The sequence below is a fragment of the Quercus robur genome, chromosome 12, assembly GCF_932294415.1.
Source record: "Quercus robur chromosome 12, dhQueRobu3.1, whole genome shotgun sequence".
Classification (NCBI taxonomy): domain Eukaryota; kingdom Viridiplantae; phylum Streptophyta; class Magnoliopsida; order Fagales; family Fagaceae; genus Quercus; species Quercus robur.
Window position 1 is genome coordinate 41,025,057 of NC_065545.1, and position 131,432 is coordinate 41,156,488.

Here is a 131,432-nt window from a genome sequence, read left to right on the forward strand (position 1 = left end):
TTTCTTTTTCTCCTTCTTTCCTTTTTTTCCCCCTACCATTTCCCCCAAACTCCAGAACGTTCTTGAGAGCTCTCTTTCTTCCTCTTTCTTTTTTTTTTTATTTTCTTTCATCCTTTCTCCCTTTTCTCTTAGCACTTTGTCTGCAAGTTAATATATATATATATATATATATATATATATATATATATATATATATATATATTAACTAGTTAGATGATGTTATGTGCATATTAAAGGTCAATGGCAAAATACAATAATATTTAGTTTATAAATATTAATAAATTTATAAATCAAATTCAACCCTATCTAATTTTTTAATTTTCAAATTCCTCTAATTTGAAAGAATTAAAAATAAAGGTTTCTCCTCAATTCCTTGCTTCCATCCATCCTATTGTACTGTGTTATTCTTTAATTAACAGGTCTGGAAAAGAAGTTAATTTGATTTTGGACTGTGATTACAAGTTTCAGTAAAGAGGCAATGTGATAATAATTATATAATTATAATGTACCTATTGGTTTTTGGAAGTTTATAACATTCTTGCTATCTTTATTTATTTATTTATTTTTTTGTATGGTACTGTACTTTCAAGAAATCAAGTACTGGGTAATTTTTTTCCACTTTTTTTTATCTTTTGTAAATTTTATATTATTAAGTGGATTATAAATATTTAAGATAATAATTAGTATTTAGCCTACATAATGGGAGACGATAGATTACAATGGGAGATAATAATTTGATAAGAATTTTTATTAATTAGCTAAGAGTTTTTATTTTTATTTATTATAATTTGATAATTACAATGGGAGATAATAAATTTAAATTTTAAATGTCTCCACCGAAGATATCTGAAAACTCAAAACTTGTTGATCGGGAGTAACTACCAAAATATCAACACTTGGATATTATTAGATAACAAATTTTAATAATTGATCATGATTTTTCATTTCGTCTACAAGTGTTACATATGTGATATATGTAGGCTACTCTCCACTTTGAGAATTGTTATCCAGATGTCTGAAAATACAAATTTTTTTTCTAAATAACAATAAATATTAAAAAATTTAGTTAATTGTCACGTTTCAAAACAATGTTGAAAACTAGCATCTCGAGTGTCTAAAACTCGAGTTCCAAGATAAAAATCGAGTTTTTAAGTCTTGATTTGTAAGTGGATTAGTTGAAAGTGGAAAAAAATTAAGCTGAAAATCGAGTTTTAAAGACTCGATTTCCATAAAGTGAATAAAAACACCGCTATAGGTCTATAAAACGTCACTATAGGGATTAAAAACGCCACTATAGGATTCCATAAATCTGTACTTATGAAAAAAAATTTTCTAGGAAAACGCCGCTATAGGGCTTTAAAACGACACTGAAAGGCTTAAAAACGCCACTATAGGTGAAATTTTTTTCGCATGAAACTCGAGTCTTAAAGACTCGAGATCTATGTGGCATTTTTCTAAAATGGATCTCGAGTTTGTAAAACTCGAGATGTTACTTTCCTTTATTGTTTCAAACTTTGCCTAACTAACTATATACAATTCTTTTGCATTGCTGTTTTGCACATTACCTCCTGAAAATACACACTATGTTTTTTTTTTTTTTTTTTTTTTTTTTTTTTTTTTGAGAATGAAAATACACACTACGTTAATTGACACAATGACTCAACTTTTATATATTGTATTGTATTGTATTATTATTATTATATCACATCATATATAACTTTATGAGGAGAACCTGAATCATTCTCACTTCAGTGACATAGGGTGAAAGTTTAAGGTTGTTAATTTGGATTTTATACCCTAAAATTTCAGAATTTATCTTTTTAGCATATTGTCCAATTCCTTTAAGTGCTGAAAACTCTTCAGTGGACCACATGTCATGGATGTATGTCTCAAGTTGGTTATCCAAGAAAGAAGCTTGAGACATAAAAAAATTCTACTGGTGGCTTTGTCTAGTCTATCAAGTTTACTAAGTAGGACCCATATATATAAAATTGTACTAGGAGTAGAAGTCTACTACTACTAGGAAAGCTGGAAGGTAACGTGAATTCACTTAATTAGGGATTTTTTTTAAAATTTTTTTATTGTGTCTTTTGTGTAGAGGGGGGGGGGGGGAATATGGTATTTCAGGTCATTATTAGTCAAAACATTTGAAAGTTCAGGGGGGTAGGTGCCCCCCCCCCCCCCTCCTCCCTCTGCCCCTAGCCACATTTGTGGAACCAAAATTTTTTTTTTTTGGCTTAGATCTGTAAATTTTTCATATCTCACAAACTCAAAACACAAAAGAGAGGCTAATAAAGACCGAACTGAGATTGACTGTTGTGCTTGAAATTGATGCCAATTTGCTCTTCAGGTTCATCATTAATTGCAGGATTGTGATTAAAGGGGCTTAAGCTTTCATTGCAAATCTCCAGCCACCTCCTTTGTTATGTCAAATGTTAATCACAAAGTTACAAATTCTAAGTACTTAACTTCCAACGATGGTTATAGAAGATTAGATTGAATATTCTAACTCCTATAGCGGTTGTGGAAGTTAATCCCAAACCTTCTGACTTCCTCAAACATAAAGGAAGTTACAAGACAAGTAACCGCTTCAAGAGCACAATATATAAACACTCATTTACATCAAATGAAGGTAAGTTTTAGACAACTCCCAAAAAGTTGGAACTCCAGAATTTAAGAGAGAAACTAACTTAAGCATCGGAGGGTTCTTAGCCAGTCTGCCCTGGTCACCTTTGATCACGTGTTTTCCTTTTCAGGCCTTTCAAGCAATCATTAGATCATTGAAGCCTGGAGATTCAGCCTACTGATTTTCTGTGTATCATCAGTAATATTAAGTAACCGGAAATAAATTACCAGTTGGAAATGAAGAAAAAGAATAATGTACCATGATTTCATCAACATGTAATAAGACTATAAGAGATGTCACTTTAGTTAGGTAGGCAAGGATGAGTAATAAGCATGTGACAATTTTCCATATTCAATGACAATGAAAGACTTAACCATTCCTAGTACTATCTAGCTATAAGACAATTTCCCTCTAGCTATAAGAAGATTTTCCTCTTTGGACTAGACTTTTATGTAGTTCAGAAATACCCCTAAACCTTACGTTTGACAAGAAAAAAATTTGAAGACAACTCGGTAAAAATATATTTCCAACTCCATTTAAAATGCCTATAAAATAGGACACTCTCCTACTAATCAATGTTTTCAAAACAAACTTATCCAAAATTTAAAAATAAAAAATAAAAACTATGACACTAGACCAAAAAAAAAAGGTCTCATTGCACCCGTAAAGCACGTGTGATGAGGCTAGTATATATATATGAAAATAGTGGGTGAGTGAGTGATGGAATTTGAACCAAAGATATGAATTACTACATACATAAAGTTTGTATAATATTTTCTTTTCACTTGGCTTAGGATAATAATTATCACATATTTACTATTGCACGCTCATCGTGGGGTGAAATTGTATTTTTTAAATACAATTTTAGTTACAAAATCACGTTTCACAATTTTAACTGAAACAATATTTTCATAGCACAATTTCAAACCTTTATGCATGCACCTTTGTACAAGTACGTGTTGCGTACAAGTTCTAGTCAGGAGTGTGTATGGCAATGTATGATAAGCTGTGTATACCAATAATTTCCCCTTGTCTTATTTCATCCTTCATGGATGAACCATCCACTTTTAGTTTATACCCGTCCACTTTTTGGACTTGGAATTTTCATCCTCTTGGGATGATCCGTCCAGTCCGTGGACTCTAGCCTATACCCGTTCCAATTTTGTGGGTTTAGAAAGTTCATCAACCTGGGATGGTCCGTCCAGTTTGAGGACTTTGTTTATATCCATCCACTTTTGTGGATTTAGAATTTTCATCCTCCAAGGATGATTCGTCCAGCTTGTGGATTTTATTTATATCTGTCCATTTTTGTGGACTTAGAATCTTCATCCTACTGGGATGATTCGTCCAACTTGTGGACTTTATTTATATCCGTCCATTTTTGTGGACTTAGAATCTTCATCCTCCTAGGATGATTCGTCTAGCTTGTGGACTTTATTTATATCCGTCCATTTTTGTGGACAGAATCTTCATCCTTCGGGGATGATCTGTCTAGCTTGTGGACTTTATTTATATCCGTCCACTTTTGTGGACTTTGAATTTTTCCAACTTTTGGAATTTGTGAGAATTCAAGTTGAAAAGACATAGATGTGTCTGAATATTCTTCTTAAAAAAAATCATGTGTTTGCAGAAAAGTACCTGCCACCTTGGGCTTAAAAAGATACTTAAAGTATTGTAGCAAAAAGTTGTTAAAGTAAAACTAATAATTGTAGTAAAAACTAAATAAACTGGGAAAAAGCGTCGATGCTCTTCATATTGTCTCTACTGATAGTATTTCCGTAGGTGCTCCGTGTTCCATGGGTGCTGAAGTTTTTGACCGTCCAGCTTCTTGAGGTGGTAGGTGCTCTTCCTCTACCATGATGCGATCCTGTAGGGTCCTTCCCAATTGGGGCCGAGCTTTCCTTGCGAAGGATCTCTAGTAGCACCCATTACCTTTCGTAGTACAAGATCTCCAGCTTGAAAGTCTCTATGCCTGACATTGGAGTTGTAGTGTTTCCCCATGAGATTCTGATACCGCGCCATCCTTTGCTCCGCTGTCACTCGTACTTCATCCACCAGGTCGAGCTGAAGGCGCATGGCCTCTTCGTTCTTATCCTCGTCGTAGTTCTCCACTTGATAGCTTGTGAGCCCTACTTCTGCTGGGATGACAGTGTCACTTTCGTATGCTAGTCGAAAAGGCGTTTCTCTAGTGGGTGTTCTTGCTGTAGTTTGGTATGCCCACAGAACGCTTGGTTGCTTGTCCGGCTAGATACCCTTTGCCCTCTTGAGCTGGGTCTTGACGATCTTGAGCAAGGACTGGTTTGTGACTTCAGCTTGCCCATTGGCCTGTGGGTGTGCGGGCGACGAGTAGTGATTCTTGATACCTAGCTCTGAACAGAAGTCCCTAAATGCGCTGTTGTCGAATTGCTTCCCATTGTCGGAGACAAGCACTCTAGGTATTCCGTACCTACAGATGATATTCCTCCAAACAAAACTTCTAATGTTCCTCTCTGTGATAGTGGCTAGGGCTTCTGCTTCCACCCACTTAGTGAAGTAGTTGATACCAACCACCAGAAACTTTAGCTACCTAACTGCTGTTGGGAAGGGGCCCATGATATCTAGTCCCCATTGAGTAAAGGGCCAAGGGGCTGTCATGGGAGTCAGCTCTTTGGACGGTTGCCTGATGAGATTACTGAACCTTTGACATTTGTCGCAGGCCTTGACATAAGCTTGTGCATCTTTCAGCATTGTAGACCAATAGTATCCTGCTCGGATCAACTTATGTACTAATGATCGTGCCCCCGAGTGGTTTTTGCAGATACCCTCGTGGACTTCTCTCATTACGTAATTTGCTTCCTCGTGGCTTAAACACCTCAGATACGATCGAGAGAATCCTATTTTGTATAAGACATCTTTTATCAGCATAACCCGTGTAGCTTGGACCTTCAACTTCCTGGCGGCGTCATTCTCGTCTGGTAATACGCCAGTCTTCAGGTATGATATCAATGGCGTAGTCCAATTGCTTTCAGAATCTACTTCTTGCACATTTGTTCCGTCATCAATCAGTGAGGAGATTTGAACAAATGACAATACTTGTTCGGGGACAAGCATAAATTCTGCCAAGGTCGCTTTTGCTAGGCGGTCGGCACATTCATTTTCCTTCCTTGGGATTTGAACAAATCTGACTTCGTGACTACCGATTCGATTCTTCACCTCTTCTAGATACCTCTTCATCCTTTCATTCTTGCACTCGTAGCCGCCATTAATTTGACTTGTTACCACTTGTGAGTCGCAGTGTACGACCATGTTTTCAGCACTTGCAACCTTTGCGAGGTCTAGCCCTGCCACCAAGGCTTCATATTCGGCCTCGTTGTTGGTTGTGGGGAAATCTAGTCGGATCATACACTCGATCTTATCCCCCTCTGGGGTTTGGATAACCACACCGGCCCCTCCTGCTCGCCTATTGGATGACCCGTTCGCATAAATATTCCACTGCCGCATCTCCTCTGCCCCCTGGCCATCCCCGAGGGTGAATTCAGCGATGAAGTCAACAACTACTTGCCCTTTTATAGCTGTTCGCGGACGATACTGTATATCAAACTCACTAAGCTCCATTGCCCACAAAGCCATCCGTTCTGCGGTTTCAGGGCTACTCATGGCTCTTCTTAGGGGCTTGTTCGTCAAGACAACGATGGTATGTGCTTGGAAGTACGGCTTGAGTTTTCGCGCTGTTGTTATTAACACGAGGGCCAACTTCTCCATCTGAGGGTACCTCTTTTCTACTCCTCAGAGCGCTCGGCTTGTAAAGTAGACCGATCTCTAAGATCCGTTTTCCTCCCTCACTAAAGCTACGCTTATAACGGCTTGTGAAACAGCTAAGTATAGGTAGAGTTCTTCTCCTGGCTTGGATGGACTGAGCAATGAGGGAGATGAAAGATACACCTTTAAGTTTTCAAATGCCACTTGGCATTTGTCTGTCCATTCAAACGATTTTTTCAGAGTGCGGAAGAAAGGTAGACATTTGTCCGTTGCTTTCGAGACGAATCTGTTCAGGGTTGCGATTTTGCCATTCAAACTTTGCACCTCCTTGACCGTCCTCGGCGGCTCTAACTTTATTATGGCCCGTATCTTCTCTGGGTTAACCTCTATACCTCTTTGGGATACCATGAAGCCCAATAATTTCCCCGCCGTCACCCCGAACGCGCACTTGCTTGGATTCAGCTTCATGTTATATGACCGGAGGGTGTCAAAGGTCTCCCGAAGGTCGCTTAGGTGATCATCTTCGCGTAGGCTCTTCACTAGCATGTCATCGACATAAACTTGTACGTTCCTCCCAATCTGGTGCACGAACATCTTGTTCATTAATCTCTGGTATATCGCTCCAGCATTCTTTAGTCCGAATGGCATCACCTTGTAGCAGAACAGTCCTTGACTGGTAACAAAAGAGGTCTTCTCTTGATCGGCTTCATCTATTTTGATCTGATTATAGTCTGAGAAAGTGTCCATGAAGCTCAAAAGTTGGTGTCTTGCGGTTGAATCGACCAAAGTATCTATCCGAGGGAATGGATAGCTGTCTTTGGGGTAGACCTTATTGAGGTCCATGAAGTCTACGCACATCTGCAATTTTCCATTGGCCTTTTTAACCATGATGACGTTTGCCAACCAATCGGGGTAGTACACTTTTCTCAGATGAAATCTACCTCAAGCAACTTTCGAACTTCCTCAGCTATCGCTTTGTCCCGCTCCTAAGTGAATACCCGTTTCTTCTGCCCGATTGGGGAAAATGAAGGTGATACATTCAACCTGTGAACTATGATTGAGGTGTCGATTCCTGGCATGTCCTCGTGACTCCAGGCGAACATGTCTTGATTGTCTCTTAGGAATGCCGTGAGCACTTGGTGTACAGGCCAACTTGCGAGTGTACCCATTCTGGTTGTCTGTTCTAGCCTTAAGTCATCAAGGATCACTTCCTTGAATTCTTCAACCGGCTCCGCTACTACCCGTTGTTCTCCTATGCACATTGTCTGCTGATGATCTTCCATCTCTAGCATAGCAATATAGCATTCTCGCGTTGCCACCTAATTTCTGCGCAGTTCTCCTACTTCATAATCCATTGGGAATTTGATCATTAAATGGTAGGTTGAAGTTACAGCCTTCCATGAGCTGAGGGTGGGTCGTTCGAGAATGGCATTGTAAGCGGACGAGCAGTCAACCACTAGGAATGTTACTTCCTTAGTGATCTGTTGGGAGTAATCACCCATCGTTACTGACAACGTGATGGCACCGATGGGGAACACTCTCATCCCTCCGAAACCAACTAGAGGGGCATTAACCGGGACCAACTGTTCTCTATCAATCCTCATTTGCTGAAAAACCGGGTAATACAGGATGTCTGCCGAACTGCCATTGTCAACCAAAACTCGGTGCATGTTGTAGTCTCCTATCCTCAGGCTGACAACAAGCGCGTCATCATGCGGGTGTTGCAGCCTTCGAGCATCTTCTTCTGAAAATCCGATGACTGGGTTGTTGATTCGTGCCATCTTGGGTACAGTGCTTGTAAGCTGGACGTTCTGAACCATTCTCAGGAACGTCTTCCGGGCTTTTTTGGATGACCCAGAAGTTGCCGTGCCCCCTACGATCATCCTTATGTCTCCAATGGGCGGCCTTGGGCACTCATTCTCCCATCACAGGGCTTGCTCTTGGGGTGGATCCGTTATTTCCTTGCTAACGAACATCTGTAGCTTCCCCTGTTTTATAAGGGCCTCTATCTGCTGTTTTAGATCACAGTAGTCAGCTGTGTTGCGCCCGTGGTCTCGATGGAAGTGGCAGTACTTTCCCTTGGCCTCTTGCTGGGATCTCCCTTCAACTTACCGAGGAACTTCAGGACTCCTTCATCTTTGATATGCATTAAGACCTAATCTATTGGGGCAGTTAATAGTGTGAAGCTTGTCAACCTCCCAGTGGGGGGTTTGGAGCATCTATCATCCTATCGTTCTCCGATCCTAACCACCTTTCGCCTTCTATCTTGCCTTGTGTCCTCCTGTTTTTCCCTTTTTCTGGGCTTATCCTCGCAGGCCAGCAGTGCGTCTTTTGCGTTCATATATTTGGTAGCCCTGTAAAGCACATCCGACATGGTCTTTGGATCATTCTTGTATAGAGAAAATAGGAACTTACCCTTTCGTAACCCATTAGTGAATGCTGCTATGAGTATCTTGTCATTCACTTCGTCAATTGAGAGGGCCTCCTTGTTGAAACGGGTTATGTAGGACCTTTGCATCTCGTCCTCCCGCTGCTTAATATTCATCAGACATGTAGTAGACTTCTTGTATCTGTACCCTCCAATGAAGTACAAAGTGAATTGGGCACTCAACTCCTTGAAACTACTGATAGAACTAGGCGTTAACCGACTGAATCAAATTCTCGCAGCATCCTTCAGCGTTGTAGGGAAGGCCTTACACATGATTTCGTCTGTAACTCCTTGAAGGTGCATCAAGGTCTTGAAGGTCTCTAGGTGATCTAGAGGGTCCTTGACTCCGTCGTAACTGTCTATCTGTGGCATGTAGAATTTATGCGGCAGAGGGAAGTAATTGACGAAGGCAGTGAACGGTGAGTCGGTTCGGTTGACTAGGTCATCAAGATCGCTGGATACTCGTCCCTTGAGGGTGTTCATCATAACTTTCATCTGCTCCTTCATTGCCTGCATCTCCGCGACAAGGTGGAGCTGTATCCATGAGGGTTAGGAGGCTTATGTTTTGTTGCTCTGGTTTGCTTGGGGTGTTACTATCCTCCGGTCTCTCCTGGTTCCAGCGATCAGCATTGGCACCTTCTTGATCTTCTTCTTGGTTTCCTATCACTGCGTTCTTCTGTCGTAACTGTTCCTCTAGGGTCTGGTTTTGTCTAGTGAGGTGCTCCACTGCCGCTGTAAGGGTTAGGCCTATCTCTCCAGGGCAGTAGGTTGTGGCTCGTCTTCCTGAATGTTGTTGGTGGTCACTATCGAGCGTGTAAGTACTATGCAGCCCTTTGTCCGGGTAGCGTTTGTATGGCCTACAAGTTGCAGTCACGATTTCCCACAGACGACGTCAACTGATGATGCCGTAAATATCACTAGTGAGCTACACGATCCTCTCACACTCGTAACGATATCTGCACAGAAAAGAGAGAAGACCTAACAGAGAGCATCGGTGTGGTGTTAGCCAAATACCCTTCGAAGGTCAAGTTAGAATTATTCTCACAACTCTAGAGTGCTAGAGAAGGGTAAATTATGCGCACCTCGATTTGTGAGGGTATTGAGGCTTTTATAGTAGTAGAAGGTTGGCATCTCTTCCTTAGTGTAGAAGTCTTTTCCTTATAGGAATCCTCTTGAGTAGTCCTAAACGTGATGGACAAGACATATCCTTGTAGAGAAGATCTTCATTAACGCACGTATCTTTCGGAATCCTCTTCGTGCTAGGATTCCATTTACCTTGGGATTCTATGGCGATTAAGTGTATGTTGCAAGTATTTCCCATCTAGGGTTTCTACTGTATCTATCTATAATAGACCTTTGCACAAGTTGGGCTTGCCCTCTATCGGCCCATGGACATGGATTCGTCAGGCCTATTTAATGGAGGTCCGTCAGGCTATATTTTTACCCTCTTCAATAAGCATTTCATAGATTATGATAGAATACAAACTCTCTTCCAGAGACTACATATAACTATGAGTAGAAATGGGCATGTTCATTCCAAAAAGGAGTCAAATCTATTTATTAATTACCACGGGGGATCCATTGATTACCAATTGTTAATGTTAGGATCCTGTCTCTTTGCTTGCTGGTGGCCACTGCTAGTGCTAGTAGTTCTCTATTTGTGCTTGCTGTTGTATCACTGCAAGTTGCAAAGTTGCTGCATATAATATATAGGAGCTGCGTACCACACCACTAGAGCGCTGTAATACTGCTATTACATTGCAGTGTTATTGTGTCATGTACTAATATTTATTAGCAGCCAATCTATTAGTAATTTACTAGTACTCCTATTAGTTAATTACAACATGTGCTCTATCTAAAATAATAATAGCATGCAGTGTTATTGTGTCATTTACTCATATTAATTAGCAGTAGTCTATTTATTAGTCATTAGTAATCCTATTAGTCAATCACAACATTTTCTTCTATGATGTAGAACAGACAGCATAGACTTTTTTGGAGCAGCAAGGGTGCCGGAAGTCAGTACAGCGCAAGATGAAAGGGGGGGGGGGGGGAGCGGTGCTAATAGAGGTCATCGGAGTGACGATGTCGAAATTGCATGAAATTTGGTAGATTGAAGGGAAACAACATTTTGATCCAGACTCAAGACCTCAAGCGTTGCCTAAATTTAGGCAAATTCCTTCGCAAAGCCTCGAAAATAGTGTTTTTGCTATTTATAGTAATATTTATTTTTCCTTAATAACTTTTAGTTTCAAAATTAGAATAAGGTCTCTTCTGTTTTGGGACGTCTCTTAGAGACAATATTTTCAATTTTCGCAATTATCTAAATTTTGTTATTTTTGGCAAAAATAGCTATTTTGTCACCTAATAATGTGATCAACATAGATTAGGATTTTTAGGTGTTTTCATAGCCGTCCTAGGGTTTCTTTTACTATTTAAACATATTGTAGCCTCCAGGACAATTTAGTTTTCAAATTTATAAAAATACAGACTTTGTCTAATTCTCTATGATGTTTGGTTTCTTTTTCATTAAAAAAAAAAAAACGTGTTTGTTTTCTTGTAGCTTCCGCGACATCATTCTATCTAATTGGCTATGTGATTAATTTGGAGTAGTTAGTCAGTTAGTTGGTACTGCATTTTGTTAGTTACTAGCTAGTCTAACAGATTGTCAATTAAATATATAAGGCTGATTCTCATGATAGATTATTGTACATTCATTCATTCATTCAAGAAATATATATTTCTAGTCTCAAACAATCTCTTCTCAGTTGCTCTATTCATTGTGCTCTTTTAGAATGAGTGAATGATCACAGGTTTGGAGATTGACCCCTCTGCACACTTAAGCGGCAATTGGGCTCGCTCGGCCCTGTAATCCCATAAAGCTTATCCATCCTTATTATTCTTTTACTGGGCCCTGAGCTGAGCCCACGAGCCCGTTATTCTATTTTCAGATCCCCACACAAAGTATCCTTGCTATCGTGAATTGTGAAATATAGGGACTTTTCTTCTTGCTATACGAAAGGATTTAGACAAGAAAATGACTTTAGAAATTACCAATGTTTTTAAACATATATAGTGTGTGGTGAAATCTTATAATCATGCCATAAAATCCTCAATCAAATTCTTTTTTATAAGTTTTGAATGAATCTCAGGTGCATGTGGTGGAATTACTCAGTTGTTTTGACATGCAAAACTCTAAAGAGAAAGTGTGGTCTTCCCCATCTCTTTAATTCCCACTATGGATATGAACGAGATATTTTCTTTCACATCAATGTTAAATTATAAATCTATGATCATTTTCTTATCCTCTTCTCTCCCAACAACTTATTCTTCTCGTACGAATGAGTGAGTTTGGTCCCTCTCCCTCACCTTTATTTGTAAAGGATGCTCTATCAATTGGAATTTGTTCCTATCATTTGCTTTATCCCTTACTAATATATGCCTTAAAAAGCACGTGTTAATAAATTCCATGTTAATAACATGACTTTTTCGTTAGATTATGGTACGTTGTGATTGGAATTGGCGAATAGAAACAAAGGAAAAAAAAGAGTCCTGAAATCTTTCCACAAAAGTCACCATGTGGTGGTTTCCAGTGAGTTTCCACACTAACTTTATCTTCAAAGCAATCGGCTGTCAGTGACCTCCGCAAATCATGCACAGCTCTTGACAACTTTGCTCAATTTTCAACACTAATCATTCATCAAACCCATCAAATTCCCAGACATGACCACTGATCAAAGCACCATGCCAAGATAATAATAAAGGTTTCTTGGAAATTCCCCTCCCCCCCCTCTCTCTCTCTCTCTCTCTCTCTCTAGCATTTTCCTGGGTGGATTGATACATGTTGAGTAGAAGGATTGGAATTTTTTTTTACATACACATAAAGAACCTTAAAAGTTGTGCATGTTCCTTCTTTCTTTCTCTCTGTAAAGAAAAATTCTAGTCACATCATAAATTTCTCCGAAGATTTCATATACTCTTTCACAATCACAATTTTGTTCATGGGAGGTCCACCACAATACAATATTACGAAGAGGGTATGAAATTTTCAATTACTCTCTGAAATTAACATTATGTTTAAAGAAAGGGAAAAAAAATTAAGGGAATAGATTTGGAAAAAAAAAAAAAAAAAAAGACAGAAAATACTATTTATGTATGTATTTGGAAGTAAAAATGAAAAAAAAAAAAAAAGGAAAGAAAACGAAGGAAAAAATAATGCTAAAAAGTTTTTTTATTTTTTATTTTTTGTAAATTGTAAATGAATAATTCATTAGGAAGAATTAAAAGTAATTTTACAAAAATATTCAGAACTTTTTTATACTTTTACGAGGGTACAAGAGTAATCTTGTATAAAAAGTTAATCATTTTTTTTTTTTTTTTTTTTTTTTTTTTTTTTTCTGGTATGTCGCTCCATGAGCAAGGAGTGCCACACACGAGTGGAGCGAAAACAAAGTTAGGGGGAATTCTTCGTTGGGGGAAATCCTTTTATTGCATATTGAATATAGATCCATGTCTTTCTTGTTCCACTAGCTACGACCAAAGTCTTTCTTCTTCCATTAGCTAGGACCAAATTCTCACATGTCCACTTTGTTATTACATCCGTATTTTTTGATGTCAAAGACCAGAAGCTTCACGCAAATTATTATTGGATCTCGGTTGTTCTTAACAGAGATGGCTATTCATTTAAGTCTTCGGGTAGCACCACTAGATTTTCAACAAGGTGGAAATTCTCGTATTCTGTATGTACATGTTCCTGCGACTCGGATGAATATTCTTGTTTATATCGCTACGGCTATAAACACTTTCTTCTTATTATTAACAAAACACCCCCTTTTTCTTCGCTTTTTCGGAACCAGTATAGAAATGGGTGCTTTTTTTACATTGTTTACCTTAGTTAATGGGGATGTTTTGGGGAAGACCTATGCAGGCACCCTTTGGGTGTGGGATGCTCGTTTAACCTCCGTATTCATCTCGTTTCTTATTTACCTAGGCGCACTGCATTTTCAAAAGCTTCCTGTCGAACTGGCTTCTATTTCAATCCGTGTTGGACCAATCAATATACCAATAATAAAGTCTTCAGTCAACTGGTGGAGTACATCTCATCAACCTAGGAGCATTAGCAGATTTGGTACATCAATACATGTTCCTATACTCATTCCAATCTTGTTTAACTTTTCTAACTTCTCCTTCTCAACCCGTATCTTCTTTGTTCTGGAAACACGTCTTCTTATTCCATCTTTTCTCAAATCTCCCTTAACCGAAGAAATAGAAGGTCGAGAAGGAATACCAAAACCTAGTTCACTAGTTGAGTTTTTCTGCATCTATGGCTGAATGGTTAAAGTGCCCAACCTAATAAAGAGGCAAATTTTTAGGTTCGATTCCTGCTGGATGCACTTGGAATGCTCAGTTCAATTGCTACTCACGGAATTTATACATATAGCTTGTCCTTATAGCTTATGGATCATTCGAGAACCAAGCAGTCGACCATTCACCACCAACAAACAGGCCCACCTGGATGCTCTCTTGGATTGGGTATGGGATAGGAGGCCTATACATCCACTTGCATAGCATATCGGTAGTAGCTACAAGACAAAAAACGAACTCAAGAACGCAAGAGAAGTGCTTTTTAAATGGTAGAGCTACAAGAAAGCATCTACTAAGCTAACCATCTAATCTAAGCAGTAGTATCTCAACTCAATGAATAGCTTTCTCGCAAGAGGAAAGAGATGGTTAGGGTCTGGCAACTGATGAAAAAGTCTTGTTTGGAAGTGATGGGACTTCAACATTGTATTTGATTAACCGTCAAAATTTCAAAGTCATAGGAAAACATATTGTCACATATAATGGTCATGAAGTACACAACCTTGATGAACTAGAGTATATAAATGGAGAAGTTTGGGCAAATGTTTGGCAGATTGACTGCATTGCTAGAATCTCACCTAAGGATGGTACTTTGCTTGGATGGATTCTTCTTCAAAATTTAAGGGAAAATTTGGTACAATCTAGGAATAATGGTATTGATGTTTTAAATGGCATAGCCTGGGATAGTGCTAAAAAGCGCATCTTAGTGACGGGAAAACATTGGCCAAAGCTTTATTAGATCAATCTACTTCAAGTAAAGAAAAAAAACAAGGAAAAGAAAAAGACTCAAAGTGGGAGATAAGTCAAAGTTTAAGCGGTTGAAACCTAAGTAAAATTTTATGATTACATTGAGTTCTACTGGCTCTGACGTGCAATTATTTCATTATGATTGTAGAGCAATTCTTTTGTCCATTCAGAGTCTACCAAGAATTTTTCTTAGCAGGTGTTGTGGTGGTGGAGCAGTGATGATGCCAAAGATGATTTTGATTTGGGGATTTAGGGATTTTGGAGAAGGGTTGATACCTGATATGCACGAGAGAGAACTAGAAAAAAAAATACAAGTTTTGTTTTTAATCGATTGGGAAGAGGGGGGGGGGGGGGGGTTTGGTCTTTTAAGTTTGTGCCACTTAGCAATGCATGCGCAAGTCATGTGCTTCATATTTCCATCCCACTTAACCGTAAAACTAATGGCGGGGTGCAAAGTGTAACGAATGTCATAGTTTAGGGTGCAAATTGTGCATTCAAATAGTTTAGAGTGCAAAGTGTAATATGGAGCATAATTTAGGGTGGTAAAGTATAGTTTTTCCTATTTTTATTCCAAAAATGGCATCTGCCTGGGCCTTGGCCTTTTGTGGGTGTAGACTTTTAGAAGTGTCCCTAAGGCCCTCCTTCATATTAGTCCATGAATATCCTTATGCAATTATGCTAAAAACAGAAGAAGAAGAGGTATATAATGAAAGCAGGAGAATAGGAAGAAAAATCTTTTAATGTAGGACTTGACAGACTACAACATGGCAATAAGCCAATGATATTATAATATTATTTTTTATTTGAAACATATTTAGGTAACAAGATGAACAATTGAGGTATGATCACCAAAGTCTAAGACTCTAAATTGTTACCGAGCTTCCAAAATTGAAGTTGTCATGTTATTTAGAGAACAAATTTCTGGCTCTCTCTTAGATGAACTCAAATCCTCGAAACCACTGGCAAATGAAAACACGGGTTTTTTTGGTGAAGGTAGAAGTGCAGGTTCCTTACTAAACATCGAGATCACATCTGATATGGTAGGCCTATCAGCTGCATTTTCTTGGATGCAAAGGAATGCTATGTTTATATAACTCAAAAGGACATTTACAGGAGGAGTATCTCCAAGGATTGGATCCATCAACTCCAACGACCTATTGCTTTTCCACAAATCCCACGCCTGAAGAAAATTTAGCATCAAAATTAAAAGCAAGTGTCATTTATGATGCGTTTAGCATAGTACACATCACAAATAAGAAGAACTGCAAACTAAATTAAAGGAGCATTAGAAATGATCTTGGGTAAAACACCGAAAAGTAGCTACTTAGGTTTAGAGGAAACTCAATTTGACACTAGATATATAACTTTTAAATCAATATTACTGAATCAGAAGATAATCCTTTGAAAAGTCAAGAGATGGTATAATACACACACAGACTCAAATGGTTAAACACATTGTCTAAGCTTTTGTTAACTTAAAAGTAAGAGGGTCCATTACTCACATATCCAATAAGATTGATAGAGTCACTTTGATAGAAACCAGTATTCTTCTTGCCACTCAAGATCTCTAACAATAATACTCCAAAACTAAAGATGTCAGATTTAATTGAGAAGAGGCCTTCCATTGCATATTCTGGGGACATATAGCCACTGTATTTCATTGTAAAACTAACTAGTTAGTAGCTTCATTGTGAATACTTTGTATTTATTACTGATATTTGCTATAGATACATACTTATGAATTATACTAAGTCCCCACTATTCGGTTGGTTGCTTGTGACCCATTCCCACAAAAAATTCTTGCCAATCCAAAATCTGATATCTTAGGATTCATGTCTTTATCCAACAAGATATTGCTAGCCTTCAAATCTCTGTGAATGATTTGTAACCTGGAATACTGATGGAGGTAAAGAAGCCCTTGAGCAATCCCTTCAATGATGTGAGTTCGGGTTGCCCAATCTATTATCCCATGTCTAATTGGATCTGTCTCAATACCACATATAGATAGTAAGATAGAAGATAGGAAATAATTGGTAGGCATAATGTAAGCAGATGACTTCGAAAGTAATTAAGATTATGTTAAACTACATACCAAAAAGGAAATAATCTAAGCTTTTATTGGCAAATATTCATAGATCAAAATCTTTTCATCTCTTTCAATGCAGCAGCCAAGCAGTTTCACAAGATTCTTGTGTTGGAGTTTGGCTATAAGCATTGCCTCATTTTTCAGCTCTTCCCATCCTTGTCCAGATTTTCTTGAAAGTCTTTTTACCGCTACTAATTGTCCATTCAGCAAGGATCCCTGAAAATAGTTCTTTTTTAGTTTTTTATTAAACCTTGGGATGAATCCACATCAAACAATTATTATAGGTTGGATGCTACTGTTAGAGGTATTAGGCTTACAATATAATAGGCCTCGCCCATGTATACCTAATACCTTTAACACCTAGCATCAGTTTCATGCAAGTATTAGGACGTCAATTTTTGTGTTAAACGTTAGCATGTTGAATATTATATATTACTTCAGAATTTCTCTTCTAAGATCAATGTGGTTAGTTATTGAAACTTACTTTGTAAACAGGTCCAAAACCACCCTCTCCAAGTTTATTTGAGGCACTGAAGTAATTAGTAGCAGTAGACACACTAGAAAAACTGAAGAGTGGAAGCTCCATTTCCTTATTTCTACCTTTCCCAACCCTCTTCTTGTTGATTAGTCCTCGTTGTATAGCCCTGTTGGTGAAATCAAATGATATCAAGTCCTCCCCTGCTTGATCAAGAAGATAGTTCCGATTAGTCCAAGCTGTGTGGTCCTGTTTCTCAAATCAAATTATAACAAGTCCTCCCCTACTTAATCGTGAAGATGGTTCCTCTAATCTAATCCTAAAATGATTCATAAAAGCCGTCATGGCTCAAATAATAACTGAGTTCTGTTACATGGTTGCAGAGGAATATATACATATAATTTCAAAAGCATTTAATTGTTTTGTTGAAATCCTTGATGAGTTCTTATGCCGGCAGTTGGAAGTAAATGAATTGCTTGAGCCCACATATATTTACTTGCTTGAGTGGGCCTCTTCAGTCAGCAATACTTCGAACAACCACAAGTACATAATTTAACCCCTTTTTACATCAAATAAAATATATCAAGAGATTTACCAACACTCATATTTGCTTGTTATCTTTTAAATTTATCTTTTCGATTAGAATTAGACTCAATTGTATATGCCTCATTATGTTAATGAAAGTAAGTTCACTTCCAATGTTTTACTTTTCATGCAATTAGTTAATTGTAGTCTCAAGTTTTTTTTTTTTTTTGCAACTATGAATACTTCGAATTAGAATAGAGCATACCGACTTAGCCTTGAAAATGCTTGTTTTAAGTTCTTCACTTAGTCCTACTTATCGTATCAAAAGTAACTTAGCCCTCGAGGATAGAATGAGATGTAGCCTCGAAGTGCAAAATTTTCTATCAAATAAACACACTTGCTGCAAGTACTAGAAGTGATTCAAGGTTGCACAAAATCTTGGTCTAGTGACATGGTTTGACTTGCATAACTCTTTCAAAAAAACTGGTTTAGTGACACAGTTTGATTCTCCCATAAAAAAAAATAAAAATAAAAAAAAAATAAAAAAAAGGCTATACATCACAACTTTTCTTGTTCAACGATCTTATTAGCTGCTCTGTACGTTTATAGAAGTTATATCAAAGAACCTTGGTAAAATGACTTGCGTAATATTACCTTTGAAGTCTGACCTCTTACAAATGCAGTAAAGAATCAAGAGTACCCCAAAAGCTACGGCAATGGCAACCACAACTATCATTATCAGCTTCATCTTTTGCTTGTTTTTCACCTCTTTTTGATTGAATTTGCAATAGAAAAGCAAAAATAGTTTAGTAATGCAATAAAACTGACGGAAACAAAGATTTTAGCTTCAATGGCATGTCAAAATATGAATTAAAGAGCAACGAAGACTATAGGCACATTACCTTTCTCTGATGCAGACATTCGAATATATACATTCTGACTATCAACATCCATCCTGTTATTAGCTGCGATTTGTCTAATATCAATTAGATCCCCAAACCACATGGCACAGCCACTTATTCCGTATCTGATATTTGAGTTTGTAAAAGCCGTACAGTTACAGTTGTTCAAACATTTGTCTCTGCATTCCTCAAAATCCATGCTTTCTTCCACCCAAGAATCTGTAGAATCTGGCGATTTGAGTCCAACAAATTTAACAAACACAATTTTATCTTTATCCTGGCAGCTCAATTGCTTACTGCGTTCACATCCCTTATACCACTCTTTTGGGTTCCATGTTTGTAGTGATTTAGGCTTGAATCCTTCTACACATTGACAGACAGGTGACTCACCCATGATACAATTTCCATAAGCACCACATAAATTATAATTGTCACATTTGTCTTTTGGCAAATGTAACAACATGCTCCATTCTTTTTTTTCTTCAACCCACAAGTAGACCTCATACTGTGATTGGTTCAAAACTGCTCTTGTGATTACAGATTCTTGAATCATATCGAACTTGAAGTAAACCTCATCTTTGTTGTAGACATAAGTGAAGCTGTAATCCTGGGTGGACTTTAAATCTGGCATACCACTGAAAAAAAGGCCATTCCATGGGCCGGACCGGAAGTACTTCTGGGAGCCGGTCTTCATGACAAATTCAGGGTAATTATGAAGTTCAATCTCCCAGCTCAGTTCTCCAGGTGAGGGGTCATCTGAACTCTTCCATGAAGATAGATGCCGATTCAAACCAATCCTTAAGTCCCATCCAAGCTTCATCCCAGGTAGCCATGTATCAGAGGGATAGTCAAAGCTTTGCCACAAATAGCGTCCTGGGTTTCCTTCATTCTCTTCTCTTAATACTAGATTTCCAGAATCTAAAAGCTCAACAACTGGACTCCTTGCCTCTTTTGTTGAATTTGCCAACCAAGCAATAGTCGAATTCTGGCTAAGAAGAATAAGGCTACCCGAACTGTTTAACATCAACACACCAGACGAGTCGCTAATTGGGTTGAGTCGGTTTGCTACCCAAACAACCGTTTTAACTGTGATATTGTTGTACCAAATTCCCAAGTAACGGTCAGTGGAATTACCGGGACTGAAGAACCCCATGACAAAGCCTCCATCTTTAGAGACCAAGGTTGTATTCTTAATGTCACTGAGGAATTGGGATTTAGTAATGCTATCAGCAGCATTCGAGAATACAAAGAATAAAATAAGCAAATTGGAACTCAACACCACAAAAGCGAAGATGTCCATTGCTTGCTGGTCTTAAATCTCCTAACTAACCCAGTTTTAAAAATCGGACTAGACCACCCGGTCCGATCGGTTCAATCGAGAATCAGTTAATAATTTGGTTCAGTTATGAGTAAAAATCGAAAATCAATAAAAAATCAGAAATAATCAGGAACCGGCTGGTTCAACTGCAAAAATTGGGAACTAGTATGGTTGAACTGGTTATTGGTCAGTTGGGTTGAAAACCAAAACTAACCTAAAAACACTCACACCTCTCTTAGTCTCTCTCTCACTCTCATTTTTTCCCCCCTCAAAGCTAGCTTTTTGGAGCTGTGATCCTACCAATGTGTCACAAATCTTTAGAGAAAGAGGGAAAACATACCTATAGACACAGTGAGAGAAAGACCTGGGCTTATTTGGATTTGGAGAGGAGAGACCATAATCAATACATTCATTTGCCTCAATCCATTTGAAACCGTGTGGCCAGATATTTTACTTTTTTTCCTTAAAGAATTAGATAACAGAGGATTGATTTTTGACTTTAGTGAAGTGTTGCTTTTGTGAAGCGTGACAACACTGTAGTAGTGAAGTGTTGCTTTTTATATTCATGGATCAAAACCTAGCCATATGAGATCATTTAATCCCCACTATCCAATCTTTAATGTGATCCACTTGTCAATATGTCACAATGAGAGCAAGACCTGGGCTTATTTGGATTTGTGAGGGGAGACCACAATCAATACATACATTCGCCTCAATCCATTTGAAACCGTGTGGCCAGATATTTTACTTTTTTTTTTTTTTTTTTAAAGAATCAGATAACAGAGGATTGATTTTTTACTTTAGTGAACTGTTGCTTTTGTGAAGAGTGACGGCACTATAGTAGTGAAGTGTTGCTTTTTTATATTCATGGATCAAAACCTAGCCATATAAGATCATTTAATCCCCACTATCCAATCTTTAATGTGATCCCTATCAATATGTCACAGTGAGAGAAAGACTTGGGCTTATTTGGATGTGGAGAGGAGAGACCACAATCAATACATACATTCGCCTTAATCCATTTGAAACTGTGTGGCCAGATATTTTACTTTTTTTTTTTCTTAAAGAATCAGGTAACAGAGGATTGATTTTTGACTTTAGTGAAGTGTTGCTTTTGTGAACAGTGACGGCACTGTAGTAGTGAAGTGTTGCTTTTTATATTCATGGATCAAAACCTAGCCATATGAGATCATTTAATCCCCACTATCCAATCTTTAATGTGATCCACCTGTCAATATGTCACAATGAGAGAAAGACTGGGCTTATTTGGATTTGGAGAGGAGAGACCACAATCAATACATACATTCACCTCAATCCATTTGAAATCGTGTGGTCAGATATTTTACTTTTTTTTTTTTCTTCTTAAAGAATTAGATAACAGAGGATTGATTTTTGACTTTAGTGAAGTGTTGCTTTTGTGAAGAGTGATGTCACTGTAGTAGTGAAGTGTTGCTTTTTATATTCATGGATCAAAACCTAGCCATATGAGATCATTTAATCCCCACTATCCAATCTTTAATGTGATCCACCTGTCAATATGTCACAGTGAGAGAAAGACCTGGGCTTATTTGGATTTGTGAGGAGAGACCACAATCAATACATACATTCGCCTCAATCCATTTGAAACCGTGTGGCCAGATATTTTACTTTTTTTTTTTTTAAAGAATCAGATAATAGAGGATTGATTTTTGACTTTAGTGAAGTGTTGCTTTTGTGAAGAGTGACGGCACTATAGTAGTGAAGTGTTGCTTTTTATACTCACAAGTTCCACATGCATCATGTTGAGCTAGAATACTGATTAGATGTGCACAGTCTAAGCATTCATCTTTAGAAATGATGTGTTCCAATCAAAACAAGAACCTGTCAATAAGAAAGACAAGTTGCACTAAAATGGCCATGCGTGTCACATTGTCAGCTTGACGGAGGTGGAAAAACAAGTTCAGTGCAAGAAAAACATAAACAAAACAAAATGCTATCATGTAAAGTAAGTCTAAAACAATATACTTTACCAAATTCATGCATTTCTTAGTTAATGTAGATAGAAGAACAGTATTACTGCATTATTATTATTATTATTTGCTAAGTAACGAATGAGACAGTAATTTTTTTTTTTTTTTTTTGTCAATCATTATTCGTCTTAGCCCATCACATATTGGATCTTTTTTACCATTCAAGTTTTGATGCAGAAGTTAAGATCCAATATGTTATGGGCTAAGACGAATAATGATTGGCAAAAAAAAAAAAAAAAAAATACTGTCTCATTCGTTACTTAGCAAAAAAATAAAAATAAAAAATAATAATAATACAGTAATACTGTTCTTCTATCTACATTAACTAAGAAATGCATCAAATACTGTTCTATATAATTAGGAAACAACTATCATTTGATCCCAAATTTATTAGTAATTAGCAAAAATCTTAGCTAAAATGTTTTATTATTATTATTATTAATATTTTGAGAATCAGCTAAAATGTTATTAACCTTGTATTGCATTGGATCGTTACACTAATTAAGTTGACATGCCTTTAACCCTTATCATAATTAAGGAAAACAATAGTTATATCTATGTTATATCTAAAAGGATTGGTCATAATTGGAACTTCTATATTATATAATTCATAAATATTGGATATATGAATCAGCACACATTCTCATAATAGCTTTACATATTTAAATCCAATCAACTCAACTCATACATCCATGTTCTATTCGGTAGAAAAAATAATAATAATAAAATAGAAATAATCTTTCGGAGAGGTGGCCTGGCCGCCCGAGTGGTTGATAGCTCCGCACGTACTTTAGAACCTAATTAAGATTATATTTGCTTATAACTTATTCTTATTCATGTTTGTTTAGTGACGGTTTCTTTTTTTAGTAAGTCTTTAGAATATCTTACTGTACTCTCCTAATTCAAGGGCTAGGTTCCTTGAGTTTAACCAACACATTCGCATGAATATGTTATTCTTTTCCATCCCTCTTTAATATGCTATTCTTTTACTGACATTCTTTGATATTCATTATTAATGCTTCAATCACCATTCAAGACCTATGTTCCAATTTCCATATGCCTATATGAATCTTATTCTTGGACTAACTTCTTCACTACATCTAAGCACATATGTACCGCGTCTTATAGGAAATGCCCTAGCTATCCTTTGCCCACTTTTCACTGCATGCATCCAAGCTTTGATGCAGTATGTCGCTAGTTGGAGACTCCCAACGAGTATTTGTAGTGAATCTATTCATAATAGACTGACCAAATTTTATTTTAATTGTACAGTTGTTATAGTGTTCATAGAAGTATTAACTTTCAACCATATTGGAATATTATTTGCTGTAAAAAATTTAATACTGTGGATTATACTTTAAAACTTAATTAACAAATATATATATATATATATATATATTTTAAGAAAAATGCTATTTCCACAAAATTTTCCTAAAAAATCTCAAGTGTCAAGTTGTTATTTGCTTTTATTGGTGGACAATAAAGTAAGTTCAGTAGTCAAATTAAAAACCTATAATAATTTGCCACTATAAATTTGTTGTGAAAGTGTTGTAAACGTAGCATTTCTCTATTTTAACATATTTTCATAGCAAATCTCTATTAAATTAAAAATCTATAACAACCTACCATATAGAATTTATTGTGAAAATGTTGTGAAAATATTGTGGATGTAGTATTTCTCTATTTTAAGTTTTGTACATGATAAGCAATAACATTTTTGAAAAATACGTGTATATAACTTTATTAGTTTATTATGTGATATAGTATGCATATTTCACTTTGCATAATGTATATACAATACAAAAATATGATTGTGTGATGCCTAGCTGAAAACATTTTCTTATGACTCATGGCCACGAGGGTTACTTTTAATTAAGAATTTAAGATAGACAGACTCTACAACTGAAAGAGTTTATGTGCTTTTGAGCTTAAGAAAGAAGGTGCTTTAACTTACTTAAATGTCATTTCAAGGTCATTTTCCTTTATGAATTTTTCTCTTTAGGTTCCTTCAACTTTTTGTTAGTGGACAGTCATATACTAGCGAGTATCAGTTGAGTGGAGGGGCCAAACCTTTCTTAGTTGATTCTAAAAATAAATAAATAAATAATAAAATCTAGGCGAAAACACCATTTTGGGGTCACGGTCAATTTGGTCCTTACATTTTAGTAGCAGTCAATTTGGTTTATATTATTTTTAAGTTGGAGTCAATTTGGTCCCTACCGTTAACTTACTAATGGAAAATGCCTACGTGGCAAATGGTTTGTCTTGTTGGCGCACACGTGGCTAATATAATAATATATTTAAATATTTAAAAAGCCATCTAAACATTTTAATTTTTAAAAAATCCATGTCAAAAAAAAAAAATGAAAAGATTAATTGAAAGAAAAAAAATATTATTCTTTATACGAATCCACAATTTCTTTTATTTTCTTTTGTATTCTTAAAACTTTTCTTAGCTTCCAAACACTATTCCCAGCAACTCAACAATCTAAAACTAAACAAATTATTTAACCCAAAAAAAATCGCACCACAGAACAAGCGGTGAGGTAAAAGTAAAGTAAAACGGCAAAAACTAAAAGGCAGGCTTACTGCGAAAAAGTAGGGTAACCCTTCATTGGCCCTTACCCATCGGCAGCAACATCTGAGTAATTCAAAAATGTAAAAAAACAAAACACTATCCAATCAAACATGGCCAACTCATATATAGATTTTTTCGAGTCCCTTTTCTATTTTGTGAGTTGCCCATATATATAGGACACAAAAAAAGGCTGAACCAAACCATCACTTTTGTTTTCAGAACCTTTCCTTAACAGGCCTGTGTCTTCATAAACGCTTTGCCTGCACTTTGTATTTGCTGGGAATAGTGTTTGGAAGCTAAGAAAAGTTTTTAAGAATACAAAAGAAAATAAAAGAAATTGAGGATTGTTATAAAAAATAATATATATTTTTTTCAATTAATCCTTTTTTTTTTTACATGGATTTTTTAAAAAGTAAAATGCTTAGGCGGCTTTTTAAATATTTAAATATATTATTATATTATTATATTTGCTACGTGTGCGCCAACAAGACAAACCATTTGCCACGTAGGCATTTTCCGTTAGTAAGTTAACGGTAGGGACCAAATTGATTAAAACTTAAAAATAACAGGGACCAAATTGACTGCTACTAAAATGTAGGGACCAAATTGACTATAACCCTAAAATATAGGGACTAAAATGGTGTTTTCGCCTAAAATCTAAGTTATATAGAGTATTCGAAATGTTTGCAATTTTTTTTAATTTTTTTTAGTTTTAATGATGAGTAAATTTTCAAGGTAGGGTCATCTTGTGTAACCACCCTTCTCCTGTAAACCCCAAATGCACAATCTTGCTAACAAGAACTGTGTATCAGGTAATCTCAGAACTTGAACTACCTCATGGGGTTCCCATTTCCCAAGAGGCAACCAATTGTATTTGCAAAATTGAACGTAATAAGGGGATGTTTGGTTCGTTGTAATGTGTCCTTAATATGATGCATATTGAGAATCTTTCTACAATATTCTTAGCGTTGGGGACCAAATTTACTTGGTTTGATGGCACATTAGTGCATCCATTTTCCTGCTCCTTGTCTTTGGGCATTACAGGTTTACGTGGCTTAAATTGTTAAATGCTGCAAGCAATACATAAAACCGTGAAATGCATTTGCTAATCAAACAAATAAAAGAAAATATATTGAAATTTGAACAATAAAATAGCAAAAATAAAAGAAAACTATTATTTTAAGTTGCATGTCTTGTAAGGTCGAGCTTCTATCAAAACAAACACTGTATAAATTATTAAAATAAATAATGAAAATAATTTTATTTATTTTTTATAGCTTTTTGCAACTGATTTCAATTGGAGTAGTAATTTAAAATTTTTAAAATTTTTGGTAACAGTTCGATACCACCATTGCCTTTAATCCTTATCATCATAGTCACCACCACTACCCAACACTACCACCATCATCACATCACAGCTTGCCTCCACCACTGTTACTACTACAACTATGACCTCCATTGTTGCTAATACCACTACCTCCACCTCTACAGCCACTATGACTACATAAAATACTAATGGTTTTCCAAACACCAACTTCATGTTCACAAGTTTAATGACTCAAGTAAGCGTTAGTCCCCTCTCCCCTTGTGTGTATGTGTGTTAAAATACTTAGTATTCTAAAAAAAAAAAAAAAAAGTAAGCGTTGATCACATATACGTTTTATATATATATATATATATATATATATATATAGGTTGGGTTCAAGTTACACCTGATTTAACTTTAAGTAATGTTACAGCACTCAATAACTTGTTATAAAATTCATATTTTGAAAATCTCACCGTTGAATTACATGTTTTATATGTTTTTAATATTCTTGCCAAGTTTCATGTCAATTGGATGTTATTTACTATTCGATCCATAAATTCATATTTTATGCATTATTTTGAACTACAAAAATTTGAATTTAAACAATTGATTAATAACATAACTATTAATCTTTGATCACCATGAAAATTTGCAAGCATGAAGAATATATGAAGATGATGCAATCTAACGGTGGATTTATCAAAATTTACATCGAATTAAAAAATATTGAGTGATGTAATATTGTTTAGAGTTACATCAGGTATAACTTGAACCCAACCCTATATATATAGGCAAAACTTAAATACAGTACCTTAAATACTATTACTTAGGTTCCCCCTCTTCAATTTTTGCCATCTATCTAGTTTATTGACTTACACAAACAACATTAAAATACTTTTTCTTTATGCTTTTTTTTTTTCTTAATCTTTTATTCCCCCTGTCCTGTGAGAGAATAGAGAACCCCATGGCATCAGCATCAAATTCAGATCTTTCCTACTTCTCACCCTCAATCCAAACCAATTGAAGCCAACAAAGGGTAAGAAGGACCAATGGGTGAAAGATAAGAAGAAGAAGGTAAGGGATGGGAAGGATAAGATGAAGAGGAAGAAGTGGGAGCAGTGATTTGGGAAAGATGGAGAGGGATTACCTATAGAAGATTGAAGAGATTTTGCAAATCAATATATGAGTTGGGTTTAGAGCTACACCCGGTGTAATTCTAAACATTTTAACAACATATAATAACTTTTTATTGAATTAATATTTCATAAATCTCACTTTTGGATTACATGCTCTCCATGTTATTAACACGCATACAAAGTTTTGTGCCAATTAGATGCAATTTACTATTGGATCGGGAAACTCATCTTTTATGCACAATTTTAAATACGAAAAATTTTAAATTTAAACACTTGATCGATGACATAGTTATTGATCTTAGATTATTTTGAAATTTTGCAAATCATATTATATATAATAAAAGTTGGGCTTAGACAACGTGGTTGCGCCGCATGACTTCACCAAATTGCAAAAATTTTATTAAATTTTTATATTTTTAAAGAATTAAAAAAGAATAGTATACTATCAGGACTCTAATTTAATATATGTATATATATATATATATATATTTATTTATTTATATAAATATATATCTCTTAAAATTCCTTATAACTATCAACCACGTTCTCTTTCTCTTTTTTTTTTTTAATTTTTTAAAATTTTAATTTTTTATATGTTACGTTATGTTGAATCAACTTTCTTTCTTTTTTTCTTTTTTTTCATATGACCTTTTTTTAATTCCAATTTTTATGGGATAAAAACAAACACATTGAATGCTCTGTAGCTAACTCTCTGGCCGCATTAATGAGGAAGTGATACATGAGCAGTAATTTTCAACCTTATAGCTACTACTAGAAATTTCAGGAAGGTGCTGAGGGGACAAGGATCAATACCAGTAATTTAATCTACATGTGAATGGTAGAGATGAAGGGAGGAGGAGAGTACAAAACAGAAATAAGACCCTGAAGGAAGGGGATCAGAGAATTAAGAGAGAAACACTTTAGCAATAAGAACTGTACTTGTAATCAACTTCAAGAATTATATATAAGAACTGATCTCCTCGGACTGTGCCGAGGACGATTTTCATTAGATACAACCAGTCCACCTTTACTTTATTGTCATTTGGATCCATTATAATTTCTACCAAACTCATTAGAGCTTAGTTAACCCATTCTCTACAAATTCATTGCATTGGGCTCTTTGAGCCTAGATCCTTCTAACTTTTGGGCTTAGGACTCAAATCTGGTCCTTACAATTATTATTATTATTATTATTTTGAGAGAGTTTCAACCTATGACAGCCGCTTCTAATAATAGTTTTTTTTTTTTTAATTATCAAATCAAGACACCAATCATTTTTTTGGTGTAGTTAGAAATTAAATCCAAAATATCTTAATCAATAATCAGAAACTTTAGCATTTGTTTTTTTTGTGTGTGTAATGAACGATTTTTTTAATGACTTTGTTCTAACTCCCAAGTGGGTACAATGAAATTAACAATTATGTAGCATAGCAGACATATCATGATGTTGAGATTGAGACATTAAATTGTAATTAGGGCACTAAATTGCATCTTTAACTGTTAGCCGTGAACTAGAAACGAATCAGTCACGGATGTTAACATACTTTTCAACAGGAATGCAAATATCTGAAATCACACAGAGTGGAAGAGCGTGCCGTGCACTCTCCATTAATGTTGCTTTTTTTTTTAATACCTTTAATAGAAGGAAAAAGTTAAGAGCATTCGCACTTGGGATTGCAAATGCAAAATGTAAGGAAAATTTTGCATTTCAAGCCCAAAAGAGCTCAACATTCGGACTTCTAAATGGCTACTATTGTAAAAAAAAAAAATTATTTTATTCCTTCTGACTTTCCTACTCTCTACACTCTATCTCCCACATCTCTCTCTCTTTCAGATTTCTCCCTCTCCCTTTGTTCTTTCTTAGTGATTTCTCCCTCTCCCTTTGCTCTCCATTAGGCCACTGTTGGCCACCATCATCCAGCAACACCAAGCCCAGGCCGCATCTCGATGTTTTGCTCTGATGGGTTTGCTCTAATGTGGGTGTGGTTTGTGGGTTTCTCGGTGGAGATTGGTCCAGCGTGGGTTGTGGCTCTCTCAAGTCCGGTGTGGGTTGTGGACTGTGGGTCTTGAATCGGTGTGGATCGTGGTGGATTGACGGGTCTTGAATCGGTTGTGTTGGTTGGGTTTTGAATCGGTGTGGATCGTGACAGGTCGTGGTGGGTTGTGGTGGCTCTGGGAGAGAGGATCGTGGTGGATCAGCGGGTTTAGAGTTCTGGGTTCTGTGGGGTTTTTTTTTTTTTTTTTGGTTGCTATGATTGATGCTTAAAGGAAGAGGTGGGTTTGGTTTGATTTTGATTTTATGGGTTGCCGAAGTTGGGGATTGCTGTGGTTTGATTTGATTTTGATTTTCTGGGTTTTTTTTATTTTGATTTTGTGGGTTGCCGTGATTTTGATTTTTTATGTGCTTGAAGATGACTTTGGTTTTCAACTGATAAAAATTAATTTAGGTACTGAGTTTTGGAGATAATAATCAGTTTGGGTATGTACTTGGTGGTGGTGGTGGTGGTGGTAGCAAGTAGTTGCAGAGGTGATTTGGGTTTTGGGTTTTTGTTTTTATTTGGGTTTTGGACATATTATTTTATTGTGTAGAAATATTATTTTAATGTGTTGTATTGTAAAATAAAAGTTGGGATGTTGGAGTATTGTAAAAATGATATTGTATAATTGATAAAGTGCTTTTTAAGATGGTAAAATAGGATAGGATAGAATTTCCTCTGCGAATAGTCTAAGCATGATGCCCTAAGCTACCATAGCAGACTTGTTGGCCCAATTTCCAAGAGATGAGGAATTTTCGCTAGATGTTAAGGTTCTAGGAGAAATGGCCACAGCAGAAGTAACCGAGGAACGATGGGTCATGAAGTTCGACGACTTTTCTATAGCAAACTCGGGAGGCACAGGAGTGATCCTTTATCATGAAGGAGAAGGGACCATGGCGCTCTCGTTCAAGTTATAGATTTCGTGTGCAAACAATACCGCAGAATACAAGGCTTATCTTACTGGGTTAGCCACAACCCTTGAGATGGGGATCAAACATTTGAAGGTGATAGCTGACTTTAATCTGGTGGTCTGCCAAGCTAAGGAAAGTTTCTCCTTAAAGGAACCATGTTTGGCCCCGTACAGGACGTTGGCCCAGAAGAGGCCCAAAGAAAACTGAAGGAAGTGCATGGCAGAACCTGCAGGCTCTACGATGAATCAACCTTTGCCGCAGGCTTCAGAGAACTGGTTTTTATTGGCCAAACATGGGTAAGGACACGAACCTAGTCCAAACCCAGTGTGAGGCCTGCCATTTGGCTATAGATCATGAAGAAAGGTATGCCGTGTTTGCCAATGAAGATTGGAGAAGCCCATTCATGCAATACCTGACAGAAGTTGTCCTGCCACAAAAGCATAGTGAAAGATATAAGCTTAGGAGACTGGCAACTTGCTACTTCCTTTTCAAAAAAGGATATGACAGGGTCCCATTACGATGTTTGGGTCCTGATGAGGCTAGAGAAACGTTAAAGGAGGTACATGCTGGGGAATGTGGAGAGCACAAAGGAAAGAAGAAGCTATATCGGTGCATGCTGCAAATGAGTTATTATTCGTCCACAATGAAGAGGGATATGACAGAATTTGTGAAAAATTGCCACAGCTGCCAAGTGCAAGCCAATCTGATCCACACCCACCCATAAAGCTTGCATAGCATGGTCACCCCATGACCCTTTCACACCTGGGGGCTCGATTTAGTGGGACCAGTTAATCCACCTTCTCATGGGTACATATGGATCCTTGTAGCTACAGAATACTTTACCAAATGGGAAGAGGCCATACCACTCAGCAAAGCCACAGGAGGAGCTGTGGTGAACTTCATCAAAGAAAACATAATTTTCTGATTTGGGGTACCTTATAGAATTGTAAGTGACAATGGTACTCCATTTGTCAACAGAGAGGTAAGAAAGATGCTGGAGTTTTATCAGAACAAGCACCATCGGTCATCGCCCTATTACCCTAAAGGGAACGGGCAGGCGAAAGCAACAAACAAAACCCTTATCAGGATTATCAGCAAGATGAGCTAGGAGTACACCAGAGGATGAGTAACACATCTACCAGACGCCTTGTGGGCCTACCGAAGTTCGCGCAAATCTGCCATAGGATTTGGGCATTCTCCTTAGTCTATGGAACAGAGGTAATGAGCCAAGCAAAAGTGATGATACATTCTTTAAGGGTTATGCAGGCACAAAAGAGAGAATGAGAAGGAAGTCTTTACAGCAGAAAGATGCGAGGACCTGGAAGGGTTGGAAAAAAAAAAGGAGGAAGCCTAGGAGCACAGTCGCAATATAGGCAAAATATGGCCGAAACTTATGGCAGGACAACTAAAGATAGTGTGTTTGCAGAAGGACAACTTGTATTAAAGACACCACGTTAGGGGAGGTATGGTAGGACCATCTAAATTCTCACCAAAATGGGGGGACCCTTCGTGGTAAGAGAAGCACATGTAAGTGGGTATTACCGTTTGGCCCAGATGGATGGAAAAGATTTGATGAACCCTATTAATGGCAAATGGTTAAAGCGTTATTATGCCTAAGAAACATTATGTAGTTATTCCTTTCTTTCTCTCATGTTTTCTTTCTTTCCTCCAAGTGACCACCTCTGTAAGGGATAATGTCACAAGAAAGCGTTGTAGAATGTTTTCATTTGTAGTTTGTGATTAAGTGCAAAAAAAACAAAAAGTAATGAAGACCATGGAATATTAGCAAAACATACTGTATCATAAATATAGTAGTAGCTGTAGCAGATGTGGCATAATAGATTACAAGCCTAAAATATATAAGTCATATCAAACTTATCAAATAAGTGCTAGAGAAATAAGAAAGTGTATTGAGTAGGGAGAAAAGGGAGAGATATAAACATAGGGGAAGGAAATAAAGATACATAATGTCACAGTCTCATCAAAGGTCTGAAATAAGGGTCTGATCTCCAAAGTGACTGGGGTCAGTAACACGAGAAAGGAGACGCTCACAACGTGCCTCTAAGTCTGCCACCTCCTTCTTCAAACTCTCAATGCGAGCATCTATACCATCCACAGCAGGCTGAACCTTCCTCGTAAAGAAGGCTCGCGCTATCTCTCGCAAGTGATCCAGCAGGAACTCCACAACAAATCCGACCTTGATCAACTCCTGAACCGCGGGCCTCCACTGCAAAATCCTCTCGACAAACATAGTTTCAATGAATTTATGCTCAATGTCGTTCATCACACTCCCTAACAACTTAAGGAAGTGCTCCCTCGTGGATCGACCGAAGAGAAATCCTTGCATAAAATCCCCACGGCTGTTATAAACTTCCTCCAAGTGGGCAATGCACTCCCTGGGAACCCAGAAACCGTGAAAGTCAACATAAGGAACTCTAGCACCCCAAAAGTCCGCAAGATCAAGGTCATAATCAAGGACATTGAGGGTTCATAGTGTTTAATTAAGGTAATATTAATATGAAAATTTTGCATGCAAATATATGGCCTAATGGGGGTAACTTAAAGAGTGCCAAATGGCCCACTAATAAGCCAATACTTTTTGCATGGCCGACCACATATGCTCGCACCCCTCTCCACTTTTACTCTCTCTCTCTCTCTCTCACAGTGAGTCCCTCTCTTCCTCCTGAATTCTCAAAAGTAAAACCGACCCTAGCTCCTCTCTCATGGCAGCCAGCAACTGTTTCGAAATCCCTTGTCATCGACTTTTGCTGCAGTCCCTGCAAATCTGATACGCAATGCCAATCTTGGCACAGACTCAGCCGCACAGTATGTCCCGAATTGTCGTATCAGATCGATGGAGTACAGTGTCTTTTAAGATTCCATTTATGAATTGCTTATAAAACTGCCTAACCTTTGCTTTCCTTTACAATGAAAGGAATTGGGTATTGCATATCATATTCATAAATGGTGGTCTAAGCCAAGAAATGTGTGCTCTCTGTTTTGGAGTGGCCAAAACCTTGCCAAAAGTCTTTCTCACATGTGGGCTTCAATTCTTCCCGCTGTTTTGATTTTTTTGGCCAGGTGGTTGGTCACTCTAAACACAGCATACAAATATATTATTATGTTATCGGTTAGTTACAGAAAGTCTGTAGTCACAGCCATACACTTTTTCTACTACATAGATCATTTCTCCTCTCTCTTCATCAGATTCACAAGCACGTAAAGTGCAGTGGCCATGGTTTAAATGCCCTAAATAGTTATTGTTTCCTCAATTGTTTTGTACAGTATTCTTTTTTTTATTTTCTGGTCATTTTTTATTAAATACCTTAAAAAGTTGTAGCTAACTAAACAAACAACTCCTTTGGGTTTCTTTTTTTATCAGCTCATCTATTTAAATCTTATGCACTAAGTTTCATATTAAAATATAAAACCACACAATTATAATTTTCAATATAATTAATTTCATCTTGTCATTTTTAGTGTCCAATCAAAATTAATCACCATTTATTCTATGTAATTAGTCTCACCGAGTTAGACATACATTAACTGTTAGAATTTGATCTTGCAATATATTTCAATTCGATCATCTGATTGAGGCAACAAACATATTATTGTGATCTTTGAAACCTCAAGATCATCACCATGAAGTGTGATGAATTAATTAATGGTTAAAATTACATTTGTGCCTTTGATGTGTGAAAATGACCATTTTGCCATATTCAAGATTAAATTATAGGTACAAAATGAGATGCTTACATTATGTGTGCAAGTGTATAAAATAGATACTCTCCTAATTTAAAAGTGTTATTATTTGATCTTTTCAAAGAGTAAAATTTAAAAACACACATTTTTCCTGTCTCTTTTCTTTGCAAACCAAAGGAAATGTAGAATTCTCACATTTTCTTCTTTCCTTTCTTTCCTATATCTAAACATAGCAAAGGGAAATATTTTCTTCTCTTTTCCTTCCTTTCCCTTCCTTTTTTTTCTCTCTTCCCTTTCCCTTCTGAAAGCTCGAATTTGTGTTAAAAACACAAGAGCTTGTTTAGACCTCCAATTAAAAATTACGGTTAGATTGCTTTTACTCTAATTTATCTAAGTGTGGAAACAAGAGTAAATGAAGTGCAATCAACCGATACTACTCTAGTGCATAAACATGAACAACAAACAATAATAGTAAAGCGCAAGAGTAAGGGAAGAGAGATGCAAACACAAGATAACATGTTGATGTGTTATCGAAGAGAAAACCAAAGAATTTGGCAAAAAACCTCTCTGCCGCCCTCAAAATTGTAAATCAATCCACTAGACAATAAGTTGGGATACACGAATAGCAAGAGACCCTCCAAGCCTAATCTATCCAATGTATCTAAGCCTTCCAAGCTCCTACTCCAACAAGGCTTCTCGGAACCGTGTCTTATCTACCTTTCTGGATCCCGCAATACACCCGATTGCATCCACCAAGCCTCACCGGCTTCTTTTGGCAAATCCCCGAAGCTTCCCAAGCTCCAAAACACTCTCTACACTCTGAAAAGGTGTGGGTTATGTTTGGGTATAAATCTCCTCTCAAGGTATGTCAATGGGAGAAGGAAGGAGAATAGGCTACAATGATTTCTCACTAAGGATGAGTAGCTCTCTCTCTCTCTAAAAGATGGCTGTGTGTTTTGTAGAAAACCTATCAAGGGTTTTTCTCTTTGAATGGCATCCTTTACATTTGTGGGTAATAAGGGTATATATAGTATGGGTGAAGGGTAAGAAAGTCACACTTAAAAATCCTCCAGGCAGAGAGTCTCGCGGGTATCATGCGGGAAGGCCTTACCCACGAAATACTCGCGAAATTGACAGCCTGGCACGACTCTTCAACTTCTAGTCATGTGCTTCTCACATGCCCTTTTCGCGGGAACCCTTTTCGCGAGCTAGTCGCGAAATGCACTGATCTTCATTTCATGCTCGATTCTTTACCAACTTAATACTAAACCCAATACAATAAAATCCCACAAAATACAAGGAACAAAATTAAAGCAATTACAACACTTTTTGTCATGGAATAAAGCCAACATAAAACATAGTTGTAAATAACAACTTTACACCTTCAAATTTCAAAGTGTGACTATTTTAAACTCAAACTAGAATCATTGATGTTTATGCTAATTTTATTTTGGTTTACTAATAAATAAATTGTGGGGGAGGATTAGAGAAAATATACCATGTATGTAGTATATGCTTCCTCCTTCTCAATTCTCAAATGGAAGTAGATCCACACGTGAGGTCCACTCTTATGTGAGAGGACGGATACATGCACAAATGCATGGTATACCTCCTTGGAGGTGAGATCAATGCAATATTTGCAATACTTTTAATCATGATCATTGATTCCAATGATCAGAAAAATTGATAGTTCATTGATCTGTGTCCTCTCTTCATGTTCTCTCCCCTTTCTCAGTTTCTATTATTTGGTTCTTTGTATTTACCTCCAGGTCCTCCACTCTCACCCACCACCACCACCACCATCTCTCCAACCCCAATCCCATTAAACCACCGTTCCCAAGTCGTTGCCACCTCTAGTACCATATTGTTTAGAGTGGTATTGATGTTTTGGTTAGAGACTCACCTGACCCACAATCGTTGCTTTGTAGTCTTGTCTTGAGGCGGGTGTAAGTGTAACACAAGATGAAGCTCAGGTGAGATTTGTGGGCATGGACCACAAGAGGATTAGTTGTTCTCTTTTGGTTAAATTGTTGCTTTTACTATTTTCCCCAGAAGCTTTATTGAAGAAGACAAAAGATCTATGATTTGGTTCTATTCTCTAAAGGTTCTATTGAAGAAGGAGCCATCCTTTCACAAAGTGATGAAATCTTAGAATCCGTTTGGTTGAGAAAATAGAAAAATGGGAGTATAGAAAATATGGAGATGATAGAAAAGTAGGAGTGTAGAAGAGATTTTAGTTTCTCTCATTTGTGTTTGGTTGGAGTGGTAAAAAAGTGGAGGGATGGAAACCTCATTTGTTTGGTTGAGAAGAAAAGTGGGAGGATAGAAAAAATAATTTATATAAAATTACTCTCATGCCCCAATTGCATAATATAAGAAATAATTTCCTTACCATCATTAAAAAAAACTTATTGTCAATTAAAATTTTAAAAAAAATATCTTATAAAATTTAATATATCATTAATATTATTTTTTTATTTTATTTTTCTTTGTTTTAGAGGTTCCTTCTAAAATAAAAAAGAGGTTAAAGCCACCGAGGACCCACCGTTGATCAAAAACATAAAAAAAAAAAAAAAAAAAAAAAAAAAAGAAGCAACGTAAACTCAGAGCTTGAAGCTTTAAAATAAATAAATAAAAATAAAAATAAAAGAGCAATGTAAATTCAAAGAGCTTGAAAAAATAAATAAATAACAAGAAGGAAAAGTGGAAACCCTAACTCAATGCAGAGGGGCAAATTTGGTTTTTGTTAGAACTCATGTTTTATCCTCTCAATTTTCTCTTTATTTTGGGGAGAATTTTTTGATGGGTTCGGGGAGAAAACATTAGGGCCCACAACAAAATTTTCCACTCAACCCCCCAACTAAACACCCTCTCAATTTTTTCTCTCCACTTTTTTTCCTAAATTTTCCATCCTCTCTAAAATCCCCCAAACAAACACACCCTTAGACTTTGTGTTGGGACAGTTCTTAGCTTGAGCAACTTAAAATGGAAAGGATGATGACTTTTTGTGTTGGGACAGTTCTTCTGGCAGCTTATTTGAAGGAGATAGGAGCTGATCTATATTGATTATCAAAAAAATAGAAAAAAAGAAGAGCTGATCTATATTTGTTGTATTTGTGGACCTGTCCAACCCATTTAGCAAAGATAAGTGGGCCAGTATTTGTTTTTTCCATTATTTTATACCCATAATTATTTGGATTTTTTTTGCCCAAAGGCTTAAAAAGTTAGCCCTCGACACCGAGTAAGCATTTGAAACATCTATCGCAATTCTTCTACTTTTTCATGTTGTCTTCAATTGCGGCTCTACCTTATATATATCTCTTGCAATATGTATAATTATTTTATAGTTAACTTATTTCGTCTACCTTAAAAAAAAAAAAAAATGAACATCTTTCTTTTTTAAAATCCACATTGACCAACTTTTATTAACAATCAGGAAAATAAAAAACAACAGAATTATAAATATCTGAAGAACCGACTCCATCTAAACTAGTCGCTAACCCGTGCGATGCACGGGAAATTTTTTAGTAACTATAAGATTTCAACAAATCAAATGCTTTAAAATTTTAAAATCTTAAAGAACTTACATTAGCATTCATCAATTTGTTTACAAAGCCAATGCTAAATAGATCTACAAATTGCATTCTCATATCCTCTGTCATTTGCAAGGTGACAGGATTCTTTTTATTACGGTTTGCATCCTTCTATCCTTCAAAAGCTTTAAGAAGTGTCATGTGGCCATTGCATAAGAATGTGTATAAGGTTATAATCAACATCCTAAAGCTAATATTCAATCCAAAAATGTGTAACCAATGTTACATATTAGAGTGTTGTAGAGGGCAGAAAGAAGAGCAAACATTTTCTTACAACCACGACCATATGGCTTAGAGTTCTAACCATTATTCTAAGGAACCCAACAATATCAATAACCCAAAAAGTATTGTTGTGATACATTTACTTTAGGACAAATATATTCAAACAATCAAAATCAAGCAAATCAATCTTAAAATTACAATTTCAGACACAATCACACAAACCCACTATGAAATTCTACTTAAATTGTCTATTGCTTTCATTGAACTATTTGATTAACAAAAATACAAACATCACTTAGAGTAAGTAAAGCCAATAAAAATCACCAAAAAAGGAAAACCATCTTGCTGGAAACATCACAAAGACCAATAAATTAGACAGAAATATAAAATTAATTAAACTCATTTCCAAACATGTATCTATGAAAAACTCAAAAATATATAACAAATTTTCTTCTATCTTCATTTAATAAAAAAAAAAATGATAAGAAACTATTATTCTAACTTTCATAAATTGCACTTATATGTATCGCTTTCATCAAACTATTTGATTAACAGGCATACAAATAGCACATAGTGTAAGTAATGCCAATAAAAATCACCAAAAAAGGAAAACTATCTTGCTAGAAACATCACAGAAACCAATAAATTAGACAGAAATATAAAATTAAACAAACTCATATACTAACACATATCTATGAAAATCTAAAAAATATATAACAAATTTTTTTCCTATCTTCATTTAGTAAAGAAAAAATGACAACAAATTGTTATTCTAACTTTCATAAATTGCACTTATATCCTTTCCTATAAGCAAGCAAAAAATGCATAGCTCAAGTTGTAATAACAAAATTGGAAAATTCTTAATGGAAGAAGGTAAGTTGTCTATGAATTCAGTCGAAGACATAAGAGGCATATGAAAGCAATAATAGCACCAATCAATCAATTATCCAACCTATCACACACTATCCTTAAGTTGATCCTAGGCACCTATTTCGGAACCCATGTTATAACCTTCCATTCAAGAACTTAAGCGCAATTTACAGCATGAGCTTGGAACTTTTTATTACATGACAATGATGAAACTACCAATTTTCAACTATCTCCTAAAATAAAACTTTTGTTCTACTGATACCTTAATTTCCCTTCTCAATTGGTTTGGAATTCAAAGAAACAAAAGCCTATAGCAAAATGTAACACTAAAAAGAGAGCTAAAAATAATTGGTAATTGGTATATACACACACACATTGCACATATATTTTCTTTCACGTTTTCACACATATTTTATAAGATCCTGGTAAGGCACCTTAACTAATGGTTCATAAGCACTATTTACCACGTTATAAGCTCATGAATGTTAAACACAATTTTATGAATTAAACATTATAAAATAAGTGGAAACTAAATGAAACTTACCAGCATTTTACTTTTCACACTGAAAATTAAACCTGCATCAGCAACTGCAGTTGGCTTTAAATGTTCCAATAGCCTTGATAGCCACTTGGACATCATTCCAAATTTACTTCAAATGGCTAATTACTTACAAACGGGCAGAGCAATCTAATTAATTCATATAGGTACATTAAAAAAAAAAAACAAACAAACAAACAAAACAAAAGAGCATGACCATTATGATTGATAACTCAATTGAACATGATCAAATTAAATAGAGTGAAACTCCCTACATACAAATTCAAGCACAACTTCTTTGTCATTTGTTGCTAATAATAACCTACAGCCTCCTATTTTTATTTTTCTTTTTCTCTCTAGCTTAAGGTTTATTGTGAACTCTCAATATTCATGGGCACTTGATGGATAGGAAAGGAAAATAAAACGGGATAGAAAACACAGAGCATTTTAAAATATAAAGGCAGCTAAATGTCTTGTGGTTTAATTAACACTTCCACTACCCTATAAGTTGTGGAGACTCATTTTGCACAAACCACCACATAAAAGAATCTCAAAGCACTGTCCTAAAACAGCCAATCTAATGCAAGCTTAACAAATAAAAATTTTGAATATAATCTGATTTTTATCTTGTCTTCAAAATTTATCTATTAATCTTGACTAATTTTGTAACTTCAAGTTCAAATCTCAAATATGCAATTCAATTTGATTCGAAGTGAAGTTCCTCCTGAGGAAAATCTAATTGTTCTAAATCCAAGATCACAATTCTAAAAATACGGGGTTTCAAGACAGAACCTGAAGCTTTAAGTATAAGGTCAACTGCACAAAAAAAAAACTTTGTATAAAGGTGTAATATATGCCTTTTGATTTATCATGAATAATGCCATTAGAAACTGTAAATGCATCCATATACCAATAATCACTTTCTTACATGCTTTGACACCAAATGGGTATTAATTAACTAAATTTGACATCACTAATCCAATGAAGCTCACCAAAGACCACAAAACATTTATATGAAAATCAATAGTTTCACTACTTTAAAATAGATCATAACACTATAACTCTAAATTTAGAAATATATTTTGAGAGCAAAACCTTAGAAACCAAAAGTACACAACCTACTAATATTAAATCATGCACAATAAACATGCAAATGCGGTAAACTTATATAATCTCTCAAATTAAACTCTCCAAAATATGGACATCTTGTTATTCCACAATTAAACTGCACTCCAAATACCCAACAGACACCTATTGCTTGACAAAAGTAGCCAGATCCTAGATTAATGTTCTTCTCAGAAATTGAATCTGCACAAAACAATCACAAAGCAATAAATCTACACAAAACAATCACATTATGAATCAATCATTAATGGCAATATGTCTCCAATTTGTGTCACCAACAATAGAGCAGAAAAATATACAAAACAAAAAATCTAATGTTGACAAATAAGTTGTGCTAATTTGTTCCCTTTGCAATCACTTATCACATATCTCTTTAATTAAGATTTTATGTGTTTCATCTGCTAGAATAGCTTAAAAAGAATAATTGATGGAGTTTCACTACAATTCTACTATAAAACAAAACAATAGCTACAACCCAATTAAGAAGATTAAATTTTACAATCAGAGACAGACCAAAACGAAAAATACATGAACTTGTATAGAAGAGGTAGAAGGTTTTGAAAAAAAAAAACAGGGGACTGAGTGGAGACAAAGAAGGCTAACGTTTTAGGTGCCCAAATAATTATTTAATCAAACAAACGATTAAGCTAAGCTAAATCAGATGTGCTAAAAAACCTAGATAACAAAATAAAGCAAAACTTGAAGGTAAAGCAAGACCTGTAGGATTGTTGTTAGATTTTGACGGTTGAGAGGCTCTTCAATACCATCTCCACTTTCTTACAAAACCTGTAGAATTTGATTTTCTATGAGTGTTTTCCTGACTTCAACAAAAATGAATAGAGAGAAAAAGGGGTTAGGAATTGAAATCCCTAAATTGACAGAAAAACCTAATTAAAAATGAAATCCTTAAATTGACAGAAAAACCATTATGTGCCTGGGCAATCAAATCCTTATGGGGAGGAGTCAAAATCATGGGCAAACTAATAGCTTGAATTTTACTTGGCTTCTGGAATTTCATCTCAATATATAAACCCTTCAGCAGTTCTTTTGACAGATTCAAGTCCTCGAAAGTACTCGCCGATGTATACAAGGTATCATTCACAGTAGAATATATCAAATTAACCCCCTAATATATCAAAACCCAAAATTGAAAACTGAACAAAACATATCTATTAGACTCAACCATACATGTGTGTTTCTGCATTCATGTTCCAAGTAACATAATAATAGGAATTAAAACTATAGAACACTATATCTATTACCACATTGTATAAGCATCAAAACAAAAAGTAATATCAATGATAAAGATTCAAAACCCTAATTAGGATCTCAAACTATAATCAAAATCAGTACTTTATTATATTTTAACCAAAAGTAGCAGCAAAGGTATTGAGTTGATCGAAACCCTAATTAGAACAGGCAAATAAAGAAATTCAAACCTTGGTGATGTGAGAGATTGATGGTACCGCAGTGATGAGCGTTTTGGTGCCGTCGATGCTTAAGGCCTCGACATTGACAGCCGTGTCCTCCAAAGGCTCATCGTCTTCTTCGTCGCCCCAGCGTTTCGTCTTCGTCTTCGAAAGAGGGATTTCCTGTGGCAGCGGAGCAACAGCCGTGGTGATTTCCTGAGGCGGTGGCTGTAGCGGTGTCAGTGGTGCGCGGAGCAGCAGCCATGGTGTTTTCCTGAGGCGGTGGCTGTAGCGGTGTCAGTGGAGTGCGGAGCAGCAGCCGTGGTGTGAGAGATAGAGAGAGAGAGAGAGAAAGAAAGAGTGATCGATTAAAAAAAACACTTTTTTGGGGATAGTATATATATATATATATATATATATATATATTCATATTAGACGGACAGTATATGTTCAGCGTAAAAAAAAAAAAAAAAAAAAAAAAGTTCAGCCAAAAAAATAGACAGAGAGTATATATATTTAATAAAAAGGAAAAAAAAAATCAGATTTAAAAATCTTAAAAAAAAGCTGACGACTAACAACGAAAAAAGAAAAAGAAAAAAAAAAAAGCCTAATTCCCTTATTTAAAGCATGGGCTATAACATTGCCCTGCTGCCTAATATGAGAGAAGGAAAAACTCACTAGAGAGCCAGCTATAGACAAAGCATCTTTAACTAAATGATCAATAGAAGAAAGATTAAAACCAATATATTTAAAACATTAATAATGATTTGTGAATCACCCTAAAAAACAGAACAAAAGACCATAATTAATTCACAACATTCCTAATTAGCATACAAACTCACATATGGACCCATCACAATCTTTGATTTTGAAAATTGTTTTTTAATGATATGGCATACTAATTTAGAAATATTGTGAAATTATTGTAACACTTTGTTGTGTCCATAGAATTACTCCTAAAATAGTATTAGCTCTCCAAACATAACCCCCCTTTACCCTTTAAAGAAATTAAAAAAAAAAAAAAAAAAAAAAAAAAAAAAAAACCTCTTGAATAACAATTGTAAAAGCTATACTAAATAACAACAAATATAGCTCAAACAATAACAAGATTAAGACAAAAAAAAAAAACAATAAAACAATAAAAGAAAAAAAATTCAACAAAAAGCTACATCCCTTGGAATTTTTTTTTAAAAAAAATTAGAGTTTATTTTTATAAGACCGGTACATGAAAATGTTGTGAATTTAGTATTACACTTATTTTTTCTCTCTCAAAATTCTATCTAATCCTAAAATTTAGGCCACCCTAGGATGGATGAATGTACCTAATATTACTTTCAGAAGAGAGAAAAGAGAAAGGAAAGGGAGGAAGAGGGTAGAAGAAAGGGAAGAGAGGAAAAAAATTTCATGAAGTTGTTTGATTTGTAAGAGAGAAATGACGGAGGAAGTATACCCTGTTACGAGTGTATTTTTCTGAAATGAAAAGAAGTATAATTTATTGGTAGGTCCTAGTCCTACCATCAAAACTCTTTCTTCTCTCTCCTTTTTCTCCCAATTTGGGAGGAAAGAAATTGGTGGATCATGTAGGTGTCTGGTGTGTTTACTTCTCTTAAACTTTTATAAAAAAAATCCTAATTTGCAATGAAAGTGCTGACTTCAGTTTGCATTTTGCAATGAATACTTTTTTCTTTTCTTTTTTTGATACATGCAATGAATACTTTGAACACACCTTGATTCGTATAGAATTTAGAAAGAAACGCGTGGTTAATTAGACACTGTCAAAAGGAAATTTTTGTTCAAGACGATGACCATTGAAACTTCTTTCACGTGATGAATGTAATTATGACTTAGGAGGTAGTCACTATTACTAGTATCAGGACCGGCACTAGGCTTAGGTCAATTAGGCAATTGCCTAGAGCCAATTGAAATATATATATATATATATATATATATATATTTTAAAAAAATTTGAGATAAAGGAAAAAAAAATTAGTTTTACATTTTTCTTCTACTTTTAAGAAATACCAAAGAATTGAGTAATGTTAGAGATAATACAATTTTAAATACATAGAACTTACAAATATGTGTCACTAATTACAAGAAATAATTTAGATAGGAAAATACTATAAATACTATAAATTTTACTTTAAAATCTTTATCCAAATTAATGTGACAATTAATATGATTTGTAGACATCAATAACCTATTAAATGCATTTTTAAATTACTTAGTGATACATCTTTATAAACATTATGTTGTAAAATTTATAATATCCCTAACATTATTCATTCAAATACTTGTGTTTATTATTTTCTTGAAGTGTCATTAATCACATTCATTGCTACAACATCTGTAAGTTTTTTTTAGTAAAATTTGTTATAGTTTTAGCATTTATTCAAAAATATATATATATATATATATATATATAAATATTACAAGATAAAAAGAATACATTTTTGTTATATAAAAATTATGATATTGAAAACTAGTTAAATATTATTTAATTAATAACAAAAATGCCTGATTTAAATATATCGTCTTAGGCCTCAAAGTTTGTTGGGCCGCCTTGACTAGTATGGCTTAAGAAATTAAAAAATCCAAGAAACAAAGAACAATTTTTATTTTTTTTTAAATCCATGCTGGAAGCCTGGAAGTTTATCCGGGTATTGAATCTTCTATGAATCTCTCTCTCTCCCTCTCTCTTCATGTACAAAAGTATGCATTAGGAAATTTTGCGATTATATTAAGACTGACTAGCGTAAAGGTTAGGCAAGTAGAACTTAGAAAAACAAACTTATATAGAGACGACTCGTCAAAAAAACTTAATTATGCATTAAATGTATGTATAAATGAAGACTCCAGCTCTAATTTGACTTTCAAAGTCCCAGTTGCGGTCCACTATACATGCATCTTTTGCATTTTATTGTATAGGTTTAATTGACCATGAATTTTACTATTTTTTGAGAATTCAACTTTCACGAACTTTATTTAAACAGCTACTTTTTGCTCATTAAGACACATCAATTATTGAGAAACAATACAATTTATCCCCCAGCATATAGTTCAAATCATACTTGGGTGCCTTTAAAAATACTATTGGCAACCATACTTTCATTTTGCTACTCAATAATCATATAGTATATGTTTGTAGAAAGTGAATGAAAATGAACCCACGTAGAAAGATGTTTCATATTGTTCTAAAAACAACTATAGTATTAGTATTGTTGTGCTTATTGAAAGAGAGTTCAGCAGATCCACAGATTAATCTGTTAAACAAGGGTTGCAGCACATTCACTGTAGCTGATTTGTTGGACTTCAACACCAATCTGAACGCAACATTCTTGGACCTCAAGGAACAGCTAATCAACAACAACAAAAGCAACCATTTTGCCACTTCTCAACAAGCAAGGGGTTCAGACCCAGTCTATGCCATGTTCCAGTGTAGGAAGTACCTGTCTATGGATGATTGCATCGCATGTTTTAATACCGCCGCGTTTTATATCCGCAGTCACTGCAATGCATCCAACGGTGCCCGTGTTACCTATGATGGATGCTTTTTAAGGTAACATTTAAAATGCTTGTTTTATGGATGGAAGTAGTGACAAGTCAAATCAATATTTTATAACTTAGTTGGAACTTCTTAATATTTCAATAAAGATGTTTAGGATTTAAATCTCTCATCCCTATTTATTGAGAATAGTAATAATTTAAAATAGTGATGCCTATTTATTAGTTTTTCAGGAATTTTTTTTTTTTTTTTTTTTTTTTTTTTTTTTCATGTTGGATGTTTTTAATTTTAATTTTGTTGGTTAAGGTATGAAAGCAACGCATTCTATGACCAATCCACAATGCCTGGCCATGTTGGTTTCTGTGGGAAACGGAATGCATCTCAGAGTAATGCATTTGTTGAGACAGTGGAGAGAGTGCTAGCAGAGCTCCAAGTTGCAGTCCCAAGAATTGATGGTTTCTTTGCAGCAATCAAGAAGAAAGTGGGTGGTGGTGATAGTGGTAATAACATGACAGTGTATGGTGTGGCACAATGCGTGGAGTCAGCCAGTAAAGGTGGTTGTCAAGAATGCTTGAAGGTGGCGTATGGCAACATTGAGAGATGCCTTCCTGAAACTGGTGGTAAGGCAGTGGATGCTGGGTGTTTCCTGAGGTATTCAGACACACCATTCTTTGCTGATAACCAAACTACTAATATCACACCCTTTCTAAGAAATGGTGAGTAGTGAAACCAGGTACCCCTCATCTATATTAATGCAGTAGTATTGGTACATACTCTCAGTATTTAATATTGTATGACTTCACTCATACGTGTATTTCTAATTTTGGTTGGTGTTGCCATATTTTTTTTGCAGGTGATTCAAAGAAGAAGAAATTCATAATTGGAGGAGGAGTTGGAGGTGTATGCCTTTTATTGATCATTGTATTCTTGGTTTATTGGTATAAACTATCAAGAAAGCGGAAGGAAGTGATTAGAGGTAAACCAATGTGGATTTTGACAATCATATTTAGCCTATCAATCAATTTGATTTTGTAGGAAGGTGTTGGAATTGCAGTTATAAATTTACAATTTGTTTGATGATTGTTGGCCTAAGTAATTTAGTTAAAAGGGTAAATTCTACTAACATACCCTGAAGTTTGGGCTAATACCAACCGGTTCTAAAACTTTTCAAAACTGATCAATTTAATCTCTAAAGTCAACTTAGTCCATAAACAATAATTATTTTTTCTCAACTGTTTTAGGTGCTAAGTTGGCTTTAGGAACCAAATTGATTAGTTTTGAAAAATCTTGGACCTGATTGATATTAGCATAATCCTCAATATATGCTAATAGAATTTACCATAGTTAAAAATAAAGAAAAAAACAACAAAAATAGTTTTATCTTAATTCAACCGTGCCAACATCATGGGGGTGGCAACTATTTTTTTCATGCAATCAAAAAACTAGGGTTTTGATTCTCGGTCAAAACCTTAACTTATATATATATATATATATATATATAGAGAGAGAGAGAGAGAGAGAGAGAGAGAGAGAGAGAGAGAGAGAGAGAGAGAGAGAGAGAGAGAACCATAACTTAGTACTTTGAAATTCCCAATATATCTTTATTGAAACACATGGTACGACCTTTTCAACCTATTATCCATTGCTCCACTCATTACCCATTTCATCTGTGAATAAGTCTAATGCTATAAACTTTTCTATAACTTTGTCACAATTTTGTTACATAATAACTCGTGAGTGATGAAATCATGGATTCACATAAACCCACTATTTTATTTTCACAACTCACAAGTTGCTACACAATAAAATTGTGGAAAAGTTTGTGACACTAAACTTACTCTTCCGTCGTATGGAACCTCTATACTAGATATCAATATTACACTCTCATTCAAAATATGAGCCCCACTCTCTCACACAATTCCTTTTTATTTTGATTACCTTTTTTTTAACAATATCCTATATATTTTCTAACTCGCTAGTGCCTTTTCCTCAACCTTTCTGTCTTCAAATCAGAGTCGATTGCAAAACATATTCTGATTTCAAAAAACGTTTGTAGTTTTTTCCTGTAAACTTGGGTCCCTACTCATATGATGACATCTATTGCAATATTTAAAGAAACTTAAAATTTTAACATTCAAAATTCTTCGGTAATTGTTTTTATAATATTTGGACAATGTTTAATCCAAAAAAATATAAGCGAATGAGTTTGATTAGACATAACAATATTATAGTAATCTCTAATATCATGTGAGGGTTTCTACTATTCTGTAAGGAATAATCTAAACTCAAGCATTCTTTTTTAATTTTATTTTTAATTTCTACATCATGTATGATTACACATAGGAACCAACCATACTTTTTACCACGCAACTGAATCATTAATTAATCTATAAAATGATTCAACTAGGTCCTTACCCTAATCTAGGTGTTTACATGCGTGCCATCTGATTAGGCACATTCATATTGGAAAATGTCTACATTAGTCCTTTAAATTTGTCCCCCTTTTCATCTAAGTCCTAAAAGTTTAAAAGTAGCAACTAAATCCTTAATTAATCTAAAATTATTTAAATAGATCCTTACCCTAAGCTAGACGTTTATGTGCCATTTGATTCTAAAAAATTTTATTTATCTTTTTAGAGCATCATTAGACTAGTTCAAAATTCAAATAAATTAGGAGGGTCAAAGTTAAAATTTTGCTAGTTTAAATAAATTAGGAGGGTCAAAGTTAAAATTTTGAATGTCCAAATTATAGAAACACCCCCCTCTCCTAGAATAATTCAGGGGACACACCCATTCTCACACTCAATTTTACAATTTGTTGAAGTGTACGACTATGGTAGACACTCTATGTTCATTCATGTTTACATGAACTATAATTTTTTTATCGATCACTTATAATCACACAAATCATCAAGTTGTTAAATTGAGTGTGAAAATGTGTGCAAGTTTAGTAAAATAGTAGTCATGTAGCAATGATGAGCCTCCAACTTGGTCACATGGAATTATAGTTCAGTTAGTCAAGTAGCATAACAATTTTAATTCACCTAAGTTGTGCATGTATCTTATAAAATACCTAGACATTTTTATTATTGTAAATAAGCTAGTCAGATGAAACATCATCATTAATATTATGGTAAGGACTAAATTGGACCATTTTAAATTAATCAAGGATTGGATTGCTTTAAAAAACAAAAATAAAAACTGAAAAATTGAGCCAACCTTTAAGGATCAAATATAGTCTTTACCTTCTCTTAGAAATATATATATATATATATATATATATATATATATATATATATATATGTTACCCTTATTTTTTTAACACCAACGTAGAAGCCAACCAACAAAGTAGGATCCTCTCCATCCCTCTCCATTTCAGGTGAAATGAAGAGAACCTATTTCAAAATTAATATTTTCTTTCTTATATTTGATGGTGTATATGGTGCCATATCATTTAAATTTTTTTATAATTTGGATACATACCTCCATTATAGTTTTAATCTTTCACCAATGATTTATCTATACAAGTTTACTACATATAACACTGATGGATTTCAACTACTTTCTTTTTTTGACAGATGGCATATTAGGAGCATCTGAGTTGCGAGGCCCTGTGAATTACAAGTATAATGTTTTGAAATCAGCTACAAAAAGTTTTAGTGAAGAAAACAAATTAGGTGAAGGAGGCTTTGGTGAAGTATATAAGGTATGATCATTTAATTTTTCAGTGAGCTTATGTCATTTTTATGAATTTAGGTAACCTAGTTGCCATTAAATCTATCATATTGCATACATTTAAATAAACTTAGATGGTAATGAATAAGAAATTTAGAGTTTAGACCTCACCTACATAAAAAACTAATTAGTGTCTTAGACTTGATGATAAAGAATAATCATCATGGAACGAACATCACAAATTGAATTTCTGTGTGTGTGTGTATATATGTATATAACTCAAAATATTGATCTCATCTATATGACTCTTTTTCTTGAAACTAGTTGACTACCATAACCATGGTATGTGCCATGTGAAATAGCTACTATTAATCATGTTTCGATAATGGACAATACTTACATTAAGTTAATTCTCTGTTTTTATTACAACATCAAATAGGGTATTCTGAAGAATGGGAGAGTAGTTGCAGTGAAGAAGCTAGTCATAGGCCAATCTCGCAGAGCAAAGGCAGATTTCGAAAGTGAGGTCAAGCTTATAAGTAATGTTCATCACAGGAATCTTATTCGTCTTCTTGGATGCTGTAGCAAAGGACCAAAACTACTTCTCGTTTATGAATTCATGGCAAACAGCAGCCTTGACAAATACTTATTTGGTAATCCAAGCCATCTCTCCAATCTCAAGAAAACTTGAATGTTATTGTAAGAGAATAAGAACATTGTTATTCTAGGAGTTAACTATTATATAGGTTGGTGTCAATCTAGCTTATAAATCACAAAATTACACACCTTAGCACAATTAGTGTAATAAGTTCCCTTTTTCTTTCTTTCTCACCTTGAGGCTAAAGTTCACTTGTCAAAATTTATTTATTTACTTATGTATTTAATTAAAAAATTTCTGTTTGTGCATTTTTTCCATGAGAAATAGGTGAAAGAAGGAGCATTCTCAACTGGAAACAACGTAATGATATTATAGTTGGCACAGCTAGTGGTCTTGCTTATCTACATGAGCAATTCCATGTATGTATCATTCACAGAGATATAAAAACCAGCAATATTCTTCTTGATAACGACATGCAGCCCAAAATTGCAGATTTTGGGTTGGCAAGACTTTTGCCAGAGGATCAAAGTCATCTCAGCACCAATTTCGCAGGAACAATGTAAGTCAAAATAGTAACAACTAATTACCAAAAGAACAAAATTGTGACAATTTTTAGTTCAGAGTCCAAGGGAATTTGTAATTGTATTAGACTACATTTCTTACCGAGTTCATGTACATCTATAATTTTAGAATATTAATTCATTTTTGCAAAATACCCAATCATGGGAATTAAAAAGTAAAGAAAACCAAAAGGCAAAGTTTTTTTTTTTTGGGGGGGGGGGGGGGGGGGGGGGGGAAGGGGAATCAACATTGCAAAGGTGTTCCTAACACCAAATAAATATATATATATATATATATAAAATAAAAAAATGGTGTAAACGATTCTAAAGAGTAAATAATTGAAAATTTTCCAAAGTAGATTTCTGGATCACTTATTTAATCACATCTCATTAGTTTCATGAGGTTACTGGATGACACTAGCTAGCAGTCTGATATCAAGACATCATCAACATTAGAAAATCACCCAGGGAATATCAAATTAGATGGTTAATTGAAATTTGAGAATGTCAATATTATTTCAATATAAGGTTTTTAGTTTAACAAGTAGATTGATTTACATGTTACTACAAATGTAATCAACTGATGCAAGATATTTGTGCATGCGGATGGGGACCAATTGGTAGCAAAAGCTCCATTACGGCCTTTTTTGGTTCTGCAAAATATGTATTAATTAGATCTCATCTCGTTACTCACCAGGGGATACACAGCACCAGAGTATGCAATCCAAGGTCAATTATCAGAGAAGGTTGATGCATACAGCTTTGGCGTTGTTGCCCTTGAAATTGTTAGTGGCCAAAAGATTACCAATGTGAATGTTGATGCTGACAGCGAATATCTACTTGAACGGGTATGTTCTCAAAGCTACATACCTCCTGTTAGCAACGTAGAACAATAAGAAATCGAGCCAATATGTATCAAGTGCATGTACACATTACTACTTAGTGCTCATTTTTTTAATGAGAGTCAGTGGACACAACTTTTTTTGTACTTCTGCCACAATCTTGACATATGCAAGTATGAATGGTGGGAAAAAGTGGTAGATCCATGTGTGATGTTGTAGAACTGTTTTTTAATTGGATAAAACTGGGCTCCAAATTAGTTTGGGGAGGGGAAACAATCCTTTTAACTTGTTAAGTGACCATTTATCTGTGCTTCTAATCATATATTCAAAAGTCTTATGATATAATGACATTACTAATATTGTGGCAATATCTCCAAAAGTTTTGTGATAATAAGGAGAGAATCGATGCGAGGCATAGTAATAAACTATAAGAATTACTAAATAATCAGTTAAAAGAGATTCCTCAAATAAATTTTAAAGAAAAGTTTGTGCTTTCCTAAGAGGAAATTACTCATTAATGTCTCATAATATTTTTCCCAAAAAATGGACAAACTGATATAAGGTAGCTGTTATGTGTTTATGTTACCTAAATTACAAGTGAGAAAAGGATTCAATTTAAATAAATAGTTTTCACTAAAATTTCCTTTGGGACTAATAGAACAAAGCTTAAACTTCCCATTTTACAAGTTGATTATGTTTTATCATATGACATAGGCCTGGAGACTCTATGTGAATGATATGCACTTGGAGTTGGTGGACGATAATTTAGCCCCAGATGAGTATAAAGCAGAAGATGTGAAAAAAATCATAGAGATAGGCCTCATGTGCACTCAAGCATCAGCTTCCTTGAGACCCACAATGTCTGAAGTCGTCGTTTTGCTCAAAAGCAAGGGCCCTCTGGAGCATAGGCCGCAAAATAGACCTGCCTTTGTTGATTCTGATACAAGAGTAGTCCGTGGAGACACATCCACCTCCAATGGCTCCTCTAGTTCCAATGCCACTGCCTCCAACTCTCAGCTCTCTGGTCGTTGAGTTGTAAATGTGCAAAATTTTGATGTGACTAGTGAAAAATAAAGTCCATCAACATTACTATTCTGTTTGATTGATTTGACTTTTTTATTGAGCCACAGTTTAATTTTATGTGAATTAAGAAACTCTCACAATTTGATCTTATATGAATAAAGAAAATTATATTTGATTCAGGATTGTGAACATTAAATCAGGAACTGTAGCAAATCTAGTTTAGCAGCTAATAAATGTTAGTTGAGCTGGATCTTTATACTATAGGATTTTATTTTTTTTTAAGACAGGTAGATATTAGGGGAAAGCGAGATGAGGTTCGAACCATAGACATGGGGCACCACAAATTATGTCACTATCACTTGAACCCCATCTTTACTATAGATTGTAGGAGTAATATATATATATATATATATATATATATATATAATATATATGCAAGTAATACCTAAACCTAATAGGACCAAGACTCTATAGGTTTTTACTACAAAAACCAAACTAAATAACCATTACAACCTGCAAACAAAGCCCAATAACAAAATAAAACCCAAAATAAGACCCAGTCGACCATAATTACAGCCCATGCTTACAATAGTTCATTTCTATAGTTAGGTTTCAGTTAAACGAATATAAAGAATGGGGACTTTCCTAAATGTTTGATTATTTGTTGACATAAATTGGTTAAAGAGTTAATGTGGCTCTATGTTTCTGCTTCCCTATCTGCATACAAAAAATCAAATCCACAAAAGTGCTAAATCAAGCCAAGCACAGGCCTGGCTAAGAATTGCCTAGACAAACTTACAAAAGTTCAAATGCTTGACTCAAGCTTGAGCCAAGCCAATGACCAAACCTAGGTCAAAACAGCATGGAACTCAGTTCAGCTTTGCTTGAAGTATCCCTACACATACCAAATATTAGGATATTACCAAGGCATGGCTAGCACAATTGATTTGAGGGAGGGTATTCTATTACTTTCTAAAACCTTCAAAACCCAAAAATATTCAACCTCTATATATATAGCCTAACAAATCTGGTATTACAAGGCACCAACAAGTCAAGGAAAAAAAAAACACCAAGAAAAACCATCCTACCAAACATGCTTTCTATGTATTGATTCATTCATTGTAGATAACCCCTGTATCAAATCATTTAAAAAGCCTAATAAGATTGTGATAATGATGAGGATCACAGTGACAAGAAGAATAGAATTATTATATATAAATATAAAGGTAATAACAACAGGCAAATGGAACTGGAAATAACAACTTACAATCTACTATCGCTAGAAGCAAAGTTAAAGATTTCTTCGACCTAATTGCCATGCAAACTGATCAACAGCCGCCATAGCACGAGATGCTGATCCAATAGAACCATCATACCTGCCAAACAAGGGTGAAAGTAGGCAAAAAGGTTAAAACCCTTTGAAAAGTTATATCCACTTGTTCCCCATCCCATATCCCATTCAAATTTCCATCCAAATACCTAAATGTATTGAAAACATAAATTAGCAAAATGCATTTAAGTGCATGCATACTTACAATGCAACCAAGAGGAATGCTGCTGTTTGCATGATAATAGCACCTTCACCAGCAGGTTTTGAAGTGTTCATACACCTTGCACAGAACCAATTCTCATGAATTGAAGTGACCAAGTCTGTCATCAAATCCCATCCACCAAACTTTAAAAACAATAAAGCAGCTATATCATTATAATTAAGATGTATAAAGCTTTATGAGACACATAGGTTCAATGTATAAAACCTATTACATATGGATTGACATGATGTGATATGCCAAGCAAATTCACCATATAGCATAAAATGTTAGTCCCTAGCAATCTAGTGGCAACTGTTCCAAAAAATGGTACAATATCCTCTATGCTTCAAATTTGATACATTCTTGGGAGGAGGGGGGCGGGGGAGGGGGAACAGGGATTTGAACCATGGACGTCTCAATTAGAAACACTAAAAAATGCTATTTGACAGAAATGTCATTGGCTCCTCCATGCTTCAAATCAATAGAACAATCATTAGAATTGTAAAAGCTTTACAATACATATAGGTTATGTTTAAAATGATTCAGTTCTACTAGGTTTTCTACAAAATGATAGTATCCTGGTACTGTGCAGTTGCTTACAGATTCCAGAACATATATTTTTCATTACCATTTTTATTTATATAAGTAATAAACATGTTAAAAGAGTGCATAAAGGGTGCACAACCCTAGTAAACTAGAGGTATGCATGAGAAAATAAAAGAAGCTAACATCGAAAGTTTAGCAACTCAACAAAATCCAACATGGGAGAAAAAGTATAGCCATTAATGTTCTGAGGAACAAGAGATTGACATCTTGCCTGCACATTCACGTCCTTCAAAAAAAAATGCGGGAATTCCATTCACTCCAAATACACCGCATTTTAAATAATATTATGCTTATGCTTTCCCAATCAACCCTTCCAAAAAGCTAACAGATGTACCACAGTATATGTTATTGTCCACATAATACCAAAAAGAGGATAAAAAAGGGGGGAAAGACCAGAGATCTCTGACTATGAGGCAATGAAGTACTAAATGAGTCTTGCCATTCGTCTTGCACATACAGCACCAGACTACTATAATTAAATTTTAATTCCTCATATATCAACTGTCCAAATCTTTCCCAAAGCTGCAGTCCGCACTAAAACAGCAATTATAGGTGATTCTTTCACCTAACATATACTCCACCAAGAAAGAAAAAAAAAGAATTCGTTGTTTTTCCAGATCATAGTTTTTTCCTTACATGTTTTCTGTAATGAGAAATATTAATAAACCTCCACATTGTTTTTCCATTACATATTAAGCAAAATATATTAAAAATGAACTTGTTTTTCCAGAACATAGGCATTATAATTGCTGGTCACAGCCAAGGGATAACTTACACTGGTTTGGCCCAATAACGAAGGTCTCAGTTTGGAGTTTGTCACGCTTGATGAAATCCACAAATTGGCTCAATTCAATGGGATTTACTTTAATTCCTTCTTGTTTTGCACTGCAAGAATCTAGTCAACCATCAAATTCAGTACATCTAAACAAAATGAACTAAAAAACATGTAAGAGACATTTCTTGTGACTTACTCCTTGCATCCATCCCATTTTGTTAGTCCAGCATAGAAGATCCAAATTTTTATAGGGATTCTATTGTCTTTGACATAAATAGTTCTCATTTTCCAAAATTGCCATCCGAAAATTTACACTCAAATAAAGTAAACAAAAAAGGGTACTTTTTAGATAAAGTAACTGTTAGGAAAGTTATTAATAATCTGCCTATTGACTTTTTGAATGGACAGTACATTGGGAAATCCCAAAATGAACAGTGAACAAACCATAAGTGGCAAAGGTCATTCGCAGAGCAAAAGGAAATTAAAAAAATAAAAACCTTATTCTTCCATTTAAGTATCACAGGTCATAACATAAAAAAGAAACGACATGTATAAATTATTTGAAAAGGCAAGGCAAAATACAAAAACATAGACATGCACACTTCATAATAGCTATGATGAATAGGGTGCAATCTACATCCAACAATCAAATTGACATAGTTATTGATTTATTATTCCTTTAGAAAGAAATACATACAAAACATTAAAGGCTAATTCTAATAATTTATCCTTTGTGGGGGTGGGAGGGGCGGGGTGGGGATGCCTTTTGGTCAAAGGACCATTAAATGTTAGCAATTACATTTTTTATTGATTTTAGTTTGAATTCAAGGATCTCTTGAGAAGAAGATAGTTTATGTTTCCAGAAACTATCAGAAGGCCCGTCAAGGGGAGATTGTCCAAGATTGCTCACATCATTCTTGGCTATAGAAGGGGTTACCAGTGCTGTTAGCTATGTTGCATAGACACAGACACGGATACGGACACGACACGGACACGGACACGAGGATACGGCAATTTTTGAAAAATAAGGACACGACACGGTAGGGACATGGCGGTTAAATGATTAATTAAATTTTATATTTAGGCATATTTTTTAATATTTTTAGACATAAAATACGTTTATGTCTAGAATTTAAATTATGTAAGAACTACAAATAAGTAAACTAACACCCAAAGTAGTACAATAATACACATAAAATGTTTAGAGTACAAACCATAAAAAGATAACAAGTTCAACATCAAACTAAAAACATAAAAGGATAACAATTTTTCACTTTCAGTATTCATTTTAGTAAAATCACCTACAATATTTAACTTTAATAAATAAATAAAACTATAGCAGGACACACAAAAACAAAAATCACTAAATTCATAATAAATATTATAATTTATAAGGCAAAAACAAAGGCTAAGTAAAGAAATACAGTAACACTGGAACAGTGAGACTGTTAGAGTGGGATTAAAATAAAATAAAAAACAAACAGACAGACAAAAAAAAAAAAAAACGCGTGACGATAAGTGCGTAACAGTACACCCATGACCATTCACCAAAATTAATATTTGAAAGAAAAAAAAAAAAAAAGAGAGGAGGTCGGACCTGTTGTCCACACCGAGAGAGAGAGAGATCGTCGGAAGGAACAGGGCACGGCGTCACTCGATGTCTATGGAGCTCGCCGATCGGCCCGATCTAGCTCCAGCAAGGGATAGAGGGCAGCGGCAGAACTCAGAGGGAGGGTGGGTTGAGAACTTCAGATGTGGGTTTCTCAAAATGATTTCTCAGACTCTAAATGGCTTCTTTGTTCTAGGGTATATCTCAACATCAATGGTATTGGTAAGTCCATTGTCAAAATCTGTGATTTTCTCCCTTTTATTTTTTTTTCACTGCTGGCGTGTTGAACGCGTTGGAACCGCGTCGAAGCTGTGTCGGCGCCGTGTCGGAGAAGTGAAAAATAAAAAAAAGAGGACACTTGCCAGACACCGGAATCCGGCGAGTCATACCTGTTCCAGTGTCCGACACGTGTCCGACACCGACACGACGCCAAAAATGGCGTGTCCGTGCAACCTAGGCTGTTAGAGGAGAGAAGTTACATATGCACCTGATGGATCTTAAACCCAAAACCTTTGCCCTTAGAGCATTGGTAGTAGCTTACCAAAACTTTTCTCCCTATTTTAGGATAAGAACCTACTTTTCTTATTTTAGCTAACTATTTTTATTTTTCACCCACATCAAATTCCCTATTTAGAATCGTACTTCATTTAAATATTATTTCCTCATTCATTTTTTATTATTTCTCTCATTTTTCAAAACACCCACATTTCTTTATCACAGTGACCAAGACACAAAAACAATAAAATACCGATTTGGGGAATGAACAATGCTTCCTTAAATATTCACTGTAACAAAATCCTAAAACAAGAATGGATAGGAAGGCTGATGTGGGTTGTTTCTTGGGTGATTTTTGGTTTTGCTTACCTATATTGACCCCTTACCCTGTTTTAGGGAAGCTGCCACCAATGCTCTTATAAAAGGAGATGCCATTGGATTTATCACTCACGAGCTAAATTTTAGCAATTACTTGTGAGCTTAAAGCATTATTAGATGTGGAATTACACATTCTTTTTTCTTTTATAAGGTTATGATAAATGGATCACACACACACAAACAACATTGCTCTAGTTAGCATGAATCTTGATTCGAAAATGAAGCTATCAGATGAATTTGCCAATTCAACACAAACCAGCACTTTACACTAACTCAACTCAAAGATTTAAGAGGCATGTGACATTAAAATGTTGCAAAACAAAGGTTTTGCATGCTTCCTAAAATCTTTTTGACTTATTTGGCAAAAGGTTCAAAAGGGAAATTCAGCTAACTCACTTTTCTTTTATTTTATTTTTTATTTTTTTTCCAGAAAGTCTAGCTCACCCCCAAGAGGAAACTCACCCAAATATCAACTTTTATACATCTTCAAACTCCATTTCATTTCAGAAAAATTAGAACTGAATTAGGCACCACAAACCCAGAATTCCAAGGGATCTATCAAAAACTAACTGGACCTATATGATTGAGAATCCTAAAGGCTTCCTAAAATAAAACAACACAGCCAATATAAGATGACTCTAAAGAAAAATCATAACTATGCATCATAGGTTCACATGAAAAGAGAGTGCCTCCGTCACCCCTTAAAGGTGAAAGCTTGTGTTCAAGTTTCACGATTCTTGATGAGGATCCTGTTTCAGAATTTTTATGTGCATTGAGACGTCTTCCAAACCTATCTTCACATATTTCCTGAATTGATGAACTAACAATTCAAAAGTGAATTCAATCACACTTTAACAGGTACAAGATCCTTCACCTTGATACAATGCATGAAAGTGAAATAAGGGAAAGGCAGGGACAATTAATGACTGCCTCAGTAAGATGAACTCATGGAATGCTATTAAGGGAGAGAAAATTTTCAAGTTTTTTAGGATTCATGTGGCTATACATAAAAGTATACTCATTGACTCAAAGATCTGATGTAGTGTTCATTTTCATTTGTTAATAAAGTTCACTTATTACCTATCCCAAAAAAAAAAAAAAAAAAAAAAATTCCAAGTTGGTAATTGGGGAAATCTATGCATGCTTGTGGTGGGTTATTGGGCTAGGAGAATTTATGGATTGTTGCAGAAGAAAGGGCTAGGTTAGGGCTAAAAATTGGCTAGAGTTTGATAGTACGGAAGTAAAATGGAAGGGATTAGGGAGCAGGATAACCAATGGAGAAGAAAAGGGGAAAAATGCTAGAGACGAAGAGAGGAGAGGAGAGACAGAGAGAACAAGTTCTTCCAATTTATCAAATTTTATTCATACAACCCTAGATACACATGGAACCAATGTAATATTCATTGAAACCTTAAAGGTTTCCATAAGTAAAATATAACCGCAATCAAAGTAATATGACTCCATTATAGACTTAGCATATGTTTGGAACAAAGGAAGATGAGGGAAGGGGAGAAGGAGAGGGTTGCTGGAATGTCGCAAACATTCTCCTCTCCCTTCATCACCCCCATCCAAGCAGAGTCAAACATTTGGGTAAATTACTTAATTACACCACCTCCTTCAGGTTTATTGAAATAACAATTTTCCCCAAATGTTTGTATAAATGACACTCCATGTTTGTATAAATGCAAAAGTTGTCATGAGGGAGTATCATCTTGTAATACCTCAAGGGAGATTGGTGTAATTTACCCTAAATATTTAAATTTCTCTCCTTCATCAACCTCCATCCAAACATTTAAATCATGGGGCCAAAAAGAGTGTATGATTAGAGCATAGAGATTCCTATTATAGTCACACCAAATTTTCCATGCCTTCATGCTCCTATTATTGTCCTCCCAAACTGCACAAAGGATTGCTAACAAAGATTCTTTTGATCCTCTAAGCCACCAACTTTGACTCCCCCAACCATCCATCAAGTTGCCACAATGCTAAGCATTAGCCACTGGATTCCACACAAACCCAAAACTATGCCATAATATGACTGAAAATGAGGGGCAATATAGAAGCAATAGTCAACAACCTGCTCATAAAAAAAAAAAAAATTACTAGATTCCCCCCCCCCCCCCAATTGGGAATCACTAATTCCTAAAGACCAAATTTTCCCCCATCAAAATCTTACCAACCCGAAGTTTACTAATGTCTTGATATTCTAGATGAGAACTAAAATGTGTTCATGGCTGTTTTTTTTAATTAAAACAATGACTAGAACATGAAATGAAGAAAGATAAAACACTAAGTAATCATACCAAGGTTTTCCTAAGAAATCACTCTTGGGTAGGAGAAGGCAATCACACCCTCAAAGCTTACAATAAGCTGCTGGAATTTTATCAAGAACAGTCTCACTATCGATGTTATTGACCACAATAAAGCCTTAAATAAGTTAGCTAAATTCTTTCTCAGAAGGTCTAGACTCTAAATAACCTATTACTAGAAAGACTAGAATTACTAATAGGAAAAAAAAAAGTACTTAAGAACTTCTAAACCATATAGGAAAAGGCCTCAAAACGCAAGACCCATGGGCCTCTAGAAAAGCCCTTCCAAGAAGTTTTAAAACTACCAAACTACCCCTATTTTATTAAAACTGAACCAGCAACTTTCTAACCTAAGAAACTTAAAGACTAAAGATCTAATAATAACTAAAGTAACCTCAAAGGTGCCAAGAAGATCCTGCATCAAAACAAGATCACAATTCTTGAATCTTGTATTTAATCTTCTTTTTCCTCGAACTCCTTCTAACTGTCTGCATCATGTCTTGTCCAACCCAGTCTCAAAACCAGCCTAACAACTCTAGGAGATCTGGAGAAGAGAACGTCATGTGCCAATTGCAAGAAACCTATATCAGTCCACCGCATTGCCATCCCTTTTTCTTATGAATTATATGTCAGACATATCACACCCAAAAGAAATCTCAAACATCAATGCTAGAATTCCTATAGCATCTAATAAAAGCTAGAGATGAAAAGAGACTGACAACAATAATCCAAATAGATGGGAAACAATTGGGCATGAATTAATATACAACTTAAACATATTTGATACGCACAAGGTTGTATTAGATTAGTGGATTTAATAGGAGGTGGTTTAGACATTCCAATTTCATATAAATACACTTTAAATTTTCCACCCACAGCAAAAATTAAAACTTTTTTTCAATCCATGAAAGCAACCTAACCTCTAACATGTTACTCAAATTAGCATTGAAAGAGTTTGTCAAAACTCAAAACATACTGCCAAAAGCCTTTTCCAACAGAGACGTCCAGGATTCAAATTCCACTCCCCCAACTATCGAATTATCAAAGAAAAATATTAACCTGGGCTAGAATTTGAAACCCCCCCAAGACAAAATTTCAATCAAAGAATTTCTAATTTGAATATTTGCTTCAATTGCCACCAAACATGATACAGTACTCACTCACAAAGCAATAACTATCCAAAAAAAAAAAAAACTGACAAGTATTGAGAATGGAGAAGCAATAACTAACAGTGAAAGCATAGATTTCATTTGGTATAAAATAACCAAATAAAATTAAAATAAGAAGTATGTATCTTATTAGTACTTACATTGTAGACAACAAGCGAGAGGGTCCAGTTGGGTCATAGTTAATTAGAAGAGCAGCTTTCAAGGGCTCACCTGCAAAGAAAGAAGAAAGAAGCAATAATAGCAAATATTTCCTTAATTTTTACAAAAATAAAAGCAAAACCAAAACATAGTACATAGTAGTTGTGGTTTGTGGGGTTGAAATTACCAGAAGAAGAGGAGATATTGTTAGAAGCCCACTTGTCCCAAACTTTATGCACGAAACCCCATTCCATTTTTATTCTCAAAACGATCTCTCGGTACTGGTAGAAGTAGTTGTCTCTCTCAGGCTCTCAGGCGAGGCACAAGGTGTTTGATGCTGTTAAGGAAATGAACAATCAGGTTTGAATTTTATTAAGGTCTTTTCTGAAAAAAAAATAAAATCCTTATTGGCCGCTTTTAGATGTGGCTGTGGGCCCAGAGGTGAATGCCAAAGTTAGTCCATACTAATTTTCACAAAATATTTTACAACTATTAAGATAAGTTGTAAATGATAGAGGATATAATAATCTAAATTATTGGTTGAAAACTCTAAGGCTAACGTCAAAATGGTTTTTCTCAAAAAAAAAAAAAAAAAAAAACGTCAAAATGGTAATTTCACACACTTATTTTATTACTTGATCATCTCGGGAGGAAGATTTAAATATCAAATATCTTTGTTTGAAACATCAAGCGGTAGTGCCAATAAAGTTACAAAGTTCTTGACCACTATTACGTAACTTAAGTTTGATTTAGGATGAAATTCATGCCAAATTTGGACCCTCAAAGGTAAATTGGTCATTTGTTGCACAAAAATTGAAAACTTCATTCAGGAAAATACTAAAACTTGATTCTCATTGGTTGAAGAACGTCCTTCAAAAGGGCTAGAGGACACATGATAAATGTTAATTAATTTTAATTCATCTCTGAATAGAAATAATTCTTATTAATTTAGAGACTAATTTTCATTGGTCCAAAGTAAGAGAAAATTAAGCATAAAAGCATGTGATGAAACCTAAATGATAAATTAATTAACAGTTTGGAAGTATTATTAAATCATTATTTGTTTTCGTTAAATGACAAATTAACTAATCATTAAGCAAAATATTAAAGGTTAAAGAGCTTGAAGGAAAACCTACCATCTAGAACCTGACCAGCCAACTGATGTAAGGTCTCAATGAGTTGATCACACAGAGTCTTAGTATTTTCATTGATCTTGTTCTGAAATTGTTAAAATTTTGAACCAAATTACTATTCAATTAAAAAAAACATGCAAAAAACAACAACAATCACATGCTTTCATACCGCCATTTCCATATCCATGAAGCTTTTTCTAGTGGTTCCTGTTGTAGATTCAAATCTAAACTGATCCAATTGCTCTTCGTATTTCTAAAACATAACTTTTTTTTTTTCAATTTCATTTTCAAAATGCTAGATGAAAGCATAGAAAAATTTTCTCTCTAAATTGCTAAAGTGAAAAAACAAAAAACCTTAAACCTAATTTCTTTCAAGTGCATAGCAAATTAGCTATGAATGATGTAGAAATCGTAATAGTTGAAGGACCTATAGGCTCTTTCCCACTCCAATACTGCAATTTGTGAAATCTATCTTTAATACACGACAATAGAGTTGCACTTTAACAATGAACAAACTCTAAAGAAAAAAAAGATTATATCAAACATTCTCTATCTCTGTCACTCTTACTCATTTAAGTATGTAGATGGACCTCATAATTAGATTTGGAGTTGATGGATCTCCGAATTCGATTGGCATTTCTTTTTTATTTTAAATAATATCTTTTTTATTGTATTATCTTCTTTGATTTGATTTTTTTTTTTTCATTTATTTCTTTCCTAATTGTTTGGTGGTACATTTCTTATTAGAATAGCGATTACATTTATCTATGGTGTACATTGTGGATCATATCTTGATGGTATTTCCATCCTTTTAAATTCAATGGAAACATTTCCAGGATTATAGACCGCATGACATTATAGCTCACTACATCAATTTGGTATGTATGTATATGTATCAAAACATGTTTCAAGAGTTGAGTTAAGGGTTCCATTTAATGATTTTTGTCTTTAATAATTTGGAGTCAAAGGATTAATAATTAACATTAATCATTCTCTCATGTATGCAATTAATAATTATAAATATTCTACACCTCTTTTTTATACAGAAAAAGAAGATGCATAAATACAAAGATAAAGAATCTCTTACAAATTAACTATAAGGACCATTCGTGTCATTTATGACAAAATGGGCATCAATTATATTTACCACCTATAAAGAATTGTCTAAAACAATATTACAAAAGGCTCATCTAACTTTTTGACTGTATACACTTTCCTGTCAATAATAACTTTGAACAAAGCTACAATGCTACAAAAAATAAAAATAAAAATACAATGATGAATACTAATTACATTAGCAGCTAGCATTTGTTGATTACAAGAATTAGTCCACCATGCATAGTTGTCCGTTTACTATTTGCAAAAGGGTCTATGACGCTTCTCACAAACTTATCTTATCCTCTCTCCCCTCTCCCTCCTTTTTTTTTTTTTTTTTTTTGTTGAGAGTTTGAGTTTATGCTTTGTAAAATCTCTCATTCGCTAAGACACTTTGTATTTTAGATTGCACACATTGAGGTTGAGGATAAAGCTTCAAAGGATGGTGGGATTGGCAATAGGGAACTCAGATTTTGAGCTGATAACTCTTTGTGATCTGCATCGTTATAATGCATGCCAATGATGAATCAAGCCCTGAATCTTTTCTTTTCATTGATTTGGATGAAATTTATCATTAGACAACAAGGCCATTTGTATATGGGAGATGGATATAAAGGAAAAACATTATTTTCCAAATAAAAGATTCCTAAACATGCCCCTTGATACACAATCACAAAAACTATCATGAAGCTACTAAAAATAAGAAAATAAAAGTATAAAACCTAAAACTCTAAAAATTTTAAAAAGAATAATAAAAATCTTCCAATAATGACTATTGAGTTCACATCTCATCCAACGTGAAATTGTTTATTATACACATATAGATGCTCAGAGTAGAATTCTTTTGCAATATGATATAGATGCTCATAATAGAATCGACATTGAATGTATCAAAAAAAAAAATTTATTGATTAAGTGTTGAATACATAAGCAATGGGGAAAGACACCCAGCACACCATTTGGTGCAGTGGTGCCTTTTTCTTATTTTGAAGACTTGATAAATCATTCATTTTATTTTCTTTATTTCTTATCAAAGCTTATTTTACCTATAACTATCATTCATATAAATGATAAATTTTGACATTAATCTATAGTTCTAGGTGTTCTTGTTAAATGGTAACAAGGTTGTGGCAAGTGGGGTTGCAAGGGTAAGGGCAATCTATCTTTTGGAAGGGCCTTCGGTCATAATACCAGTCTCCAACAGCCTTTGCAATTGTCTGTAGAATTGTTTTTCATACAAAAAAAATGGAATGAGTTACTCCACAGCAAAAAATGGAAATCAACAATGAAAGGTAAAAAAGAATATGAAGAAAAATGTGATGGTAAAATAACTGATAAAATAATAGAAGAAGAAGAAACGAAGAAGATAAAGTTACTTCTTACCGTTTTAGCCAGCAATGGAGAAACATCAAATAACCATGTCTCCTGCAATTCGGTTTGGCCGTGGGCATAGCAAGAGTCGATAAATAGTCCCTTAGATGAAGAGTTGCCAGCGTTTTCCAATGCTTTTAAGAAGTCAAGCCTAAAACCTGAAAATAGACATCAAGAGCCAAATTTCCAGAAGCCAGTTCTTATCATTACCAATCTTGTTCCTCGATATATAGCAATGGTATTCTATATACTTGAAGAACTCTATTCTTGAAGACAAGATGATGTTGTTGAAACTCCATGCTTGCCTCCTTGAAAAATTGTTCAAGGATAAGAAAGAGGCTTTTGGTATTCACCTTGCATGGTTTGAATTTGATCGTCTGAGCAGTTCTTTATATTACGTCTGCAGTAATGCCAGGTGCCATGAGGATCAACTATAGTTGGCACCAAAATGTTTTTAATCTGAAAGAAAACAATGAGTATAGTACAGATCTTAGAGGAATGAAAGGGATTAATTTTGAAATGAAAGTAGATAATAAAAATAGTAATTTCATTTATAGATGTGTGTTACCATTTGTCAACAGTATGGGCAAAAAATTTGTGAAGTAGAATAATCACAAAAAAATAAAAATAAAAATAAAAGAAAGTAGACGTCAAATAATCACATGATGCTTTTCCATCATATTTTTCTTGACTTTTTTTTTGTTTTTTTGTTTTTTCTATTCATTTGTCAGAGAATGCTTTGCAAAAGCTTTTTCCAGAAACAGAATATAAGTTTTAGAGGGGAAAAATATTGAATGAAACATCCAAGTTACACCAAAAAAAAAAAAAAAAACAGATAAATCCTAAAATACACAGTCACATCAAGTGAGTGAAGGTGGTAAACCATTCTTCAAAGCACCAAGGCCTTGGCTCAGGTGGGGAAATGAGTGTGGTGGATTGGGGTTGGCCTTAGGTTCCAATTTCACGAAAAATCTGATTAACTTAAATTAGATTTTTAAAATGAAAACGAATTACCATTACATCAAGCAAGATTCCTGAGTCCGAAGGAAGATATTTGAAGTTGCTTCTCAAAGTTCAAACTATGTCAGTAATGCTGCTTAAGAAGTTATGATGTTATATATCCTCTAAGATGGAGGGACTTAGGGAGGCAATACCAATTTTATCCTTCTTTTAATTATTTATGGATGAGAAATGGAGTGGCCTCCATATATCAGAACCATCTCATTTTAAATGCAAATAAGTTCAAAAGCAAGTGAGATACCAATTCTTGAAGACATTCATACTTCTTAAACCAAGCTAGTGGCCAGTTTTCTATTTTTCAGTTTATACATTTATTTTACCTTCAAGGATAAGGAGCTATCCTATGTATATATTTGAAGGAAAGTTAAAAGATTTCTTGCAAGCAGAGGATAGTAACACATCAAATTGAAAATAACTTCAAGAAATAGTAACTTTGTCATGGAATACAATGAGCTTACCTGCCATGAATCATAGGCTGCATTTACAAAAATTATTGGCGTTTTAATTTCATGTGCCACATTTTGGGGAAAGAAACACTACAAAACAATTGAGAAATGTTGGTAACGTTGAAGAGGAAATGGTGAACTGTGAAACTAATAATACCACAATAGACACACTTACCAACTCTGGTTTTATTTTTGAAGTGCATGATGAAGGCAAATTCTTTGCTGAACCCTACACACCGAAAGAAAGATTTACATTAAGAATCAGGTATTGCTTATTTCTTTTTTTGGTGGAGAATAGGTATTAATTTTTAAAATTGAATGAAAGCTTGAAAAAATGGACAAATTCTATTGTCTTGTTGGACATAAAAAAGAGACTTGAATAAGTGAGCAACTAAAAAAACAACTGCAATATAAATTGCCAATTCATACAAGGGAGAGAGAGAGGTTTGAATAATACATGCGTTGCAACCACTTGACTGTAGAATTCTTCAATGTGTCGTGCTCCGGAAATATCTTTCCTGTTAGACAATGCTAGGTGCTAATTACATGAATGTGTAACTACTAACTACACCAACTCTAAAAACTGTTTGTGATATGAAGTCAAGATAGAAGAACAAATATATGAGCTTACACATTGATGAAGTAACCAGCATCTGATAGGCATTTAACTTTAGCACCGCTAGGTATGAGAGCTCGGAAGCTATCACAATGCAAAATAGAAGCCAATCCACCAGCCGAACTACCAGAGAGAAAAGCCTGACAAGTTGTAGGCAGGGTGAGGATTACAGGAGGGGGAAAAAAACAAATGATAATAAGGTTATACATATACCATACATTTTTTGCATCTTTCATTCCTTTTGATAATAGGTCCTCAATTACTGCAGGCCAAATTCTTGCTCCTCTGAAGTGAAGATTAGTAGCCTGATCAAATTATTATTATTAATTAAAACCCACCAAGAAAAAGGAAAAATACACTGGAATCAGGTCGTCCCCTGAAATTAAAAATTGAAATTCCAATTAACTTACTGGATCGACTGCTTCTACATCACCAGTAAATGATGCCCCATCACAGTATCTAATCCTAATTCTGTTCCAGTTGTAGAAGTCTGGAAATTTTAGACAGATTCTATTAATTTCATTAAAAGGCAAGACTCAGGAGAACAGAGGTGACACAAGCTGAAAAAAGCATGAAAGATTAACTAAAACAATAAACAATTAAGTCATACCAGGATTATAATTTTGGACTCTACTCAGAATCCCAGTGAAAGCAACTGCCTTGTCCATATGCTTAGATGAACCTAAACGAGTTTCTGAACGATTAAGACAGAGGGTGACATTGTTGCACCATCCACCTCCCTAAGAACCAGAACAAAAGTAACATACAGATAACATCAAGATATTAAAAAATTAAGTTTATTCTTTTTTTTCTTTTTTTTGCAACTTAATAATTTTACTAATTAAAGCTGTTAAAGCCTTCAAGAACTAGATTTGAAAGAAATTTTTAGCATTTATATGTCATAACATGTGATCAAAATTACAATATTTAGCCTTTTCTAATTCTTTTCATAAAAGCTGAAGAGTAATATTTCTTATTACTATTTGGCATTAGAAAAATTTCTTTAGTATTAATACCCATTTCTTTTCTTTTTCTTTTTCTTTTTTCCATGTAGGCAATCTGTTCAAGGATTTATTATGGCATTGTTTCTTTAGTTGGTAAAGAAATGGCTAAACAGGATGTGACAAAAGGACAAACCTCAATGTTAACCAACCAATTGTTAATTCCTGCACCGAATCCCTTATCCCAGTGATAAGCTGGCGGACTTCCATCCAGACAAACTGCTCCATATGTCTAATTTCAGAACATATTGAAACAAAGATTTGAAAGAATGTATTGTTTTTGAAAAGAAAAGAATTTAGGTCTAATTTTGATCAGTTTATCTTGCAAGAGATTTCTTACCAGCTCCTTTTGCCACCGCATCCTCAACAATTGTAATTGATACATTAGCACTTTCTGTTTTGAGCATTACTAGTGCCCATACTAGAAGAAACAACCATTGGATTAATCTTGTCCCAGCCATTCTGCGCATATCAAAATTTAGTGATCAAAATGCAGAAAATATTGAAGAAAACTAAGATAACACAGAGGAGAAAACAGATCAGATCACTGCTTTCAGAATTTTCCATTAAGTATAAGTAAATTGATCAACAAGTAGCTTAATGACTTTTTCCCATACATAATTTCCAAATAGGTAATAGAATCAAAATCCCTTAGTAAATTGATAAACTAGTTTGATATGAAGCATTCATAAAATAATAATAAAATCTCGATTCCGTCCTCCTCCTTTTCTTTTGCTCGGAAATCATAAAATCTACAATATGATTAACAAGATAAATCAACTTTAACTCTAAAGATATGATATCATTGGTGAAAAATACTTACTTGAGTTATTTGACAAAACCTTAACCCAATTGCGTCAAAGCTGGGATGGATATGATAAGACTGGCTTATGAGCAAATATTTTATTACGCTTATATCAATTGAAATTCCCAAAATGTAAAAGCCCAGATAGATAAAAACATGTGATAAATAAATTACACATTAAAAAAATAAAATAAATAAAGAAACAGAGGATAGGATAAAATCGCACATCATTGTTATCAATAGTAAAAATATAGGTTGACATATGATTCTCAGACCAAAGATCAAGACTTAGTTGCCCATATCAAAAACCTGCAATTAGTCAATTACTGGTACCTGAATTTTGATCAAATACCCGCTATTCCCATCAACAGGAAAAAAAAATAGATTGATACATGAAACATGCAATCAATTAGTCAATTGCTTGACACATGCCTCTCACATCAAATACATGCAATCAATGGTATCTATCATATTTCATTATTTAGATTAAGAAATCAATTGCATCTATTAGTTAAATCCACTTGATGATTTTCTCTGACTAGAAAAAGGGTATTTCAATCTAGTCTCAACCAACATACATTGCTTACAAACACCACCATGATAACTTCCATCCATGGAGATATCCAAATTCTACTGCCTCCCCATTAAACTGTACATATATATATAGCAACTTCATCACAAATGCAAAACGAAAAGAGGGAAAAATCCATTGTACCATATAGAGAGACCATTATTACTTACAAACAGAAGAAAAAAAAACCAGAATTGTGAACAAAACAAAGGTGGCTACATAACCCAGTGGACGTAAAAAAGAAAAGTAGATATAGAGTAAAAGAATCACCACATGTACCTGAACTAGAACTAGCAAAAAAAGTAGGGAATCTCAAGCGAGCTTTCTCTTTTTGTTGAAAGAATGTGAATTAAAAAAAAAAAAAAAAAAAACCCAGTTTTGTAATCTAAATATAATCCCCTATAAACAGCTCCCAGCAATGCAAAAACCAGTTTGTTAGTGATGAAGAGAAAGAACTGAATTTGTAGGAGCTTCTACATACAAGAATAGAGAGAGAGAGAGAACTACTATTTACGTAAACACAAACACACGAAATAGATAAGAAAAGCGCTTTGTTTATGGGTAATAATTGAATTCTTTCGGAGAATACGTACTCCTCCCTCTTACGTAGCTGTAGATCCCGCTAATCTGGGAAGATTGTTGATGTGGTCCTCCCTAACCAATGAAATAATGTCATCTATGCAAATATACGTGTGAACTTCCTAATCAGTATAAGGAATAAAAAATAAAAATTACCAGATAATGTCACATTTGCATAAATAACAGTATTTTATTAGTTGGAAGGTTCGGAAGACCACGTCAATAGTCCTCTTGGTAGACCTAATAATTTCTCATATTTCAGTTGGACATGATAAGAGTGTAATTAATAGTAATCAAATAATTGAAGAATCGTCACTCATTCAATCAGACCACAAAACATTCAAAACAAAACACAAACATTTATGTTTTTTCAACCTTTAGGTGAGCTTGTCTCGGGCTTGCGGGTCCACCGGGCCAGCTTCTCAACAAATTGTAGAGAGAGAGAGAGAGAGAGATTTGTGCATTTAACAACCAATTGAAAGCTAGTTTTTAACTTTTAAGTTATTCACGGTTTGCGAGTCTCATACTCTTTTTATTATTTCTGTTTTATTTTAAATAATATAAATTTTAGTTTTTTTAAAAAGGGAAATGTCACGTGACAGGCTATGACTAGGTTTTAGCTTTTTATCTCTATACTATTATTTAACGCTAACGTCAAAATGGTAATTTCACAAACCTATGGCTAAAATGTCATTCTACGCTTTTATTATTTGGTAATTTGGGGAGAAAGATTTAAATATCAAATATGTTTGTTTGAAACATTAGGTGGTAGTGCCAATAAAGTTACAAAATTCTTGACCACTATTACGTTACTTAATTTTGATTTAGGATGAAATTCATGCTAAAATTGGACCCTCAAAAGTAAATTGGTCATCTATTGCAAAAAAATTGAAAACTTCATACAGGAAAATTGATAGGCCAAAAACGAATTGACCTCTTGTGATATATTAATTGATTAATTAGCCAAGTTTTATAATTAATCAAATTAACATGCAAACGCGTGGTAGCACAAACAAATCACCAATTAAACTAAGTATGCAGCGAAAAATAAATAACACGGTGATTTGTTTACGAATGGGGAAAACCTAACGGCAAAAACCCCACCGGGTGATTTTCAAATCATCACTCTCGAAATTCCACTATTATCAAAACAAGCGGTTACAAGTAAAGGAATCTCAGTACCTTCTGCCAACCTACAGTTGAACCCTTACCCCAATACCCAATTGGACTTGTTCTGTAGTGACAATTTCCCATTTTGATGCACGGCTCCCAAGTACGTGACTAACTAATGCGCGAATCCCACTACGCGATAGAATTCTACTCTAGCCTAATTTAAGTGTATATATGTGTGAAGTTCCTTCCTAGAGACTTGAACCCCAACCCTTGCCACCTACGCCCCACAAGTATTTATACTTGTGGAGTGACCATCACACCAAGGGTGTGCGGTGGTTTAATTCATCTTTGAACAGGAATAATTCTTATTAATTTAGAGATTAATTTTCATTGGTCCAAAGTAAGGGAAAATTAAGCATAAAAGCTTGTGATGAAACCTAAATGATAAATTAATTAACAGTTTGCAAGTATTATTAAATCATTATTTGTTTTTGTTAAATGACTAATTAACTGATCATTAAGCAAAATATTAAAGGTTAAAGAGCTTGAAGGAAAACCTACCATCTAGAACTTAACCAGCCAACTAATGTAAGATCTCAGTGAGTTGATCACACAAAGTCTTAGTATTTTCATTAATCTTGTTTTGAAATTGTTAAAATTTTGAACAAATTACTATTCAATTAAAAAAAAGCGCAAAAAACAACAACAATCACACGTTTTCATACCTCCATTTCCAGATCCATGAAGCTTTTTCTAGCAATTCCTATTGCAGATTCAGATCTGAATTGATCCAATTACTCTTCGTATTTATAAAACATAGCTTTTTTTTTTTCAATTTCAATTTTGAAAGGCTAGATGAAAGCATAGAAAAATTTTCTCTATAAATTGCTAAAGTGAAAAAACAAAAAATCTCAAACCTAATTTTTTTTCAAGTGCATAGCAAATTAGCTATGAATGATGTAGAAATTGTCATAGTTGAAGGACCTATAGGCTCTTCCCCACTCCAATACTGCAATTTGTGAAATCTATCTTTAATACACGACAATATGGTTGCACTTTAACGATGAAAAAACTCTAAAGAAAAAAAAAAAGATTATATCAAACATTCTATCTCTATCACTCTTACTTGTTTAAGTATGTAGATCATATCAACATTCTCTGTCTCTATCACCTTTTACTTGTTACTTGCCTTTTGTATGTTTTCGTATCTATTATAACATATAGAAAGGGGCTTAATCATATTATTCTTACCATGTTTCACAATTAATGACAATTTCCATTTTGAGGGTTCCCTTTCTTCCCTTGAAAATTTTATGACATCTTAGGCTTCTTTGCTATTTTGAAGGTATCCAGACACACCTAGTATATATACAAAAGAGCAGGTTAAAGCATGCAAACCCATTGTGGATTATGTTCATGCTAAAGGTTTGTCTTTGACTGAGACCACCTTCATATGTTCTCTTCTAATATTGCTTGTTGACAATTGAGCTTTTGTAATGGATGGAGAGAATTGAATGTTTGTAATATTCTAAGTACAAAAACTTTATGGTAAATTATTCATGAATTGCAAATGAGTAAATTTGGGCTTTCTGTACCATATTGTGTTTATTTAACTGATAATTGTTGTTGATCCTAAAGGAAGTATTGCATGTGAACCTATTTGCTAAAGATCAAATTAGATGGAAGTTTTAGAGTGGAACATTTGTGGAACCCCATCCTTGTACTGTACAATCATGTGAAACACATAATGGAGCTATTATGCCTTCTTGATCCAAAAGAAGCATTAATTTTGTCTCTTACTTTTTTTTTCTTTTTTTCTTTTTTGTATTTTCCCAATCAATAAAGGTCTTGTCAATTAAGTATTTAGATAAATGTTTTGTTTTTTTAAAAGAAAAAAAAAATCTTTGCAAAAAATGATCTTTTTCTAAGTAATTTAATAGATCATAACTCTCGTTTTTCTAATTCTTTAAGTGGTGATTGATGATTTCTTATCAAACTCATGAGATTTATTTGGATATTTATTTTTCTTTCATATTGTTGTCTATAGGTTTTTAGCCAAATGGTCAAGCTCCAATTTCTTCCACTAATAAGCATGTGACCCCTCAAAATCTCTCTTTGATTATCTCCTTCGCAGTTGATGAGGATAAAATAAGTGGACAAAAGTGACATGACAAGTTTTGGACATGGGTGACGGGATGGTTTTTACCGTCAGCATTCCTAAAGGGCTGACGGCGAAATAGAGTGAAGAAACTCTGCATGTAAAGTGCTGTGACGCTGGACATCCTAAAGCTGACGGTGCCGGACCTGACGAAACAACGTATACTGACGGCGTCAGCCATGGAATGCGTGATCGCCACGTTTGCGTGTATAAGTAAACGACTTGCTCCCCACGCCTCACGAAATCTGAGGACTCCTATATGGAAAGAATCCCGCAAAATACACCCAAGAGGACTCCTATAAGGAAAAGACTTTTACTCCAAGGAAAGGGGGGCGAGCCTTACCACTATAAAAACCATGCCCCCTCACAAACCAAGGTACGCATAATTTTACCCTCTCTAGCACTCTAGAGCAGTGAGAATAGTTCTGACTTAACCTTCGAAGGGTATTTGGTCGGTACCACACCGGTACTCTCTACTAGGTTCTTCCTTTTCGTTGTGCAGGTGCCGTTTGCAGTGCGCGAGGAACGTGTGACTCACTAGTGGTATTATTTTTGGCATCATCGGTTGGCACCGTCTGTGGGAAGCGTAGCACGTTATCGCATCCTAGACAAAAAGAGTTACATGGTACTCACTCGCTCAATGGCGACCACTAACGACGTTCAAGAGGAAGAAGCCCCTACGACTGCGCTTGAAAGACAAGTCAGGACGCTCGCCGCAGCCGTGGAGTGCCTTACCAAACAAAACCACGACCTAGAAGAGCAGCTGAAACAGAAAGATGCGGCTCCCAATAACCAAGGAGCAGATCAAGAAGGAACCAGCGCCGACAAAAGAAACCAGGAGGGACCCCAGGCCAGTAATGCCCCAAGTAAACCAGAGCGACGGGACACTAGCATTCCTTCTCTGGCAGACACGGGTTCGCCACCCTTCATGATGGAGATGCAGGCGATGAAGGAACAGATGGAAGTGATGATGAACGCTCTCAAGGGACGAGTGTCTAGTGATCTTGACGACCTTGTCAACCGGACTGACTCGCCATTTACGACAACCGTCAACTCCTTCCCCCTGCCAAGTAAGTTCCGCATGCCAAATATGGATAGTTATAACGGGGTCAAGGACCCTCTAGATCACCTAGAGACCTTCAAGACCCTGATGCACCTTCAAGGAGTGGCAGACGCGATTATGTGCAGGGCCTTTCCTACAACCCTAAAGGGCGCAGCAAGGATTTGGTTCAGCCGGCTAGCACCCAACTCCATCAGCACCTTCAAGGAGCTGAGCACTCAATTTACTATGCACTTCATTGGAGGACATCGGTATAAGAAGTCCACAGCCTGTTTGATGAATATCAAGCAGCGAGAGGAGGAGACATTAAGGGCCTACATATCACGCTTCAGTAAAGAGGCGCTCTCGATCGACGAAGCCGTCGACAAGATACTGGTAGCAGCATTCACGAATGGGCTGAAGGGGGGTAAGTTTTTGTTCTCCCTATACAAAAACGACCCGAAGACCATGTCAAGGTGCTTTACAGGGCCACCAAATATATGAACGCTAAAGACGCACTATTAGCCCGAGAAGATAGGCCCAAGAAAAGAGACAGACAAGAAGACCCCCGACAGGACCAGGGGCGAAAGAAAGGCAGGATGGGAGACCGAAGGGAGGAGAGACGCCCTAAACCCATGGGCGGAAGGTTCACAAGTTTCACCCCGTTAACCGCCCCGATAGACCAAGTCCTGATGCAGATTAAAGACGAAGGGGCCCTGACGTTTCCGGGAAAGCTGAAGAGTGATCCCAACAAACGATCCAGGGACAAATATTGCCGCTTCCACCGCGACCATGGTCACGACACAGCCGATTGCTACGACTTGATGCAGCAAATTGAAGCCCTTATCCGACAAGGAAAGCTGCAAAAGTTCGTCAGCAAGGAGAGAACGAATCCACCCCCGCAAGAACAACACCCCCGTCGAGAGAACGAACGACCAAGACCACCTATAGGGGACATAAGGATGATAATTGGAGGAACAGTTGCAGCCGGATCTTCAAAAAAGGCCCGCAAAACGTACCTCCGGATGGTGCAGAGCGTCCAGCTGACGGGCACCGTGCCGAAGATAGTAAGGAGAGAAGGCCCCATTATCGGGTTCTCAGAAGAAGATGCACGACGCCTACACCATCCACACGATGATGCCCTCGTCGTCAGCATGCGGGTAGGAGACTACAACATGCACCGGGTGTTGATCGACAACGGCAGCTCAGCCGATATCTTGTACTATCCGGCGTTCCAGCAAATGAGGATTGGCAAGGAGTGATTGATGCCGACGAACGCCCCGCTCGTAGGTTTCGGCGAGAGCCGGGTATTCCCTTTGGGCACAGTCACGTTACCAGTGACGGTAGGCGATTATCCCCAGCAAATCACCAGAAACGTAACCTTCCTGGTGGTCGATTGCTTGTTCGCTTACAATGCTATCCTTGGACGACCAACGCTCAACTCGTGGAAGGCAGTGACATCAACTTACCACCTAATGGTCAAATTTCCTATGGATTATGGAGAAGGAGAGTCCGCGGAAGTCAAATGGCCGCGCGGGAATGCTATGTGGCCATGATGGAGATGCAAGACCAAATACCGGCCTTGAACATAGAAGAGCACCGAACGGTGGCAGAACCAACAGAGAAGCTAGAGGAGATAACTCTCGATAGCTCCAATCCGGACCGAACGACCAAAATTGGAACTCTCGCTAACACCATGATCCATCAGGAGCTCATAACCTTCCTCAGACGCAATCGAGACGTATTCGCGTGGGGTTAGACATGGCAAAACGGGTCAGACCCGTTTTGACCCGACCCGTTTGACCTGCAACCCGTTTGACCCGTAACCCGATTGACCCGTTTAAAAATGACCCGTTTTGACCCGTGACCCGTTTTGACCCACGACCCGATTGACCCGCGACCCGATTAACCCGACCCGAACCCAACCCGCACGTTTTGCCACGTTTACCAATGTTGAGTAGATTTAGATTGAGGTGTAATTTTTATAAAATATTTACTTATTCTTTTTTACTTAATATGTTATGTACTCCATTATAGTTTGTTATTTTTTACTTGCCACCTTTATTTTCTCTTCCTACTTTAAATAGATTAAAGATTATACCAAGATTAGTTTCTAGAAAGCTGGAACAGGAGTTGAACCAAATTTGGGTATCAATTCAAGTGTTTAGTGGTAATTGGTAACAATATCACTAGTGAGAATCTAATCACAATTAAGGAACTCATAAACAATTGACAGATTGCATCTATTTCCAAAAAAAAAAAAAAAAAATTGTTTGAAAAATACGGGTCAACTCGACCCGACTCACGACCCGACTCAACCCGCGACCCGTTTGACCCGCAACCCGATTGACCCGTTTTAAAAATGACCCGTTTTGACCCGTGACCCGTTTAACCCGCAAACCCGATTGACCCGACCCGAACCCGACCCGACCCGCCCGTTTTGCCACGTCTACGTGGGGTCATGAAGATATGCCTGGAATAGATCCTTCCGTTATGGTGCACAGGTTGAACGTATCGCCCGCCTTTCCACCAATCAAGCAAAAGAAGAGAGTGTTTGCCCCCGAGCGAGACCGAGCCATAGTAGAAGAAGTCAGAAAGCTACAGAAAGCGAGCTTCATTAGGGAAGTATACTATCCCGACTGGTTAGCAAACGTAGTAATGGTCAAAAAGGCAAGCGGGAAATGGCGGATGTGCGTGGACTTCACCGACCTTAACAAGGCCTGCCCCAAGGATAGCTACCCCCTCCCGAGGGTCGATGTCCTAGTAGACTCTACGGCCCGACATCAGTTGCTGAGCTTCATGGACGCTTTCTCAGGGTATAACCAAATCCGAATGCATGAAGCCGATCAAGAAAAAACGTCGTTCGTAACCAGCCAAGGCCTGTTCTGTTACAAGGTGATGCCCTTCGGCCTGAAGAACGCAGGCGTAACGTACCAAAGACTCATGAACAAAATGTTCGCGCAGCAGATTGGGAGGAATGTCCAGGTCTATGTGGACGACATGCTGGTAAAAAGCCGAAGGGAGGAAGATCATCTAGGAGATCTCAAAGAAACATTCGACACACTTCGCTCCTACAACATGAAGCTCAATCCAGGAAAATGTGCCTTTGGAGTAACGGCAGGAAAATTCTTGGGATTTATGGTATCTCAAAGGGGAATCGAGGCAAACCCGGACAAGATCCGGGCCATTATGGATATGGCACCACCAAGAAATGTGAAGGAGGTGCAAAGCCTCAATGGAAAGATAGCGGCACTGAATAGGTTCGTGTCAAGGGCGACGGACAAATGTTTGCCCTTCTTCCGAACATTGAAGAAATCCTTCGAGTGGATTGGCGAATGCCAGCAAGCCTTCGAAGAATTGAAGGCTTACCTCTCCTCCCCACCATTGCTGAGCCTGTCGCAGCCAGGAGAAGAGTTTTTTCTCTATCTAACCGTCTCCCCCGCAGCCGTTAGCGCGGCCTTGGTCAGAAAAGAAGAGAAAGTGTAAAAACCCGTGTACTACGCAAGCCGAGCGCTTCACGGTGCCGAAGAAAGATACCCACCCATGGAAAAACTTGCCTTCGCATTAGTTACGGCAGCTCGCAAGCTCAAACCGTACTTCCAAGCTCATACGGTAAACATCCTGACTGACAAGCCCTTACGGCGGGCAATGAGCAGCCCTGAGGCCGCGGGACGATTGGCATTATGGGCTATAGAGCTGAGCGAATTTGACATTCAGTACCGCCCGCGGACCGCCATCAAAGGACAGATCGTCGCCGACTTTATAGCTGAGTTCAATCATGACGAAGACAAGGGGGCAGCAGAGTCCCCTCAATGGAGCATATATACGGACGGATCGTCCAACAGGCAAGCCGCAGGGGCCGGCATTGTGCCACTATCGCCCGAAGGAGACACCATTGAATGTATGGTCCGTCTCGACTTCCCTACCACCAACAATGAATCAGAATATGAGGCTCTGATAGCAGGGCTCGACCTCGCCAAAGCAGCAGGAGCCGCGAGGGTAGTCATCTACTGCGATTCACAGGTCATCACTAACCAAATAAATGGAGACTACGAGTGCAAAGGCGAAAAGATGAAGAGATACCTTGATGAAGTTAGGGCGAGAGTGGGTGACCTAGAAGCCAAAGTCGTCCAAATTCCCAGAGAAGAAAACGAGCGAGCCGACCGCCTCGCGAAGGCCGCTTCAGCTGAACAAATGGTCATCCCTGGTAATGTACTCTCTTTCGTACAACTTTCCCCGCTAATAGATCTAAGCAACATGCAGGAAATATGCTCCGACAGTAGCTGGACAACGCCGTTAGTTTCATACCTAAAAAATGGGGTCTTACCAGATGAAAAGGAAGCCGCAAGGAAACTTAAAGTCCAGGCGGTGAGGTTCGTCCTGATAAAAGACGTCCTGTATAAAAGAGGTTTCTCCCGACCATATCTGAGATGCTTGGGTACGGAAGAGGCAGATTACGTCATGAGAGAGGTACATGAAGGAATCTGTGGAAACCACTCAGGGTCTAGATCGTTGGTACACAAGCTTGTGCGAGCAGGGTACTATTGGCCCACCATGCAGAAGGATGCTGAAACCTATGTCAGGGCCTGCGACAAATGCCAAAGGTTTAGCAATATTATTAGACAACCAACCGAAGAGCTGACCCCGATGACGGCCCCATGGCCGTTCGCACAGTGGGGATTAGATATTATGAGACCATTCCCTACAGCCGTACGACAGCTGAAATTCCTGGTAGTAGGCATCGACTATTTCACGAAATAGGTGGAAGCTGAAGCTTTGGCCACGATTACAGAAAAGAACGTGCGGAACTTTGTCTGGAGATGCATCATATGCAGGTTTGGCATTCCTAGAGTCTTTGTCTCAGAAAACGGGAGACAATTCGACAACGATCCCTTCCGGGATTTTTGCTCACAGTTAGGAATAAAGAACCACTACTCCTCCCCCGCCCACCCTCAAGCTAATGGACAGGTCGAAGTCACGAACCGATCCTTGCTCAAGATTATCAAGACTCGGCTCGAGGGGGCAAAGGGTATATGGCCCGAAGAATTGCCAAGTATACTATGGGCATACAGGACGACGACAAGAACACCCACAGGAGAGACACCGTTCCGACTGACGTACGGAGGCAAAGCAGTCATCCAGGCCGAAGTTGGACTCACAAGCTACAGGGTGCACAACCATGATAAGAACAAAAACGACGAGGCTATGCGACTACAGCTCGACCTAGTGGACGAGATCAGAGCAGCAGCAGAACAAAGGCTCGCCAGGTACCAGGACCGCGTGGCCAAACACTACAACTCTCGAGTCCGACATAGAGACTTCCAAGTTGGAGACCTTGTTCTTAGAAAGGTCATGGGCGCCGCTAGGGACCCTACTCAAGAGAAACTCGGCCCCAATTGGGAAGGACCTTACCGAGTAACGTCGTGGCAGAGAAAAGGTACTTACCACCTGGAAACATTGGAAGGACAAAAGCTACCACACCCATGGAACACCGAGCACCTATGAAAGTATTACCAATAGGAGCGGCAGCATGAAGACCAACCTTTTTTTTTTTTATTCCAGCAAACTTTAGTTTTACTCCTCAGATTTATCATTTACTTTAGTTTTTTTTTTTTTTTTTTTTTTTTTTTTGCAACAAATACTTTTTAGCCCGAAGGGCAGGATTTGGTTTTAGTTACTTTTATTTAAATGCATGACAATAAGAGGAGTTTATTCAGAAATTGCTGAAGTATCTATTTTTTCTACGGTCCACTAAGTTCACAGCCTAAAACGACTAAGTCCATAACACACGGACTAAAACTGACGGACCAACAAAGATGTCAAAGACATCAAGGCCTAACAACTGGCGGACCAAAAAAGATGTCAAAGACATCAAGGCTAAGGTCGAGAAAATGACGGTCTAGAAAGGCTAAAGCTAAAAAGCTGACGGTCCAAGAGATGAAGCTATCATCACATGGACAAGGTCCTAAAAACTGACGGACCCACTAAGATAACATCATCAGCAAAGCCAAGGCCAAAAAGCTGACGATCCCACAGATGAGGCTATCATCATAGGAACGGGGTCCTAAAACCAACGGACCCACTACGATAACAAGGTCAGCAAAAGCTTAGGCCAGAAACCTGACAGTCCTATAGATGAAACTACCATCATATGGACGTGGCCCTCAAACCAAAAGACCTACAATAATGACAGTCATCAAGGCCAAAACTAAAAAAAAAAAAAAAAAAAATTGACGGTCTGAAGAGATTGACGACCTTAAAACGGTGCGACCAACCAAGAGCTGTAAAGCGACGGTCACCAAGCTGACGGGGCTCGGAGACTAGGCACGATGTCGTGCCAACGAAGGTTTTCAACAATTCAAAGAGCTGATGTATTCCAAGCAGACGGGAATTTTTACCAAAATTTCGTCTAGTGTCATCATCAATAGAGGGATATAAAAGCTACGGAAATTAAACACATACGCTACTGTACATAAATGAAGAAAACCAAAAGGGCACTTAAACATTGTTTAAAATTACAACTATTTTTCCAAATATTTAAAAAGCAAATGTTTTGTACATAGCTACAATGCAGCATAAAAACTAAGCAGCAGGAACGTCAGCAGGGTCGCTGTCAGCCTGATGGTCTTCAACATCCACTATCACGGCTGGAGAATCAGAAGCTGCAGGGTTAGCAGCAGGCTGTGCCAGGACTACACTGCCGTCATGCTCCGGAGTAGGGTTGGGTTGAGGAGAGTCGTCGTCTCCATCATCCATGGTAATCCCAGACAAGTCCAGCTCTAGGAAGGTCGACGCGACCTGCCGAAGGCAATCATCGAACCCAGTACCATAATATTGAGCACATGAGTCAATAAAATACTGCGACGCTTTGAAGTCTCTAATCGCGTCAGTCTCCGCCGTCTGTAACTTCTCCCCTAGAGCCGTCACCTCTCCTTGGAGCTTGTCATTCTGACCGCTGACCTCCGTCAGTTTCTCCTTAACCTCCTGCAGCTCCTTGTTGAGGATACGAACGGCTTCCTTGCATTGAACTTGCTGATTCAACAGGTTAGTATTATGCTTGCGAACTCGGGTGACAACCCCCTCCTTCGCCACACAACGGTCGCGAAGGGCCTTGACGCGCACCAAGGCCTAAAAGAACATATCTGTCAGTCAAAAAGTATACCAAAACAAGATAAAGCTTGTTCAACCAAAAAATGTGATAAACATACCCTGGAGAGATCGAAGAGGGCCGACGCCCCTAAATCCTCCGTCCCCACCTGGTCACAGGGCTCTATGTCCGTCGGTTTTATCAGGGATTCAACCTCCCCGACGGTGTATTCCTTATGGGTTAAGAAACGACAGGGATCCTCGTTGACGGGACCAGTAAAAGTCATCACCCCTTTGCCCGCGCCATGGCTAGACTTAGGAGGGGATTTCTCCTTCAACGGTTCGTCCCCAGGGGTGACGGCATCCTTTTTTGCGGGCCGGCTATCGCTCCCGTCAGGCTTCCTCTTCGTCACCTTAGCGACGGCCTTTGGGGTTGACGAGGCCTCCCCTCCTGCCTCCTTATTTTTTCTCTCCTCCTTCTGACGAGCTGCAGTAGCCCTTATCCTTTGCTTCGCAAAGTCCATTTCTACAATACAAAGAATACCGTTAGGGCAGGTAACGGAGGAATAAAACTGACGGGATTAATAAAAGTTTACTCACGTCGGCGTGCAAATTGCTCCATCCTTCGGGCTGCCGCTGACGGTTCTGGACCCCCACAATATAAGTGAAGCGTGTCGAGGGTGATCAAATCCCTGCACTTACGATCTTCCAAAGGGATTTCCAGAATCCGTTGGATGAACTCCTCTTGCTCATCAGTTACGTGCGGACGGGTATAAGCTGAAAGAACAAAAAGCAAGTGTTAATGATGTCACCTCAAAAATAAACAAAAAGAACATAGCTGACGGGGTCAACCTGAGTCCTTGACAAAGGCCCAGGTGTTGTCAAAATAGCCGCGAGGCATCGTCGCCCACTCTTCCTGACGGCAAACCCAATCCGTCCCTTCAACAAAAAAGTACCTACTCTTCCAGTTCCTATTTGAATCTAGCATGTCTGATACAAGCCGTAACCCTTTCTCCCTGGTGTTGAAATGATATGTCCCCTTGGACGAGACAATATGATGGGGCCTATAGCAATAAAAGAATTCGTCTAGCGTAAGCTGACGGTGTCCTCCACTAAGATTGCCCCATAGGATTTCAGCTCCTATGAAAGTCCTCCAGGCGTTAAGGGCAATTTGGGTGACGGATATGCCTAGTAAGTCTGCAAGTTGACGGTGTAGGGCCGTCAATGGTAACCTAAGTCCCGCAGCGAACATGGCATCATACATGCCAACGTCAGCTGTCCTCCCAGAGTAACACCTCTCGTCCTCTCGAGGGAGATAGATTGGGATGTGGTCTGGGATTTGATAACGAACACGTAACTCCCTGAAAACTTTGCCACTCATCCTAGGCAAAAATTTGTTGACGGCCCAATCCTCAAGAAAAATGAAGGGACGGTTATCTCCGGGACCCTCTGAGGTTCCTTCACTGGATCCCTTATCCCCGTCGCTCTCCTCTCCGTCAACATACGTTCCATCCCCTCTCTCCTCATCCTTATCCCCCTCAGCCAAACTCTCATCAACGTCAGGAGATTGTGCCGACGTCTCTCTCTCTGACGAAAGGGAAAAGTCTGACTCATCTCCAGAACCATAGGTCTCGTCGTAGCCCGCTCCTTTGCGGGCTGACGACTCCTCACAAGACGCGTCACTTGACATCTAACTACCTACAAGTGACGGATCCAATCTAAGTACCTAGACTGATGTTCTCACTAACGAGGCAGAAATAAAAAAGAGAGAAGAAAGAAGTGGAGATGAAAACTTACCAGTATGGTGACTTTCTGGATGGCTCTAATGACAGTGACGTTTGAGCTAACGGACCAAAAACTGACGGAATGTGAGTGACGGTCTCTCTTTCCAGAAGATCAGCAGGGTTGAAATAGTGGAAATGAAGGGGAGGTGCTGTTTATATATGGGAAAAAGTGGCGCGGAAGACGAAGCGACGCCTCGACAGAAGCAGAGCCAATAGGAACGAGCCACCTGTCCAAAGCATTAAATACAGATCCAGGTGAACGATATCCCTGCCTCTCTGGAAAACAACCCCATAACCCGTCAGTATGAATATTGACGGAGGTATGGAGTAGGGGGCAAGTGATAAGGATAAAATAAGTGGACAAAAGTGACGGGACAAGTTTTGGACATGGGTGACGGGATGGTTTTTACCGTCAGCATTCCTGAAGGGCTGACGGTGAAATAGAGTGAAGAAACTCCGCATGTAAAGTGCCGTGACACTGGACATCCTGAAGCTGACGGTGCCGGACCTGACGAAACAACGTATACTGACAGCGTCAGCCATGGAATGCGTGATCGCCACGTTTGCGTGTATAAGTAAACGACTTGCTCCCCACGCCTCACGAAATCTGAGGACTCCTATATGGAAAGAATCCCGCAAAATACGCCCAAGAGGACTCCTATAAGGAAAAGACTTTTACTCCAAGGAAAGGGGGGCGAGCCTTACCACTATAAAAACCATGCCCCCTCACAAACCAAGGTACGCATAATTTTACCCTCTCTAGCACTCTAGAGCAGTGAGAATAGTTCTGACTTAACCTTCGGAGGGTGTTTGGCTGGTACCACACCGGTACTCTCTGCTAGATTCTTCCTTTTCGTTGTGCAGGTGCCATTTGCAGTGCGCGAGGAACGTGTGACTCACTGGTGGTATTATTTTCGGCATCATTAGCAGTGACTATCAAACTATTTGGAGGTATATTGAATGAAGTTAGTCACTAGACAATTTGTTTGTGTTTATCCATTCAAGCATTTCAAAGTGTCGATTATGTATCAGCTGATGCAAAAACTTTCTGCCTCTATAATAAAATTACATAGAATTATGGTGAAGGTTGTGGTTATTCTTGGCAATAGCGAGGGTGCCTATGGCACTATCTACTTTGTACGTTTTTAGACCCCTTAAAACACAACCAGATTAACCTAGTTAATTAGCCAAGTGATTACTTAGTCAAATTATCAAATCTAAGTTAATACAAATATATCATATTATTATAAAGTGCGGAAAATAAAGAATACAACAATATGATAACCTAGGAAAACCAAACCGGTAAAAAATCTGGGGAGGATTTAACCTAACTATCCTCAAGGTAAAACAAATCTACTATGAATGAATTGAAGTTTACACAATAGCGACTTAGACCACTAACATCCTATTACTACCTCGAGTAGGAAACTTACTACCATGACCACATGACAGCTCCGAGTCCGCATACTATTTTTTTCTTGGATTCACAGCAAGCACAAGCACTCCCGCTTTTATATCTTTAAGCTCTTGAAGCAGCAACTGAATTGATCACGAAACTCTCGACATCAATCTTGAGATTGGAAACCCTAAGTGTGTATGAAGGCAAACACCTTTAGATCTCACAAGAGATTCACACACACAGCATAAGAGCAACCACAAAACGTGGTTAGGATTTTTCCTTTTATACTTAAGGCAAAACATAAAACCCTACACGTCAAATGAGCTTGGGCTAAGTTGGAAAAATTCTGTAGAAAAACAATCTACATGAGCTTCGATCAATCGAGTCTAATTCTTGATCGATCGAGCCAAGCAGATTTACATAGTAAATCCTACAGTACACTCGATTCCAACTTTACACTTAAACATACTTTGAGCAAGTCTAAAACAAGACTAAACGTTTTGATCATGGTTTGCCAACATTACAAATTGAAGTTTTAATACATTAGTTCCTAATTCCTTAGAACCTAACAAACTCCCCATTTGGCAATCCGTGAAAAAACACAAACTAAACAAAATACTCAAAGTTTACAAAAACAGCCCATTACAATAATATTGTCCAGTAAACAAATCCAACCTAACTACTATCTATCAGTTGCAAGTGTAAACAGTAGCACGACTGAATCAACCTGTATATTCCTGTAACACTTAACAAACACATAAACACATGTGTGGAAAATACAAGTAAAACAAAATAAATTCTTGATTTCACATAAGCATAAACTACAAGACATATATCATGAAAAACCTCATAAATATAAATCAATAATCAATGTAGCACAATGTGAAACAAGAAACAGAAATAAACACATCATAATATCTCCCCCTATCATAGACAACTCAAATAAACAAAATACATCATGAGCCAAAAATATAAATACGTGATGAAGCACCTAGATACAATCTAAAGCTCCACAACTCCATAACAACAAAAAAATCTCCCCCTATCAACAAAATCTCCTATCCCTATCCATATGTACTCCCCCTTTTTGTAACGAATTACCAAAGGGTAATCACTCATCATCAAAAGGAGGTGGCAGAGGTGACTGTCTAAGACTCGCCAAATCTGCCCTCAAGGACCGAAGCTCATAAAGCATGTACACCAAAAGCTGACCATGAGCCACCTGAATGGTCATGATAGTATCCAACATACGACGAATGTCCGAATCATCTGAAGTAGAAGGCGGAGGAGCAGCAGCAGCAGTCGGATCAACGTATGCATCAGCAGCCGGATCACCTGTAGAAGAGGGAGGAGGAGGAAGAAGTGGAGGTGCACCAGAAGAGGAAGAATCGACTTTAGGGCCTTTAGAGCTAGCTCGCATCTAAGCAGCCATTTGCTTAAGAAAGGTGGCACCTATAGGAGCAATGATATGAACAGGTTCAGATGCCGGAAACTGCTCTAATCCTAAATGTAACAAAATCCTATGAATGAAAACAAGAAAGAAAAGAGCATGAGCAGTAAAACTACTCCTATGTACCTCAATCAAAGAATGAATGAAAAGATGAGGAAAGCTCATGGGAGCATCAGTGACAAGGGCATACAAAAATGCACATCTCTCCAACGGAATAATGTACAGGTGAGAGATAAGCCAAATGGAATGACAAGAAATTCGAAAGAAAAGATAGTGAATCTTGATCAACTTGTGAGAGGTGATCCGAGGATTAGAACCCCACTGGATAGAAGTACCAGTAATAAATGACATAATGTCATCTAGGGGAGGAGACTTATCGTAAGGGTAAACAGGATGCTAGACCAGTGGCACCCTAAGAGCATCAGCCACTACCGAAGGAGTAATAGTGTACTCTTCACCCCGTAACCAACTCTTCACCTGAGTGATGGAATCATAGGAGTGGACCAAGAGGTTCAAGTAGAACTCTCTAATCAAGACAACCGGAGCGGGTTAAGAAATGTCCAGCAAAGGAAGCCAACCCCTACACTCAAAATTTCTTTGAATCTCACCATCTAACTCATCTAACAAAACATTTCTCTCAGCCCATACATTCCTACGAATGTTCAGCTTCTCATAAGTTTCCTGGTTTTTCTCACTAAGGAACCTCTCACTATCAAAGGTGGGAGAAGAAGTAAAGGTAGAGGTTCTATGAGCTCTAGTCTTCCTAACCATGATGCTAAGGATCAAAAGGATAGACACAAAAGAGATAGAGGAAAAAAAAAAACAAAAACCAAGGGCAGACTGCAAGTTTAGCACAAACATATATAGAAAATAACAATCTATATGATGCATGAACAATATCAACACATGATGCATGCTCTAATGCAGTGAAAATAAGTTCAATTGCACTTTAAAATCACAAAATTGGCATGAGCATAGAGTTTATATCAAAAACCCCAAAATTTTGAAAACCCACTTTCAAAAATCCTAACAAATTGATCAATTGATCATTACACAAGATAGATAACATAAAATAATGATCAAATCAATCAATCTAACAAGCCAATTTCATCAATTAATGCTCAATTGAACAAAAACCCCAATTCGGGTAGTTTCAAGCCCTAGAAAATTAAAATTTTCCCAAATCAACAAATTGATCAAATTAATTCACAAGGATCAGATTTATATCATCCCACAACAAAAACCCAATGATCAATTTGGAAAGAAAAGATTGAAAACATCAAAATCCCCAAATTTTCCTCAGGTTCGAAATTTTCCCAAAATGCATGACAAAAATGCATGAAACATGAAAATAAATGAAAAACGAGGGGGCAAAAGGGTCTTACCAGCCTTAGAAGACAAAAACCTTGCAAAATTTTTGAAGAAAACAACAAAAAATTGAGCTTGAATCCTTGACCGATCGAATAGAGAGAGAAAAGTGTTTTTGAAAAAGTTTGAAAGTGACAGAACACGTGAAAACTCAAAGTTTTAAAAACTCTCTATGCGATTTTCGATTGATCGAAAATTAGACTCGATCGATTGAAAATTACATTTGATTGATCCAGAAGCAGTCGAGCAGCAATTGAAACGGTCAGATTCAAATCAAAATTTTAATCACATTTTCGATCAATCGAGCAACAGGTTCGATCGATCGAAAATCTGGAAAAATTAAAATTTTGAAAAACAGAGCAATTTTATGTAGAAACTCCTCAAAAAATAGTATTTTATAAATAAAATGCATGAGTATGAGATGAAATGTTTTTCAAAAAACAGTTGTATTGAACCCAGATTTCCCAAAATTAAGATTTTCAATCAATTTTCTTTAAGTTCTCAAACTTCAAACACATTTTGCATTAAACTCAAGGAAGTTTCAATCTTGGATGGCCTAAACAAAATCACACACAATAACATGTACAAAGTTTAGCAAAGAGTAACTTGTGTAGTGTATGTAACTAGCAAAAGCTTGAGATACATGTGAGGTGATATGTAAATAGAAATCAAGCACAATTTCTACAAAATTCATCACATAAATTTGAAAGAGACTATCACCTAAAGAGTTACATCATATAACTCCCACATCTCCTAGAAAACAAGCTTACAATCATGTAAGTTTCTTGATTTGCCTTATAATGTACACACCAATTTTATTTAATTAGCAACTTATTGAAATAGCCAGGATAATGTACACACCAATTTTAATTGATTGAAATAATTAAAGTCCAATAATGTACACACCAATTTCATTATTTAAACCGAGACTACATCTTATGTTCTTTTGTGCATGTGCTACACTTTCTCGAGCACTTAAATCATATGATATGCACTAAGGTGTTAATGATTGGCTAGTAAACAGTGGTGAGATGGTTATTTATACCTTTCTCAATAAGATCAAGTTTGACAATCAAAAGCATGTGACTTTAAGATCAAGACAAAGTGATCAAAAACTATAAACATCTTCCCACACAACATGCACTACAAAGCTCAAATTAGTAAAGTGCAATAAATAAGCTCATCAAAACTAAATAAGGTACATAAACATGTTATTTAAAAATAAATTGGCCAACCTTGATTTCAAATCCAAGACAAATAATGCAAAACACATTTTGCTTCCCTTTTCCTTTTTTTTTTTTTTTTTTTTTTGAAAAGAAATAACAAAAACAACCTAGAATGAAATGCATGAAATGTTATGCAATGCAAATCCTAGAAAAACAAAGACAACAAAGAACAATGGTCATAAAGAGTAAAGCGATAATGCACAAGGACCATGTCAGAAAGACTCACTTAAATTGAGCCTTTTGCATCCAAAACTTTTTAGATGTAACTCTAACATTGGAGTTATTATTCACATTAGAATTTTGAGCAACTCCAAGATTGAAATAAAGGTTTAAAACCTTTTCCAACTCACCAATAAGTACCATAGGATCTTGTGCTTGAGGCATAAGTACTTTTGGTTTATTTGCTCGCTTAGCAGCTTGCAACTTGAAACAGTTTGGACGAATATGCCCAGACTTTCCACAAAAATGACAAACCCATGCAGGCCTATCATGCAACTTGCCCTTAGGAGGGTTAGGAGTCTTAGGTTTAAATTCTTGAAGATCAACCCTAATTTTCCTAGGAGGTGTAACTCCAACAGGTTTGACAACCTCACTCACAGGAGGCTCAGAAGAAAAAATAAAGTTTGTAGAATGAGTTTTAGGCACAGAGATGCATTCTACAAAACCTAAACCAGTTTTGTCTGAGGGAGACTTTTGAACACTCAGCATGTGATCAAGTTTAAAGCTTGCAAACCTATTTGTTCGTTCTCTAGCAACAAATAATTCAAGTTCCAAATTCTTAACTTTATCAAGCAAAAGCATGTTCTCAATCTTCACATTATTCAACAATTCATTAGCATCAAACAGTTTCACAAGAAAATTTTTCTTATCAAGTTCAAGAGATGCAATTTTCTTTAAGCCTAAATCAACATTCATAGCATCCTTTACAGCAACTTTGCAAAGTTTATTATAGGCTTCTTACAAATCTGCATCCTTAGAGAGTCCTCCATCAGAAGGGTTCTCCTCAACAACAACACTTTCACCAACTGCATCAGTAGCAATGAAAGTAATGAAGTTTCCATCCTCATCGCTACCAGACTCATTGTCAGAAACTTCATCATCACTATGGGTTACAGTCATAGTCTTACCCTTAGACCTCAAGAATGTTGGACATTCAGATTTCAGCATTGTTCTTACCTCTTGCCTTTCTGTTATTATTCCTAAGAAAATTTCTAAAATTCTTGGCAAGATAGGCAATCTCTGTAGCAGAGAGCTCATCATCAAATCCATTCACATCAATATCATCAACAGACTTAAGAGCCATTGATTTGGATTTGCTTGTCTTAGGTAAGTCCAACTCATAAGACTGAAGAGATCCTACAAGTTCATCAACAGGGATTGAGTCCACATCCTTACTTTCAGTGATGACAGTCACTTTGGGTCTAAAATCCTAAGTCAAAGATCTAAGAATCTTCCTAACAATTTTAGGTTGATCATAGATTTCACTCAGATTATAAGTAGAATTAACAATATCATTAAGTTTAGTATAGAATTCATCAAAAAATTCATCATTAGACATCCTAATACTTTCAAATCTAGTACTTAACTACTTCAGTTTGTTAATCTTAACTGCCTTTGTGCCTTCATGCACAGTTTGGAGAATATTCCAAGCAGTGTGAGCAACCTCAACATTAGAGATTTTCTTAAATTCCTTTATAGAAACAACATTAAAAATAGCATTCATAACTTTGCTATTAAAAGCGGCTGCTTCTTTCTGAGAAGTTTGCTACTCACTAACAGGAGTAGTGGGCTTCTCCCATCAATATTCAACGAAGTTCCAAACTCTCTCATCAATAGATTTTAGGAATGTTTTCATCCTTACTTTCCAATAAGCATAATTATTCTCATCAAAGTGAGGTGGAATAACAAGAGAGTGACCATGTTCCATGACAACTGAAGTCAAGGATCAACTCTTAGATCAAAGGATCTAAACACTAGAGCTAACCTGCTCTGATACCACTTATACGTTTTTAGACCCCTTAAAACACAACCAGATTAACCTAGTTAATTAGCCAAGTAATTACTTAGTCAAATTATCAAATCTAGGTTAACAAAAATATATCATATTATTGTAAGGTGCGGAAAATAAAGAACACAAAAATATGATAACCCAGGAAAACCAAACCGGTAAAAAACCTGGGGAGGATATAACCTAGCTATCCTCAAGGTAAAACAAATCCACTATGAAATAATTGAAGTTTACACAATAACGACTTAGACCACTAACATCCTATTGCTACCTCAAGTAGGAAACTTACAACCAGGACCACGTGACAGCTCCGAGTCCACGGACTACTTCTTTCTTAAATTCACAGCAAGCACAAGCACTCCCACTTGTATATCTTTAAGCTCTTGAAGCAGTAATTGAATTGATCACCAAGCTCTCGACATCAATCTTGAAATTGAAAACCCTAAATGTGTAGAAAGGCAAACACCTCTAGATCTCACAATTTCACAAGAGATTCACACACACAGTATAAAGAGCAACCACAAAATGTGGCTAGGGTTTTTCCTTTTATATTTAAGGCAAAATATAAAACTCTACACGTCAAACGAGCTTGGGCTAAGTTGGAAAAATTCTGCAGAAAAACAATCTACACAAGCTTCGATCGATCAAGTCTAATTCTCGATTGATCTAGCCAGGCAGATTTACATAGTAAATCCTGCATTACACTCGATTCCAACTTTACACTTAAACATACTTTGAGCAAGTCTAAAACAAGACTAAACGTTTTGATCATGGTTTGCCAACATTACAAATTGAAGTTGTAATACATTAGTTCCTAATTCCTTAGAACCTTACATATTTCACTTAGGAAGGAGAGGGTAGCTTGAAATTCCTATATGATTGATAAGGAAATGTAAATTTCTATTTTCATAAGTAAGGTTATAGTTTTCATTTCAAATTTTTGAGGCGCAACTACTGTGACTAGAAATATTTCTGGCAGCCTTTAAACCTGGACTCCATGGCTGGCTTCCTTGTGCATGTTCTTAGGGACACCATTACTTCTAACTACACTGATTGGTGTATTCCAATTTTGTTTATTTCTTTGTACCTAAAGCATATTGGGGAAAAGTAAAGAGTAATTCCCACTTAGTTCCAATTAAAGGCCCTTTTGTCTTTAATTTTTTTATTATTGTTTTCTTATCTATCTGCTTGCAGGACCACATTTCAGTCTTGCTGGCAAAGAGCTTGATGCTCGTGAGGATGAGAATTGTCATGTTGGTGATCTGGGGAATGTCAGGGGTTGTTTGGCACTGTTGTTAAAACAACAGTTTTCAGTGTTTAAAGAACAATAACACTTCTGACACGTATTTCTATAACACTCAAACACATATTTCCAAAACACTGAAACTGAACATCAATACTTAAACACTGTTACCAAACGGGCCCTCAATGTTGGTAATGATGGTATGTGTTGTACTTAACTCTATAGTGGCTTGAAGTTCCATTAGATTCCATGTTCTATTTTTGTATTTGGTGATTGATTTTGCTGTTATAGGAATGTATTCTTTGTGCCTAACCTCACCACTATCCTTTTTAATAATCAACAACCAACACACAACAGGTAACATCACACCTCCCTAAACCCATTTTTCCTTAAAACCCTTGGGGCAGAGACAATGAGTTTACTCACTTAAATATTAATAAAATTAAACATAGAAGTTAAGCAGTTCAACAATAAGGAAAACTATAAAAGCAATTAGAAGTAGCAACCAAACCCTTTAACTTTCCACCAAAATAAGGATCACAGAGTGCAGTTATTTCGCAGATACCAATTTAAGTATGAATATTTCTGATAACAAATCTTGTAAATATCCCAGCTATAGTCTGCTGACTCTGCCCATGCTGATTTACCATGCCAACAATGAATAATTCATATGCCTATCACTGAAGAATAAAAGTTCCCCTTTTTCTTTTAAATGACTTCATCTAATATGTATGTTTTGCCTTCTCCTTATCTCTGTACCTTACAAATAATAAGCCTATCCCATTTCAATCTCCGTATCATAAGGAAACAAGTACTGTTTCTACGCACTCCTTTATGTAATAGTAAGAAGTACCCATACACCTTGTCCTCTGCTACACCCACATAATGTAGCATCTGAAGCAACATCCTCAACAGCAGACCTAAAAAATCTGATCTTGAGCATGTAATCTAAGCTGCAGCATGGGGGTGTTTGGGGGGGGAGGATGGGGGAGAGAGAAGCTAATAAGAAGTTCATTTTAAGAACTATACTACAAACTGACTGATCTAATGCAAACTCTGAAAATGAGCACCTTTAAGCAATAGATTTACTGCCTTTTCAAGCGCATGAAGCATTGTGTAAATCAATTTGATGTTTCATGCTAATGAATTGTGTTATATGATGGAGAGAAATCCACAACTACTAGGAAGAGTAACAAGCTCCTAACCACAAAGTTCCCATTCCAAAGTATTGACAATAAACATATAAATATATTATGCATTTTGAAAAAATCTTGAAAGACTTTAGGATGGTTGAATTGTGATGGAACATATTTATTTATGTATTCGAATAAGTTGTAAGAAGAACTAATGGTATAATTCATGAAGTGTATAAAATCTTTTTTTTTTTTTTTTAAATATAAAGCATTTGACATTTGGAATCAAGTAGAATGTTATTGAAACAACAAAACAGACTACACGACCCTAAAGGGCACAAAGTTACCAAAAATGAACCATAATTCTAATCCAACTCAACTTAATAAGTTACCAAAAAGTAAATAAAAATACTCAACTCAACTCAACTCAGTCCTATTCCCAATAAAATTGGATTGACTACATGAATTCTTCTAGACCAACCCGGCTCTATATAGTGGGTTATGGGTACCTTGTACCATAAAGCATAATGCTAATATTTTATCAAAAAATTATATGGATTTTCGATTTATTTATTTATGGACAGAATCCTATGACATGGTTAATTTTGGAAAACGCGAGGGAGATAATTGCATTTTTTGTATTCCCTGTGAAAAGTTGGAAGGGGGGAACTGGTATGTTAAAACAAGGAATTATAATATAATTTCTTCATAAAAGTAATACTGTAATGTCATTGGCAATTTCTGGGTTGTGTTTGTTAGTCAAGTACTAGTGGACTAAGAAAGCTAAAGCTAAGGTATAATCTATAATCAATTCGTTTAAGTATACTATTTTTTAATTCTCAAATATTAAAGTTGTTTAACTTGATTGTGCACTTCTGGCTTAGATTGATTTTATTTGATATGCATTTATTTGTTTTAAGGGTTAGTATTTGTAGTTTGTGGGCAAAAGAAAGAGATTGAATTTCATCAACCCAAGTTCTAACATTTTAATTCTCTTTTTTTTATTAATAAAAATTCTCTAATACTAATTGGAAAAAAAAAAAAAAAAAAAACTTTGTTTCTCCATAACTTATAAGATCCTTCTGTAGTGGTGGCTATTTCAAGAGATGCTTTAAATTCAAATCAATATGTTGATCAAATCGCCTAGCCAAAGCATCCAAAGACTATAATTATGAAAAAAATAATAATTCAGCCCTTAAACAATCTTTAAATTTTCAATGTAGATTTAAACAATGTTTCTTTCTCATTATAATTTGTGATTTATATTAATGATGATTTTAGGGTCCTCCAACTCATGAAAAGTATGCAAGACTTATGTTTCTTTCTCATTGTGTGTCTTCCAACCCAAATTGAAACAAGAAGAAAGAAGCTTTGACCTGAGGTTGATAGTCATTAGTGAAGAGCTTCCAAATCCAAGTTTTCAATATATATTCTCTCTGGATTTGCTTTTGATTTTTGATACTCTGCGTTGTTTTTGGGTGGTATTGGTAATTGGTAAGTCCAAAATGCTCATTTTCTTTCTTAGTTGGTTAATAAATTTTTAACTTTAATCTTGTGCTTTCTCCATCACATCTCTCTTATGTTCCATTTATGGCTATTATGGACAACATTGTGTTTGTTCCATTTTGTTTTGAGTGTATTACATCAATGTTGGTGTGTATCATATTTTTATGTTTCTTATTTTACTCGTTGATTGTTTAGTGAAATATGACACCGGAACATTGTTTCTCTTTGTGAGCATGTGTGAATTTAAGTAGTAATGCACAGATGAAAAGCTAACTGTGTGATTTTCTTTCAGTGTTATCAGTGTGTGGCTGATGTATTGATGTCTCTATAAAATGTTATAATTCTGTTTTCGGCAAAGAGATTTTGGATTTTGACTTTTAATTTCTTCTATATTTTCTAGAGTAAATCAGTTTCTTTGGAGTTGATGGACCTCAAAATTAGATTTGCATTTCTTTTTTGTTGTTTTATCTTCTTGGATTTGATTTTTTTTTTTTCATTTATTTCTTTCCTAATTGTTTGGTTGTACATTTCTTAGTAGAATAGTGATTACATTTATCTATGGTGTACATTTATCTCGATGGTATTTCCATACTTGTAAATTCAATGGAAACATTTCTAGGAAGGGCAAAACTTAGGAACAGTATCTTAGATGCTGTTCCTTAGGTTTCTTTCTTAAGATTCAGCCATGTGACTACTTAACTAAAAAATACACTTACATCCCATGAGAAAAAATCTACATGGCAGAATCTTAAGAGGGGAGCCTAAGGAATAACACCTAAATATTGTACCTAAGTCTTGCTCTTCCAGGATTATAGACTGCATGACATTATAGCTCACTATATCAATTTGGTGTGTATGTATATGTATCAAAACATGTTTCAAGAGTTGAGTTAAGGGTTCCATTTAATGATCTTTTTCTTTAATAATTTGGAATCAAAGGATTAATAATTAACATTAATCATTCTCTCATGTATGCAATTAATAATTACAAATATTCTACATCTCTTTTTTATAGAGAAAAAGAAGATGCATAAATACAAAGATAAAGAATCTCTTACAAATTAACTATAAGGACCATTCGTGTCATTTATTACAAAATGGGCATCAATTATATTTACCACATATATAGAATTGTCTAAAACGATATTACAAAAGGCTCATCTAACTTTTTGACTATGTACAATTTCCTGTCAATAATAACTTGGAACAAAGCTACAATGCTACAAAAAAAAAATACAATGATGAATATTATTTACATTAGCAGCTAGCATTTGTTGATTACAAGAATTAGTCCACCATGCACAGTTGTCCCTTTACTATTTGCAAAAGGATCTATGACGCTTCTTGCAAACCTATCTTATCCTCTCTCCCTTCTCCCTCCTTTTTTTTTTTTTTTGGTTGTTGAGAGTTTGAGTTTATGCTTCGTAAAATCTCTCGTTCGCTAAGACACTTTGTATTTTAGATTGCACACATTGAGGTTGAGGATAAAGCTTTAAAGGATGGCAGGATTGGCATTAGGGAACTCAGGTTTTGAGCTGATAACTCTTTGTGATCTGCATCGTTATAATGCATGCCAATGCTGAATCAAGCCTTGAATCTTTTCTTTTCATTGATTTGGATGAAATTTATCATTAGACAACAAGGCCATTTGTATATGGGGGATGGATATAAAGGAAAAACATTATTTTCCAAATAAAAGATTCCTAAACATGTCCCTTGATACACAATCACAAAAATTATCATGAAGCTACTAAAAACAAGGAAATAAAATTATAAAACCTAAAACTCTAAAAATTTTAAAAAGAATAATAAAAATCTTCCAATAATGACTATTGAGTTCACATTTCATCCAACGTGAAATTGTTTATTATACACATATAGATGCTCAGAGTAGAATTCCTTTGCAATATGATATTGATGCTCATAATAGAATCAACATTGAATGTATCAAAAAAAAATATATATATTCTTGATTAAGTGTTGAATACATCAGCAATGGGGAAAGACACCTAGCACACCATTTGGTGCAGTGGTGCCTTTTTCTTATTTTGAAGACTTGATAAATCATTAATTTTATTTTCCTTATTTCTTATCAAAGCTTATTTTACCTATAACTATCATTCATATAAATGATAAATTTTGACATTAATCTATAGTTCTGGGTGTTCTTGTAAAACGGTAACAAGGTTGTGGCAAGTGGGGTTGCAAGGATAAGGGCAATCTATCTTTTGGAAGGGCCTTCGGTCATAAAACCAGTCTCCAACAGCCTTTGCAATTGTCTGTAGAATTGTTTTTCATACAAAAAAATGGAATGAGTTACTCCACAGCAAAAAAGGGAAATCAACAATGAAAGGTAAAAAAGAATATGAAGAAAAATGAGATAGTAAAATAATTGATAAAATAATAGAAGAAGAAGAAATAGAGAAGATAAAGTTGCTTCTTACTGTTTTAGCCAGCAATGGAGAATCATCAAATAACCATGTCTCCTGCAATTCGGTTTGGCAGTGGTCATAGCAAGAGTCGATAAATAGTCCCTTAGATGAAGAGTTGCCAGTGTTTTCCAATGCTTTTAAGAAGTCAAGTCTAAAACCTGAAAATAGACATCAAGATAATACGCCAAATTTCCAGAAGCCAGTTCTTATCATTACCAATCTTGTTCCTCGATATATAGCAATGGTATTCTATATACTTGAAGAACTCTATTCTTGAAGACAAGATGATATTGTTGAAAATCTATGCTTGCCTCCTTGAAAAATTGTTCAAGGATAAGAAAGAGGCTTTAGGTATTCACCTTGCATGGTTTGAATTTGATCGTCCGAGCACTTCTTTATATTATGTCTGCAGTTATGCCAGGTGCCATGAGGATCAACTATAGTTGGTACCAAAATGTTTTTAATCTGAAAGAAAACAATGAGTATAGTACAGCTCTTAGAGGAATGAAAGGGATTAATTTTGAAATGAAAGTAGATACTAAAAATAATAATTTCATTTATAGATATGTCTTACCATTTGTCATCAGTATGGGCAAAAAATTTGTGAAGTAGAATAATCACAAAAAAATAAAAAAGAAAGTAGACGTCAAATAATCACATGATGCTTTTCCATCATATTTTTCTTGAATTTATTTATTTATTTTTTTTTTCTATTCATTTGTCAGAAAAAGCTTCACAAAAACTTTTTCCAGAAACAGAATATAAGTTTTGGAGGGGAAAAATATTGAATGAAACATCCCCGTTACCAAAAAAAAAAAACAGACAAATCCCAAAATACAGTCACATCAAGTGAGTGAAGGTGGTAAACCATTCTTCAAAGCACCAAGGCCTTGGCTCAGGTGGGGAAATGAGTGTGGTGGATTGGGGTTGGCCTTAGGTTCCAATTTCACTAAAAATCAGATTAACTTAAATTAGATTTTTAAAATGAAAACGAATTACCATTACATCAAGCAAAATGCCTGAGTCCAAAGGAAGATATTTGAAGTTGCTTCTCAAAGTTTAAACTATGTCAGTAATGTTGCTTAAGAAGTTATGATGTTATATATCGTCTAAGATGAAGGGACTTAGGGAGGCAATACCAATTTTATCCTTCTTTTAATTATTTATGGATGAGAAATGGAGTGGTCTCCATATATCAGAACCATCTCATGTTAAATGCAAATAAGTTCAAAAGCAAGTGAGATACCAATTCTTGAAGACATTCATACTTCTAAAACCAAGCTAGTGGCCAGTTTTCTATTTTTCAGTTTATACATTTATTTTACCTTCAAGGATAAGGAGCTATCCTATGTATATATTAAAAGGAAAGTTTAAAAGATTTCTTGCAAGAAGAGGATAGTAACACATCAAATTGAAAATAAATTCAAGAAATTGTAACTTTGTCATGGAATACAATGAGCTTACCTGCCATGAATCATAGGCTGCATTTACAAAAATTATTGGTGTTTTAATTTCATGTGCCACATTTTGAGGAAAGAAACACTACAAAACAATTGAGAAATGTTGGTAACGTTGAAGAGGAAATGGTGAACTGTGAAACTAATAATACCACAATAGACACACTTACCAACTCTGGTTTTATTTTTGAAGTGCATGATGAAGGCAAATTCTTTGCTGAACCCTACACACCGAAAGAAAGATTTACATTAAGAATCAGGTATTGCTTATTTCTTTTTTTGGTGGAGAATAGGTATTAATTTTTAAAATTGAATGAAAGCTTGAAAAAATGGATAAATTCTATTGTCTTGTTGGACATAAAAAAGAGACTTGAATAAGTGAGCAACTAAAAAAACAACTGCAATATAAATTGCCAATTCATACAAGGGAGAGAGAGAGGTTTGAATAATACATGCGTTGCAACCACTTGACTGTAGAATTCTTCAATGTGTTGTGCTCCGGAAATATCTTTCCTGTTAGACAATGCTAGGTACTAATTACATGAATGTGTAACTACTAACTACACCAACTCTAAAAACTGTTTATGATATGAAGTCAAGATAGAAGAACAAATATATGAGCTTACACATTGATGAAGTAACCAGCATCTGATAGGCATTTAACTGTAGCACCACTAGGTATGAGAGCTCGGAAGCTATCACAATGCAAAATAGAAGCCAATCCACCAGCCGAACAACCAGAGAGAAAAGCCTGACAAGTTATAGGCAGGGTGAGGATTACAGGAGGTGGAAAATCAACAAATGATAATAGGGATATACATATGCCATACATTTTTTGCATCTTTCATTCCTTTTGATAATAGGTCCTCAATTACTGCAGGCCAAATTCTTGCTCCTCTGAAGTGAAGATTAGTAGCCTGATCAAATTATTATTATTAATTAAAACCCACCAAGAAAAAGGAAAAATACACTGGAATCAGGTCTTCCCCTGAAATTAAAAATTGAAATTCCAATTAACTTACTGGATCGACTGCTTCTACATCACCAGTAAATGATGCCCCATCACAGTATCTAATCTTAATTCTGTTCCAGTTGTAGAAGTCTGGAAATTTTAGACAGATTCTATTAATTTCATTAAAAGACAAAACTCAGGGGAACAGAGGTGACACAAGCTGAAAAAAGCATGAAAGATTAACTAAAACAATAAACAATTAAGTCATACCAGGATTATAATTTTGGACTCTACTCAGAATCCCAGTGAAAGCAACTGCCTTGTCCATATGCTTAGATGAACCTAAACGAGTTTCTGAACGATTAAGACAGAGGGTGACATTGTTGCACCAGCCACCTCCCTAAGAACCAGAACAAAAGTGACATATAGATAACATCAAGATATTAGAAAAATAAGTTTATTCTCTCTTTTTTTTTTTTTTTTTTTTTTTGCAACTTAATAATTTTACTAATTAAAGCTGTTAAAGCCTTCAAGAACTAGATTTGAAAGAAATTCTTAGCATTCATATGTCATAACATGTGATCAAAATTACAATATTTAGCTTCTTCTAATTCTTTTCATAAAAGCTGAAAAGTAATATTTATCGTTACCATTTGGCATTAGAAAAATTGCTTTAGTATTAATACCCATTTCTTTTCTTTTTCTTTTTCTTTTTTCCCTGTAGGCAATCTGTTCAAGGATTTATTATGGCATTGTTTCTTTAGTTGGTAAAGAAATGGCTAAACAGGATGTGACAAAAGGACAAACCTCAATGTGAACCAACCAATTGTTAATTCCTGCACCAAATCCCTTATCCCAGTGATAAGCTGGCGGACTTCCATCCAGACAAACTGCTCCATATGTCTAATTTCAGAACATATTGAAACAAAGATTTGGAAGAATGTATTGTTTTTGAAAAGAAAAGAATATAGGTTTAATTTTGATCAGTTTGTCTTGCAAGAGATTTCTTACCAGCTCCTTTTGCCACCGCATCCTCAACAATAGTAATTGATACATTAGCACCTTCTGTTTTGAGCATTACTAGTGCCCATACTAGAAGATTCAACCATTGGATTAATCTTGTCCCAGCCATTCTGCGCATATCAAAATTGAGTGATCAAAATGCAGAAAATATTGAAGAAAACTAAGATAACACAGAGGAGAAAACAGATCAGATCATTGCTTTCAGAATTTTCAATTAAGTAAATTGATCAACAAGTAGCTTAATGACTTTGTCCCATACATAATTTCCAAATAGGAAATAGAATCAAAATCCCTGAGTAAATTGATAAACTAGTTTGATATGAAGCATTCATAAAAAATAAAAATAAAAATAAAAAATTTCTCAATTCCATCCTCGTCCTTTTCTTTTGCTCAGAACTCATAAAATCTACAATATGATTATCAAGATAAATCAACTTTAACGCTAAAGATATGATATCATTAGTGAAAAATACTTGAGTTATTTGACAAAACCAAAGCCCAATTGCATCAAAGCTGGGATGGATATGATAAGACTGGCTTATGAGCAAATATTTTATTACGCTTATATCAACTGAAATTCCCAAAATGTAAAAACCCAGATAGATACAAACATCTGATAAATAAATTACACGTTAAAAAAATAAAATAAATAAAGAAACAGAGGATAGGATAGTATAGCACATCATTGATATCAATAGTAAAAATATAGATTGACATATGATTCTCAGACCAAAGATCAAGACTTAGTTGTCCATATCAAAAACATGCAATTAGTCAATTACTGGTACCTGAATTTTGATCAAATACCCGCTATTGCCATCAACAGGAAAAAAAAAAGATTGATACATGAAACATGCAATCAATTAGTCAATTGCATGACACATGCCTCTCACATCAAATACATGCAATCAATGATATCTATCATATTTCATTATTTAGATTAAGAAATCAATTGCATCTATTAGTTAAATCCACTTGATGATTTTCTCTGACCAGAAGAAGGGTTTTTCAATCTAGTCTCAACCAACAAACATTGCTTACAAACACCATCATGACAACTTCCATCCATGCATATATCCAAATTATACCGCCTCCCCATTAAACTGTACACACATATATAGCAACTTCATCACAATTGCAAAACGAAAAGAGGGAAAAATCCATTGTACCATATTGAGAGACGATTATTACTTACCCAAAAAAAAAAAAAAAAAAAAGACCAGAATTGTGAACAAAACAAAGGTAGCTGCATAACCCAATGGACGTAAAAAAGAAAAGTAGATATAGAGTAAAAGAATCACATGTACCTGAACTAGAACTAGCAAAAAAAGTAGGAAATCTCAAGCGAGCTTTCTCTTTTTGTTGAAAGAATGTGAATTAAAAAAAAAAAAAAAAAAAAAAAAACCCAGTTTTGTAATCTAAATATAATCCCCTATATACTGCTCCCAGCAATGCAAAAACCAGTTTGTTAGTGATGAAGAGAAAGGACTGAATTAGTAGGAGCTTCTACATACAAGAAGAGAGAGAGCTCCTATTTACATAAACACAAACACACAAAATAGATAAGAAAAGTGCTTTGTTTACGGGTAATTATTGGGTATTTCTAGAGTACCATAAATGCATACTCTCGGAGTATTCAATAATTTTCATTTGTTTACGGTTATATTTTAGGAGAAATTATTATTTACACAGGGAGGATTGCTGATGTGGTCCTCCCTGACCAATGAGATGGTGTCATTTATGCAAATATATGTGTGAGCTTCTTAATCAGCATAAGGAAATAAAAATAAAAATTACCAAATGATGTCACTTTTGCATAAATAACAGTATTTTTTTAGTTGAGAGGTCAGAAAGACCACGTCAATAGTCCTCTTGGTGGACCTGATATGTTTCAGTTGGACATGATAAGAGTGTAATTAATAGTAATCAGATAACTGAAAAACCGACACTCATTCATATGGACCACAAAACACTCAAAACAAAACAAAAATATTTATGATTTTTCGGTCTTTAGGTGTGCTTGTCTCGAGCTTGCGGGTCCACTGGACCAGCTTCTCAACAAATTGTAGAGAGAGATGTGTGTGCGTTTGACAACCTATTAAAAGCTAGTTTTTAACTATTAAGTTATTCTGCGAGTCTCATACTATTTTTATTATTTCCGTTTTATATTAAATAATATAAATTTTAGTTTTTTGAAAAAAAGGAAATGTCACGTGACAAGCTATGACTAGGTTTTAGCTTTTTATCTTATCTATACTATTATTTAAGGTGCTTTTTTTGTTTGGGTTGGACTTTTTTCATGGTTCAAAAATTCCCTTACACTCTAAAGTTAGCACGCTCTATCTCTATTTAGATATATCTTACACAAGTATCTTTTTCCTAAAAATTAACGCACACCATCTATCTCACACATTAGTTTCCTTGCACAGGGCTTTTGGATTGCCTCAACTTTTTGCCAACTTTATCACCATCTCCAATTTTAAAAAGGTTTGTTTCCTCTGATATTGTTAAATTATTATTATGTTAGTTTGTGTATTTTTGTTTGGATATTTTTTTTTTACTAATCTAATGCTTTTTTTTTTTTTAATCTCTTCTTATTTATCTCTTTCTCAAGTCTCTTTCTATAATTCCTTTGATATCCACAATTTTTCATCATCATCTTTCTTTACAAAGAGGTGTGTTTCCTTTTATAAAAAATAATAATAATAGAAAAGCACGTGCTTAGAGGCTAGTATTATATAAATAAGATACTAGTGACAAAAATAACTCATTCCCAAACGGACACCAAGAATCTTATCATGTTATGTGTTCTCTCCTAAATGAGTGGAGCAAGACTAGAGCTTGAATGGTAAAGAAAAGATAGTGAGTCTCTGTTAAAATAATAGAAATCTAGTCACAACCTGTCATATGAGTGGTGGCAAAAATAGTGATCCTAGAATAACTCGAAACTCATAACCTTTTTTTTTTTTTTTAACAAAATAGAGTAACATCAATTTTTATATGGATTTACTATTGAAGTCAATTATGTTATGCGTCGATAAGAATAAATTAAGAACTCATTGAAAAATGAGTTTAGATTTGCTTATTTCTTGTAGGGTTTGATTAACAAGTGTCAATGATTAAGATTGAGTTTTTTTTATTGCAATCAATTAATATTTCTAGAGAGCTACATAACATTCAGTGAAAATAGTATTTATTTATTAGTTTTTGTTACTTTCTAATGCAATGAGACTCATTTGATTATGAGTTAATCAAGCCTAGCTGAAATGAACTTGAATATAATCATCTTGATAATATCTTTAAACCAAAAGAAAAAAAAAAAAAACCGATAACAAACCAATTTGATCTAAAATATGGGGGAAAAAATAGTAAGCCTAACAACAAAAGTATAAATTTGTTCATCTAATATAAAAGTTTATTGTATTTAGATCTCGCTTGGAGTTTACTTAACAACAATAATTCATATGTTGATTGTATTTAAAAACAACAGATGATTTCCAAGATTTAATATTAGCAACAATAATTAGGATCTTCATCGTATTAATAAACAATATACGATAAACTTATAGTTTATCTTATATGAAAAACACTATATTCATAATACGCTCACAACAAAGCCTAAATGACATATTGCTACTTGCTGTTATTGATTGGGAAATAAAATAATTTCAATATTGAGTTTAAATTAAAACTAATAACTTATAACCTAACATTGGAAAAAATGCCTAAACACCTCCATCCCCCCCTAAACTTTCATTTTAGCAAATTTAGTTCCAGAACTTTACACATGTGCCAAATTAGTACTTCATTATGTGAGACAGTCATGAAGATAAAAAAAATCAGTTGAAACAAGTGGAGAGAAGAGAGATAAACCTGCATTCAGTTGAGAGAGAGAGAGAGAGGATCTCCTCAGTTTTTCTTTTTTGTTTTTTCAAGTCATATACTCAATTAACCTCTGATACAAAACCTTCCTTCTCACACTTCTTCAATAACACCTTTTAAATAGGCTTAACACCTCCTACTCCTAGTTGCTAATAGAGTGACCAACTGACCATGAACCCCTTGAACCACGATTTTTGTGTAGAAAATTGAACCCACAAACTGCAACGGGACAAAGAAATTCAGCTCCTTTGAGATTAAAAAAAGGCGAGATCAGTGGCAAGATTGAGGGATGGTGCGGTTGGATTGAGAGGGATCCTCTCTCTCTCTCTCCTAGGTCTCTTTCTCTCTCTAAACTGAACGCAGGTTTCTCTCTCCTTTCCACTGGTTTCAGATAATGTTTATATACGTTCATGCGTGTCTCACGGGACTAGTCCGTTAGTTTTCAATGCCAAACTAACTGAAGTACTAATTTGGTACAGTGCAAAGTTAAAAGTAGTAAATTGGTTAAAACAAAAGTTCAGGGTGTAATCCCTCATATCATCCTTTTATCACATCTTATACAGTGGCCACTCAGTCACAGTGAATGGTCCTTTGATGAGTTTCAAGCTGAACAGCTTATAGGTTCTCCATCAAATCAGAAGAAGAATCCTTCACAAAATCCAGGCAGTGACTCTTCTACCTTTCTAGCCAACAGCAGACCAACTTGTCAGAGTTGTGGTAAGCAAGGATATCAAGCTCTTGTTTGCTTTCACATGATGGATTTTGCTTATTGAGGACGACACCCACCAGCTCAATTGGTAGCTATGGCTGCCGAATTCAACTCAGACGAAGATTAAACTTGGTTTGCTGATAGTGGAGCAAAAAAATCATATCACTGCTGATATGAATAACTTGGAACTAAAAGTGTACCATGCCTCGGTGATGAGATTACTGCAAGAAATGGCTCATGTTTGTGCATTACACACACGGGATGTTCCACTCTGAAGTCTTTTAATGATAAATTACATGATAAATACAATTTGCAAAGTCTATCACTAACAAACTCATCTTTATGATGCATCACATATCTTGTCCTCATACTCCTCAGTAAAATGGCCTAGCTGAGAGGAAACACAGACATTTGGTGGAAACAGGGTTGTCTTTATTTGCTCAATCTCATCTACCAAAAACGTTTTGGGTTGAAACTTTCAATACAGCCATTTATCTTATTAATAGATTACCCACAACAGTCTTGGATTATCGGTCACCATTTCAAGTGCTCCTTAATCAAACACCTGATTACTCCTTTCTTAGGACTTTTGGTTGTGCTTGCTCTCCTTGTCTTATAACAATCCACAAACTGCTTTTTCATTCCAAAAGGTGCATATTCTTGTGGTATTGTGCTAATCACAGAGGATATAGGTGTCTTGATCCAAGTACCAATAGAGTCTACTTGATTTGACATGTGGTCTTTGACGAACTTCAATTTCCTGACTGAAGGGAGAGTCTCAACTTACTTAAGTCTGCTGCAACAGATTCTGACCAAGTGAGACAGAATCCCTGCAACTCTCCAACTCCACAAATCAGGTAATAACCTCTTTTCCTTAAACTACAATTTCACAACCTGTCGTTACCTTACCTATCGACCATATTCTTATTTAACACCTGTTGTAACAGCCCTACAACCCCTCTTGAATCATCAAATCAACCCACAACAGATACCACCCTATCATCAAACTCCTCATTGGACTCATCTTCTGCACCTCACAATGATCACCCTATGGTTACTTAGTAAATCTGGTATTCATTGCCCAAAGACCTTTCCAGACTATCAGGTTTATTATTCCACTAAACATCCCATTGTGTGCATTGCATACTCTTGCAACAACTACTGAACCCTCTTCTTACACTCAAGCTGTCAAGTTTAAGGAATGGCAAAAGGCAATGCAGGATGAATTTTCTGCATTGCATGCTAATGATAGTTGGAGCCTATGTCCAAGACCAGCCAACAAGAATGTAATCCGCAACAAATGGGTTTATAAAGTGAAGCAAGCTCTATTGAGAGGTTCAAGGCCCGATTGGTGGCTAAGGGATTCCAACAACAAGATGGTTTGTTTGGAATACAAAGAGACTTTCAGTCCTGTTATCAAACCAGCAACCATTAGAGTAGTACTTGCAATTCATTTTAATTGGCCTCTATGTCTCAAATGCCTTCCTACATGGGACTTTGGAAGAAGAGGTTTATATGGAGCAACCTACCGGATTTGTTGATTCAACTTCTCCAAATTATATGTGCAAATTGAAGAACCATCAACGGTCTCAAGCAAGCACAATGTACTTGGTTTAATTGACTTACACAATTATCTTACTCAGTCTTGACTTCACTGAATCTTATGTTAATTATTCTTTATTTACTTCTGGTAAATCGGGTATGAAGATTTTCATTCTAATTTATGATTCAGTTTATTATTCTTTATTTACTTATGATAAATCAGGTATGAAGATTTTCATTCTAATTTACATAGCCGATATCATAGTCACTGGAACTAGTCTACCATTCATTCTTCATCTGATAAACTGCCTGAAAGGTGACTTAGTCTGAAGGATTTAGGACCTCTGCATTATCTTTTAAAAATCAAGGTTGATTGTAATGCATCCAATTTATACCTTTCTCAAACTAAATATATTGTTGATGTACTACATTGTTGCAAGATGACTGGAGCTAAACCCAGTGCTACATATTTTTTTGATAAACACCCAGTGCTACATATAGATGCTCAGAGTAGAATTCTTTTACCATATGATATAGATGCTCATAATAGAATTCTTATACAACATGATATAAATGCTCATAATAGAATCAACACCGAATGTGTTGATTTCTTTTCTTTTTTATCTTGAGTAAATATTGAATACACAAACAATAGGAAAAGACACCCAGCACACAATTTGGTGCAGTGGTGCCATCTGCTTATTTCGAAGTCTTGATAAATCATTAATTTTCTTTTCATTTTTTCTTATTCAAGCTCATTTTACCTATAACTATCATTCATAGAAATGATAAATTTTGACATAAATCTATAGTTCTGGATGTTCTTTTGGATCGAAAATACGGTTGTGGCAAGTGGGGTTGCAAGGGTAAGGGCAATCTATCTTTTGGAAGGGACTTCGGTCATAATACCAGTCTCCAACTGCCTTTGAAATTGTCTGCAGAATAGTTTTTCATACAAATAATGGAATGAGTTTCTCCACAGCAAAAAAAAAAAAAAAAAAAAAAAGGAAATCAACCATGAAAGGTAAAAAATAAGATGAAGAAAAATGTGATAGTAAAATAATGGACAACAAAAAAGGAAGAAAGGGATAAAGCTGCTCCTTACCGTTTTACCCAGCACTGGAGAATCATCCCTTAACCATGTCTCCTGCATTTCGGTTTGGCAGTGGGCATAACAAGAGTCAATAAATAGTCCCTTAGATGAAGAGGTGCCAGCTTTACTCAATGCACTTAAGAATTGCAGCCTAAAATCTGAAAATAAATATCATAATAATAAGTATCCAGAAGCCAGTTATTATCATTACCAATCCTGTTCCTCAATATATAGCAATGGTATTCTATATGCTTGAAGAACTCTATGCTTGCCTCCTTGAAGAATTGTTTAAGGATAAGAAAGAGGCTTTTGCTATTCACCTTGCATGGTTTTAATTTGATTGGGTGAGCATTTCTTTACATTAAGTTTGCAGTCATGCCAGGTGCCATGGGGATCAGCTACGCCTGGTGCCAAAATGTTTTTTATCTGAAAGAATACAATGAATTCAGGTCTTAAAGGAATGAAAGGGAGAAATTTTTCTCTGAAAGTAAACATTAAAAGTAATAATTTCATTTATAGATATGCGTGTTACCATTTGTCATCAGTATTTAAGAATGCATGCGATTATTTTTCATTAATATGAAAATAATTGGGCAAAAAAATTGTGAAGTAGGATAATCACCAGAGAAAGAAAGTAGACGTCCAATAATCACATGATGCTTTTCCATCATATTGTTCTTGAGGTTTTTTTTTTTTTTTTTAATTATCAGAGAATGCTTTTCAAAATCTTTTTCCAGAAGCAGAATATAAGTTTTAGAGGGAAAAAATACAAAATGGGTACATCCCACTAAGAGAAAAACAGATAAATCCTAAAACACACAGTCTCATCAGGTGAGTGAAGGAGGATTTGGGGCTGGCCTTGGGTTCCAATTTCACTAAAAATGAGATAACTTCAATATATATTATTTTAAAAGAAAATGAATTACATAACATCAACCATAAGGCCGGAGTTCAAAAGATGACATTTGAAATTGCTTCTCAAAGTTTAAATAATGTCAATAATGTTGCTTAAGAAGTTATAATGCACATAAGTTCAACAGCAAGTGAGATACCAATTCTAGAAGAAATTCATACTTCTTAAACCAAGCTAGTGGCCACTTATCTAATTTTCAGTTCATACATTTATTTTACCTTCAAGGCCATGGAACTATCATGCGTATATATTTGAAGGAAAGTCTTAAAGGAATTCTCACAATAGACTAGAAGCAGAGGAAGAATGGTACATGTAAATATCTAATACATCTAATTAAAAAGAACTTCAAGAAATAGTAATCTTTGTCGTGGACTACAATGAGCTTACCTGCCATGAATCATAGGCTGCATTTACGAAAAAGATTGGTGTTTGAATATGCTCTGCCATATTTTGGGGAAAGAAACACTACAATATAATTGAGAAATGTTGGCAAATGTTGGAAACATTGAAAAGCAAATGGTGAAGTGTGAAACTAATACCACAATAGACGCACTTACCAACCCTGGTCTCATTTTTGAAGTGCATGATGAAGGCAAATTCTTTGCTGAACCCTAGACTCCAAAAGAAAGATTTACATTGAGAATCAGGTATTGATTTTGTTTTTTTGGTGTAGAACAGGTATTAATCTTTAAAATAGAATGAAAGCTTGACAAAATGGAGGAGCTCTCCTTTCCTCGAAAGAGAGAATGGATAAATTCTACTGTCTTGCTAGATATAAAAAAGAGACACTTGAATAAGTGAGGAACTGGGAAAATAAATAATAAATTTCCAAATCATAGCAGTATAGGTGCAAAAACCATCAAATTGCAAAACAAAAGTTCCTCATCCAAGGGGGGGGGGGGGGGGGGGGGAGAGAGAGAGAGAGAGAGAGGTATGAATACATGTGTTGCAACCACTTGACTGTAGAATTCTTGAATGTGTTGTGCTCCAGAAACATCATTCCTGTTAGACAACGTTTGGGGAAATTTACATGAATGTGTAACAACACCAACTCTCAAACTGATTAGGTTATGAAGTAAAAGTAGAAGAACAAATATATGAGCTTACACATTGATGAAGTAACCAGCATCTGCTAGGCATTTAACTTTAGCACCAACAGGTACAAGAGATCGGAAGCTATCACAATGCAAAATAGAAGTCAATCCACCAGCCGAACAACCAGAGAGGATAGCCTGTAGTCAAGTCCTAACAAGTTATAGGGTGAGGATTACAGGTGGGGAAAAATCAACAAATGATTATAGGGATCGACTATACATTTTTTGCATCTTTCATTCCTTTTGATAATAGGTCCTCAATTACAGCACGCCAAACCCTTGCTCCTCTGAAGTGAAGATTATTAGCCTGATCAAATTATTATTTAATTAAAACCCAACAAGAAAAGGAAAAATAAACAAAAAAATACACTAGAATCAGGTTCTCATCTGAAGTTAAAAATTGAAATTCCAAATGAATTTCAAATAACTTACTGGATTGATTGCAGCCACATCACCGGTAAATGATGCCCCATCACAGTATCTAACCTTAATTCTGTTCCAATTGTAGAAGTCTGGATATTTGAAACAGATTCCATTAATGAATTCAGAGAACAAGGTTAACAAAAGCTTTAAAAAAATTAGCTAAATCAATAAACAATTAAGTCATACCAGGATTAAACTTTTGGAATCTACTCAGAATCCCAGAGAAGGCAATTTCCTTGTCCATAAGCTTAGATGAACCTAAACGAGTCTTTGTACGGGAACGGCAAGTGGTCACATTGTTGCACCATCCACCTCCCTAAGAACCGGAAAAAAAGTAACATATAAATAACATAGAGATATTAGAAATTTAAGATTGACCCAAATATTTTATAACTTAAGAATTTAACTAAAAAAAACTGTTAAAGCCTTCAAGAAGTAGATTTGAATGAAAATTTTTGCATTCAAGTCAAATGTCATAAGACTCATAACATGTTAGGATAATTACAATATTCAGCTTTTTCTATTAGTTTTATTTAGAATAAATCAATAAAAGCAGATGAATTGGCATTATTGCACTGTTGGAGAAAAATTGCTTCAGTATTAGCAATTTTACCCTTTTCTTTTTTCTGTAGGCAGTCCGTTCAAGCATTAATTATTCCATTGTTTCTTTAGTTGGTAAAGAAATTGCTAAACACTAGACAGGATATGACAAAAAGACAAACCTCAAAGTGAACCAACCAATTGTTAATTCCTGCACCAAATCCCTTATCCCAGTGATAAGCTGGAGGACTTCCATCCAGACAAACTGCTCCATATGTCAAATTTCAGAACAGAATGAAATGAAGATTTGAAAGAATTTATTGTTTATGAAAGGAAAAGGATTTATTCAGTTTATTTTGCAAGAGGTTTCTTACCAGCTCCTTTTGCCACTGCACCCTGGACAAAAGTAATTCCTACATCAACACCTTCTGTTTTGAGCATTACAAGTGCAAATACTAGAAGATTCAACCATTGGATAAATCTTGTCCCAGCCATTCTGTGCATATCAAAATTTATTGTTCAAAATACAGAAAATTTTGAAGAAAACTAAGATAACGCAGAGGAGAAAACAGATCAGGTCATTGCTTTCAGAATTTTCTGTAAGTACAAGTAAATTGATCGACAAGTAGCTCAATGAAAGAAGAAAAAAATTCATTCCATACATAATTTCCAAATAGATAATAGAATCATAATCCTGAGTAAATTGATAAACTAGTTTGATATGAAGGCATCAAAAGAAAATTTATCAATTCCATCTTCCTCTTCTTTTGCTTGGAAATCATAAAATCTATAATATGATTACCATGGATAATCAACTTGCACTCTATAGACATGATTTCATTAGTGTAAAATACTTACTTGAGTTATTCGACAAAACCAAAACCCAATTAAATCAAATCTTTCATGAAAAAATCCTTTAAAGGTGCTACTTATATATATATATATATATCATCATGGGGTAACAAAATAGTAGCCTGACAAAGTTGGGATGGATAGGGTAAGATTGGCTTATGAACAAATACTTTAACTCAATTACATCAGTGGTATATCCAGAAATGTAAAAACCCAGATAGGTACAAAAAACTGATAAATTATTTACACATAAAAAAAATAAATAAAGAAGGGAAAAGAAAAAGTAACAAAGGATTGAATAAAATAGCACATCATTGCTATTAATAATGAAAATATAGATTGACATATGACACATGCTTCTCAGACCATTGATAGAAACTTAGTTGTCCATAATCAACAAATACATACAGCTACTGATATCTGATTTATAATCAAATACGCGTCGCTACTATCAATAATGAAAAAGAAATAGATTGACAAATGACACCTGCTTCTCAGACCAAAGATAGGAAAACAAACTTAATCCATATCATATACATGCAGTGATATCTATCATATTTCATTATTAAGATTGAGAAATCAATTCCATCCATTAGTTAAATCCATTTGGTGAAATAATTGATGGAATTGATTACAAACATCACAATCATTACTTCCATCCATGGAAATATCCAAAATAAACATATTTCCATAAATTATTAAAAAAAAAAAAAACATTCTCACCACCCACATACACAAATTAATACAATAAGCAGTAAACTACCACCCCATTAAAGTGTACACATTTATACAGCAACTTCTTCGTCACAAACGCAAAACGAAAAGAAGAAAAAATCCATTGCACCATATTGAAAGACCATTATTATTACTTACAAACAGAAAAAAAGAATCCAAATTTGTGAACAGAATAAAGGTGGCTGGCTTGTCAAAAAGAGGAGAAAAGAGAAAAGTAGATATGGAGTAAAAGAATCACCACATGTACCTGTACTAGAACTAGCAAAAAAAGGAGGGAATCTCAAGCAAACTTGTTTTGAAAGAATGTATAAAAAAAAGAGCCCAGTTTAGTAAATCTAAATATAATACCCTGTATAGAGCTCCCAACAATGCAAAAACCAGTTTGTATAAGTAGGAGCTTCTACAAAGACAGAGAGAGAGAAGAATGTACATATATAAAAAGAACCCAGTTTAGTAAATCTAAATATAATACCCTGTAGTATAGAGCTGAGAGCTCCCAACAATGCAAAAACCAGTTTTTATAAGTGGGAGCTTCCACAATGAGAGAGAGAGAGAGAGAGATAGTAGTGCTTATTTATATGAACGCAAACACAAGGAAGAAATAAAGGAAGTTTTTTTTTTTTTTTTTTTTAAAGAATATTACGAGTCCTTTTGTTTAGAGTGATGTGAAATACGTCTTATGCTTCTGTTTAGGACTTGTTTGGTAGGAGAATTTTAATAATATTATTTTAGTTTTGTGAAAATAAAAAATGTATAAAAATATATATTATAATATTTAAATAACAGTTTTTATTATTTAAACACTATTATTAAGTAAGATCTTAAACGTTAAAAAGGGTCCAGCTTCTATCTAATGGTCAATAACTATTAGACTATTTATGATATGAACACGTGTTCAATCTTAGACATTTATTTGCAATCCAATATGTTCAGCAATACTGGTTACTGGATTGAAGTCGGATCCAAAAACTGTTCTTTAAAACCTCTTTCCTGACGCCCCATGTTTCAGTTGGAAATTGGAAAGAGTGTAGTGTAGACTGTAGACTGTGTAGTAGTCGGCAGAGAACCCAAGAACCGACACTCATTTTCTTCGGACCACAAAACGCTCAAAAACAAAACAAAAAAACATCTAATATTGTCGCGGCTTTGTGGGTCCACCGCGACCAGCTTCTCTGACTCATGAACTAGGACATTGTCAATTGACAGTGAGAGAGAGAGGCTCTGGAGAGAGGTTCTGACTTCTATGCTCAACAATGAATATGAATCTTATCGTTTTACGCGTTCTCACCTAAATGAATGAGTGGGCCAAAGCTAGAGCCATGAGATTAGATCAATAATTCTATAACAAAAATGATAGTGAGATTTACTAAAGCCACAACTTTTGTTATAATTTTGACCCAAAAAAAAAACTTTTGTTATAATTAAAATCATTACATCACGCTTTTTTCAAAATTTTCAATTATTAAAATTTAATAAATTTAATTATTTAATCACATATTTTTAACAGTGATTTAGGTAATTGTGACAAAAATTGTGGTTTAATTTGTAATATTAGATCTATTTATTTTATAAAGAATCCAGCTAATGAATGGCCGAGAACATTTGTTAATAAATTATTTTTAAAAAACTTTCAAAAAAATTAATTATTTTATCTTTTTCCTTAAAAAATTTCTAAAAACATTTTCGAAATTAATACCCTTAGAGTATTCATTAACAAACTTTTTCTATAAAAATGTTAGATTCATGTAAAAGTGATAGACAACTAATTACAGCACATCAAAATTATGGCACAAAAGTTGTGGTCCAAAAATAAGGGTTCGTTTATATAAGCGGTTAGAAAACTGTATTTTCAGCTTAAAATGAATGTTTGTAAAAATTTAAAGAAAAAAAAAAGTTATGGTTGCAAAAAAGAGTTTTAGATATTAAAAACGCTTTTTTAATCTCTCAAAACGTTTAACCAAACAAACCCTAGCTCCTTCAAGACCACGACTGTTTATATATATTGACGAGAAATTTGTTATGTATCAACTACAATCAATTCAGAACTCACTAAGAAATGAGTTTAAATTTTGCTTATTTCAAGTTTAGTTAATGAGACTCAAAATGCATCCGTTAAGGTTAAGTTTTTTATTGTAATTGATTTTTTTTTTAAAAGAGTTTCATAACATTCAATTTAAGGGGTAATTATTTATTTGTTTTTATTACTCGTTTGATATATTCCTTAATCAATGCATTCGTGCACCAGTTAACAAAGCTTTTTTTTTATTTTAATTATACTGTTTTCAATTTTGAGTATTGATTTTTCATGAATTCTACCATCACAATCAATTTTATTAATTGTTTTTTTACAATTTATTAAAATGACAAAATATGATTCGCAATACATTATTTATTTTTACACTATCTCATTGACATTATTTTGACTGCATATCTACCATAAACTTTACTCATCAACTTTTGTGATATTGGTTATGAAATTAGTGATCCATTTTTATAAGAGTAGTGATAGGATCACAAATTATTTCATAAATTTTTTATTACAATTTTGATGAGGTAGATTGTGAGTGGTTAACCATCACTTTCATATGAACTCATAATTTTTTCTTTATCAACCACATTTTGCCAGCTCACAATTGTAACAAGAAGTTGTCAAAACTTTCATGGTCCTAGACTTTTCCTTATTTATAATCAAGATTCAAGAATAAGAAGCTCTGGGTTCCACAGAGTCCGAATATTTACAGCAATGCCATTGAGTTTCCTATCTCAGTTTTTAAAAATACACATTTCTTGTTTCCTGTTTCCATCATTCTAACTCAAAATTTGTGAGTTTTGAGTGATGGAAACACATTTCTTGTTTCCTGCTTTCATCACTCTAACTCAAAATTTATGAGTTTTGAGTAATGGAAACACAATATGAAAATCAAGTCAAACAAAAAAATTTATGTGGATCCCATATGTTTTGATAACTCAATTATGAGTTTTGGATCCTATCACTCAAAACTCCTCTAAACCAAACAGGCCCTAAGATTTGAGGAAAAATGAAAAACCTCTGTAACTAATTATTGATTGAGAGACGGATAGAGAGAGAGGTTTCGTTTGGTGCACAGGAAATCTGATGGGGAATAATGAATGCGGTCCCACCAAAAAAGCATGAGTACGTGGTGGATGGTGACAGTGGTGTACCTACAACTTACAACTGGAGCACGTGATTGACGATAATTTAAAATAAGTGGGACCCCCTAATTTGTAGAGTTGTAAAAAGTAAAGCAATATATGCTTTATTCTGATATCAAAAAATAGAATTCAGACTTTTTACGTTTTTAAGTTTTTGTATGTTTTTCAAAAGTCTAAAAAAATAAGCTGTCATCTCCGGACAGCCGAACTTGCCCGAACAAACCAAAAGTGAAGAAAATTCAATGAACTGTCCCTTTTTGTTTTTGATTTTGTTTTATTTATTTATTGAAAGTTAGGATATATTGCCAATAACTCATTTTTGCTAAAAATTAATATATATATTGAAAATGAAAATGGATCCAAACATACTTTTCATTGTTAAATTTTACAGAAAACAAGAAATGAAAATAAAATATACTCCCTCCGTCCCACTTTCTTTGTCCTCTATTCCATTTTGAGATGTCCCAAAATATTATCCTGTTTCTAAAAATAAAAGTCATTAATTGACTAATGTTCCTATTATACCCCTATTTTATTTTCTAAAAATAATAATTCAATTTTTTGATAAATTTATTTAAGGGTAGTTTTGAAAACTTATACATTTTTAAAAGGTAGACAAAACAATAAATGATGTTCCTTTAAAAAATTTGACTTTTCAAACAGAACAAACAAAGTGGGACGGAGGGAGTATTATGTTTTCACTTTCAGCTAAACCAAACAACCTCTAATAGTGTCTACTTTGCAAAACAAATTTTAATTAAACGAATGATTGGGATTAAAAAAAAGCCAATAACCTAATTTTTTATGGTTTAATACTTTAAATACAATATTTTGTCCTCAATCTTTACTCATATTTTAAAATGATCATTAAACGTTTAAATATTTTATTTTAATCCTTAAGGTTGTCCTGGTAATTAAAAAATTAGAACCAGAAAATAAAATTATTAAAATAAAGAAGTGATCGATTTTAATGTGGATGCCAGATGGCATTAATAAAATTAAAATGAAAAATAAAAAGGAAAAACATGGTAAATGCATTTTTTTTAATTTTAGGATAAATACTAGTATTATTTAATTGGGAAATGTTTATCAATGCCCGGACATTGGTTTATGAATTATTTTTAAAAATATTTTATTAAGAGGATAATAATCCCACATTGGAAAATAAATGTAAGTTAAAAAGGTTTAAAACCTATACTGTGTATCTAAGAGTTAGGCCCTTTTAAATATACATCACTGTAAGTTTCTTTAAAAACTCTTCTCCCCTCTCTCCGTGTGTGTGTGTTAAAAATACTTAGTATTCTTAAAAAAAAAAAAAAAATGATAAAACAATAAAAGCAAATGTTAACAAGCACCGGACAATGCTTGTTAAGGTTAAAATAATGTGTAGCAAAATAATTTTTAAAGGTGTGAATAATGTCGTGGGATCCAAAAATACATTGGTATGTGCGTTTTTGCGTTTTTGGCTAGGTCATGAATAGTGCCGTGGGACCAGCCAAAAACACAAACATTGGGTTGTACGCTGGAAACATGCAATCCAAACGCACACTTAATAAAAGAATTGAATATATAAGAGAAATTGTATAAAGTTGACTCTAAAACCTATAAAGTTGACAAAATATTGACATAAAACTGAGTAGTTGACAAAAATTCTAACATAAGATGGTAAATTCTTATATAAGGTGATGTTGTTAACGGGTCGTTAACACAACCCAACAATAAATGTTATAGACAATTTTTTATATTTTCCATGAAAGTGATGATACCCTAAAGTAGAGAATAAAATAAGAGAGCTTCCTAGCATGGGGATCGAGGAAAACCCTTAATCCACACGACTTTGTCCGACCATATTCATGCCAAACTTAGCCTGGGAACACTACAAGAAAAAAAAATGTTTATTACAACGAAAAAAATCATTGCAATAACATTAGAGTTATTGCAATAATTGATGCAAGATGTTTCAATAAAATTTAAGGTAATAGATTTGTGCAAACTCCAAATATTTTAATGACAAATTTGATGCTAAACAATTTACTATTTCGAATATCTTGTAAGTATAGACTATTACTTCATAAAACTTATTTCAATAAATTGCAAATAATTGACCAAAATAAGCAGATTAATTATTGTAATAAATAATTAATTCATTTTATCATTGCGATACATTATAAAATAATTGATACAAAGTTATTGCAACAATATATTCATTGCAATTTCACGTTTGTCATCGCAATAGATTGTAAGAGAATTAATATCAAATTATTACAATGACAACTTTGTTGCAATAAGCTATTAGTTTGAAATTTTCGTTGTAATAGATTGCAAAAATAATTAATATTAATTTATTGCAGCTATTCCTTCATTTTAAGTTATTACAACAATCTTCCCTAACTTATTAAAACTTATTTTGCAACTGAAAATTATAAGTTATTACAACTTATTATTATTGATGCAATAATTTAAAACTTCTGCGTTACTATTGCAACAATTTAAACTTGTAAGTGCAATATTTTATCTAATTCTATATACATGCAGAGGGAATTAGGATTGTATATTTTTCTTGATTCAGTTTGACACTTTGACTTCAGTTCAGACAGTTCAACTTGCTTTTTCTTTTTATTTATTTTGACTTCAAAGTTGAATTTTGAAACAATTTTTATTTTGGGTTCTCGTTAACACAATTTTATATATATATATATATATATATATATATATATATATAGAGTTGCCATAGTTAACGAAGTAGATTTTTTTTCACTTTTCTAGTGTCCAGCTAGCTATGCCCATAATAATTGGTCTGAAACAAGCACCTATGGTGTGCTTGTTAACATTTGCTTTTTATTTTAGCTCAACTATGGTTTTCAATTCAGCCAAAAAAAAAAAAAAACTCTATTTTCCAACTCCAACTTCTATAATTAATTTCAAATGGCAATGCTGCAAAATAATATATATAGAATTGCCATTGTCTACGAAGTAGATTCTTTTCAATTTTCACTTTTTCATTAGTAGTATCCGGCTAGCTATGCCCATAATAATTGGTCTAAAACAAGTACCTATGGTGTGCTTGTTAACATTTACTATGGTTTTCAATTCAGCCCCCCAAAAAAAAAAAAAAAAAATTAAGGTTTCCAACTCCTATATATATGGATTTTGCTAATGTGTTGCCTAAGGACACACAATAATTTATTATTTTTGAAAATATTTTCTCGGGATTTAAAAAAATATTGACAACTTTTTTAATTCTCGAGAAAATATTTTCAAAAATTGATAACTTAATGTATGCTCTAAAGGTACACATTTTTTTTAGTTTTCTTTTTTTGATTAGTAGTGTCCAGCTAGCTATGCCTATAATAATTGGTCTAAAACAAGTTCCTATGGTGTGCTTGTTAACATTTACTATGATTTTCAATTCAGCCCCCAAAAAAAAAAAAAAATGGTTTCCAACTCCAATAACTATAATTAGGGTTGTATGGTATATGTATTTAAATAACATTACATCTGTTTAAACATATGTTTTTAGTTTTTAAATAATATTATACATATTTTCATACACTTTTTCACCCACACATATTTTCAAAAAATACAAACAACGTTACTAAAACAACGTTATCATACGGCTCTTTAATTTTAAAAACTGATGATAATGCTACCAAATATATATATATATATATATATATTCAAAAAATACAAACAACATTACTAGAACAACGTTACCAAACGACCTCTTAATTTTAAAAGCTAATGGTAATGCTGAAATATATATATATATATATATATATATATGTATATGTATGTATGTATATATATGGAATTGCCATGGTCAACAAAGTAGATTCTAAGTTCACAATGGAACGCTCACGCTCTCACTCCCTGGAAGAGGAAAACAAACTAGTCCATAGCATAAAAAAAGTGAAAGATTCACACCATGCTATCGATGAAAGAAGATCTATGCGTGATGGGGAACCTAGCTACCCACCCAAGCTCTCGTTTAAGGATAAGTTGGTTGGGGAAAGACCGGGGGCCTACTCCCAAGCTTTTGCATTTACAAATCAAATGGAGGCGAATTCAGACTCGGATGAAAAGATTGAGGAGATAACGGAAGGTTTTGCTTCGGTTTGCTTGTCGAAAGAAACCAAACAACACATTCGAGCTCCATGGACAAATGCGCTTATCATAAAAGTTTTTGGCAAGAATGTGGGATATAACTCTATCTTCACTCTAAACTGCTAGAACTCTAGAAACCGACTAGGAGGGTGGACATGATGGATCTTGATAGAGATTTTTTCCTGCTAAGGTTCTTGGTCGTTGAGGATCTTGAAGTGGTTCTTAAGAAAGGACCTTGGTTTGTTGTGGGCCATTTCCTATCCATTCGAAGATGGGAAGCAAACTTCCAGCCATCGGAAGCAGTAGTTTCTTCAGTGGCGGTGTGGATCAGGCTTAATGAACCGCCTATAGAGTATTATGACGCTACAGTGCTTAGGCAGATTGGGCAGCCCTTAGGGACAGTTTTAAGGGTGGACACGCATACTGCCTTGGAAGCCAGAGGACGATATGCGTGTATATGCGTTCAGGTGGACATGAGCAAACCTTTGGTTACCAATGTGAGAATAGGCCAGCAATGTCAATCCATTGTTTATAAGGGGGTAAACCAACTGTGCTTTGCTTGTGGTTGCTTAGGCCACCGGCGAGAGTCCTGTCAATTCACTGTCAAGCCTTACTCACCGATGGGTCCACAAGATGTCTCTGTTTCCAATAATGATGACAAAGGGAACCAGGCGCCAACATCACTTGAGGCGCAAACCAAGGCTTCACCCGGGAATCGAGACACCTTGGAAGAGGAGTCCAGCAGTGTTGCTTTTGGCCCTTGGATGGTAGTTTCACGAAAAAGGAAAGAGTCTAGACTGGGAAAAAAAGTAGTAGCAACCATGTAGCAGATTTAAGGCCTGCTTCAGGTCACATGAATTCAAAAGAGCCGTTGGGGAGCAAGAATCTAAAAATTGAAGTTGGGCCGAGTGGCATGAGCAAGAATGAGGGTAAAAGAAAAGCCCAATTTGAAACAGGCTTGAATATGTTGTGCAAGGAGTAGGTGAATGCAAAGGATTTAATGAGCATGGGCTTAGGGCACAATGAGAACTTGGACCGATTTAGTCATGGATCAATGATAGTAAAGCCCAACTCCATTTCAGTGAAGGGAAAGAAGGACTTTGCAAGGAATAGGGCACTCCACACTAACTCGTCCCAGACTGGCCATACAAAGGAAATAAAAAATACTAACACCGAGTGGATGGTTAGCATTTGCATGATACAAGCAAAAAAAAAAAAAAATGGAAGGTTCAAGTTTGGAAGTAACTTAGGGAATGAGATGGGTGATCAACGTGGACGGCGAGATAGTGGTGATTCCATGAGTGATCATAGAGGAAATAAGAGCACGCCCCATTCACACCATAGGGTGGTTCAGTCCGAAGCTCTGATAGGCATGGAAGATGGTGTTTTCGTTGACGCGGACAAGTTCAACGCTGGGTTATCTCCATCTAACATACTTGTCTTGGGGAAGAATGGCAGACCTGTGGTGGAAGTTTCTGTCAGACACGCCGGGGCTGGAGGAAGAAAACCTTGGTTTGGAATCTCATTCCTCAAATATCAGCGAACCCAGTGTTATGCAAGATGAAACCACAGGAGAGTTTGACCGCGAGGAGGATAATGGAGAACCAAGCCATAGCAACTGCTTTTATGGGAAATCGACATGCAACAAAGTTACTGCAAGTCTTCTAGCCTATCACGGAGTTCAACATTTACTCAATAGCCACGGAGAAAATGTTGGGTGTGCTGGAGCATTGTGTGACATTGATGCTAGGCAGAGGCCAGACGATGGAAATGGTACGGATGACTGGATGGAATTTGATGGAGGAAGTGAGATTACTCCCTCTGTTTGATGAGTGTCCGACCCCCAACCATTGTTTAGTGATGAATATTATAGCCTAGAATTGTAAAGGAGCCTTAAAGCCCTCCTTTCAAAATCATGTTAGGGAGCTGGTTCAAAATCACAACCCGACTATTATGATTATCATGGAAACCCGAATTGGTGGTGATAAAGCTAGGAATATCATGGATAGGCTGTCGTTTGATGGGGCCATTCGCACAGACACGATTGGTTTTATTGGTGGTCTCTGGCTTCTCTGGAATTTAGATAAGGTTCAAATAACCCAATTAGCCATGTCAGAATAGGAGGTTCACATCTTGGTGAAGGTAATGTCTTCTACCTTTGAATTTATTTTTTCAGCTATTTATGCTAGCCCTAGATTTCATGAAAGATGCATTTTGTGGAATAATCTAAAAAATGTTGCCAATTTACATGAGAAACCTTGGATAATAGCTAGAGATTTTAATGAAGTGCTTGCAGATGGGGATAAATTTGGGGGTAGAGTTATTAATTCAAATAGGTCTTTACTCTTTAAAGATTGTCTTGATTATTGCAACATGATAGATATGGGGTCACTGGGCCTTGATTTACCTAGACGAATAGACGTAATATAAATGCCCTTGTCCAAGAAAGAATTGATCTCTTTTTCACTAACCCAAGCTGGTGTGCTACTCACCCCAATGTGAGGGTGACCCATCTTACAAGATGTGTGTTTGACCATTGTACTATGCTTCTCAAATCCAACCCAAGTAACGGGATTCATCTTCCCAGACCTTTTAGATTTCAAAGCTTCTAGTTATCAGATTTATCATTTCCTGGGATTGTTTCAAAAGCCTGGGGTCTTTCCTACCCTCTCTAAGTTGCTATTGAATGTTTTTCCAGGAAAGTTTCGGATTGGAATAAGCATAATTTTGGAAAAAATTTTAGGAGAAAGAAGAGAGTTTTGGCCTAATTGAATGGGATTCATAAAGCCTTGGCAAAAAATCCTTCTCATTCTTTGATCGAAATGGGGAAATCTTTGCACAAAGAGTTAAATGATCTTTTATGTTAGGAAGAGGAGTTATGGGTGTAGAAGTCTCGCATTAATCGACTAATTAAGGGTGATAGAAACACTGTTTTTCATCATATGTCTACGATTGTGAGGAGAAGACGTAATCGAATTTCTTGTACAAAGAATGATATGGGAGAATGGATCAATAGTGAGTTTAGAGCTATGAATTACATTAGAGAAGGGTTTAGCAAATTGTTTACAACTACCCCTGTTTATTCCCCTTTCCATCTTCCTCCCCCCTCCAGGTGGCAAGCTGTTCTATCGGAGAATGATAAGGGCAGCTTGAATATGCCAGTCTCAGAAGTTGAAATCAAAAAGGGTTTGTGGGCTCTTAAGCCGTACAAAGCCCCAGGTCCAGATGGACTCCATACAATGTATAAGATTGTCACAAAGATCATCGTAGCCAGGCTTAGACCACATCTTAATAAGTTGGTTTGCCCTCTCCAATCAGCTTTTGTTTCGGGTAGGAGAAGTGTAGACAATGCTATTGTGGTTCAAGAATTGATTTACACTATTAGTAACAAGAAGGGACGGGGAGGTTACATGGTGATTAAAGTGGACCTAGAAAAGGCTTATGACAAAATTGAATGGAGTTTCATTACAGAAGTTATGATTAATGCCAACTTTCCCCACAACTTGGTGAACCTCATTATAAGTTGCGTGTCTTCTGTATCCACATCTGTTCTCTTTAATGGTGGTTGAGCCTATTTTTCCTTCACGAGGAATTAGGCAAGGTGATCCATTATCACCTTATCTCTTCATTCTTTGTATGGAAGTCCTTGGGCATCTCAATGAAGATAAGTGCAGTGAGAAGAGGTGGGTTCCTATAAAAAGCTCTTAGAGTGGGATGGCTCTTTCTCACTTGTTTTTTGTGGATGATTTGGTCCCCTTTGCAAAAGCGGACCATGTGAATTGCTCCACAATAAGGGATGTGCTTGATGTTTTTTGTGTTCGGTCGGGATAATCCATCAATGAGAGTAAATCTAGAGTTTATTTCTCCCCAAATATAGATATGGACACAAGAGAATCTTTGTGCGATATTTTGGGATTCAAGTCAACTCCAAATCTTGGAAAGTACCTTGGTTTTCCTATAAAGCACCGGGGAGGGAACAATCAAGACCTAAAACTTTATTTTGGATAGGGTCAAGCAGAAGTTGGTGAGGTGGAAAGGATTTATTATCCCTTGCAGGCAGCTCATTCAAGCTTCTACATCCGCTATTCCTGCTTATGTCATGCAATGCATGGCTTTACCCAAGAAGTTGTTGGATGATATTGATAGAGTTAACCGTAATTTTCTTTGGGGATCTTTGGGATCTTCAAAAAGAACGCATTGGGTGGGTTGGCACAAAGTGACCAAAGCTAAAGAGAAAGGGGGTCTTGGATTTCAATCGGCAAGGGGAAGGAATCAAGTTCTTCTTGCAAAGCCTAATTGGAGATTCCAAACGGAAAAGGATGCTTTGTGGGCAAAGGTGCTAAGAAGAAATTATTGCACTAGCCAAAGATTACATGCTAGAAACAAGGACAAGCTCCCTTATTCTAGAGTGTGGCAAGCAATTCAAAAGGGTAGTGAGGTTTTCAATAAAGGCATATGGTGGATTCTAGAGCGAAATAGTAATTTGAGTCTTTGGTATGACAATTGGATTGCAAAGGCCCTTTAAGAACTTTAATCCAAGGTCCACTTTCTGAAGAAGAAGAGAGGTACCAAGTTAAGGATGTTTTTGGTCCTCATGGATGGGATTGGTCAAAAATTTCTATCCAAGTTCCAAATAATATTCTTATGGTAATCAATGCCATGCCTTATTCATTGAGAACATCATTTGAGGAAGATAGGCTGATTTGGAATGACGATAACCGAGGAGATTTTGAGCTTAAATCAGCCTATAATAGCCACCAGATGCAGCGAGGAGGAAGAGGAGTTCATGGGGTCTTGGGTTTGGAAGGTGGATACTTTACCTCGAATTAAGACATTCGTATGGCAATGGTTGCATAATAGCATTGGTGTGGGAGAATGCCTTGTGAGAAGGCACCTTAGTGAGTCGGATAGATGTCCCATCTGTCAAAGGGAAGTTGAGACAATTATCCATAGACTTAGGGATTGTGAGATGGCCAAAACAACTTGTACTAGCCTAGGTATTCGATCTAACAATAGCTTCTTTGAGGATAGTATTCACAATTGACTTGAAAAGAATTACAAAGATAATAGTTGCAGAGTGAACAATCAGCCACCATGGAGAATTGCTTTTCCTTTCGTCATTTGGTTGTTGTGGCAACGAAGAATTAATGCTGTGTTTAGAGGCCAAAACACTCAGTCTGATGTTCACAGTGAAGCCATGTTTCAGGCGCTTGAATTTCAGCATTGTGTGTTGAATCCTAGAATTTCGGGTAGCAGAAAGTTGATTCAGATCAGATAGGAGAAGCCTCCGCTTGGTTGGGTTCACCTAAATACAAATGGATCAGCCTTAGGAAACCCAGGTAGAGCTGGTTGCGGTGGTATCATTCGAAATGATCGTGGAGATTGGATTGGAGGATTCTCTAGAAGCATCGGGGTCACCACACGTTTTATAGCGGAGCTTTGGGTTCTCCGAGATGGCCTTATCCTCTGTCATAACTTGCATTTACACATTGTTGATATTCAAATTGATGCGAAAGCTGTTGTTGATGTTATTAGTAATTCTTCTTATACTAATTGGTTTGTTATGCCTATTGTTGATGACTGCAGGTAGCTGATTTCCCAGCTAGCCCAAGTCAGGATTGAGCATTGCTATCATGAGGAAAATTATTGTGCTGATTTCTTAGCTAGGAAAGTTGCACTTCAAGATTGTAGTTTTAATTTGTACCAAGATCCGCCTGTGGATCTTTTAGAACTCTTTAGTTCGGACAAGGATGGAATGTATTGTAACAGGGCTGTCCCCAGTGGCGACTCCAAGAATTTTTTCCAGAGTGTTCCTTAAGAATTTATAAGTTAAAGTCAACACGAATTCGCTTAGAAGATGAAGATGAATTTTGCATAGGAGATGAATCTTGGGTACATGGTTTTCTTATCAAATACTTGTCCATAATTCTAGCAAAAAAATAAACAATAAACTATAAGTTCATTTGAAATATTAATAAAATTATTAATTATTGTTGTTTAGTTGTTTCATTAATTTGTTTGTTTTTTATAAACTATAATTTGTTATATTGTTGTTTCATTAATTATAAAATTATTAATTGTTGTTTAGCCTAATATAGTAACATAATTTAATTTGTTTGTCTTTTATAATGTATTGGTTAATTAAATAATTGTTTATTAGTTACATTGCTGCACTAGCACACAGCCACACACCCATATGCATTTACCTCGGCCCCATGCCCCCATCCACCCCCCAATTCCAATGCCCCATGGCCCTCAATCACAAGACTAGAGCCAATCAAATAAAGTCAATTAATTGTATCTCACCAAAAACACAACACCAACACTAAAAGACAATTAATTTATCTCACCAACACCACACCAACACCAACGGATAACTCCAAAAACAGGGCAAATATTAATAAAAATTTATAAAGTAAACTATGCAAAAGGCAAAACAACAGACAAATGACAATCACAGTTCAAAGTCTTAAAGAAAGAGAGAGAGAGAGAGTCTGAGTCACACTTGTGTACAACTCCTCAAACTCCTCCTTCAACAGATCAGAGAAAGGAGTGACTCTGTGGACCGTTGTGGTGTCCAGCACTTAGTGAGATCTGGCGATCTTCTTCTCTATCCGTTCCGTTGGTCATCTCAAGGGAAAAAGCGAGTGACCCAAGGCAAGGATAGCGAACATTCCCTCATATCCAGAGCCAGTTGCAACGTATCCTAGTCGTCCATTGTCATCCATGCCAAGCGCGCCGCCTCCGAAGCCGCCGTTGTGTCCTTGAAGCTCCTTCGTAGCACTGGCACGCCGGCGTGGATCGTCGGCACCACCTTTCTGATCCTGGCTGTGCCACTCATCATCAAGATGGACCGCGACCAACAACTCATCGAAATCGAGCTCCAAAATGCCAACCTCCTCAGCATCGCTCCCACTCCCAAGTGAGTGTGACACAGAGAGAGAGACCCTTTTGCTTCTTTCTTTTTCAATTAGGGTTTTTGAAAAGTTTCAGACTTTTTTTAGAGATAGAGAGAGAGTTTTTAATTTGGGTTCTATTTGAGGCTTGATTTGATTTTAGTATATTAGTTTAGGGGTTTTTTTTTAGAATCCGTGGGTTATTGGGTTTGCTACCATTTGTTGGGCTTGCCGTGGGCTTGATGTTGGGCTTGCCGTCCGTTGTTTTTTTTGAGAATCCGTTGGCTTGCCTCTTGCTCTGTTACATTTTTTTTTTTTGGGCTTGAAAGCAGAACAATTAATTTATTTATTGAAGGTGTTTCTAATTTTGATTAAGGGTGTTCCTAATTTTTTTTAAAGGATAAACAAATAAAAAATTTTAATTAATATATAAATTTTTTTCTAGTTCAGGGTGTTCCTAAGAACACTCTAAGCATAACCACTGGCTGTCCCTGAGTTTGATGCTTCTCTCTAGTTTCTGTTAATGCAATTTCCTCTTTACCCAAAAAAAAAGAAAAAAAAAAAGGAAAACGAAGTAGATTCTTTTCAGTCTTCACTTTTTCATTATTAGTGTCCAGCTAGCTATGCCCATAATAATTGGTCCAAAACAAAATGTACAGAGCATTAAAGCAATCTGAGTTCACATTTATTTATGGCTTTTGTATCCTTTTGGTATTGTCATTGTCTCATTGACGTCGGTGGGAATTTCAGGTTTGTTTGTATTGAAAATTTGTGATTTGTGATGGCTAATGACATCTTTCCATCATGTGTTGTACACTTGCATATGCCCTCTTTGAATATGCATCTTGTTAGGTTTGCTTTGGTGAATTATATTTTATTTGTATTCATGCTTTTACATCAACATGTAGACCTTTCAAATGAATTTCTTACCCATGAATATTTTAGCCAAAACTCTTCTAAATTAGGTTGCCATCTCTGTTCATATTAAGTTTACCTAATATATATATATATATATATATATATATAAGTTTTGACCTTAGATGAGGGGAGTGAGAGCTTCCCCTTAATGTTAGGCATTATGAAAATATGTTATGTGTTTGTGTTTTAGCCTTTTAGGTACAATTAGTCACAAACTAGCATGTTACGTTTGATAATTTTTTTAGGATGGTGTTGTTATTGTTATTATTTTATTTATTTATTTATTTATTTTTACAATATAGACTAATTTTATGAAGAGAAATGCATTTCATAATCATATTGCAACATGGTTTTTTTTATTATTGTTAAATTGTATTATTTAATTCGTGTACATCTCCAAGTCAATTACACGTAACTCCACCTTTCCACAAGAAGGACATTCACAATCCTAATGAGCTACTCTAATATTTTTGCATGCTTGGCATTTTGAGATGCGAAATGTGATTTTAAAAATTGTCAATTTTATTTCTTATTTAATTTCTATTATTACTAGAGAACGTCTCATTTTTAGTTATGATAGGAAATATGGTTTTTCTGGCTAGAGTTTGATTAGTTTTAAGTTTAAATTTTATATGATTATATTTAGTTGTTGATTATTGATTTAATTAAGTGAGTGTAATGATTAATTTTATTGCATTGTAAATTTTATAATATCCTTTGTATGACCATCTCTATTTTATTTTTTACTCATCTTTGACGGCCTTTTGTTTTCTAATCAACAGTTACTAATTGACGTTTGATTTCTTTTGTTTTTCCTTTCTTTCTCTCTTCATCCACTCTTTATTACTTTATATCGCTTTTTTTTTTCTTTACCATTAATCTCTCTCCGAAATGTGATTTTAAAAATTGTCAATTTTATTTCTTATTTAATTTCTATTATTACTAGAGAACGTCTCATTTTTAGTTATGATAGGAAATATGGTTTTTCTGGCTAGAGTTTGATTAGTTTTAAGTTTAAATTTTATATGATTATATTTAGTTGTTGATTATTGATTTAATTAAGTGAGTGTAATGATTAATTTTATTGCATTGTAAATTTTATAATATCCTTTGTATGACCATCTCTATTTTATTTTTTACTCCTCTTTGACGGCCTTTTGTTTTCTAATCAACAGTTACTAATTGACGTTTGATTTCTTTTGTTTTTCCTTTCTTTCTCTCTTCATCCACTCTTTATTACTTTATATCACTTTTTTTTTCTTTACCATTAATCTCTCTGTGTGTGTGTGTGTGTGTGTGTGTGTGTGTGTGTGTGTGTGTGTGTGTGTGTGTGTGTGTGTGTGTGTGTGTGTGTGTGTGTGTTTCTTGTTCATTGGTAGCCTATTGTTTTCCCAAATTTGATGATGATTCTAACGCTTTAAATATGCATTGTAACGTTTATTTATTATTATATTTTTCATTCAATTTTGTTGCCCTTAAGTTAGTATATCCATAACTATTAGTTTGTTTATGTTATGTTTGGTTTGATATCCTTGTTAGCTCAACTGGTAAAGTTTCTGATGGTTGTATAAGAGATCTGGGGTTCAATCCCCACCTACACAAAAAACTGATTGGTGTCTTGGTCTGATGATTAAAGAGCTATCATCAGGAGCGAACACCATAGGTTGAAACTCTCTCTCTCAAAAAAAAAAAAGAAGTAAAATACTATATTTTTAATTTTTTAAAATAAAAAATAAAGAAAATATATTAATTTAATGATGTAGAGGATGTGGCTGAATTTAAATTGTGAATAAAATAAGTTGAGAAGAAAAATGGTAAAAATAAAAGATACACTAATAAACACCAAATTATCCAAATCATGTTATGTAATGGAATAATGTTATATACTTATAGTTCCTAAATACACATACACACACACACACACTATCTTTATAATGCAATAAGATAAAATTTAACAATAATAAAAAAAAAAAAGATAACAACTTAAATCACAAAACTAAATCGTAGAAAACTTAAAAATTAATCAACCTAAAGTAGAGATGTAAGGAAAAAAAAAATCCATCGAAAAATGAAAAGAATTGAGAGAAAGAGAGAGAGAACTATTTTTTTGTGTGTAGAAATTATACATAGAATGAGAGAGAAAATGACAAATTTACAATAAAATAATGAGAATAAAAAGAGCCAAAAACAAAGGAAGATAAAGGTATAGAGAAAGAGTGATATTATGGCAGAGACTAGAGAGTAGTGGGGAGATGAAAAAATAAAAAGGAGAGAGAAATGTTGAAGAAAGTGTAACAATAAGTTGGGAAATTAACAATAAGAAGAGGAGTTAAAAAATAAAAGAGGTGATATTCTGATTTTTAAATAATGGAGCTTTTAAGTGAGTAAATGTAAAAGATAAAATAAAATTAAAGAAAAAATTAACGAAAAAATTGAAAAGAAAAAGTATAATAACATAACTGTAAATGTGACTCAACTGGAACATAACAATAATAAATGATATTTTTCATGCTTTAGTTATATATTTGACAAATATGAGAAGGGCTAGTGAGAACATTCTCATGGTAGCCTCACTCTTGATTTTGAAAGTATAAAACATACTAGTTTCATCAAATGCGCTTTGCGTGTGCAATGAGACTTTTTTTTTGTAGGTTTTTTTTTTTTTTGTTTTTATTTTTTATTTTTTTAGGAACTTGGGGTAGGTTTCTTTTTTTAGAACATGGGGTAGTTTTTTATTTTATTTTATTTTATTTTTTTTAATTTTTATATATAGGAAAATGGAGGTAGTTTTGGTTGTATATATGGGGTAGTGGGAAGTTTTATAGAACATGGGTTAGTTTTATAAACATGGGTAAGTTTTTTTTTATAATTTTCTTATTTTTAACCTTATTTTTATGTTTTAGGAATAAAGATAAGTTAATTAAATTAAGGGTATTTTTGAAATTAAAAAAAGACAATAATTAACCTTTTGAATTTTCTTAATATACAGAGATTACTATAAGAGATTAAATTCTATAAGGATGTGGTGTAAAACCAATATTTTACTCTTTCAATCCTAACATGTCACATCATTTTATCACATATTTAAAAATAGGCACAACTACACCCAATCAATTTTAATACTTAATATAAATTCAACAAAATTGAGAATTTATTGAGATGTTATTAGGTGTGGTAGGATGTATTAAATTTTAAGTAAAATGCTGATATGACAATCTCTTATTGGATTGTGTAAACTATAGGTTTTACACCCCATCCTTACCAAATTCATTCTCTTTTATTATAAAAATTTTCAATTCAAACAAAAATTTTCTATTCTTCTTTTAATTAAACATGTTGTAGGGGAACTACCAATAGTAAATTAATTTTTACGTTTAACTTTAAAACTAGCAATAATGCTTGGTACTAACAATAAAGTTGAAAATCCAGAATAATGTTTCCAGGCGGCCGGTGACGTGCTAATAATGATAATAATAATGACTAAGACAATATGAAAATATGATGGTATTACACCAATTCATATCATTTAAAAAATTTTAATAGTGACTATGACTCTTTGAGCTGTGAAAGTGAACCTAGCATATGCAAGTCTTATGCTTTTTTGATACTAAGCATATGTTTGGTAAGAGATTTCTAGTAACGTTGTTTAAATTTTGTAGAAATACATATGAGTGAAAAAGTGTATGAAAATACATGTTGTAGCGTTTAAACACCCTTACCAAACAGGGCCTAAAACCTCAAATATTATGTAGGAGAACATTCATGAATTCCAATAATTTCTTTTGAAGACTCTTAACTTTAGGGACATATCATGCATTTGTTGATTTTCAAGCCATCAATAGCGATCGAACTTGCTTATCTTTCTTAGCTGCTAACAAAGGTAGACAACCATTACAACTGTGATCATTAAGCAAAATGTTAAAGGTCCATGAGCTTGAAGGAAAACCTACCACCCTGAATCTGACCACCCAAGTAGTGAGTTGATCACACACAGTCTTAGTTGAAGAGAATTTAGAGTTTCTCATCTTCTTTTTGCTTCACCTTGAGCTTATCATTTTCATTGAAAGCATTCTACAATTTTTACTCTAATGCACGGATATGATCCATTGATTTCTTTAGCTTCTTGTTCTGATCAAATTGTTCAAATTTTGAATCAAATTACCATTCAATTCAAATTAAACACAAAATATACAGTAATAGACAACCCTTACTTATTGAACAATGATTTAGAAATCAAAGCACATACACAAACAAAAGCACGCACACAAAACAACAAACACGCCCGCTCAGAGAGAGATCATACTGCCATTTCTAGATTAGTCTTTACGGAAGCTTTACTCTTCACCAACTTCTCTGCAAACAAACAAATCAATCACAAAGGTCCCAAAATGTTCTCATGTTAAGGTATGGGCTTAGGAAGGTGTTAGACACCTAAGCTCATTCAACCTATGAGTTAGCCTCCATGCTCATGTTCCATAGCCTGATTCTATTAAGGAACCCACTAATGGGCTTATCATTCATTCATCAACTCATGCACCATGCCATCACACACACATCATCTTATCATCACATCTTCATGCTATCACCATATCATCAACATATTTGTCATCACATCATAGTAGGCTAATCATCATATCGTATCATCATTGTTCATCATTCAAATCCCAATAATGTTATTAATCAAT

At 35.3% G+C, this 131,432-nt stretch overlaps 8 protein-coding genes and 1 pseudogene across 14 annotated transcripts in view; 4 read left to right on the forward strand and 5 right to left on the reverse strand.

The window, feature by feature from the left end:
• Positions 1-6,262, reverse strand: part of LOC126708519 (uncharacterized) — a 10,199-nt gene extending 3,937 nt beyond the window's left edge. Inside the window, exons 1-3 of the mRNA XM_050408307.1 lie at positions 5,193-6,262; positions 4,879-5,072; positions 4,559-4,764 (exon numbers count right to left, since the gene is read on the reverse strand). Of these exons, the coding sequence (XP_050264264.1) occupies positions 4,559-4,764; positions 4,879-5,072; positions 5,193-6,262 (1,470 nt within the window). The remainder of the gene's footprint in view (positions 1-4,558; positions 4,765-4,878; positions 5,073-5,192) is intronic.
• A 7,108-nt stretch (positions 6,263-13,370) lies between these two features.
• Positions 13,371-14,123, forward strand: LOC126709208 (putative cytochrome c biosynthesis ccmC-like mitochondrial protein). Its single transcript, XM_050409334.1, has one exon. It carries the CDS (start codon positions 13,371-13,373, stop codon positions 14,121-14,123), a length of 753 nt encoding a protein of 250 aa, XP_050265291.1.
• A 1,532-nt stretch (positions 14,124-15,655) lies between these two features.
• LOC126709825 (G-type lectin S-receptor-like serine/threonine-protein kinase At4g27290) lies at positions 15,656-20,733 on the reverse strand (annotated as a pseudogene).
• Positions 20,734-44,734: 24,001 nt separating this feature from the next.
• LOC126708799 (cold-responsive protein kinase 1-like) lies at positions 44,735-52,018 on the forward strand. The gene is made up of 8 exons (XM_050408744.1): positions 44,735-45,203; positions 45,456-45,865; positions 46,003-46,125; positions 48,728-48,855; positions 49,264-49,477; positions 49,750-49,981; positions 50,680-50,830; positions 51,539-52,018. Exons 1-8 carry the CDS (start codon positions 44,800-44,802, stop codon positions 51,854-51,856), a joined length of 1,980 nt encoding a protein of 659 aa, XP_050264701.1. The 5' UTR covers positions 44,735-44,799; the 3' UTR covers positions 51,857-52,018.
• On the reverse strand, positions 50,455-103,892 carry LOC126708520 (pectin acetylesterase 8-like). Its single transcript, XM_050408309.1, has 20 exons — positions 103,746-103,892; positions 67,881-68,002; positions 67,677-67,759; positions 67,150-67,279; positions 66,950-67,029; positions 66,758-66,844; positions 66,555-66,679; positions 66,381-66,441; positions 66,099-66,152; positions 65,936-66,013; positions 64,811-64,916; positions 64,470-64,615; positions 64,202-64,303; positions 61,995-62,076; positions 61,046-61,168; positions 60,861-60,930; positions 54,761-54,870; positions 53,383-53,497; positions 53,115-53,223; positions 50,455-50,855 (listed from the first exon to the last, which is right to left on the reverse strand). Exons 2-19 carry the CDS (start codon positions 67,999-68,001, stop codon positions 53,139-53,141), a joined length of 1,758 nt encoding a protein of 585 aa, XP_050264266.1. The 5' UTR covers position 68,002; positions 103,746-103,892; the 3' UTR covers positions 50,455-50,855; positions 53,115-53,138.
• On the reverse strand, positions 95,815-112,145 carry LOC126708798 (pectin acetylesterase 8-like). Of its 7 annotated transcripts, XM_050408740.1 has the most exons (14): positions 103,746-103,885; positions 101,670-101,753; positions 99,861-99,982; positions 99,657-99,739; positions 99,120-99,249; positions 98,920-98,999; positions 98,728-98,814; positions 98,524-98,648; positions 98,350-98,410; positions 98,068-98,121; positions 97,905-97,982; positions 96,800-96,905; positions 96,453-96,598; positions 95,815-96,287 (listed from the first exon to the last, which is right to left on the reverse strand). In XM_050408740.1, exons 3-14 carry the CDS (start codon positions 99,979-99,981, stop codon positions 96,159-96,161), a joined length of 1,200 nt encoding a protein of 399 aa, XP_050264697.1. In that variant the 5' UTR covers position 99,982; positions 101,670-101,753; positions 103,746-103,885; the 3' UTR covers positions 95,815-96,158. The 7 variants fall into 7 exon arrangements, with proteins under 7 accessions (XP_050264697.1, XP_050264695.1, XP_050264698.1 ...); XM_050408738.1 differs by lacking the exons at positions 101,670-101,753; positions 103,746-103,885 and adding an exon at positions 112,004-112,145; XM_050408741.1 differs by lacking the exons at positions 101,670-101,753; positions 103,746-103,885 and adding an exon at positions 111,903-112,120.
• Positions 106,508-112,276, reverse strand: LOC126708797 (pectin acetylesterase 8-like). Its single transcript, XM_050408736.1, has 13 exons — positions 112,128-112,276; positions 110,443-110,564; positions 110,251-110,333; positions 109,715-109,844; positions 109,538-109,617; positions 109,326-109,412; positions 109,119-109,243; positions 108,953-109,013; positions 108,569-108,622; positions 108,399-108,476; positions 107,419-107,524; positions 107,111-107,256; positions 106,508-106,940 (listed from the first exon to the last, which is right to left on the reverse strand). The coding sequence occupies exons 2-13, from the start codon at positions 110,561-110,563 to the stop codon at positions 106,812-106,814; spliced, it is 1,200 nt and encodes a 399-aa protein (XP_050264693.1). The 5' UTR covers position 110,564; positions 112,128-112,276; the 3' UTR covers positions 106,508-106,811.
• Positions 112,277-119,091: 6,815 nt separating this feature from the next.
• On the forward strand, positions 119,092-119,760 carry LOC126708521 (uncharacterized protein At4g02000-like). Its single transcript, XM_050408310.1, has one exon. It carries the CDS (start codon positions 119,092-119,094, stop codon positions 119,758-119,760), a length of 669 nt encoding a protein of 222 aa, XP_050264267.1.
• A 1,135-nt stretch (positions 119,761-120,895) lies between these two features.
• On the forward strand, positions 120,896-122,502 carry LOC126708522 (uncharacterized). Its single transcript, XM_050408311.1, has 2 exons — positions 120,896-121,044; positions 122,046-122,502. The coding sequence occupies exons 1-2, from the start codon at positions 120,896-120,898 to the stop codon at positions 122,500-122,502; spliced, it is 606 nt and encodes a 201-aa protein (XP_050264268.1).
• Positions 122,503-131,432: the final 8,930 nt, after the last annotated feature.

Bases quoted from the DNA above. Each gene is read 5' to 3' on its own strand.
- LOC126708521 (XM_050408310.1), top strand. From the start codon at position 119,092: ATGGATCTTGATAGAGATTTTTTCCTGCTAAGGTTCTTGGTCGTTGAG.
- LOC126708798 (XM_050408738.1), bottom strand. From the start codon at position 99,981: ATGGCTGGGACAAGATTAATCCAATGGTTGAATCTTCTAGTATGGGCA. The intron at 98,815-98,919 runs GTAAGTTAATTG...TAATTTGATCAG, and splicing joins ATGTAGAAGCAGTCGATCCA to GCTACTAATCTTCACTTCAG. The intron at 98,649-98,727 runs GTATGGCATATG...ATAACTTGTCAG, and splicing joins GAATGAAAGATGCAAAAAAT to GCTTTTCTCTCTGGTTGTTC.
- LOC126709208 (XM_050409334.1), top strand. From the start codon at position 13,371: ATGTCCACTTTGTTATTACATCCGTATTTTTTGATGTCAAAGACCAGA.
- LOC126708797 (XM_050408736.1), bottom strand. From the start codon at position 110,563: ATGGCTGGGACAAGATTTATCCAATGGTTGAATCTTCTAGTATTTGCA. The intron at 109,845-110,250 runs GTTTGTCTTTTT...TCCGGTTCTTAG, and splicing joins ATTGGTTGGTTCACTTTGAG to GGAGGTGGATGGTGCAACAA. The intron at 109,413-109,537 runs GTAAGTTATTTG...TAATTTGATCAG, and splicing joins ATGTGGCTGCAATCAATCCA to GCTAATAATCTTCACTTCAG.
- LOC126708522 (XM_050408311.1), top strand. From the start codon at position 120,896: ATGGAAACCCGAATTGGTGGTGATAAAGCTAGGAATATCATGGATAGG. The intron at 121,045-122,045 runs GTCAGAATAGGA...TCCCCCCTCCAG, and splicing joins CAAATAACCCAATTAGCCAT to GTGGCAAGCTGTTCTATCGG.
- LOC126708799 (XM_050408744.1), top strand. From the start codon at position 44,800: ATGAAAATGAACCCACGTAGAAAGATGTTTCATATTGTTCTAAAAACA. The intron at 46,126-48,727 runs GTAAACCAATGT...TTTTTTTGACAG, and splicing joins GCGGAAGGAAGTGATTAGAG to ATGGCATATTAGGAGCATCT. The intron at 49,478-49,749 runs GTAATCCAAGCC...CATGAGAAATAG, and splicing joins CCTTGACAAATACTTATTTG to GTGAAAGAAGGAGCATTCTC.
- LOC126708520 (XM_050408309.1), bottom strand. From the start codon at position 68,001: ATGGCTGGGACAAGATTAATCCAATGGTTGTTTCTTCTAGTATGGGCA. The intron at 67,030-67,149 runs GTATGACTTAAT...TAAAATTTCCAG, and splicing joins AGTCCAAAATTATAATCCTG to ACTTCTACAACTGGAACAGA. The intron at 53,498-54,760 runs GTAAGTTATCCC...ATTTGATGACAG, and splicing joins CGTTATTGGGCCAAACCAGT to ACTTGGTCACTTCAATTCAT.